This window comes from Hydractinia symbiolongicarpus, chromosome 4, assembly GCF_029227915.1.
Source record: "Hydractinia symbiolongicarpus strain clone_291-10 chromosome 4, HSymV2.1, whole genome shotgun sequence".
NCBI lineage: Eukaryota > Metazoa > Cnidaria > Hydrozoa > Anthoathecata > Hydractiniidae > Hydractinia > Hydractinia symbiolongicarpus.
In genome coordinates this window covers 9,833,340-9,977,518 of record NC_079878.1, presented here as the reverse complement: position 1 = coordinate 9,977,518, position 144,179 = coordinate 9,833,340, and the positions used below count along the sequence as shown (strand labels likewise).

Here is a 144,179-nt window from a genome sequence, read left to right as displayed (position 1 = left end):
ATTTGTAGTAATAACTATTTTGTAAATTTATAGTTGTATGCTTTTGTGCAATAATATTTAGCAAATGTTTTGAAATTTAAAAATTACTTTTTTGTGAACTAAAAATTATATAAAAAATGTTGTCTATTCTTAAAAAGGACCTATATATAATTCATTTAGAGGTTCTTTTTGGTGGCTGAAGTTGCATATTATAATAACATTACTTTTTAGTTAGAGTTAATGTGATTAGATTTCTTAATTTTTTTATTCCAGTGTATTCGCTAGCTGCAAGAACACCTTAAAATTACTCCAAAGAAAAATGTGGGAGGTAGTTTGAGAGCTAGATGCAATAAATTATGTTCAGTACTGCTACTTTAGAATCCGCGAGAAATTAAAGCATGTAGGATAATACAAAATTTTTGTTTTATTGAAAAGTAATATGGAAACCATGAAATACTCAAAAAATTAAAAAGGATAAATTTTAACTGGCTGTAAAATCTGCACAACTGGACAAAATTGATATTTTTGCATTCTACAAACATATCTATAGACATACCTATAGATTACTAACTATTTTACATGACGGAAAATTCTGTACAAATTCGTTAGATGTCATAATTAATATGTTTGTGTTTGATTAATTTTAGAGCAAAACTCAAAGAATTGTTGGCTTTTTTTTGTGTCTACTTCTTGGACTGTTTTGTTTTGTGGTGGTATGTTCAATTTTTATTATAATTTAGACAACATTTTATTGTTTTTTTTTTGCTATTTTTTTATTATTTATTTTATAAAGAATCACATGATTAGTTACAAAGGGTTATTTAGGACGATGTATCTATATTTTAATTTATCCATTATAAGTCACAATTTATATCTGTAAATTATCATGTGTCATGAAAAATGTTCATTTTCAACAATTCCTGCTAAACTAAAACATTGTTATTAATTAACCCTGAAATGTTATTAGTAACAAAGATAGTAGAACAATGTAGAAGTTTATGATAGGCCTCAACCTCAACATTTGTTTGTTTTTTTAAATTTGCAGACACGTTTAGTAATTTTTACAGCTATAGTATGATGTGGAAATATTTTTACTTTGGATATTTTTTTTTTAACAGAGGATGATACCCTAGAATCTTTTAAAATATACAAAAGCTTATTGTCTAAAAATTCGAATGAACACATAACTATGCACACCCTTTTGACGTGGTTAACCAAAAATTCTTTTAAGAACAGAATATGATTAAATTGAAGTAAAAAGTTGGAGCTCATAAAAGCTGATTTTCCTGGAAATTTCTGTTGACTCAGCACTATAGGTAATAAAATAATTGTGTCATCTTCATATGTATTAAGATCCTTTTTAGCAAGATATAGTATAGAAAATTTGTATACGTAATTAGGTGAGTAAATAATGCAGCTGTCTAGACTGCTGAATAAAAACATGCATTTTTGTTTTGATTTTTAACTGACCACAAATTGAGAAAATTGCCAAAAAACTTTAAATTTGATTTTAACGTCATATCCACCATTATCAAACAGGAATGTTAATTTTTTTTAAAGAAAAAACTGTGAATCACATCATCCAGAGTAAAAGCGCCATTAAATTTAACCTTTTCTAAACAAAAAATTCAAAATGTAATTAAGATTCCGCCTAAAATTTTTAAAAAACTTCCTAAAACAGAATTTCCCTTTTTTTAAAAAATCTTCATTTTTTACCATATTTGTAGATGTTTACCAAGCAAGAGTTTCATTTCCTTTCAAAGATTTGTTTTTTCAAACAATCCAGGGGCGGTTGTTGTTTCAGTGTGTTATTTTAGTTGTAACATAATCACATCTGTGTCAATATTTACTTGACAATCTGCCCTGTTCTCCCCATCAGTTACATCTTAATGTTTACTTTTTATTCAAATATTTTTCTAATTCAAAATCTCTTTTGTTTCGAGTTTGCAAATGATTGTACAAAGAAAACAAAGTGGAGTACTTCTCAATTAATGTAATCTCAGTTATGTTCCACTTAAAGATACCTTGGGTAACAGCGCATGTGTTAGTTTTAATAACCTAGGGCTTGTCATGGCTGTGGTCTTTTTGTCTGAAACTGAAAACTAAACTAACCCTTTATATTTTTAATGGTGTGTTAGTTCAGATAAGTTTTAATCATAGCGTTCTTCCTATTTAACCACACTCAAAATCATGCCCCATAAATTTTGAATATATTTTAGACAAATCCCCACTTTTTGCAGAGGATCAAAAGGCGAAATTAGCCCCAATTTTTCTCTTGTATCGTTTTATGTACTTAAAATAAGACGTTTCTGAAAGTTGTCCATAAAGCATTTGTGGAGAAACCTTGCAAGAAACCGGGGGGAGCAGGGAGGTTTAATTGATATTCTTTATCATCATTGCAAGTTCTTTTTAAGAAAATTTACAAGTTATCTTATGAGTTCTACAGTAGAACGTGAAGAAAGTGCTCTATGATTTGAAAATTGAAACTTGTGCGATACCATCTATAGATTAACGCGCTAAAATTTGAAGCGCGAAAGACAAGCCAGTAAATACACCTGTGATACATGTTCCGGTCCTCACATTTACGCTTGTTGTATTTATATCAGGTTTTTCTGTTTATTCCTAATACGAAGTAGCTATTCGGCTACCATTTTAAAGAAAATATAGGTATTAGTATGGAAGACAAAAATTGTTCTTGTTTGTTGCTAGCTCTAATCTTATGCACATTCAATAGCGGGTTATATATATTGAAGTACCAATTGATTACGGCATGTAATAACGGTCAAGCCCAGGTCAGAGGTCTGCTGAATTTAAGAAATGGCTGCTTTAGCAAACATGAACTTTAGAGACTGGAAGAGCGTTTTAGATATAAAACAGTTTTCTGCGAAATAGCGTATTCATTAAAGTATTTGCAGTCTAAGTAGACACATTTTCAAACATTACACTATACCCCTTTTCTATTTTGTTTAATTTGATCAGTTAACAACGTCTTAAAAAATTGAGATCATAGTAACAATTAAGACAGCCTTTTGACAGCTAAATTACTTCTACCGAAACGACATCTGTTTTATGATCTATACACGCGTAACTTATTAAAGAAATCTAAACAAGTTCTTAGCCCACATGGACTATGTGCTGTCTGAATCACTACCCACAAAGTCATTAATCAGTTCTTTTGAAGGTTTATTATTAGTTGTTAAATCTTTATTATGTAGGCTGGCCTGTGTGCACCCTTACTTGTTTTAAAGGCAAGAAAATTTGTGATTTTGTATACAATGGGAAGTATATTCACCATAGGCAGGTGAGTGAGTTCTTCACATACATAATTGTAATATTTTACTTTTCCTTATTAAGTCTATCCTTCAGTTCCACTTTAATTTTATATTTGCAGTGCCACGACAAATAATTTTACACCTAGTAAAGCCTACAATCATACAACCCCCCCCTTCCCTTAATTAGTGTTAAAAGTTGGTTTACACTATGGAGTGCATGTGTACAAAAAGAACAGAAGCTGTATTAAATGTAAAATACGGAAAGGGTTTGACGGTAACTGTAATACCAAAAGGGTAGCACATCTTGTCAATGGGCAGGGTTGTAAAATGAAAACAATCCATTTCAATGGCGCTGAATTCGATTTTTAATTTAAATCGTACTTACTCTCTTTGTAACGATCATTTGCAAACTTTTAGTAATAGCTTAATGTAGGTTACTACGATACGATTGATCGAATTTTATGTAGTTAAAAATGTAACATATATTTAGTAGGTGCACAAATTGAGAAGTGTTATTTTACTTAGTAATTAGTTTCTATTTCCATCTTATGACGTTGGTAGTACATTATCAACTTCGATTAAATAAGTTTGTCTTATTTAGTTTTGCACTGCTTTGGGGACCTTATAATCATCTTAAACATATTTTTTCGTACCAACGGTTACCATTTACGCTAGCTTATTTTGGATCACTGTCAGCTACTTTATATTGTGCTATGGTGGTAAGAATTTTTTTTTCTTTTTAGTTCTTTTTATTTGTTCGTTCGTTCATGCTTTTAAGACGAAACTCCACCTTTTATTTTTTACACGTCGGTTTAAGTCACACAAATCAAAGTGTTCAATGGCGCAGTGTTTATGGGTGCTTTTTCCCGCGCTTTTCGGTTTCTAAAGTCAAGATTTTTTATAAGCAGTGAAAACGCTGCATTGTATAAAAACGTAATTTCATGAGTTCGACCAATGAGTTTGCTTAAATCACCACCATTTCGAGTTTTTCGCGCATTTGTGTTTTCAGTGGACATACGTCGTGCTTTGTGATCGTAGAGGACTTTTGTCTTCAGTACATTCGTTCATTCCCATTTTACTTTGTTTTATCGGTTCGTATGTTTTTTTGGCCGTTCGTTTTTTTTTTGTACAATTGTTCGTTAATTAATTCGCCTTTTTACATGCTAGGTAAAAAGCACGCCAATTACATTGATATTTGCAACTTTACAAATGGTAGCGTTAGCTTGGTAAGTCACGTGTGTACATCACGTGGTATATTTGTGTCACGTGTGTGTTCCTGTTTAGGTTACTTACTTAGCAACGAAATACAGGAATATTTCTAACTGTTGTTTTAATATATTTCTGTGAACCACACATTCAGTATCTCTTTGCAGCTACTAAAACATAAGTGGTGCAAACAAAATCGTTTTTTAAACTGATGAAAGGTGAAGCTTGTTATACAACGTGTTATACCCCTCCTTGTCTACTTTTTGGTACGTGTCGCTTAGCACTAAAATAAGTAAGCCTACCGCATTACTCTTGTGTTAGTAAAATCGCAACAACAAAATTATTTAACCCTGCTGATTTTGTTCGCAAATAAGGCAGTATAAAGAACTTTAAAACATGGTGGACACGTTCATGTAATTTTGAATTAGAAAATGCATTTTATAATGGATCGTATTAGAATATGGAGGTAATTTTTAATTATCTTTGTGGAAGGTAGGTAAGGTTGCCATTTTTTCTGTGGCACCTTTAATTAAGCAAGAATATGTCGTGTGTGTGGGAAACAGAGAGTGGCCGTCTTTGTTTCGAAGAAGTGTTTGATTTTGGAGGCACATGCACCAACAACCATCCAGCGGTCTATCTCTACATATATTTTACTTGATAAGACGCAATAATAACAAAAACATTTTCTTTTTCTTGTAGGTATATATGCAGTTACATTCCTGGTGGTACGACAGGCTTGAAATTCTTCTCAAAGTTATTCGCGTCTGCATGTAGTAAAACTGTTTCGAAAGCTTTACCCATCTGATCACATTGCTTTTCTTGATCCAACTATTGATTAACGGAAGCTGTTTTCTGATTGATGGAAAGCTGTATCGTAATTGGTGGGAAGATCAGCTTCAATCGTTTTACTTGGCATAACATCGAGGCAAACGGATGTAAAAAAGGGGATGATACTGTAGTGGCGCCCCAAGCCATTGTTGTTTGGATAAGCATAGGCATGGCTAGATAGCTAGATAGCCAGATGGACAGGTATTCAACCCTGACCTATATATAACGTATTTGAAATTTATATATGCTATTTTGATTTACTTTAATTGTACATTGGTATTCCAATTAATTTATACTAATCTGCAGGGTGAATTTTTTTTGACACAGTTCAGGCATACATTGATCAACATAAAGCAGTTCAGGCATACATTGATCAACATAGGCATATGTTTGCTTAGACAGACGCTCATTATTAGTGTTTTTGTACGTCCTGGTTCCGTATTTGAGTGAAAATATCAGTAACATTTACTAGCTGCATTTTTTTTTACATAATTAGGAAGAATATTGTATTTTATACTAAATATATAAAATATATTTTTCAGTTTATGTTTATCAGTTATTTGTGTAATTGAAGAGATATTGAACATACAACTCATCCTTGCTAATTCACGACGTGTTAATAAAGCATCTTGATTTACGTCCATTTTCGTTTTACTTAAACTTACAAAAAGTTTGTTTACATTATCTATCTAAGAAAAACAAAATTTAAGTTGTCAATGTGAAACACAAGCTTGAAGGCGTGAAGGCAGGCAAATGGCATTTCAAATCGGCAAAAAATTTCCGACGTGAAATAAATTGATTTGAAAATTTACAATTAATACATACAACAAAAACTAACTGTAATGCGTTGCACTTTCCATTGAAATGCAAATTTGTTGCTGAGCACTTACTATGTTTACAGGAACCGACCTTATCGTTGCCATTTTTCTATTACTACTCTTTGGTTTTATGTTAAGCAGCCAGAGTAAAATTATTGGAAAAAATTTTAACAGTGAACAGTGGTCTAACATTTTTTGATTGTCAAAGAGCGTTTCGAAAATAACAACTCACTTTTTGTCCAAAAACTTTAAACTTTGCTCGCTAAGAATATTTTCACACATATGTTTATGACTTTTTTTTATCCTGGACTACGGACATTTGAACGATTTGTTTGCATTCTTTAGGGCCATTCAATAGCACCCAAGTTCGACTGGTCCCATCCACCCACCCTTGTTACTTATTATTTCGAATATTAAAACCTCATCTTTTCATTTCCTATAGTAACGAAAACCTTTATGTATGAGGCAATCAGACAAACTAGTGCTGTAATATGAGAAAAAGATATAACAGGGCTATTTATTTAACACACAAGATGGCAATTTTTAGTACTTTTGCGTAAGTTCAGAGGCAAGAAACAAATTTAAGATGCAGATCATCACTAAAATACTACAAATATTCGTAATGTATAAAAATTCTGTGTAACATAACAAAAGGGAGGTTGTTCGCAAGTAATGGAGGTATTTTAAACCTCCGTGCTGCGAAATAAAATTTTATTTTACAGATATGGAAAACTAACCAATTTCGACCTTGTTCACAGAAATTTTTATCCCTTTTTCTGAAAAGAAACAAAAAAGACATGCGTTTTTAACATCTGCGCTCCCGAAGTTTTTGCGCACATTGATAATTCAACATCAATGTATATGTTGTGCCGTAGAATCCAGTCCCTTTTGTGCCCAAGCAAAAAATGCTACCTGTAGTCCTACGATTTTTTAATTCACATGTTGAAAATCCACCCAAAAATAAAAACAAGGAGCCTAGGCGCCTCAATAATTCCCTGGAACGAAGGCGTAGAGCAAAATTTACTAAATGATTAAATTTTAAATATATAAAATAACGAAGTGTGTCGACTAAATTAAATGATTAAACATTTAAAGTGAGACTTCAGTAGCCTTGCATACATTATAGAAAGAATAAATTAATAAAAAATTATGACACTATAGGAATTGCTTTGGTTTTACATATCCTTAAGCTGAATATTTAGGCTGTCAAGCATTCATAAAAAAGTCTGCGCGCGAAGCTGTGAATAAAAAAAAACGTTTGCGCATGATTAGCAATTTCTTTTGATTTTGCTCTCTCCCGCAAAAAGTTTTAAAAGCCAGGACGCAATCCCGATTCATAAAATCGATATCGACTGCGAGCCCTGGCACAATCCTCAATTTTATGTCCGATCTTCTCTGGATTACGCTTTCAACGATCTCACTTTAAAGCTTTCCTAATACAGCCTTCTGAAATCTATCCATTATTTCTCAGAAACTTGCTCGTTATAAAAACACTAAAAGGTAGTCTCATTTGACCAATGAGTTCTCCTTGAAATGTCAGAAATAGATGCCCATGCAATAACAGCTTTCTATGTAGAAGAAGACCTAGTAAAATAAGATATGAATGCTGAGCTAATACGAGGCAAAGTTAAAGCCTTCTTAATCCATAAGGGAAGCCGTAATAACTAACTAGCGTTATTGCTCCAATTTTTGGACCTATTCAAATACAAGTCAATATAATGACAAACACACAATTTTTTACTTCGGGGAAATCTGACGTATTTCACTACAGGAATCCCTTCCCCAGGTTTCCTAGTCTTGGTTAATTTTGAAAATTAAAACGATCATATATGATGTCTAAATTAGTTATCTTAGAAACCCTAGAAGCTGCAGAAAGTGCAAAACATTGTTAATTTTAAAGTTAGCATCTTACCACGTAGTTCTTAGAAAATTTTGATAAATAAGTCAGTACTGTTTCCACATTTCAGATAAAATTATGTCTTGGTTGAGAATAATTCTGACAAATAATCCAGTACAGAAGTCAGAGGACCTTGAATAGGATCAATTGTCGTATAGAACACCAGCGATTTGTAATAAGTTTGGGTACTTTGTTCGTCTGGAATTTGAGATAATGTTTGCAGCCTTGATTGGTACCCCTTGTGTTTTCACACGTTGCCTGAAACTGTCCCGGTCACCATTGATCGGTTTAGCGAAAGTGGATGTACCCTTGAGGATCTTTTAACAAATCTATTTGTTTAGGCGACAGAATCAAATTTTGCACAGACATAAGTAGAAGTTGAGAGAATCATGATTGTTACTGTTGCTTTGTCGTCCTGTACTTTCTTTTAATGGTGGAAAGACATATGCTTTTATGTAAGCCAACAACACTTGAAAAGCATCCCATCCGTAACTGTATGGATCTAGTTCCCGCGACTTGTACTGAGACAATTGATCAATCTTTGGAGTGACTCTCGTTTTGCATATTTTTTGGAACACTGCTCTGGGTTTAGCTTCCATTTGCTCTGATCCCTTACTGATCTGGATTCGTGATTCGCTTTAACACTCTAAGAAGGTATTCTGCTGTAATTATGAACCCACAGAATTCCCAAATTCCTTTCGCCAGATCTGACAACAGGTCGAAGCCCTGAGTCCTTCTTAAAAACATGAAAAATTGAGCTCACAAAAGTGCCCTTGACATTGAAACTGGTTTTATTGCTTTCTTTTCAGGCATCTCCAAACATCTACGTATTCTATACTGCATATGAATAACAAAGATCCGCCATTTGAATTTTAATGACGTCAAGGAGATATAACAGTTTAAATATTTTGCTGGCGTCAGCAACGTCCCACGCCTTCATGCTGATTGAAATGCTAAAAATATATAGGACGATGTGTTTTTGACGAACGGTTTAAGGGATATGGGGATTTGAAGATTTTTTATTATTGTCATTAACCTGTTTCTGGATTACTGAATTTATTTTTCTTTCTAAAAATCTTTAGGGTTGGATATAACTTTCTTATGTACGCGACCTTTTATTCCCCGATTCGGATATAATGGGCGTTAGCGAATAGTTAATAGAGCAGAAGGCGTTATAGATAGTGTAAAATTCTTTAACTACTCATTTATAAAAAGTGGATGTCGCGTAAAGCAAAATACATTTTGCTTTAAGATAGATTATTTTTAATATTTTTGCAGGAATGTTCACAAGAGAAATGTTCACATGATACTGGTATCATGTGAACCTGCAGCCTCGCCGTCCAAGATTGTCAAAAAGAGAGCCCTGGGGACGAGGTTGGTGAACCTGGTATAAAGGTTATAACTCAAGGACTACCTTAAGCTGATTAACATTTGCGACGACTTATTCTCGCGAGGTCGAAAAAAAAACATTTACTTTAGTCAAGATTATCTTTCGCAATTTAGGATTTAGGGCAAGGACTTGTCAATGGAACTCACCCGAAATTTTCAAACAGACAAATTAGTCAACTTAAGCTAGTCTTCTCAATCTTAGATATATTTCAGTAAAAAAAAAATCTTTTTTATTCAAATAAATACTCGTGCGACCACTGTCGTTTCTTTTCACATATATAGTGTGTAAAAAATTGAAAACAACACCAATCATTACATATATACAACAAAGGAGTTACTGAGATGGAAATATTGTAACACAGTTTCGGCGAACCTCACACATAAAACCTTATACATAGATCTTTTTGAAGTGTCTACAAGCTCCTAATTTTAACGTTATGTTAGGGGAACATACGACACAATTTTTATATCGGAGATAAACTTCGTAAAAAGAAGCAATAGGAGAAGGCCTTTCTTACGGAACACCACATCACATTGTCGTTATTGACGTCACGCGAACATATAACAATTCAAAAACATATCGTCATTTGCGACTTGCTGAGTCAACACTCTTTTCAAATCCCGAAATAGAAATAATCATGCGTGAACACATCTCTATTATAATAGCCGTATTCCGTCTGTCTGTCTCTGCGCGGACCCCCCGCTGAGTTAGAAAATGATGTTACGGAAACACGAATATCAAATGCGATATACTTTTATCCACTTTGTTGCGACGGGTAAATATAAAGGACGGGCGAACCCGTGGATTTTTCCACGGGCAACGACTAGTATTCTGATATTCTCTCAATACCTCTTATAATCTGCAGAAGTGTTAAAGAGATTTATCTTGACAGCATGATAATTTCATCGTCTCGACGCGTTGAGTGATAGGCTCCAGGAGCGCGCATGCAGAGTAATACCAACGAGAAGAAAAACGTAAGTACTCCTAAACCGCCTGCAGCATAAAGCAAATAAAATGCCCAATTCAAGTTCTCATCTTGTATTTCTAATATTGCCCACGTGACACTGAATGCGCATGCGCCAACTGAAATTAAGAAAATATAGTAATTATTAAATTATAACGGAATTTTAAAAGAGAAATTATTTGGGTTTTGGGGACTAATTTTTGTATTGAGTTAAAATTGTCATTGTCATTAAATAAAGCCAAGGGAGAAAGGTCTTTTTTAATTAACCCTTAAAGGACAGGTACCGCAAATATCCGGGCCAAATCGGGCAAAACGGTCCCACAATCGCTAATTTTTGGGAACTAGTTTGCCATAAAAAGTTCTTCCCATTTTTCAGAAAGAGGATAAATTAGGCTTCTCGCGAAACCGAGCAAGAATAGTCTAGGTCTTGTTCTTAATCACCAATGGTAAAATTTTGAGAAGAAAAACGAATCTTTTAAGAAACGAACCATCTTTTAAAAGTTAAGTAATACAAGAAAAAAAACACGTTTTTCTCACAAAGCATATGCTGTATAATATCTGTATATATCTTACCTCCAAGAAAGGTCACAATTGCTTCCACGAGAATGAAGCATTTCGTTGGATATTTTTGACAAATTGTTATGAATATCAAAACCACAGAAATGATATAACACACTCCACCACCACACAGTGTTGCTAAAACCATGTCCAAATCTAAAAAAAACTGTTCACTGAAATTTGGCATATCAAGCAATCAAGCATTTGATTGTAAGGGGAGATTAGCACGACATGCGTCTTAAGATCATGTTGAGTATTTTTGTAGAAAAAATAATGAAATAAATACGTAATTTTGTTCGACAAAATGTTTGTGGTGTCAAAAAATGTACTTACTTTTGTGCTGCGAAAACTGAAAAATGTCATCTCTCTGCGAACAAGTCTTTGAATTAGTTCCGACAACCTTTGGTAAACAGGTTCGCCATAAACCTAGAAATAATTTATGGTTGCCACAAAAGTGAAGCCGTGTGGAGGAGTGTTGTATCTTATGTTGACAATAAAAATAAATCTAAAATTACACCATTTCTTTATGGTTACGAAAGGAAGTACATGTTTGATACGATAAAACACCTGGATTTAAATTTGAGCAAGATGAAGTTCTACATTGGAGTAAAGTACAACTGTTTACATAAAAAAACCTAAGTTCTACTTAAAAGTGAAATTTTCTACTCTAAAAAAATTCCCGTGGGACGGAAAATCATGCGCAGTAACGAAAAAAATGCATTTCTCTGCAGCACACGTTCAAATTCTACTTTGGTGTGGCTTATATGACTGAAGTAAAATGCAATCCAAAGTGAGTTTTAATTAGGAGGGTATCTATCCCTTTAGATTTCGCTTTGCTTCATGTGACAGATACGAAAATAGTGCTGAGAAACACGCCGTGGATCAAATTAATAAAAACCGCGTCTCACCCTTGTTCCCACTTTCCATTCCAGTTATCTCCCATTTCCACCAATAATCAACACAAGCCGCTGTTACCAGCAGACCAATGGCAGCCAGTAACATCAACGCAATTATGTACTGCAGCATACGGAAGCAACACGCCATAGTGGATTCTATACAAAAAATTAAAATATTATTAACCTAGGTTCTATGAGGTAGATAGAGGACTGGTTTTCAAAGTTCTTTGCAAAAACCAACGCGCCGAAAAAAAGAAATATTATTAGACTTTTTCATAATATAATTTCAATAATTTTTCTTTCCAGTCGTTTGAGTCTTCAGAGATTTTATGATATAAAAAAAGAAGCCCTGGGAACCAGGTTAGCGCCTCTTTAGACCAAAGCATTATTTTTTACAACAACAAGTTAATATGCGAACTTGTTTGACAGCCAAAAATTTGAAACAAATCAAGAATATTATCGGATTCAAATCGTTTTTGAATCAAAGAAACGTTTCTGAAAAAACATTGGTTTAATTCCTACTTGCCAACGCTATCAAAAGTGGCTTGTAACTCTATGCGTTAAAAATAATCCAGGTCGTTGTTGTTGTTTTATTTACTTGACAACATATCATTTCGTTGGGCGTGTGGCACTCACATCACGCACAACATATATACGTAGCCTTGCGTAATCTATTTTTAGATAAGGATGATGTAATTGTTTTTGTCATGCCAACTTGTCGTTATAAACGTTGTAGCTGTCATCTAGTTTCTAGGCCTCTCGATTATGACGTCCGTTTTAAACAACAACAGCATAATTTATTTTTAATGAGATAGATTTTTATCGTACATCACTATTAGCAAAACAAAAGCTTACTTCGTCACTAGGCTACCACAATAGGGCAAACAGTCTACGTGTTCTTCTTTTAACAAAGAGCTGAACATATTCGTGACTTTTGTGGATTAGATTTATCTCGAAAATCGATCACGGGGGAGTGAAAAATGTAATTTTACTTTGATTGACCTCTTATTGCCTAGTTTTTTAATCTGCCATATTTTTTACAGTTGGTATCAATCTTGTTCCTAAGGGTTTCTTTTACGTTTCACTTGTAGACATACTCTTTTCCCACCAGAACGCATATCAGAAAGCGAAAGGAAGCTGGGAACGAGTTTAAGTTGGTATTTTTTTACTCTTGACGTTTTTATTATCCAAGTCATATTGTATAAACGTGACAAAGGAATGTTTGAACACACCAAATTTAGGATCAGTAAATTGGTAATTTCGCGTCTGAAAATGTCCGTGCTAAGAGAAAAATTAAATTTAAGTTAAATGTTGAACACGCTTAAAGTTTAGTAGTCGACTTGAGCTTGATGGATTGTTAAGGGGGTAGTGTTGTAATTGATTCAGTGATATGGCGCCGTCTTGATTGTGGTCTTGTTTTGTCTTTAATACTATGGTGACCGTTTAATAGGATAAAAGATTAATGAGCGAGCGTCGTTGAAAGAAAATCACACTGTAATTTATTTCAGTTTACAAGCTTCTTCGCAGTTATTAAAAGCTTAACGCAAACAATTTTATTATTTCCTGATCCTAACGGTATGCATCGTCTGCGATGGCGAGTAATACATTTATGGAACGTAAAAAACACGCTTTTTGGAAATTTTATTTTTATAATTTTGCATGCGCGGAAATAACATAACAAAATACTAAAAGGACCAAAGAAAAAAGTTTTATCAGATTTAAACCAAAACCAAAGCAAAATTAATTAATTAAAAAATTAATAATAATAGATAAACGGGAAAGAACCAAACTTTTCTTCTTCTATGAAAACCCAACGTTTCGCAGCGGGAGAGAAAGACTCCACAATAAAAACTTTTGCCTGAAAGAATTATTTGAGATGTTTTTTTCGGTTACCAAGCACTTATAGTTTGTCTTTAGAATGTTGTGTCTTTAAAATAATTTATTACATTGAGTCACGTGCTGTTACAATGCGGTTGAACTGTCTACCGTGGCTAGGCGTTTTTAATTACACACAGTTTTGAATTAAATTTGTTGACGCACTGTCGTTATCAAAGCATGGTTTCCAATAAGGTCCGTATTTTTGTTTTGTCAGAACAACTTTTTATGCCATTGGAAACCAAGGTTACTTTAAACCTGTAGACTTATCTAAACAAGAATGAAACTTTCAAATGATAAAACTGGTTAGATTTTTGTTAGACTCTAAAATTCGCGTAACAATGGTATTTTTTCATCGTTGACCTTTCATCGTTGTGACTTTCAAAAACTTGGAAGTACGGCATATTTTGTTCATTTAAGATTTCTTGTTTATACTCTAGATCCGTAAGTTAGAGAATTTATCAAATCACACCGATTTTGCAAATAGGCTAAAAACAACTTATGTATTTTTACTCTTTTTTGTGTCCAAGAACGCCTTTACAATTTTACCTTTAAACTACAAAAAAGAATGTCTAAGGGTTAAATATTATCATAAAAAAGATTCTAAACTAAAAAAACCCGAAGATATGCGGTGGCCAAACTGTCCCTCAGCAGGCTCCCTTCATAAAACTACTGCTTAATAATAAGGGTGAGTTTACACTAGGATGACAATGAACCAAGAAACCAAACGAACGAGTTAAAGTGCCTTTCTATCCTCCAAGTTCTCATAAACAATACTGAGCGAATATTTTTTACTTACTTTTTTAATAAATTGAGTGCTTAAAATCTTTTCTTTTCTTTTCTTTTTAGCAACTGTTGTACATTTTATCTGTATGAGAATATTACATTTACATCTGTTCATAAAAAATACAACTTTTCACAACAGATCTCTCAGCAGTTTGCAGTTTTTTATATATTTATTTATGCATATAATCGTATCTTGTATACGAAAACTCTCATAAACTATTAAAATGGTTTAATTAAAAGACGGGGGTACAGTTTTTAGTCTCCATGGTGTTTTCGTAGCACAGTTTGTCATTAATGATATTGAGTAGAAGAATAGAAGAGAAAGGATTTTTAAATGCGCGGTTTAAAGTGATAAGAAATAATGTGAACACGTGAACCACAAATTTAGAAAATTGTTCCAGAAACTCTTTATTTAATGAATTTAATTTTCATGGAAAATTTTAATTAAGCAAAATGGAACTGAGAATCACGTGCTCATTGAAAATGGACGTGGTCAATATTAAAAGAAAAGCAAAAGTACAAAGAAATCACTTTCATTATTTTTTCTCATGAAGTTGTTTACTCTTATAAATTTGTTTATTCTAATAAATTTGTTTACTCTCATAAAGTTATTTAATTTTAGTAAAGTTTCACTTCTTGTTTGGATGTTAGGCGCAACTTCGTTACCAACCTTTCCTTTTTGTCGTTGCACAAATAGCTCTCTTGTATTTCCTGTAGAAAAAAACAATAGAAAGGCTAGGTCCTACATATTTTTCACAGGTGTTAATAATAGTCCTCAGCCTCGTTCCCAGGGTTCTTGTTTTTTACAAACCCTCAAGGACGGGGAAATACTCCTTTTGACAACTTTGATCTCAGGTTCTGCTATACGATAAAGTCATCAGTTCTTTTCTTTTGACCTGTTTTACAACTGCTAAAATACACACGCCTTTCTCTCAACCGCAGCGAAAAATTAAAGCGTTCTTATTTTTCCCACTTTTATAATAACAATGTTTCTAGAAGATACTAAACGCACGGGTCTCGCGTTTTTAAACTTTTAAAGTTTTGCGATATTGTAATACTGTGCTCTTAACATCATCCCTAGGGACCTGTTAGGTTTTTTTTTAAGTTATAATGAAAAACAAGCACTGGGGGCGAGGTTGGTGCTTCTTAGTCATTATATGATTTAATGAGTATACCACTGCAGTAATGAAAGTTTCCTTTATTTTAACGTTTCTCCAACGTGTTTACATTGTTTTTCAGTAGAAAGAGGAACTTTTAGAAATCCTGTAATTTACTATCCCATCCTATCACATGTTTTCTTTATTATACGACTTGCAATGATGGGGTTCATCCTGTGCGTTATGGCAATCCGTGCTTTCGTGTCGCTATTAACCAAGTACTTCTATGCTATTATGAATGGTGCAGAAAGATTAAATAACTTGCTTTGAACTCCATTTTTACTAATTAAAGTAAAATATTTTTTGCTGATGCGAACGTTTGAAAATATAGAGTAAAAAATATAGAGAAGTAACATATAACAATCAACGAGTGAATTATGAACTTTACTATTCTCCCTACCTATCTTGGTGATATTTGTACCCACACTGTTCACCTGCAGTTGCTTTAAAGGCAGCCTGTTCTTGGTTTCTGCCACCAAATTAGTGTACATATTCTACTTTGTTCCAAGGAATTCTTACACTTAATTATTATTATTTTGTAATTCTTATGTGCAGGGCAGGGTAAACCCCAAAATCTAAGTTTTCGTTACTTCTTTTACTCGAAAAGAATCATTTTGACGCTGTGGGTTGCTGATGAGAACACGCAGATCAGTTTTTTCCTTTCTTATTTCCAGCTTCACATATTTTCCACTTTTATAGCAGACGTATTTGTTTTGGTTGTCGCTGTCGTTTAAATTCGTAATTATTTTTTTTTGGCACGTGTTTTTCCAACCTCGTCCCCTGAACATCGTGTATCTTTTCAGACGTCGTAACGGCGGCTGTCCTGATATAAAAAACGAGAAAACAAGTACTGAGGACAAGGTTGGTGTTTCAAAAGAGGACTTTTTAGAAAATTTAAGGACAACGTAGTTTTTGTATTGTGAAAGTCCCCAATATCCTTACTCAGCGGTAATAAAATTTATTCACACCTTTTTTTTACCCCCGGTTATAATTTTTTATAAAATATGTATAATGTATAAAGCTTTAACGAGAACTTGGATAACGGTCGTCAAATTTACGAGATTTTCAGTTCTTCCAATGTTACACTTCATCGTTACTGTTTTATGATAACTTTATGACATAATTATAGTTACATAACGCGTCGAAACTGTGTGAGGGAGAGCTTAAAAATAGATCTGCTCACAACATAGTAGATTCATGCATCAGTGGAGCTTTTCCAAATTTTTGCTCACGTTTTCAGATCCTAAAAAATTTTAGCACAATAATTTCTTTAGTAACGCCTCTCTCGTGTCTACGCCAACTTTAAAGGGGCTACGAACCGGTTAAAATGCTCACATTCCGTATATCCCCCGCACATATTAAAAATCCGGCAAACGCGTTTTGCGCAATGAACAGACCAGCGCACTTTTCTTGCTGGTTCTATATTTTTTTCGAAACGTATATTACAAAGAAATGTTTCAGAAAGACTCCTTTTGGATGAAAACATGATCAAGGCTGGAGAAGATAAAGTTTCTAGATATATGTATATGTTCGAGTCTGTAAATTACATACAGTCCGGAAAATAGCCATTTTTGTTTTTCACCGCCATCAGCTGGATTTTCGTGTAAGTCACTAAAGTTGAAAACCAACAGCCGTTCCGTAGCACCTTTAATAGCTTTTGATGAATTTTAAGATTTTATGGATAAATATTTTTACTTTTTTACGGGTGTTGTTTTTGAGGGGAAGCACCATTTGACAATTTTGCCATCGTTTTTCTATGTTTTCTTTCCGAGATGTATCAATGTTTATTGATGTCTCCTGTATGGGTATCAAGTTTCCACGAAGGTCTTTAATCATGTAAAATACTTCAACCTGCGTATGGTTATTTCCAGGACAAGATTTTGTAATTCCTAAAAGTTTCAACTTATGACGTCACAAGTGCCAACAGTAAGATCTTAGTAAAGTTTAAAACACACCATATGGTAAATTAAGTACTTTGTGCATCATGTAATATACTACAGAAATGACCGCGCATTTTGCGACTTTATCACCCTATTTATTTGGGCCAAAAATGCACACTTGTAACAGAGTTTAAAGAAGAAGAAACGTGAAGAGTGGTTAAGTTTTGGATTACTTTCTGTATCAACATAACTATCATAGTCCAAAAGACTTGGTGTTCTTGAAACAGGAGTTTGAATGAACTGCGGTGTTAAAAATGCATTGCCAGGATTATAAATCACTTTTCGCGTGACTTACTTGTTTTAATTTCATTTTGAAAACAACGATCATGCTCGCACGTGTAGGTAAAAAAGCAGGACTTTCACAGGGTAAAATTGTTATTAATGAAGATTAAAGATTTTTTGGGTAGCATAAGATTCAAAAGGAAGTGGAACCAAAATTTATTTGTATTCTTCTCTTTTTAAAAACAATTCACTAATTTTAAAAAAATATTTCGTTTTTTAGATGGATTTCTTTATTGTTGTCCGTTGTTTATATCTTCTACCTACAGAAATGCTTGCGCATGTGCAAGAAAACCGCAAACAGTTTAACTTTTGTAAACATTCGCCATCTATATTGCCTTTTTTTTAGTGAAACAGCTTCTTTTATTTTGATTTTGAACCCAAATATTATTTGATGCAGGTGTTTAGGTAAAGGTTTGACTTCAAATAAAGTACTAAGACTAAAGTCTGGTTTCTTTTTTAAAAAAGCGTAAAATTTTAAATCAAAGGGGGCTAAAATATTTTCATGTTTTCCATATAATTCTAAAATTTATGAAATTATTTTCATTAGGCTGGAGATATGTTTAATTTCTCTTCCCTTTTATTCGTATGCTTAAACGTCATACTTGTATAAAAAAGTGTAAATAATTTTATAACTACCTCGCTCAACCGTTACATAATGTCAACCACACTGTGCGAACGTTATTATCTCTGTTATAAAATAAATATATTTATTTATATAACGGTTAAAACATAAATAAATCAATAACATAATTTTTTTAAGCTAATCATCATAAATCTCTTTCCCGCGGTAAGTACTGTGAACAAATGTCCCGCAAGTACTGTGAACAAATGCCCCGCCTAGTGATGTTGCAGGTCATCACAAAACTTTATACGATTCTGTTTTTAACAAAAAAATTATCATCCTCAATTAAGCATAAAAAGTGTCAGATCACCTTTTTATCAACTGTTGCTACATACAATTCAATTTGAATAATGACAATATTCAACCTCATCCCAGGCCTATTTGCCTGTCAAGAGGAGCTGGCCTCTCTTAAAATTATAGGAAATTGCTGGAAAAAAAACTTCAAACCATGTTCTGTTTTCTGTAAGATTGCCTACTTTCGTATGAGAAGTTACATTGCTTTTTCTTTTCGTAAAATTGGTGTACATGTTTTATCATTTATGTATTTTTTCCAAAAATATGTGATGAATGTTGAGTCTCAGAACTTATATTAGCTACGGCGATAGTCACGTTTGAGAAGCACAGTAATTTGTACGTTATCAATAAAACATGAGGCAGATTAACTAGCGATAGAATAAAATAAATTAGTAAATAAAATTTCGTTACTTACTAGCTGCCCAACTGTTAATAAAGGGACCATCAAGGGGGAAACAAACTCTATAGTTCGTTTTTCAGAGCAACACTTGATACATTTGTTATGGTAGACGGCTACTTCAGTCTCTGTTTAAAAAACCCTATGCGAATTTAAAAGAACCTTTGTTTTATATTGGACATGCTATCGGGTTACAAAATGTATTTATTATTAAGACTTTGTTTACATTTGCCTTGTTATCTCCAGTAACTTTGCTAATATTTATTCTAGTAAATGAGGCAAAGTGATGAGCTATGAGTCAAATATTAATTAAACTATAAATGAGAACAAAAGAATGACGGCGAAAAACAACGGCACTTGTTTATTTCATGCTGACATCATCTTTAAACTGTCTGAACAATCTAAATAGAATTTGGAGAGTTCCTGTAACTTTATCGCCAGGTTTTTGTCTTCAAATGACGTAGCTGACACTTCTTGTTAGTTTTGTATGGATAACAATTGTGGCTGTAATAAATATTTTTTACATATGAACATTTTTGGAAAGCCCTTGTTCGTGAACAATACATTGGTATCAGCCTCCTGAACAAAAAACAATTTTTAATTCTTTAGTTGCTTTAAGTAAATAAACTTTTTTAGGAACGGGCGTATTCATTTTTGATGTTTTTTTACACACAATTTTTTGTTTAATACTTGAGATGTTAAGGACATTGTGAATAAAGTTGTTGTTTTTTTTCGGTTCTATAATAGTGGTTAGACACACTTTAGATTAAATGAATGCTAAACATAAAAAAACGTTTGATGTTACACAAAATCTGAAGTGAACTCAAACTGTTTCGTCTACAGTGTTTCGTTTTTAGGATTGTTCACACATGTTTTATCAATTCGGGAAAAGTGACACTGACTTATGACAGTCTAAAAATTTCGTGTGAGATTACCATGCAAACACTTCACCTCGGATTAAAATGTGGTTTTTGAATACACGCTATTTCTTTTATAAGAATATGCTTTATAAGAATACCAGGTTGAGATTTCGGGTTAAAAACAATAGGTGAATGTTTTAGAACAATAGAGATAAAAGAATAATGGCCAGCCGGTTAGAATTTTGGTATTCTTATTAGCGCGGACACTTAAAATTTAGCACACGAAAGATTCAGCCCATTACGACTACGGGCTTTTCCCGGAATTTAACTCACCCGGAGTGAGATATTGCGAAAAAGTCGCACATTACACTGTGGTGTGGAATTTCACTACGCTTGCACGTTACTTCAGTCTCGTGTAAACGGTCTCTTAGTTCCGTCATAGAGATATTATTAAAGAGAAATAATAATATCTCTATGGTCGCGTACATGATATTGAATTAAGTCTTTGTTTACATCGTAATATTAGTTAGTTAACCAAAACTGCCGCAGATGAAAAGCAATCGATAAAGGGAAGAGCAATCGATGCATTCTCCTCCTCAGAGCTCTTTAAAATGTCCATGCTGAGACAGAACAAAGACGTCAAGAAGAGTGCTAAGTTATCATATAATTACACACACGCGTCACATATAAAATGTGATATTTTCATGTATTTACATGAATTTTATTAATAATATACCTAGTTGTAAACAAAATATATAACGGCAAATAAGTCTTGTCTTTTTACTAAAAGCTAAACTGTGCTGTAAATTTTTTGTACTGTTTAAAGACTTTATTTTTCGAACATATACATATCAAATCCAAAGCTTTGTAGCTTAATTTAGTTTGGGTTGTAACTTTGGTAAATCAATACGTAATGTCCATTTTTAATTTATGTTTCCGCTGCAAAACCGTATCCAACAGCATACTAACATTTGACAAGAACAAAAAAGAGCGTCAGATTGTTTTTAATAATTTTCGTCGTTGTTTTGGCTTAGCGGAATATCAGCGTCAACTTCAACGGCGTTGTTCGGTTTTTCCGTCATTAAATTCGTCTCTTCAAGTCTGCCGTTTTTATCGTATACGTCTTTTACGTTAATGCCGTGAGTATCAAGCATATCATGAAACTGAAACGGTTTTATGCCGTTCTTAAACGCAGAGATCTTGTCGTACTTTCTTGGTATAATTTCCTTTTGAAATAGGATATGAATAACTATGGAGGAGCACCACAATACGGTTATGGTCATAATCATGGAGAATGTACGAAACGGGAAAAGCTGTTTATTTTTAGCTTCGTCGTAGAAAGGATACTTGATAAGTGGGTCCATTCCTAAAAAAATACAATTATTAGTCATATATTTATTTCGTCATATAATTATTTTTCCGTTGCGTCCTGATTCCGTATAACGATTTCGTCTTCATAAGGCATAGGAAGTTGGATTCGCTGGCTTAAAGACAGGTAAAATATGAAATTTAAAGATGAGAAATGCTGTACACATGTAAATTTAATTAGACCAAATTCGTTGTTATATTGTTTTACAAAGTTATTTCTTTAGCATCTCACGAGCTCACAAAAATTTTAAGAAACTGTTTTTAATGCTATCAAACTTAGCTAAAAACAAAATAAATACCCATCCTTTTAACTGGATTAGCCTGTTTATATCACAAAATTCGGTTGAGATCTAGTCAAGAAGACCTAATACGCTTATCATTATTGAATTTCCGCGCCCGAAGGCATAGGAAATTCTTTAAAACCGTCGTTTTTTTCTTTCGGAGCATCTTTTGAGAAAAAATCGACCCTGGGATTTCACATTGCTCCGTCACAGATGTAAACTTCGTACCCATGCTCCTTAACTACTGGGAAGTCTCGCATTGACGTTTCAGGCTAAAGTTGGTATTTGTTTTCGACAAAATTTGGCACAGTTAACAAAAAAGTATGCTGAACATAATGGTGACATCAAAATTTTGATTTTTGTCACCTAAATGCCATTTTAGGTCAAAATTGGTCCAAAAATTAAAACTATTTTATTTTCAACAAAATTTGGCACAGTTAACAAATAAAGTATGCTGAAAATGATGGTGACATCAAAATTTTGGTCTTTTGCCACCTTAAATGTCATTTTAGGCCAAAATTGGTCCAAAAATTAAAACTACTTCATTTTCAACAAAATTTGGCACAGTTAACAAAAAAGTATGCTGAACATAATGGTGACATCAAAATTTTGATTTTTGTCACCTAAATGCCATTTTAGGCCAAAATTGGTCCAAAAATTAAAACTATTTTATTTTTAACAAAATTTGGCAAAGTTAAGAAAACAAGTATGCTGAACATAATGGTGACATCAAAATTTTGATTTTTGTCACTTAAATGCCATTTTAGGCCAAAATTTATCCAAAAATTAAAACTGCTTTATTTTCGACAAAAATTGACACAGTTAATAAAAAAAGTATGCTGAAAATGATGGTCACATCAAAATTTTGATTTTTTGTCAACTAATGCCGTTTAAGACCATAAACGTTTCAATCGCAAGACTTTCAACCATGAATGATAGGCTGTATTTTTTGTTAGCAATTTCTTTTAAAATGTGAGTTTAATGACACGTTTGGTTTTGTTTGCGTTTGTTGTAAGATATAATGTCACTGGTGTGCTTTATCTTCAGAGGTTCATGCACCAAACCCCTTCGAATGTTTGGCACAATAACACAACGAATTAGGTTTTCATTCAATATTTTAGTAGCGCGCGGAAATTCTTGGAGCCCCCAGGGCTTCTTGTTAACATATAATAACGTATAGTGGTGAAATCCCTTTTTAGATCAAACCGCTCGTCTCCATAATAAAAGTTAATAACTTAAAAAAAAAACTTTTTTAATGTTGTGATAAATCACTTTTTCAAAAATATAAAAATCATTGGATCTATAAATATTGCTTATTTGAAATGGTAGCTAAAAATAGAATTTACCCAACATTTTCTCTCCACCGCAGAGACGCAAACCCATACCAATGACAAATGAGATAACAGCTCCATATCCGTTTGCGTAGCGGAAGTATAAAACACAGACCAATTGAGGGAACAATATGACGTAGATAAGATCGGAGCATAAAATCGATAAACCATAAATGGATTTTACAGTCAGGCCAATTGTTGTGGCTAGTGCTCCAACCAATAGAATGGATATACGTATTACCCAAACCAATTCTTTGTCACTAGCCTATAGAAGTAAATAAATGTAAATGCAAAGACATGATAACTAGTTACTAGAAAAAACCGGTACTTATCGATTCAAATAAGGCCGTCGAAAAGTTAAGCCAAAAATGTTCGGGCCGTCAAAAATGTATATCACATCATAACACACGTCATTTCACAAAAAACCTGGTCAGTGGTCTATAACTTCGGAGTATTTTTTGCTATTTCTTGAAATGACCAAACAGCGTCACCTGGTCAGTCCTCTGCAGCCAACCAGTAGGGTGAAAGAGTGTTACTTTGGCAGGGGTGTAAGCTGGGTAATTAATGGCGGAAATGCAGTAGCCAAACTTTCCTCAATGTCTGCATTTAGAAACAATCCTCTCCATGACCCGGAAAAGTCCGAACAAGCAGCAAATTAGGGCTCGCTAACGTCAGCAAAGTTAACCATTTAAGACTGTGGATGTAACCAAAAAACCCTAAGTTCGTTGTGAACATAGACACATGAACTTAGACAAGTTCGGAATGCGTGTTACTTACATAGAAACATTGCTTTTGGTGACAAACTTTGAAATTCTATCCCTCTTAACACTAATTTATATTCGAGGTTTTTTGAAAGTTTGGAGATTTGATAAGAAAATTAAGTACCTTTGCCTAATTAGGAACGCAGTTAAAAGTCTTGGACAAAATTACATTAAAACGTTTCAAAACTACTTTGAGGTCTTTTTATGTTTTTCGTTAGAATTAAAAATTGTCCGTCATCAATTTTTTTCTGTAAGGTTTCTCACAACAATGGTATTAGCTGGTTTGTTTAAAAACAGGTGATTTACTAAGAAAGACAGAAACTTACTTGCTGTCGGAATATTGATTTATATATATTATGAGCAAACATTGAACTAGCTGATAAAACGCTTGAATCTACACTTGACATGACGGCGGCAGAGACAGCACCTAGTCCGATAAATGAAACGGCTGACGGCGTCAGGTATTGTAAAACTAACGGCATAGTAAGCTGGTATTGGAATTTAAGGGTTTCATTCTTCGAGTGCGAATCCTTGTAGTAATCTGTCATGGTCCAATCTAACACAATAAAATAGAGTTACTCAATATTTAGGCAAACTCGTTACCAGACCTACTTGCCATCTTAAAAAATTAATACAATTTTTACCTTTAAAGTGTGAGGTACCAAAATAAAGTGAGAATAATTACTTAAATAGGTTCTAAGTTACTTAATTGTTTTCGAGACATGGGAGAGCGTTTTATTAAGTACGCTTTTTTATCTAAGAAGATATAAAAAAACCGGAACAGATATATTTCTTTTCCCTATAACCAAATTCACGACAGAAAAAGAAAACACTTCATTATACACATGTTTCTTAAGAAACAAGAACATTCGTCAGAAAGCACTGAAAAAAAGACCAATCATCTTAACTTCCTTAATCTACGCACTCATTCTCCAACCTCGTTTCCAGGGCATTTTTGATGAATTTCACTGTGAAGGAGAATTCTCCTTTCCCTGTCCACGACTTCGTACATAACGACATGGTGAAATAAACACACAAGGCTTTTTCAAAATATTTCACTATACATTGGTTCAAAAACGAAATGATTAGACAGGAGTTTTTCTAAGCCAGGAAATCCAGTGTGATTTTCTTACCATAGAGGAATCAGAACAGTTATAAATTTTAATATTTTCAGAGGAAGCTTAGTTACTGGGACTAACAAGAATAAAAATATTGTGCTAAAAACTTCCTTGTGTGATAAAACAAATATGGGAGAATAGTATACGAATGAGCTTCGCAGTTACATTTATATATGGACAGCTACATTAATCCAGTCCTTTTTTACGGACATAATGTAAAAAAACCTAGAATGTCCTAGGGATGAGGTCGTTTTACCATGTCTAAAAATAATTACTAAAATTTCACACGATTTTCGTTTTCTGAAATTGTTTGTTCTTTCGTGAATGTGGAAGAACTTTCACCCTTTTATCTTTTAAAAATAAATTTCTTGACACTCTCATATTTATAACTGTCTTTTTCTGGAAGAACCAAAAACATTGCACAAAAAAGAATTTTGTGAAGAACCCTTACTTGCGTTCTCTCTGCCATATCTACGTTTGCAGTATTCTGGTCCTCTTAATATCTCAAATTTAAATATTTGCCTTGCTTTGCGTGCTCCGGTCCCCGCCTTGTAAGGTTTCTGGATCCCGCTAACGCTAAAAAACATAAAACTCACCTGTGGAGTATCCAATTGCTCCTATTAAAATGGAGGGTATGGCCATGATTAAACAGCCTACTGCAGCTGCGAAGGAGAGATATTGTGCTCGTACATGCGTCTTACTGGACAGTACTCGCTGAAAGTAGACTTGCCATGGAATGCCTCCAAAAATCTATGATACAGGAAAGCAAATAAAAAATCAGGAAACGTCATTTGAATTTAAAGCTAAATACAGCTAAGATAACACCTTTACCAATAAAAAAGCATAATCCATCCACTGTCCACATTCAGACCAATTCCAGTTTCCTTCCCACTGATGACGAGTGACACTGATACTCTGCACTGCTTTATTGCTTATTGCAAAGGGGATAGTAAGCCACTAAAACAAAATAATACGCTGTCTTTATCACTTTAATTTCAGTACAAATTCTCTACAGTGGACGCCATCAAAAAGTATCCGCTATAGAGAGGTGTCCATTACATAGAATTTCTTTCCAGTTCGGTTTAAATTGCTTTAAAATCTGCTCTAGGATGTTATGGTATGATGAAATCGTAAGGCGTGTCAAGAGGCTGGCTGTGGGAGATAAAAAAAGCCTAAAGACAATATAAATCGTAGATTTCTTTCAAAAAAGTAAAACAGTCTCAAGACGTTACAAAAAAGTTTTTGGATTTCACTTTGTCTTAGCGCAGACAATTTAATATATTTTAAACTTCTAACATATTGTGTTAAATAAAACACAGACAAATCTCTCACAACAATTATTTGATCCATTATTTGGCGTGATAGGTCTATATTTAGAGGTCATGTAAAATTGGACCTTATAATACGACGTCCGACTTTAGAGAGGTGTCCTCTATAAACTCTACACGTAATAGATGGTTTGTTATGTTCGCTCCCGAGAAAACGTTTGTATAACGCTTGCATGACTCTGAGCTCTGCCCTGTTACATTGAAACACTGTACTCCCTAGACGACTAGAATTTTTCTAACGCTCTTGTAAAAGAGTACTTACCATTCCAATAAACATACAGATCAACTGAGCGACATCTGTATATGCCACAGACCACAAGCCACCAAAGAATGTGTAAAAAAGTGCAATGCAAGCTGATACAATGACAGACACATTTAGTTCTAGATCTAACACCACGCTTATGGTGGCGCCCAAGCTGTTTAAGGTTGCTGCAGACCATAAAAGTTCTCCAAGAAAAGCAGGTATGTACATTATACCCCCAATACGAAGTCCATAACGTTCTTGAAACGGATCGAGTAGCGTAACGTAACCTCGCTTACGCATGATTTTAGCGAACAGAAATCCACCTAAATACGATTTAAACTGATTATAAAACGTGCGAAATAGTAGGAGTGATGACTTGTGATATCTGTGATTACATTTGTTGTAGTTTTACAAACAGCCTCAACCTCCAGGTTCTTGTGGCCTCTGAGCCGTTATTACTAAGACTTCATCAACAAGGCAAAATGCCCTGGGAAAGAGGTTGGTAGTTTTATTTAAAAGTAGTGTAAAAGCAATTTACATTCTGCTAGTTTCTAAAATACAGCCTTAACAGAGAAGGAGGGTGACATGCATACCTAGCAACAAACTCAGGGAATACCCCCATGATGATTGCGCCCATATCAACCCATCTCGATTAACAGCTTCAGATGTTCCATTGATATAGCCACCACCAACCCAAGTTGCTGGAATGTATAAAAAACATCAAAATAAAAACAAAAAGCTGTCCCTTTATAAATTTAGAGATATATTGCAGAAAGAAGAGAGGCGCAAGGTCATTAGAATAAGAAAAATCACTGTGTGGCTGGTATAGAGGTTATGATGGTCTGAAATTTGCTTTAATATTTTTTTTGTTCATAACGGTCAACAGTTCTTTTCTATACGCCTATAATATTTGGAGATTAAAATTGGAGAGTTGGTTTATGCTTAAAATGTTTTTGCAGATGAATTAAGCATGAAGATGTTTGGGAAAAAACCGAAATTTAGAAGAGGTAAAATCAGAATGCAACTACTATTAAATTAAAAAAGGGATTACTTGAAAAGAGTTTAACAAAAATCAAGCAAGAGATTTAAAAAATTTGGCGGCAACCTTTCCTTAATCAATAGATTTTAATATATTCATATATAGTAAATGTATTTTAAAAAGCCTATCACTTGTTTTAATGAATTAAAGTTTTGATCAGAATTTCAAAAAATAGAAACTTCCTCGGACAAGAGACAAGAACAGCTGTTCGTACAACTTCCCTGGTGTGCAAAAAACATGTTTGCAAAATAATTCTTTTTTGATAGAGCAAGCATGAGACCTATATTTCAAAAAATAATGAAGTGTTTTTCTAGTCCAATATGACTTTCTATGAGTCAGAATTTGTGTAAGTAAAAAACAAACTTTAACTAATTTTTTACAAAGAAAGAATTTACATATATATGTATATAATATTTTATTTTTTCAATAAAATATTCTGATAAAAAAATGACCTGGTGCTGGTATAATGATGGAGATATAAAAGAAGTATGGTTTCTCCATAATGTAATTAATCTGAGTACAATAAACTCCAAAATTTGAAAGTAAAACGCACTAAATGAAATTACTGTTCCCATCAAAAAAAGGTTTGAAAATTATTCAAAAAGGTCACAGCCTAAGAGAACGTCAATTACAAAATTACTACGATTTTTAATCGGAGTCACTTATGTCGTGTCAACCTCAACTTATGCTAAAATATTAGGGAAAACAACAAAATAATCTCTATGAAAACAAAAATTATGAATTTTTATGATAAAAGGTAGTGTCTTTGTTAGTCTTTACAAAGCTTTTTTCAGGGTTTTCGATGCAACTTATTCCAATAAAGATGGTTCTTACAAAAAATATATATTAAAAAATTACCACGCATGAGCGAAGAAATAAATTTATTTCATGTTTTTTAAGTTACCACAACTTGCAATATGCGATAGTCGACTTTGGCTTTGTTCCGTAAAGTATTTATGCTAAAAAAGGCGTCTTAGTAAAACCATCATTCACGTCAATATCTTGTAAGAGTAAGTTCCCACCCTCCCTCACGAAAGTATGTTGTAGGAACTGGGGTTTTGCGCCATTATTACATTTCGCGCCATTATAAAAAAAATTGTTTATTCGCTAATCGTAGCTACCATTTTGACTCACAAACAGACAAACATGCGTGCAGCTTATAATAAAAATTTTAGACATTATCTTCTGATGATATTGTTTTTTTTGTAAGTTAGCTTACTGTACTGTTGCTATACCATTCAACTAACAAAAAATTAATGATAAAAAAAGTTTAAATGATTGAAAAATGTTATATTTGTATAAAAGATAAAAATACTGACCAGTCATTGTAAACGCTCCTACAAACATGCCGATACTTCTTCCGGCTAATATTACTTCCTTCGTTTCATCTTCTAAATCGTCGGGTTGTTTTTTTCTATTTCTTGCACGTGCTGCCCATATACCAATCACTAAAATTACTATGTAGAAGATGACAATTCCCAGGACTCCAAGTACATTGACAGCCATTATGAAACAGCAACTTTCAGTTTGCGATTACCTAAGAAAGCAGTTGGAAATGTTTATGATATTTTTTTACACGGATTTTAATTGGTTTGCATCTGTTCGTTCAGTTTTTATGACCTTTAAATGATAAAATATATGTGAAAATTTCCATTAAAAATGTTATATTCTCTTTGTATTTATATAAGTATTTGTATACATATGTATTTGATTTTTAGATTATAAATATTAAATATTAGTTCATTATATTCAACGGTCTGAAAAATCTGTAAGACTTTCTTGTCTTTGTTTCTTTTTCCAAACCCGAAATGGTTTGACAAAATCAGACACAAAAATATATATATATACATATCTGCACATCATAAACATATATTACTATGACGTAATAGTTATAAATCCGTGTTGAACTACCCCTCCTCAATGAAATTAAATTCAAAGGACAAAAGGAGGCAGAGTTAGTAAGTGTGAAACATGTAAATGAATAAATTTAGGCGTGGTCAAACAACCTTTTTTAAAGTTTAGTTTTGTTGTAACACTTAGTTGAGAATTTTGTATCACGCAGCAGAATGATGTAAAAAATAAAAGATAAAAATAATAATTATTTTATCTTCGAATATCGTCACTAATATAACTTCCAAAATCATTTAATAAAATGTTATTTTTACAAAGGACAAAGAAATGCAAAATCATTTTCGCGAGCTATTTTTGCTTAAACTCCATAAGCGAAAATATAAAAAAAGTGATTTAGCTGGATATTTTCTTCTCACTGGACTTCTTGAGAAAACATGATCACAAAAAATATCAAAAATACTATCTATTTACCTGGTTTCTCTCCAGTCAAAGTGATGCGATGTAACAAGCGATGCAAAACTGAAAGACACAGAACAATATCAGCGGTCACTCAGCAGAAGAAAAAAAAAACGGTTTCAAGGACTAAAAATATAGCCCGCCTCAGATTGCGGACTGAATTTTAGAAAAACTTTTCGTTAAAAATAACAATGAAAGTATGAAAGCTTTTTCAAATACTATGTAATGAAATGTTTTCTTGATAGAAAGCATATGGTGTTTCTCTCCTCAAAAAACAAGTACGGCTATAAATAATGAAAACGGCTTTTCAGTTGAAACGTAGAAAAAATTCAAGTCAATTAAATGTTTTTTAAATCACTTTCAAAACAGTGACATCTGAAAAATATAATATTGCAAGCGATATAATATTCACTGCAGGGAGCCACAACAAAAATGATGTCATCTAAGTTCTCTCACTTTATTATTTATATATTTTAAGGAAAGTCGTACAAAAAGCATGTATATAATATAAGTTTTCGGATCTGACATCGTGACATTTTTGTTCTCAGTTTTTCTTCTTTTCCACTATTTACTTATTGTCATCGTTGCAGCTTGAACCATCGGCATATTTCTCAAAAATATCCCTTTCTGTAGTATTTTCGAATAAAAGAAATTGGTGTCATTTTCACGACAATTATTTTCTAATTCGCTTTGCTCAACCGAAAATAAACTCAATTATTTTTAAACTCCATGCGGGACAGTAATAACCCGGTATTTAGTAGCGCGGTCGTCTAGGTAGTGTAGTCGTGTTACAACCTCGTTCCCAGCGCCCGTTGTCTCTTTTCTATAACCAGTACGACGAGACGAACATGTTCGTATCGCCGTCTGATGTCAAAAAAGATTCAAGATGCCCTGGGGACGAGGTTGGTCGTGTTAGTTATCAGAGTTTAAAAATTCGTAAATACGTAAATACAGTGTAAAAATACAAATGTAAAGCATATCTATCCTAAATGTCCTTAGCAATATGTCAATGGCTTCTCTACTAAGATCAGTGCTTATAACATCGAATTTTAACCTGTCTTCCCGTTAAGCAATATGCCTCCGTGGTATTTGTACTAAGCTACAACTATGACTCAGTTAACAGTCAGCATTATTTTGATCGTAATATTACATCGTAATTACACTCTTTCAGAATCGTTGCAATTTTTTACCCTCATCAAAAAGGATAATCTTTGGTACCTGGTAGCCAAATAAGGTTGATTTTATTTACCTATATTCCGAAAAGAAACCATATAGAAACAGCATATTTGTAAGCTTAAAGTAAGGGAATCACCTTATTATTTTTTAATATCTTTTCAAGGGGTACTAATATTGTGACCGAAATTACGCAACAATATATTAAAAAATAATACTACGGAAAAAAATACCGATACCAACCTGTACCTGTGTGCTTCTTTTTTTCTTCATATCCCAATATCAAAAAGAGAAAAAAAGACGAGATCGAGGTTATGCCAATAGGAAAGCACATTACTCCGAAATATTCACTTGTCTTTCTACAGTCCAAAATTGTTGGCTAGTTAGGTGTTTTGAAACTTACTATCCTCTTTGAAATGAAGTCGGTTTTTGTTTTTGCTGTATCAAGTAAAAAGCTTATATACCGATCAGATGTTATAAATAACAGTGGTTCGTTCCAAAATATAAATCAGTCTATTTTAATGCCTACAAAAATATTTGTTTTTAAAAAACATGGTCTGCTCCTGCAGGCATGTCAACTAAAACCTATGTTCTCCACCCCTACCGAATCTTATTCTCAGTTCTTCTGTAACTTAGAGGTGTTTTGATATCGCCCGAAACCTATCGCTTTTTCTGTACCTAGAGTGTGGATATTGGATCCTATCTGTCGCTTTTTGTGCAGCAAACTGGAATTGTATATAAAGATCAGTAGTTAGTGATGCCTTCTTTGCTTTAATGAAAAGTTTTTTTGTATATATATAAAAAAAAAAAACAATATTACGAGCTTTTATAACGAGGTGAAATTGCGTACCCGAAATTTTTTTGTAGCAATTTGTTGTTGACTATTTTGTCGCTCACTTTTCTATGTATACTCTGAGATATATTTGTTAAAACCAACCTCGATCCCACGGCTCTTTGTCTCTTTCTAAAAAGAGACAAAGAGCCCTGGGATCAGGGTTGTGTCAAAACGCATAATTTGTGTCTTACAAATTTATTCTTTAGAGAAAATTTTCATCACCATCGAAAGATTTCGTCCTTTTTTTGTTGAAGATTCCAAAGTTAACATCTCTAAGATGCACGTGAGATTAGCTCTAGAACTATAAATTCAAGATGTCTACAACACAAGACGTCTGCAAAATCTTTGAGCAAGATTGGCTACAGGGTATTGGTAATCAGATTCGTTTATATTTCTGTTTATTTTGTTCTCGCAAACACTATGCAACATTTGCAATTCTAAAGAAGATTTAAATGGTGTTATCACGATTTTATTAATGACAAAAAATTGAAAATGCGAAACAATTTGAAATAATACAATGATTGCAATCTAAAGCTGTTTTTATTGTTAGTAAAAACTTTACATATAAATACAAAGTTACATCAAGAACGACAGTTTTAGTAATTTAACCTGCAAAAATCTACATTAGGCTACGTGTAAGTGATTTGTTGTTACAAGGTGTCTGTTGGTAAAGGCGTTCTCCTCAAGAAAAAAAATATTTCATTCAGAAAAAAGATTCGGTGAACTTAAAAATCGACCAATCAAAACGATGAAAAAAATAATCCCTGTATGAAATATACATCCTTAAATTCATCTTCAGAAAACTTGCAGAAAAAAATCCGTGAAAATGTGATGTAAAATGTAGGCACTGATTTATTGTGATAATCTTGCATAACTATGTAAATAACCTTGATAATGCATAAATTAAAAATTAACATGTTCTATCAAAAAATTTGAATCATTACCTATATACAGGCCACTTGTTCACCACTTAATTGGAAGCTTGCCAATTGGAAGCAAGCCAATTGTAGGTGAACAAAATGGCGAAATTATACGACAATTAACACATCTACAAATTAAAGCAACTGGTTTATCATAGTTTACTAAAAGTAAAATTATAGTGGTGGGGCTTAGCATCATGCCTAAAGTGATGTACAAACAAAAACAAAGGAGAGACATGTAATTCCAAAATCGTTTTAGTAAACAAAATTCAAAGGAAAACGAAGTTCACGGTAAAAAACTAAAAAAATATTTTCACACGTGTTGTCTGAAAATTTGACCAAACACCTTTAATCAATACTCTTTGCTACGTCAGCCTCGCTTGCTCAAAATGAAAACACGGATTTCTTTAAGATTTTCCACTGGCAATCAAGTTTATGACGAAAGATGCAGTACCGAAAATACATCCAACCCAGCCGTACGCAAACGAATAACTATACTTCAGTTTCATATCGTGATCTTCTGGTAGTTCTGATGGAATGCTGTTTCTTTTAGCCATAACCTAAGAAAGAAAAACAGTTTTTGAACTTTCGTCTCAAATTCCCGTATTAGGTGTAGCGACAATTTTAAGATTATAATTTTAGAAGAAGTTAGAAGAATATAGAAGACTTTAACATTTAAAAATTTATAAAATAAAACATTTTATATTTTGATATTTTGACAAAATTTTAAAAGGAAATGAGAAGTAACTAACAATCAAGCCTTTTAAAAAAATTTAAGCATATAGTAATCAATATTTAGGGTTAACTTTCAGGTTGTTTTGTAGATTTTTTGAAAGCCTCCATTTAAATTTATTACCTGCGACCAACTGTTGCCCCATGTGGGTGGTTGAAATTCGGGGAAATACAATCCTTGCTCCATGTGCGTCGCCACTGCGAAAATTGATACGCCTATTAACGTGAAAATTGCTGAAAAAAAAATCAATATCTGTCTGCTACATTCCATAGTTTCTGTCAGTATGAAGGGGGGAAAACAATTGAGTCGAATAAATGGATTCAAAGAGGTATTTTAAGGGGTTTTGGGTACAAGATATGCTATTGGAATAAACAGAACAGAGCTTTTACTTTTTTCAAAAAAAAAAAAATGAATTCATCACGCGTTCTGTTATTTGTCTGCTTTGTTCAAATCTTAAGCAATAAGCATTTTATATGAGACAGTAGAAAAAACATCTTGCAAAAAACTGAAAAAGTTCCGTGTAAGCTAAATAATCAAGGATCCTTACAAAGATACAACTAACTGCACCCAATCTTGCCATACACTTTTTATGAGCAACACAAAATTTTTCCGCTTATATTTGTGTGAGTTTCAAAGAAACATATGCAACTCTACACTTAGAACAAGGTAGGTCTCAAAAAATATTAATGTCTTTATAATTCTTATTTTTGCTTATTTTTCATTCACCTAATTCAGGCTGGTCAATTGCTTTGTGTATTTTTTAAAAACATTTGAGCCTAATCTTGCATATAAAATGCTTCTTATTAAAAAAGCGCGTAAGATAATATAACTACCTGAAACGAACATTAAGAGGGCGGGCAAACCCAATGAAACAGTGTGCGGTCTGGCGTTCTTATTCTTGACTGGAGGAATCTGAACAATAGTACGGACGCCGAGAATGAAACCAATTAACACGAGGATGAGTGCAATCAACATGAACGCACGGCAGCATTGAAACCAAGCTAAAATAATTAAAAAATGTTTCAGTAAACAACAACACGAGCAACGACGCTGAAAATAACACGACGACCCGGCATCAGCAATGACGAAAACAATAGCGAAGTAGGAGTTGAACAGTGTCTAGGATTATCAGTCAGATTTAATTCTTAATCTAACTCTTTAACAGTAAAACTTGCCTCGTTTGCCACACTGTATAAAAAGCAAATTATATTTTTAAATAAATGTTTCATAAAATGGTGAGAGACCTTTAATACTTAACACTGAAAACTTATACAAAAAGCGCTTGTTAATCCTATCACAATATACATACAGGGCATGATAAAAATAACTTATTTTTAATTCTGATTGCTATAAATCAAACAAGAGGACAAAATGAAGTTAGTACGTACTTGGAGCATCGTTGGCTAGCTCTCCCAAACATTTATGATCAACTGTTGCACCATGCTTGATATCACGGCATATGCGAAATAAACCTATCGTTGAAAACACATTGATCACAGATTCATCGTCCTCGCGCCATGCAGTAGTGAAAGTGGACAGTGTTAAGAAAATCAATGTGATCGCCATCAGCGATAAACAGATTACCCGCCATATTGGATTCATGATCAATCCTATAAAGATACATGCATGAATTATTAACATGTCTTGTTTAAGGTGTTTGTTTCTAATGAGAACCTACCGCATTTTAAAGTTCTCATTCGCTTATTCATTTTAGTTCTGGTTTTTAAAAGATTTCGTTCCAAATTTCATTTCGTAAAGCTTTCCATCATTGAATTTCCGCGCCCGAAGGCCTGGGAAATTCTTTAAAACCGTCGTTTTTTCTTTCGGAGCATTTTTTGAGAAAAAATCGACCCTGGAATTTCACGTTCCTCTGAGAGAAGGATAGATAGCTGAGTAACTAACTAACCTTGTCCCAAATGGTCAATTGCAACGTCACAGATTTAAACTTCGTACCCAAGCTCCCGAAGTACTGGGAAGTCATCTAAATGACGTTTCAGGCCAAAATTGGTATTTGTTTTTGACAAAATTTGGCACAGTTAACAAAAAAAGTATGCTGAACATAATGGTGACATCATAATTTTGGTTTTTGTCACCCAAATGTCATTTTAGGCCAAAATTGGTCCAAAAATTAAAACTACTCTATTTTCAACAAAATTTGACAAAGTTAACGTATGCTGAACATGATGGTGACATCAAAGTTTTGATTTCTTGTTACCTAAATGTCATTTTAGGCCAAAATTGGTCCAAAAATTAAAACTACTTCATTTTTAACAAAAATTGGCAAAGTTAACAAAAAAAGTAAGCTGAACATAATGGTGACATCAAAATTTTGATTTTTGTCACCTAAATGCCATTATAGGCCAAAACTGGCCCAAAAATTAAAACCACTTCATTTTTGACCAAATTTGGCACAGTTAACAAATAAGGTATGCTGAAAATGATATTATAGAAAAATGTGATTTTTTGTCACCTAAATGTCATTTCAGGCCAAAATTTGTCCAAAAATTAAAACTACTTTATTTTCGACAAAAATTGGCACAGTTAATAAAAAAAGTATGCTGAAAATGATGGTCACATCAAAATTTTGATTTTTTGTCAACTAAATGCCGTTTAAGACCATAAACGTTTCAATCGCAAGACTTTCAAGCATGAATGATAGGCTGTATTTTTTGTTAGCAATTTCTTTTAAAATGTGAGCTTATTATGACACGTTTCGTTTTGTTTGCGTTTGTTGTAAGATATAATGTCACTTGTGTGCTTTATCTTCAGAGCTTCATGCACCAAACCTCTTCGAATGTTTGGCATGATTTGGCATGACAACAAATTAGCAGGTTGTCATCAAATATTTTGGTAGCGAGCGAAAATTCTTAGAGCCCCCAGGGCTTCTTGTTTTAGTTAAAAATGAATTAAAAATATGACTTCAACTTTATAAATTGGACAAAAACACCACTGATCTTAGATTTTAGAAAGCTTTGGCATAAATATTATATTTCGAATTTTCCATAAAATTTTTGCTAAAGTCCTAAATTTCCCTTGTTTTTCATGCTAACAAAGTTCCATGATTGTCACATTTCTTGATCTTTAACAATCCATAATAGATTTAACGTAACTTTTTTTTTTTTTTTTTTAGTTACAAAATTTAGATACTTTTAGACACTTCAAAAAGATGTTCACAAAAAATATCAAAATGTAAAGTTAGTGCAACCATTTTTTTTAAACTAAATAGTTTTGTCATTTTGTGTGTCAATAAGGCATGACACAACATATGTCCACCACTTAAAGACAGTTTAAATAGGGTTGACACATTACATTAATACACGGTGTGATTTTAGTGCTAAATGTTTTTAGATTTATTAAGTTAAGTCAATGCAAAATCTCTAAAAAATCAGTACACGTTAGATTAAAATAAAATAATAGTACCGGCTGTTAAGTGTAAATATTCTTTTTTCTTACACATTGTTTATAAGAAATCAAGTTAAAGAAACCTCAGGATTAGAAATTTCTTAAAAAAACTTTAACAGGATGAAAAAATATCTAACATCAAGAAACTTCACATACAACGATGGGGAGACAGAATAAAGGATTTCATTGAAGTAGATGTATTAATAAGGAATGTTTTATACATCGATACATTGGTAATCTTAGTAGGTTTTTTAACGATTCCTTGGAAATGGGAAACTATTTAATATAGTAGGTAATATCACAGATTGGGTTGTTAACTCGCATGCATTCACTACTAAAAGCTGACTGTTCTGTATCCCACTACTACTTTCTTACATTTTACCCAAAAAAGTGTTATAAAAGATCAAAATAAAGTTTATTTATATAGAGTAGAAACAACCAAATCAGGATTAAAAAAAGTTTTAAAAAGACATTACAAAGTTTGGGCTATCCTTAATTTATGAGAACAACTGTTTTTAACGTAAACGTGAAGGCTTAAAATATCATTGGCTCCATGTAAAGTGTCCTTAAATTGCCCTCTTGCATCATCACTGTCCCTATCTCCACAATGTATAATAGTTCTTACATTAAATTATTCAGTAAGTGATATATTTTTCAAAGCTGCAATATTAATTTAATAAAACAAGAGAAAAAACTCAAAACAACAACAAAACTTGGAGACAAAATGAAATATGTTTGTGCTTGCCATGTATAAGTCAAAGAACACTTAAAATGTTCAAGTCAATTTAAAATTTGACAACTATTAACTGTCAACAACTCTGATACAGTCCTTCTTACAGGAAACAAAGTGACATTTGATGAAAGCGGTAGTATTTATATTAATAAATTTAATAGAATCCTGCATAACTTGAAATGAAGAAGCATTGTGTTTACAAATTACATACTCCACCTTATTTGCCCATGCTATAGATTATTTTACATACAAACCTTTTCGAACTTTGCTTTTTTTCTTTGGATTGACTGTATATCTGTTCCCATCATCACTTATCAATGAAGCATCCATTTTATACTTGAAAAGTTTAAACCTCTTAAAACTTCAAAATGTTTTAAATAAAAAGTAAAGTTATGCTCTAAAAATGTATTTTTAAGAATCAATATAACAAAAAAACAACAAAATTTAGCCACTCTCTAGGTACAATTGATTCTCAAGAACATTCAACATGACTTTGAACAAAAGAAAACATAGTATCGTTAATAGACCATTAAAATAAACTATCATCACAAATCAATAACTCAAATTGTTTACAAATAACTCATGTTAATGACTCATGCTTAAAAATAAAACTGAACATTGAAAAAAGGTTGGAATTCCAATCCCATTTCTCACCCCAAAAAATAAGGAAATATTTAACAGTATTAGATTATACATTTTATTTAAAAGCAAAGCAAAAACTGTGATACTAATCAGCTATCAACTAAACGTCTTTTAAAATAAAAATGTCATAATTTTTATCATGTTCAACTTATAGATATTAAAAGAGATTATTAAACTTATTAAAAGCTTTGAAATTAAACAGTAGAGGGGAATTGAGACAAAGTAAAGGTATTCTCTCTTTAAAACCTTTCATTGAAATGAATTCTAATACAACATAGGAAATCTATTCATGTTTTGTACAATGTCAGTTTTTTTTACCATAATGAGAAAAACATTCCACAAGATGAACATTGACAACAAATCTCTACCACACAAATGTAAACTATGATGTGTCATGTGCAGTTACACGAAACAAGGTAACTCTTCCACCACCACAATCATTAATTAATTTTCAAAAAGCTTGAAGAAATCTACATACAGGTAATGATTAATAATACTTTTTTCTCACAATGAACACAATCAAATAGTTGGGCTATTTTGATAAGCCTTTTCAGGACATAAATATGTAAATATCTGGAAGAAAATGGGTTTTTCTAACACAGATTCTAACAATTTTATTGATGTTTCCTTAGTGTATCTTGCAATTGTGATCTGAAGTATGATCTATCATATTGTTTTTACAGCAAATTGGTAACATTGAGAGTTTCCATTATTGCTACAAACCTAAAATTTTTTAACTTTTTAAAAGGAAAGATATTTTTCAACTTTTAAGGTTGTCTTTGCATTGATATATTGTGAGTTAATGACAATTTTAGCCGTTAGAAGTTTGGCTGCAGTAAAATCAAGAAATCTTTAAACAGTCATAATATCGGAACACCTTGACCAATTGGACTAAAATTTATGGAAACGAGCCTAGGTCCTGTAATTAGTAAAAATTTAAGGAAAATTTGAAGACATCAAGAACAGAATGTTGAATATTGAACTTGGTAGAAACGCTATAAGTTTGTGGCATTTAAAAAGACATGATTCAGTAGCTGAAAAGCAATGTAATATGAAAAGACTGAGCCATAGTGGTTTCGAAGCTGCTATATGCCCGTTTGTGTACATGTTGTTTGAACTTTTTGCAAAAAAAAATTTCTGATTTCATTTTGTAGGGGATGCAAAAAAAACTGTGTTATAGTTTAAATAGCACACATACCATTATTTCTTCCTAATGTGAAATATAAAATGTTAGCCTAGAAGGGGGCAACAATAAAATAACCTTAATATACTGTCCAGCACTACACAGTATCCAGATAAACTCATCAAAATAGTGCTTCTCTAACCCATTAAGTTGATGCTTGTGCAAGAAAAATGTCAAATAAATATGCTTAGATGACATATTTTCCTTATTCATTAATATTCTCATTTAAAACTTTTTTCCTATAGACAACGTTTTGGGGACCCTTCGAGGAAGCAAATTAACTATAAGTAAGATAGCGATTGGCTTAAAGTCAACAAATCTCATTCAAATAGTAGTTCACCATTTGGAACCATGCTACAAGTTCTTTACTATTCATCATCATTTCTGATTTCTGCAGGTAGAACATGCACCCATTAGAGATTGGGACACACAGCTTTCAGACAAATTTTTGTTTAAATTGAAAGTAACGTTAAATTAAAAACTAAATTTATCAAAAACGTTGTGGTTAAATCTAAGAAAAAGTCACATTTTTGTGAAAAAGGTTTTTAAAATGAAAACACAATATATTTTTAAAAGCACTATTTATAAAGAACTGGTGGGTAAAAAAACGTGTTTTTCAATACTTGATTGCAAATTTATGTATTTTATTCACTTTGATATTGCAAGTTTGCGATTTATAATCCCTTAATTCGATCCCTGCCTTCTCTTATCTATGCAGAAAACTGCGCTTTAAATAACAGCTGGTCAACAGCCACTGACCGCAGAGATTCAACATTTGATTGTCAGGTCTCAAAAATCAACAGTTAATTTCATGAGCAACTAATTAGACTTTTCACAAGCAAAAAAAACAATCCAAAGATTTTGTTTATCAAGAGCATGTCTTTACTGCAAAACATAAAGTTTAAACTACAAAAATTCTAAGCAGCGAAACAATCAACATTTTCTGTCAGCTTCAACAGAAGCAAAAAACAGTTTCATAACACTCCTAAATAAATTTAATTGTAAAAAACATCAATTTTTATTTAACTAATGCTGTTTTCTCGGAAGTGGTTAAATCAAACATTTCTTCTTTTTTATTTATTTCAAAAGAAAAATTTTTTTTATAAGTAATGTTACTTTCATTTATTACAGATCCTGATAATTAAACAAACTTTATAAAACCTATTCGATTTTCTTGATTTTGTTTTAAATTAGGGAACAGCTAGAGCATAAAATTTTATAAAAAAATGTAACTACACATTTTACACCTAAAAAATTTGCAGATACAAAGTTTAAAAGTATTGATGTTATATATATTTTTATGTGTGCATTTTTTCACATGGAATTTTGTACATTTAATACATTTTGTCCTATAAGTAGTTACAGAGTTTCATTAAAGACTCTGCTTTCACTATGCATAAGTCTCTAACAGGAATATTTCAGTAAGTGTGTGATGATTCCCACATGTAAATCAAGTAATGCATGCAAAGAATTAAAAATTCCTGATGTGAAATGCCTCTTGCCTACTTCACGGAGACACTTATTTTTCATGTCAGCAATTTATATTTTGTTTGTGTACTCAGTTGAATTAAGAGAGAAAATAAGGTTAAGGAGAATATAAGGTCCAGTTAGATCCAATTTAATCAGAATCATTGACTTTGACAATTGTCAAAAGCTGGCATGATCATGAAAAAATGGTATGGAAAACCATGTATATAACATTTTTTTATCAGTCATTCACTTCTCTTATAAGGCCAAAACCACTGCACCATGAAGTCAAATTAGTAGATAGGCAAGGAAATTCATAGTTAAAAATATTTTTTAACTCTAGAAATATCTTTAAAATACATAATCGAAATATTTTTCAAATGGAGAAACATTTTCAAATCTAAAAATATATGGTAGCAAAAGTGGTAAATTAGCAGTTTCTTATGTGTAAAAACTGTACACTTGTTGTCATACTATTTTTGGCTTTTGAAATAGATGTAAGAATGTACATTTGAAAAGAATTTTTTTTCCAAAACTAAGACTGGACAAAGACAATACTTAGTATTAAATTGGGTAATTTGGTTGTTCTGTCAATGGGAAAAAAATCATGGGAAAAAATCAAAGCAAAAACATTTTGTTTTTGTTTATTAGCCAGGAGACCCAACCAACATTGCACAGCACCTATAATGTACCATAGATAGCCAATTAAGTGCCCTGAGAGCTTATTAAATCTTGCAATCTTGGGGTGGGTGCTTAATCAGATCAAGTGTTTAATCAAGCACTCAGCGCCTATTGATACAAATAAATAATTTCAACATGTTTGTTTTATTTTTTCTAGATATAACATTGTATGTTACAAACGCTAAGACATAACATCCAAATCAACATTGTCAACATTTAAACTGTCATCAAGATGCATGGAATCTGGTGTTACCTATACCTTATACAGTAATATGAAGTGTATGTGACGATCATAGTGGATGTGTACATTTTCTTTTGAAGTTTGCGAAATTTTCTTTTAAATTTTCTTTTAATTTTATGTTACACCACACTGCTGATGTCAGCAAAACATCTAAAACAAACTTTGCCTAAGTGGATTTCTCCACAGGCTTTATCGACTAGTTGCATCATAATTTTACGATCTTGATTACTGTGCGAGGTAATGCGCAGAGAGAGATAACTCTTGTTATTTACCAATTACAATGAGTGGTTAATCAGGCACTGAAGCTTATCGGTTATTAATGGTAAACTGTGCTGGGTGACAGCTGTCATGTAGAAAAACTTATTTTGAGGGAAATAATTTTAGCAAATGATGTAAAATTATTATCAAATACTTTTGAAAGAGAGGGGTTGTTCTGTGATGTCTGAGATGACAATGAGTACAGCAGCAGGATTTTTCTCTTTAACAAATGTTAATGATCACTCATCTTCTTTTATTTTTCGTGTTTTTTTCATGTCAGACGTCATTGCTGTTTCAAAATTTTGTTTTTTCTGTTGTTGTTTGGAAACGAATAGGAAGCCATGTTGAGTGTTTTAATAGATACTTACATACTTAAACCCTAGCCCTTTATTGTGATAGGAAAACATGGTTTGAAATGAATTCTTAGACATATATATTTCTTGACTTAAAATATATTTTCAGATTTAAAATATATTTCTTAAATCTAGATTTTAGTGACACCTGTGTCACTTGTTATGTTTATGGAATAAAATAATAAACAATAGCTTTTGGTGTTTTGAAATTTCTTTCTAGTCATATAATCATTAGCAGCCATGTGTGTTGGCCTTGTGTGTTGGCTTAACGCCAACAAAATATCACTGAACTCCAGCAAAACAGAGTTTCTTGTATTTAGATCCCAATCTCGTAGGCTTGAATTTTTACCTTTTTTGATTCTATGCAGTAAGCGCATTTATCCTAGCAAAAGTGTGAAATACCTGGGTGTTCATGTTGATGAACATCTTTCCTGGAAGTATCATGTCTCATCTGTGGCTACTAAACTTCAAAGAGCCAATGGGATGTTATCTAAAATTCGTCACTGTGTTCCCCTAAAATCCCTGCTAAACATTTACCATGCTATCTTTAGTTCTCACTTAAGCTATGCTTGCCAAGTATGGGGCACTCGAGACACCACAGTAGCCCACAGAATACTTACCCTCCAAAAGGCTGCCCTTAGGCTGATCACCTTCAGTGAACCAAGATCCCCATCTTTGCCTATATTTGCAGAACTTGGAATTCTTAAATTCTTCGACCTAGTTAAAGTCCTTAACATTCAATTTATCCACAAATTCCTAAACTCTAACCTCCCATCTGACACACTTACCTCACTCAAATTTGATCGAATCTCACACTCTCATGAAACTAGATGTAACACAATTGGTTTGCTTATTGAACCAACAGTTAACACATCGACGTTTTGATCTTTTTCATTCTCTAGAATCTCCACATTACAGTGGAACAATCTGCAAAGAAATTATCCTAATACTAACCTCACAAACTGTAAATTAAGCACAATCAAATCCCTAGCTACAAGTTTCTACATGAGTCAATACATCAACTAGCTTTCCTCTTCATTATTTTGTCTCATTACTTTTTTCTATTTGACTATATGGTACTGAATTTTCATTTATACTAATTATAATCAATAATGCTTTTTCATTTTAATCTTTGTAAACTTACAGTATTTACTGACATATGAAAATATTTCACATTTTTCTTGGTGGCTTTCTCCTTTGTTTAGCCTTGGCTATCGGGAAAGTCTCCTTCCTAATTGCTAATTTATTCTTTTAGTAATGTAAATTGTCATTTCTTAGGTAAATAAATGTTTACTTTACTTTACTTTACTTTTACTTTACTTTACTTTAGCCAGAGTGTAAAACAAGAAACTGTAAGGACATTTACTTTCATTTTTATACAACAGAATATTTTCAAATGAGTAGAAAAAATAAATGACTGAAAATGTAATATATATTTTATTTAAACCAGAAATCTTTCTTTTGAAATACAAAAAATCAAATTTCCTACCTTATTCTGAAATTAATTTTCCAACCAGTAAACTTTAACAAGCCTTTTATAACAAAACAACAAAATTGCTTAGCTTTGTTTGATACTAAAAAATACATACATCCGATGCTGGTAAACAATAAAACTTACCACAATGAGACATCATTTAGATTTTAATTATGAGTAATTAACGTGCAGATTTAATATAGTATGTACGTAATTAGCGTCCATTTGAATATCAATAGAACCTCTTGTGATATATAAAATATTTGGAATTAAATAATACCCCTTTGAACACAATTTAAGTTGCTTGCTCATTTACTGTATTTAATATTGAAGGAATAGAGTAAATTTAATAACGCCGTGATTTACTTCCTAAAGAAAATATATAATTAGTTTCAAAGAATAAAAATTTAGCTAGCTAGATAAGTTTCAAAACCTTGTAGAATTTAGGAAGACCATTAGTTAGTTAGCTACATAGTTAACTGCAAGTCAAGGTATTAGGAAGATAAAAGTTGTGTACACGGCGCATTTTGTGCATGCCAAGGGGTACTGTCGTTTTAAAATGCTGTCAATCATTTATCTAGCTAGCTAGCTACGAATTTAAAGCTATGATGCAACGCGAAGTATGAAAATAACAAAAATGATTTTCATAAAACGATAAAGTAACAAGGAACATTGACATAACGTGAGCAAAAATTCCATTACCTTTTAGTACCCAAGATGATTAGATTTGTTTTTATGTTATCCTTTTGATATTTTACGCTCCGTCTGCCGCCTTGAAATAGAATTGCATAAATTAAAAAGGAAAACGTTTTTCATAATTTATTATAGCAAAGATACTTTACAGACTATGATTAATCAACGTCATATGTAAAATATCTTTGACAAAGATATAATTCTAGCTTATTTTGGTATATATCTAGTATCAAAATTAAACAAATCAAAAATTATAATGCTGCAAATTATTATTTTGCATTTAGAATCCCTTGCATTTCTAGTCAGTAAAATAAGATTTAATAAAAGATGTGTGGAGGAGGGTGCCGATGACATCATCTAAAAAAGTTGAAGGCGAATCTCCACGGGACGATTTTACGACGATTGGCATAAACACTATAATTTGATTGGTCGCGATTTTCGTCATGGAGTTTCTACTTTTATGTGACGTGACGTAACGAGACGATTGCCGGGACACGGGACGTATTTTGCCGCATCTAGTTCCAAGGGTTTCTTTTTCACTTTCTGGATACGTGCAAAGAAGAAGCCCTGGGAACGAGGTTGACTAAAAACCACTTTGTGTTTATTATAAGAAAAATTGTTGTCTTGCGAACAAATTCGTGACGTTTTCCGGCAAAAGTGAGATTCCACAACATGAAGTTCGCCTAGCATGTTATTTTCCATATAAACAGACCGTGTCAAGAATAAAGTAATATTTGCATATTAGACAAAGAATATAACAAATCCCCAAGGGGAATGGAAAAAATTCGTTATATCGAGGGTTCTTTATATCGAGCGATCAGAAAAAATGGAAATTTTTCCCCAATTTTCCCAAAGTCGCTTAAATTTTTGTCCATTAGAAAAACTTGGATGAAAAACACTTTGAATTTATTTCACTATAGAACACCGTCAAATATATGTAGAATTTATAAGGTTGAATAACATGAAATTCGAATAAAATATGTTCGTGTTTGTTTACAAGAAGTAATGCAAAGACCTCTGTCATAAAATCATTTGGTTGTTTTGTTGTGTAGAAACGCGTTTCAACTTTTTCTAAAAATAACAAAAATTTGATTTACCAAACTGTTTTGCCTATTATTGTGACAGTCATGTATAAAAGGACATATGGTCACCGAAATTGGGTATAAACTTAAAAGTCCAATGCGAGACTCAAGATCCAGTGGACAAATATGCTGTTTGTGTCAAAACGGAGGATGATAATTCACGGATAAATTAGTTGGGCATTTGAGAAAGGGTAGATCAGGATTTTTTTGCGAAGACTATATTTTACTTTTTACGAAGTCATACGGAAGCAAAGTGTATGGCAACAATTACTGGTAGGAGACCCTGCCTTTGATGAGGGGAAGAACTTTTATCAACCAGCTTTTAAATAACGACTCGACATCAAAAGTAAAAGCACAGATGCAGTGCCTCGTTTTACGAACAGGTAATACAATAAATCAACCTCGTGTCCCCCTCCTCCCAGGGCCTGTTTGTTAGGCTTTTTATATTTGGACGGTCGTTTATTTATAAAAAGCCTAACAGGCCCTGGGGACGGGGTTGACAACGGATATGAACAAAAAACCTTTCTATTAAAAGATTTGACAGAATAAGAACAAGAAATGTGCGCAAAACAAGCACTTCGAGAACAACTGCAAATTCCAGATAAAAACTATTTTGTGATTCGGCTCCTTTCGCGCTTGCCACATATCGAAAAAAAAAATCGAAAAAGAAGACCCGACACGAGATTGCCTACTTGATGTCCTGATCACTATCATCTCACAAGATAGCCCATAGGCTTATTTCTTTTATGGCCTTTTGTTTAAAAGTCTTGTCGGTTTATACATAACGATATAATAATAGAAAATTGTATAATATCTCTTTCTCTCTTTATATTTCATCTCTACTGCTCATATTTAAAACACTACATTACACAGAGATTGCGGTGTAACACAAGCTTAACGAACCTGCTGTTAAGATATTTTTATCGCTTTTACTAGGTGCAGTGTGTTCCACTCCAAGACACACACGAAGACACATTTCAAGAAAGATAAAAAGACTCCACTCTCATCGACACTCTCTTGTTTATTTACAAACGGAATAAAAAACTGATATGAAATAATGTAAATTATCAAATCCCTTCCAAGAGCTTCTTACCGTCCCAGCCTGTATCGTTATTATGAGATCATTTTAACCCATTGGTTTACGCTAGTTTATAAGTCAGGAAAAGTAGAATACGGAAAATAATTTTGCCAACAAGTGACATCAGAAAGGGAACTCTTGTATAGACAGACAATTTAAATAAACAGTGTGATCAGGGCTTTTTATGCCTCATGATATGTTTGTTGAGCGTATTTGGAAATCATGGGTGTGAAATAGCCCCAACTAAAATGCTGCAAAATAAAGAAAATTTACTACAATTTTATACTTTTACAATTTGCTAAAAGTTAAAAACTTTTAAAACTAGGCCCTGAGAACTGCCTTTCTTTTTTTAAAAAACTGCTTACTGCATTACAATACACCTTTCCTAAATTTCATAAATTATAATAATCATGACGTCATCCAAAATTTTATAATGATTCTATGCTCTTCAAATAAGGATATTCAGATAGAATATCAAATTATCATGACAAAAACGAAGTTTTTAGAGCAATATCATATTTTGGTTGGATTTTGTTTAGATTTGAAGAAAATAATTATTTTTAAAAACGAGGCTATTCTTAGTAAGCTCGGCTATATGAAGGGTTTGACCGTAACTTTCAGCTCACAATCGAAGCACTTAACGAACAGAAATATTACCGAAATTAGTAATTTGTTCTACCTTTTACTAAGGAACTTAGGGATAAGAATCATTTTTAGTATCGACCTCTTTAATTGAGTTTCGCATAATTAGGAAATCCAGGAAAAGTCTGTCGCTGAATTTTGTATCAAAAATATGTGCGTATCAAAAAATACTTAGAAATTAAAGTTCGATCCCAGCATCTATCGTAAATCGCAGCAACGTTAAGAAAAAAGTTCTGGGAACGAAGTTAACTAAAGTTAGAACTACGTTGTTAGTTATTACCTCTGTTGAAACCAATTTGATTCATGATGCTTTTGATACCGTTGCACAAAAACTTCTTTAACTGTACTATATTGCGTGATTATATAATTTCTTATATTCTAAAGAATCAGTGCACACAAATCTTCACGCGTTTTTCATATTCTAAGTTTTACTTGTCATTCATAATCAAACCTCAAAACAGTGATAACAAATAAATAATTTAAAATGTTGTAAAGGATGATGTCATAATATTTATAAACTTGCCTATACTAAGCTGAGTCAAAAATAAACGCAAAATAGAACTAAATACAGGAAAGTATTGTGAGATAAAAAAGAAGAGAATTTTTAGCCGTACACTTACACTCGGACCAGAGATTTTTTTTGTGCGCAAAAACTTCTTCAAAACGTTACCACTAAGCACTGCAACGATAAGAGAGTTTTAGGTAAAGGTTTGAATAAAAAAAAAGAAGTACAAAAAAGTATCGAATCTAGTGAAAGAGGGAATATTTGATGCTTTCATTGAATAATACCAGCTGGACAAATGTCACGAAAAAAATATTGCATATAAAGGCGATATGTCTGTCCTATTGAAAGATGTTAAAAAATGCTTTTTCTTATTAAATTTTAATGAAATGTGGCCGTAACTACTAAAACTCCACTATTTCAATATCATTCACCGTTACCTGTTTATATTTATAAAACAAACAAGCCTAGCTGATAAGCCCAAAGGATTTTGCAAATCCTGACTGGGAACTGTGAAAGTATAACCTATTGCAATCAGCTATCATCATATCATAGACGTAGAAAAGCCTTTGGAACAAGGTTAGTATAAAGTTGATCGCTGGTGCAATCTCCGCTGGGTAATGTAAGAGACTATGGAAATATGAATGGATGATTTTTACTCAGAGTAAGAGAATTATCGCGGGCTGTAGTTGTGCTTTAACTCCGTCTCCAAGGGGTTCTTGCCTGTTTGCAGTCAACGACATCTGACAACAAACCTGGAGACGAGGACGGCTGAGCACCGTAACCTAAAGTTAGCTTTAAAGTCATTAAATGAAGATCACAACCTTAGTTACAAAAAAGCACAGTTTTCTCTGGAAATCTAATTTTAATATATTTATCTTTGATGCTCTTTCAACACGGGAAATGCCTCCCGATGAAAATCTTTTTTCCGTTTGTTGCATGGTTTAAAACTTGGTATATTGCAGTGTTTGCTTTTACTTACGACACAATCGACTTTGATAGCAAACAGATCTTCGTACTTCTCAAAAAGTTATATATTTTTACCCTGAAAATGTTGTACTAAATTCTTCTAGCACTAACCAAATTATTTTTGATTTATTAAAGTTGACGTACCAGCCAGATTTTGTACATTATAATTACTACTTCACTCTTTGGCTTACGGCACTAAATTGGAAAAGAAGCTTAACGAGTTGTATTGCAACGAAATATTTCTCCTACATCCTGGCTCGTGACAGCCTCTTTCCTTCTCTCTAGATGATCAACCAGGAAAAAAGTGTACAGAAACCGAAAAATATTTTCCAGCTTCAAATGCTTTTACTCAGGCAATCTGATTTGGGAACCCTGTCCCGAGGACTTGATAGGCCTTTTATATTTAGCCCTGGAACAAGAAACTTAAAATGTAAAAGGGCGTCCAAATATAAAGAGCCCACAACTATAATCCTAGGGACGTGGTTGTAATTTGGGACTGTATTACTTCATGTAAGACAGATTTTATTTCTAGTACGTCAGCGCTGGATATCAATTTTTAATATAGTTAGCAACCTCGCCTCAAGTCATCGTGTATCTTCATATAACATGTCTTAAGGGGGATTTTCACGAAGCGAATTGAACAGCGAATTCGACTGCAAATTGTTTCTGAGCATGCGCAGTTTTGTTTGTTTTGATTTTGCATTGAACTGCGCATGCTCAGATAAAATTCGCCGTCGTATGACGGCAACTAGCCTTGTGCAGCATAAATATATATTGTTCAACAGGCTAATTAAATATGGTACTGAAGCTGTGGTACACTTGCTGCCTCTCCCCCTCCCCCCCAATCTTTTCCCCTTTTCGTTTGCTATAATTCATTTAACATCCTCCTCGAAATTTCCCTAGGATTTTAATTTGCCTTCCTCTTTTTGACTTTTGTAACCAGCTTGTTAAAAGCTTAGCTAGCCCTTTTAGAAACGTAGGATGATGTCCCCTACTACACACGCTCTTTCTTATACTTTTCGGCAACTAGCCTTGTATGGCATTCCAAAGTCACATTAATACAGTTATCTTAAGATAACAAATGTTATCTTAAGATAACTCTATTAATGTGACTTTGGAATGCGTGCATATTCACATTAATGTCCTGATTGTAAGATAACTCGAGTAATCTTAAGATAACATATTAATGTGATAATTATATCTTTACTTTGTAGTTATCTTGAGATTAGAGATGTTATTAATACAATTTGACGATATTTTTGCTAACTTAAGATAACTCGTGTTATCTAAAGATAGCATTATCTTCGTTCCAAACGCGTTAAATTACGCAATAAAAAACAATTACAGCGTTGAAGTGTCAACTTCGTTCCCAGTTAGTTTTACATTATAAGCGCGAAACTTTACCATGTGCGTTGCGATTTTGCGTGTAAAAATTTTCAAGTAAAAAGAGTGTCTACTCTCGTATTACGCAAGAATTAAGTAAAATTAAAATAAAAAAGGACATAGTTTTAGAAGATACAAGGCATTTCAGTAATTTTTTTCCCGAAATTTTGTAATGTATAAATTTTCAAAATAGTCATTCTATTTGTGCCTTCAAATTTATTTGGTTAGGATAGAGGTTTCACTTCTCCCGTTAACCCTAAACTCATCTTTTGCAATGCGAAGTATGGCTTTTTAACCATCATATACTTAGAAATATTTTTGATACAATTATCAATTGTGCTGGGGGAAGGTAAATACGTACTTTCGTACATTGAGAGTAGTCTAACCAGAGACATCTTTAATGAGTTATCATAACAACTCATTTGCTTTGCCTTTAAAATGAGCTGTTTGTTTGTTTCACCTATAACAGACAAGAATGATGTTGCCATGGATTCAGATGATGGTTCTTTGCCAGACAAGATAATGAACAACTGACTATTGTTAATCATCAATGGCAAATATCCTGTCAACAAAAAGCCATGCACAAGAATCATGCCAACTGCCTTTAGCTGAGCATCTGTTAGCACAGGTTCGGGTTGAACAGTAAAATACTTTTGATTTTCTCCTTTTAAGTATTGTTCTGAAAATTTTATCCAAAATGAGGAAAAAAATTCTTTAGTCAAGCCATCAAGGTCATGACCTTCTTCATCCAAAAATTTTATGAAAACTTTACAGTCTAAAATAGAAGTATCTTGGTATTGCTCAAATGCATCTGCAACAAGGTTAGACCTGTCTATTAAGAGCTGTTGTTCTGAATCCAGCGCGAGTAGGAGAGTTTTTCTGTCAACCTCAAATTGGTTTAAGTTATTTCTTGAAAAACTTGGTAAAAGTTGAGACAAAGGGTTTTCTTGAATTGGACCATTTAACCTTGGTGCAATAACTGTTTCAAGTTCTTCTGAAGTCCTTAAATTAGTTTGACTTGCAAGTATTGGGCTGATTGCATTAGTACTAACAGTTGACCTTGAAACATTAGTAGTTAAAGCTGATGTTGAAGGCTGAGTTGCACGATGAGTCAAAACAGACTGTAAAGGTTGAAGTGCATAATCAGAAGACAGTGTAGTGGTATTGAACCTCCTATAAGATTCCTGCAGTGTGAGAGTTTCAATAGTACTGGCTCCATGTTCTGGAAACTCATTAGCATTGGCCACAATAAGGGTTCCCGTGTATTTTATGGTTTTAATATTCGATGGCTTAGTGATATTAACCTTTCGGTACACTCCACTAGTTAAAAGTGTAAAAAATCCATAATTTTGTGCTAAATGAGGAAACAGCTCGTGTAACAATTCATCGAATTGTTCTTCATTTAAGTGAATACTAATTGACATCTTTTTAATTTTTCTTGTAACAATGTCATAACATGGTCTGGCAAATCCTATAACAAATAAAAAGGAAGGTAGTAAAGTTTCCAAATACGTGTCTATATGCATTTAATTACACAAAAAATATTAAAATAAAAAATACCATATCCACTGTCAAAATGTCTTTTTACTAGGTCGCTGTTTCCTTTACCATATTTTGGTTTGGCAGATGCGCAGGGAAGATGATATAACTTAATATAGATTGATGACACTTCAGGACCTGGTTTTGCTGTTCTTTTTCTCTTTGTACCTAAAACAAATTGGATTTTACATTCTTCTGGATATTTAGAATAAGTCACTAAAAATGTTAGTTAATTTACAAAAATTACTTTTGTGCTGGTATGTAAAATTTCTTAAATTTTGAATTTCTGTTTCAGCAGTTGCAACTTCGACCAATTTATCAAAATTTGGTGGTAAGATATTATCCAATCTTGTTCTAAAAATAAAAATGTCTGAATCAAATGCATAAACCTAAAAAATATGTTATATATGAAATCAACTCTTTTTGACAAAAAAAGTTTGGCATGTTTCCAAACACATTCAATTTAAGCTTTAGCTACCTCACACGAAAAAAAATAAGTTGCTTTTATGGACATTTAAAAGTTCTTGTTGGACATACTTGACACTATGGGTCAAAGTCAAAACGTGTCTCAGCTTGCTTTTTAAGGCAATCTTCGATGAGAATGTTTCCAAGAAACAGCTTTAGCTAGGTGTATAGCTTAGCTACATCAATGAAGTTAATAAAAAAATTAGAAACAACTTACTCCAAATTCATTAACCTATCTATCATAGCAGATGTATCAGATAAAGCAGGAAGCACGATTTCGTCGGACGAACTGTTTATAAAAAAGGAAGACATATTTTAAAAAATAACTAACGAGCAGCATAGGCAGTACTTTCATTTACTTGTTACTGTTTTTGTCTTGTTTTGCACGTGCTTACTACAAAGCCATGAGGTTCGTTGTTAAGGTCTGGACATATATACCAGGTAATCGTTAATTCTCTAGAAATTAACCAAGCTGGGCAACATACCGTACTTCCCGCGTGTTTAAGTTTAAAACGCGTTTTTGTTTCGCATAGTTCTTGAGTAATCTCCAGTTTTCTCGTAATCTTAAGATAACTTTAGTTATCTTAAGATAACTTTAGTTAACTTAAGATAGCGCTAACATCAAAGGTAGAAAAGTCGTTAATGTTACCATGATCAAGAAATCTTACAATATTTCTCTGATAATTTGTTATCTTAAGATTACTCGAGTTATCTTACAATCAGAACATTAATGTGAATATGCACGCATTCCAAAGTCACATTAATAGAGTTATCTTAAGATAACATTTGTTATCTTAAGATAACTGTATTAATGTGACTTTGGAGTGCCATAGCCTTGTGCAGCATAAATATATATTGTTCAACAGGCTAATTAAATATGGTACTGAAGCTGTGGTACACTTGCTGCCTCTCCCCATCCCCCCCCCTCCCCCCAATCTTTTCCCCTTTTCGTTTGCTATAATTCATTTAACATCCTACTCGAAATTTCCCTAGGATTTTAATTTGCCTTCCTCTTTTTGACTTTTGTAACCAGCTTGTTAAAAGCTTAGCTAGCCCTTTTATAATTCAAACAGTTTTCATCTGTATTTAAACACTTCTCTTCTATATTTTGACACTTCTATTTACTACTCTTTGCATGTGTCCTAGCCATAGATTAGTGGTTATAGCTCTCATACTCTGTGCGGGAGACCAGGGTTAGATTCCTCTTGACGGTGAGTCAACATGGGTGAGTGAATGTTACCATAGCCCCGGGTTAACCCAAGTCATGTGAGGAAAATTGGGGAGATGGCACACTGAGTGGGCTTTTGGATGTTGCCAGGAGTTGTCTAGTAGAGCGCTGGCATTAATTAGGTCTACGTAGCTCAAAATGAGCAAATACTTTAGGACTCTCCATCTAAGCAATGGCCCCTCCTGGAAATAATAGACAGGGTATATCCCTCAATATATATTTGTTAGGTTAGCCATGTAAAATATGCACATCTATCTATCTGTTTTATCAATATTGAAAGGGTGCTGCATGCATCAAGGTTAAACTTGAGCAGACAGTAATGCAAGTTAGAAATAGGACGCAGAGAAAAATAGAAGCCTACAAATTCCTGCATCGGACCAATATATCCTTCTTTTTATAAGAATATAAAGCTGGGATATATATAAAGATAAAAACAATAGGTCTTTTTTTAGAACAATAGAAAATAATAACCAAATAGAATAATGATCAGCTTTGTTAGGATTTTTATATTTAAAGAAGTGTTAATAAAGAAGCTCTAGGGACAGCGTAACCTAAAAAAAGAGTGCGCACCTAAGCCAGAATTTGCTCAGGGTCTATCTAACCCTATTTTTTTCCTTTTTTTTTGTATTGATCAAAACATGTAGTAAAAAGTTTTTATCTTTATATAAGACGATGTCGTAGAAGATGACGTCTAAGTAGGTTTTATTTAAAAAACACAAAATGGCACCTTTTGACAGGAAAGCGTGTTTTACATAGAGGAAAATGCGGCTTTATATCAATTTGCTTTAAAGCTTACCTCCCGAGAAAAATCAAGTTGACCTAAATCGATTCATAACATCTTCAGAAAAAACAATTTAACGTTTATTTTATTAAAATCACTACAGTACTCAAGAAACCAGACAATGTTTATCTCATGTTTTTAAGCCTTCACCTCACTTGTTCGCCATTTTGCAAGTGAGCATTTAAGAGTATAATTATGCGCCTGACGTCACTAGTTAGAAGCTCACATTCGGACCCCCGGATGAGAGGCGAAACTTTGCGGATGTGATATGATGTGTTTTGTAAAAAAAAGTTCCACACGTTGATGAATAAGGATGAATCCTTTTTTTAAATAGTAATATGGCTTCTTGCCCACTTACCTAGTTGTCTTAACCACCAAAAGAAACAAGGTGTATTTTTTTTCAACTTTCCCAAAGATCCAAAACAACAAACTATATGGATCAAACTGATCAAGAGAGAGGATACGCTTTCAAAGAATTTTAAGATCTGCGAAGCTTATTTTACTTCTGAGTTCTTTGACTTTAGAACTGAGTTTGAAAGAAAAAGACAAAAAGAAGAAGGTTAGAAGATTTTTTCATTTTTATCGTTATTCATCGAACTCATGCGCTATTATCTAATTCGAATACGTTTACATATCAAAACTCACTGATCAAATAAAAAATATTCGCGGATTCTAACCCGCAATAGCAACGACACTCTGCTTCGCTCGTCATTATCTTACACTTTCCACACTTGCACCACGTCCTTACAGCAACAGCAACACGTGAAGCGACTTCTTCTTGAATAGTATCCTCATCACAGCTCTCCCAACTGAAATCCGAGTCAGTGCTTGGTTTAGTATTTCGCCTGATAGGCTCAAATTGAAATTCTACAACATTTTCCCTGTCGCTCTTTTTTTCTTTTTTTGCGTCACAGCTTCTTGGTATTGCAATTGAATGATAATTTCCCAACCGAAGTTAGTATTCATTTTCAAAGTTTCCTGATATTTTCACGGGGGTAAACATACTCATTACCAATGATTTTTACTATTAAAGTTTGAGTAAAAAATTTCAATGCAGAAGATGATTTACGATCTTCTAACAGGTGACGTCAGAGCACTCAAGGTGAAGAAATTTATAAAACAACATTGCGGATATTTTACCTCGTGTCGGAGGTGAATTTTTGAATCTTTGAATAGGCATTATTAACTTATAAGTGCGAATTAAGGAAAATAAACTTTATATTCATAAATCACGTATGAATATGAGCCAATTTAGGTCAACTTAATTTTTCTCGGGAGGTATGCTTTAATGTTTTAAATTTCACTTAAGGAATGTTAAATTACTAATTCTTAACATATATAGTATTAAAAGGATAAGATGACCTTTTTTTAAAGTGGGAGGTAAACTTTAATGTTTATTTGCATTTAATTTTTATAATTACTAATTACTTGGAAAGAATGGAGGAGGATAATTGGGTAAGAAAGTGTAGAGACTTGATAGTTCCTGGGGCAAAGCCCAGAGGCAGACCGAGAAAGACTTGCCAGGAGGTTATAAGGACAGACTTTATACAGAGGAAGTTGAGTTTAGATCTAACACAGTCTAGATCAGATTGGAAGAGGGTCATTAATATACCCCGTCCAACCCATGCTAGCATGAAAAACGGACGTTAAGCCGAGAATAATAAAAAAAATGATGATGACTTTCAAACTGTGTATATATACAAAGTAAGATATGTTTTTAATCATAGCACAGAGGATAATTTAACAACAAAAAAACTTATCCTTGATGTTTAACATATATTGTTTTAATTTGCCCTTACTTTAAACACTAGTTTTATGTTACCCTGAATTAGATTACCACATGCCAACTTTCTCAAATGTATCAGTGTAATGATAAAAAGTGCCCTTAACGAAATTTTTGTCACCCTTAAGCAAACGCGAGTGTTACATGCACAATGTGTGTGAGTTGACATTAAAAAATATTGAAAGAAAAAAATTCGACTAAACTTACAATTCAATCTTGTAAAAAAATATGCAACTTCAACAATGCAATGTCTTCGTTCTTTTTTATAGTTGTAACAACGTATCAATTATAGCAAATGCTATGTTGAATTTTTAAACTGCTTCAAAAGCTTTAATTATAATTTGTTTTAAGTTTTGCTTATATTAATATCTGTGATTTAATGTGTTTAGTTTGCATAGAAAATATAAATGGAAAAGGCAATATATAGTGAATCATCTTCAGAGACTGAAACTGAAGAAGATGAGGAAAGTGAAGACCAAGAAGATGAAGAAGATACTAAAAAAACAGCTGTTTCAAACAAGGGTAGCAATAAAAGTAAAGTCCAAAACAAGAAATCACCACCAGTGAAATCTCCAACAGGTATTTTATATGTACAAAAAATTTTACAATGGAAAAGCACATTTGTAACAATGGAAATTCCTAATTCAATTTTAACATTAGAAAACTAACATTGTGTTGAAAACTTATCACTCGATCACAATATGTCTAAAAGCGCAAATCATTTTTACTTAGTGGGGTGTGATTTTCATTGAATCCCAAGGCCAAGTAAAGGCATGCATCAATTTTTACTTACAGTCAAGCTGTGTATGGTGTTTTTCAGGTTCAAATTCAAGACAGTTCCAGGCTGTTATAACTTAGTAACACTACTTAAAATATTCCACCATAATTTTGATTGTAATATCAGAAAGTTATTATTAGTCTAGATTTGTAGTGAACCAAAAAATAAATCGGAATACTATATTTTGTACCATTTTGTAAAATTTTATGTTAAAACACCTCAGTCTATATCATGTGGGAATTATTTTTTTATGTGACTACTTTTATTAAGGAGATTTAAATATCGCAAAGGAATTGAGAAATTGGGATTGGTTTTATATTTCTTTTATTTCTTTTTAATTTTGAGTTTTCAAAGTGTGTATTATTCTGTGGAATATTGGAGATTAAGGTTTGGGCAAATATATATCGACATTTAAATACCCTGGTCATTAAACTTTCAGATAAGCTTTACTTATTATTTATTGCTTTATGAAATATCAGGTCAAAAAAAGATTTCCCCTCCAAAAGTAAAAGAAGAAAAAGAAACCAAGCCAATTTCTGTTAAAAAGAAGCAACCAGGACGAAGCTCTCTTCTCACTGGACGTGGTGTAACAACACAAATGCTCATTGATGAACAAATCTTAGATCCTGGCGAAAAATGTCTGACTATAAATTACCTCGTGAGTATTTTATTTCATTCATTTTAGATGCAGAATTTCAAATTAGTTTTTGTCAAATATCCTTTATAAAACATGTTGCTATGGGTATACCTTGTAACTTTTTAAATCTGAAATATCTTTATCTTCAAATCTGAATAAATATATTTTATTAAAGAACAAGTTCAAAGTCAGTTGTTTGAAACAAGCCTTTCTAATTCACGTTGGCACACAGCAATTGCTGACTCAGATGCTAATGTGTGAACTAGTCAAACAGGGCATATAACATATCACATCAGCAAAAAATGTGAAAAAATTTAGGCACTGGAATTCAAGTTTGCAAGTTGAACATTAAAAACTGCAGAATAAAAAATTTCTATGCGAATGAACACATTTTATTTTTGAAACTCCAGTATTAAAGTTTGAACCAGTCACTGTTTTAGTCATGTCTTCTTCCAAAAATAGAATTTTTACTCAATTCACAACAAAACCATAAATATAGCTAAATATGCATGCTAAATTTATAATAAACTTTAGTACATTCAAATTAACATTGCACAGTTGTACTACAGGTGAGAAACAAGTGTAGTCTTCAAACGCAATTTGTTATATTGGTTTTGTAGTGTAAATTCAAAAAAAGATTTAATTTTTCAAGGAAGTTGAATAAGAATTTTTTTACTCCATTATAAAAACTTCTTTTACTTTTTAGGGTAGAAAATTTGTTGGAGATCTCAACACTGATGGAACAATCAAATGTCACAATGCCAATCAAAACTTCAGTTCACCTTCAGCCTGGGCTATGTATTGTAAGAAGCAAGTAAACCCTGACAAAAAATCTGGGTGTGGCTGGGCATCTGTAAGTTTTTGTGTTGTGTGTTTTAGTAAGAGGCCAGCACTAAGAAAGCACAAGAGCTTGCAGAATTAGAAAAATAAACAGTATGGCTAAGTTTAGGCTTTGTGTGCGTGTGTTTAGGTTTTTTGATGTTAGAATATTTCTGTCTTAATCACTCACTTAGAAAAGATGCTGTGTGCAAACCCTATATTTTTTTATAATTTTTTTTATTTTAACAAATGGTGAAGGGTCCTTTAGGAGACAAGAGAGGAGTTGAACGTCATACCTTAGTTACCTCCACCATACCTTAGTTTAAAGGGCCGATTGTGGAAGTCCCATGAAATGCCACATAGTGATGGTGTCACTTTAAAAAAACACCCAGTCTGGTCTGTGAACGGTTGGCGCTAGGAAGGGCATCCAGCTGTAAAACAATGCCAAAACTCTTTATTAATGGCCGTAAGAATAGTTTATCAGATAAACTGCGTAAACGGGGCTGGAACTCTAAGGAGTGAAGGTGTCGCGCACGGTAAGACAGATGTCAGGTGTGAGCATCGTCAGACCGTTACCCAGCTATCACATCACAAGGTAGATAACACTAGTTGAGGATGGCTAGTGTAAATGTTGGTACTCTGAGAGGTAGAGCAGGTAAGTAGTTGAAATGTTAGAACGTAGATCTGTTGATATGTGTTGTGTTCAGGAAGTCAGGTGGAGAGGAGCTTCTGTGAGATTTGTGGACTGTAGGAGGGCAAGGTGTAAGCTTTTTTGGATTGGCAATAGTGATGGATATGGAGGAGTTGGCATATTCGTTGCAGAGAAGTGGGTAGAAAAAGTAATAGTTGTTATGCGTGTGAATAGTCGTATTATAGTGTTAAAGTTTTTGATAGGCAATAGGATTGTCACTTTTCTGTCAGTTTATGCTCCACAGTGTGGACTCAGTGAGGAAGATAAAGATAAGTTTTATGATGAGTTAATAGCAGTCACATCAAAGTTTGGAGACACTGAACTTGTCATGGTTGGCGGCGACTTTAATGGTCATGTTGGGAAGTCATCTGAAGGTTATAGAGGTGTGCATGGAGGCTATGGATTCGGGAGCAAAAATAAGGAAGGGGAGAGATTGCTTGAGTTTGGAATGGCAACGGACATGGTGGTTTGCAACACATCATTCAGTAAGAGACAGAGTAGACTGATAACATATGAGTCAGGTGGTTTTAAGACACAGATAGATTACTTCCTGGTTAGAAAGTCAGACAAGAAAGTGGTGAAGGACGTGAAAGTTATATCGGGGGGAGAGTGCGTTTCCCAGCATAGGTTGCTGGTTTGTGATATTATCTGGAGGAGTGTAAAAAAAGCCAAGGGAAAGTACAGGCCCCGTCGTAAAGTCTGGAAGCTGAAGGAAGAGATTGTAGCAAGACAATTTAGTGCAAAAGTTCAGCAGTTAGCCCACAATGGTCAATGTGATAGTGACAATGTTGAAAGTACTTGGACTACTTTGAAAAATTGTCTTCTAGAAGCTTCTGATGATACCTGTGGGTGGAAAAAGGACCAGCTAGACATAGACAGACCTGGTGGTGGAATAATGAGGTTGACCAGTGTATAAAGGAAAAGAGGAAACTTTGGAAAGAGTGGAAGTCAGGTGGTAGTAAAAATATTTACTTAGAAGCTAAGCGTCGTGCTCGTACAGCAGTGTATAAGGCAAAATCAGAAGCAGAGAGAAACAGATTTGCAGATGTGTTAAGAAGGGAAGACCAGCGCAATGAGGTATTCCAGATAGCAAAGCAAATGAAGAAGAGTAACCAAGATGTTGTAGGTGAGAAGTGTATACGTAATGATGAAGGTGTTTTGGCTAGCACAGAGGAGGAGAAAAGGGTAGCTTGGAAGAATCATTATCAGAGGTTGCTTAACACTAAGTTTGATTGGGATGAGGGTAATTTGTCTGATGATGATGTTGTAGAAGGTCCAGCTATGCAGATCAAGACAGAATGGGTAGTAGAGGCTATTAGGAAATTGAAGATTGGCAAGGCTGCAGGAGTATCAGGTATTGTTGCAGAGATGGTAAAAGCATCTGGATATATCGGAGTTGAGCTTATTACAAGTCTTGCTAACCAGATTATAAAGGATGGTGCTATTCCGAGTGAGTGGCAGTCGAGTGTAATAGTGAATTGTTTCAAGGGCAAGGGTGATGCATTAGAAAGGGGTAACTATAGAGGTTTGAAGTTGGTTGATCAAGTAATGAAAGTTATTGAAAGAGTGATTGATAAGTTACTTAGAGAAAGGATTGATATGGATAAGATGCAATTTGGTTTTGTTCCAGGGCGTGGCACTACAGATTCAATATTTTTACTCGGACAGCTTCAGGAAAAGTATTTAGGAAAGAGAAAGAATTTCTATTTTGCGTTTGTAGATTTAGAGAAAGCTTTTGATAGAGTGCCACGTAAAGTTATTTGGTGGGCTATGAGAAAATTAGGTGTGGATGAGTGGCTAGTTACGATGGTACAGTCTATTTACAGCAATGCTAGAAGTCGTGTCAGGATTAACGATTCACTTAGTGATGAATTTAGTGTAAATGTTGGTGTACATCAGGGTTCTGTACTTAGTCCTTTGTTGTTTGTTCTAGTCTTAGAAGCACTGTCGATGGAGTTCAGAACAGGTTGTCCATGGGAGTTATTGTATGCAGATGATTTGGTTCTCATAGCAGAGTCGATGGAAGAATTAGTTGAAAAGTTTGAGAAGTGGAAGAAAGGACTAGAAGAGAAAGGGCTAAAGGTAAACACAGCAAAGTCTAAAGTCATGATTAGTAGCATTGCAGCCAAGTGTGACCTTGTAGTTGGAAAGTGGCCTTGTGGAGTTTGCAGGAAAGGGGTTGGTAGTAACTCAATTTTTTGTCAGACTTCCAAGCATTGGGTACATAAGAAGTGCAGTAGTATTAGTGGAAGGTTAAGAGCTGACATTCAGTTTGTATGCAAGCGTTGCAAAGGTGAGATTATAGAGAATGAAGTATTTCCAGCTTTAATGATGTACAACAGTGGCTCGTTAGAGATAGTGGAGAACTTCTGTTACTTAGGTGATATGTTGAGCAGTGAAGGGGGTGTTGGAAGAAGTGTTACTTGCAGGATAGGTTCTGCTTGGAAAAGGTTCAGAGAGTTACTTCCTTTGTTGACTAGCAGAGTCTTGTCAATTGAGGTAAAAGGTAGGTTGTATGAGGCCTGTGTAAGAAGTGTTATGTTGTACGGTAGTGAGACATCAGTGAAGCAGGAAGATCTTGACGGTTTAGATAGGAATGATATGAGAATGGTTAGGTGGATGTGTAACGCCAGTCTGAGAGACAGAAAGAGTTCAGATGAGCTAAGAAGCAGGCTAAGTCTCCGTAGAATTAAAGATGTTATCCAGATAAGAAGATTGAATTGGCTGGGGCACTTGGAAAGAATGGAGGAGGCTAATTGGGTAAGTAAGTGTAGAGACTTGATAGTTCCTGGGGCAAAGCCCAGAGGCAGACCGAGAAAGATTTGGCAGGAGGTTATAAGGACAGACTTGATACAGAGGAAGTTGAGTTTAGATCTAACACAGTCTAGATCAGATTGGAAGAGGGTCATTAATATACCCCGTCCAACCCATGCTAGCATGGAAAACGGACGTTAAGCCGAGAAAGAAGAAGAAGAAGAAGAAGAAGAAATGGCCAACCCCCAAAAACTTATCTTCACTGTTCATAAAACAACTAATTGAATAGCCTTTGTGTTGTTAGTGCAACAAATCAGCAGCAAAATAACTATTGGAAATAACTTGAATCAACATATGCTGCTAGCTTTAAAAATATGTGCAAAGGTTGCTTAGCTAAACTGTTTATCTGGGAAAGTGAATTTGTTTTGTTAAAACATGCAGTTTTGCTAAGAAACAGCATTTTGTAACCTCTGTGCTGCATTTTTGCAATTGAATTCAAATATTTTTATTTATATCTCAATTTAAAATTAGACAAAATATTAGGTCAGACTTTCTGGGACAACGTAGAAAATTTTCAAAATCAACTTGTTAGAAAATATTTCTTCAAATAGATATCATGATTACGGTCTTCCACTTACCATTTCCTTTTTTGAGATAAAAGATAGAAGAAGCACTAGGTGATGTACAAAGAAAAGTTTTATTTAGCTAATTTTAGGAGAAGCTTTTTTTAAACTATCATTTACTTTAACTACATATCCTTTAGGTGAAATACAAAGGCAGGAAGCTTGACGAATTCAAATCAACATGGTTTAGAAAACAGAAGATAGCACAAGCTGTTGCAGCGTCTTCAGAAAAGGATACTGTGGTATGCCTTTTTGCTATGTAACCTTAAAACTCTTTCTTTACATTCTCCATACATTCTTGTCAATACTTCGGTAAGAGAAATGTTTTTAATGTGAAAGCAAAGGTTATTTATGATTTGTATTGGCCACATATAGCAATTGTTTTCAATTTGTTGTAAATAAACGTTGTTGACTGATTAAGTAATGAGAAAAATCGAGGTATGTTTGAAGGATGCCGTTACTTAAATTAATTTGCTGTGCACTATAAAAAAAGGGTTTTAGGATTTGGTTTAATGTGCCCGTTCGTCAACAAATTTAATATGCTTTTTTGCTATTTTTTAAACGCTATTCAGAAGATGGAAAAAGTCGATGTTCCTAAATGATTGTTCTGAGTTAGTTGTTTTTTATTTCTCAAAGGAGTATACTTCTCCAATGAAAATTGATATCAAAAGTTCCAAACCAACAAGAAGTCCAGCAAAGGGTCGTCTTAAAAGCCCTCTAGTAAAAAGTCCTTCACAAGATCGTGAACTACCATCTGGCTATGTTCCTCCTACTCAAAATTATCTAACCTTTAGTGAAGCATTAAAAGCAGTACAAACTGGGAAACCAGTTAATACTTTCTCGAGAATGGCTGAAAGAAGTGCTACGCTAAATACAGACACGAAAATGTCTGTGCAAGCCAATTCTCAGTAAGTTTACTATCTTTTTGGGGAAACCCGTGTTATGAGTTGAAATACACACTGCTGTATTAATCGTGGTTAAATTTCATTCTTTTCTGCGTTGTAGAAAACCATCAAGTCCTGGTGGTTATGAATCCAGTACTGTATATCACACATCACAACAAAAAGGTAGAAGAGTGGGTTAAAACATTATTTATAATTAATTCACTAGAATACGACAATAAAGTAAAATAGGATATTTTAATAATGTTTGATTTTAATGTCTTTTTTCCACAATGTTAAACCTTACACAATTTTTTATAGAACCTATTTTTTTAAGCATTTTTCGGCTGCACTTAGCACCTTAAAAATTTAAACTTGAAACAAGTTCTTTACTATATAAAAAGTTTGCCTCCAGTTCCTTTTCTCCCCCCTCTTTGTCGAATATAACTAGAAAACAGGATAACTGTTGATAGCTTTCAAAAAACTCGTCTTGACAGTCACTTGGTTAAAAAAACAAACACAAAAAGTAACGCATAGTGTCTCCTTTTAATGTTTGAAGGCTATCAAAAAATTTGTTATACAGAATCGCTGAACCAATTTCTTGAAATGATAGTTGAGGACGCAGATAAAACAGAGGGCTAAAGCGTTGTTTTGATTTTTATACCTTTTTTTTCTTCAGTTCCAAGAAAAAGAGTTAATCGAACAAGGATATCCGTCAAACATTCGATGATTCAACCGGACAGGTAGTTGTCACTTTATTAACCGGAAATTTACTAAACTTGTTAAACCGGTACAGTTTTTAACATTAAATGATTTTTTAAGCGACCCAACGACACTGGTGGAGTGTGCACAGTTTCAATCTACTGGAAAGATACAACCCTTCTCCATCGCTATTTCAACCAGCGCTCTTTTACTTATCGTAAGTTCGCTTAAAATTTGGTGTGTGTAGTTTTTATCGAAGTATGTGGGGTTATTGCAGCTTGTCTTATTTATTAACGGACTATTACACACAATTTAAAAATCTAAACAACCCAAATGCAAGATGGCCAGCAATCTGGAAAAGCTGGAAAAGTCAGGGGGATGTGAGAGAATTTAGTTTCTTTTTGTAAAATTCATAAAATTTTATTCCGTAAAACTCAGTTCTCAATTATGCAAGTTGAAATTGAACCGTTGTAAAGATAAAATTAAAATGATTTGATTTGTTCGCAGAGCATTTTCATAGGGTATCATATGACGTCATACTGGAAACCATTTTCTTTTTTATTTATAAACAATTTTTCAAATTTGTTTTGTAAAGTTTTTAAAGTTCTAAATCAAATGTTTCACTATTTCTATAAGACCGCGATTCATTTTTATATCTTTTGGCACATGTATTTAAAGCTGTTTGACATAAAATAAGTCAAAAAACCCAACTGAACATCGAAGGCGTGCTCTGCCCTATAGTGCTCTTGATACGTTGCTTCTTTTTACTCCACGTCTGATTACTATACCCAATCTGTACATTTACGACTTGAAACCTTGCAATTGGAGAATTGTTACCTAACTGTTACGTAAGTTCTTTACGATGTGATTTGTTTTGTGTGTAATTTGTTTCTTTGTTTTGTGTGTAATTTTTTCCTTGGTTTTGTATGTAGGACTTTCATTGTCATTTGACAACAGTAGAAGTATCCGGCTATCTTGCTGGTAAATGGGATGCCAGTAGACAGCGTATGTATAGCTAGCTTTTTAACTAGATAAATTGAAGTATTGTCAGGTGCCTGTTATAAGAGCGAAATTTATTGTTTCTGCAGTAAATAAATTCTTTGGTTTACTCGTACGCAAACAATTTTTCCGAAGCTACAATACAAAATTTCCGGGTAGGAGGAAATTTTACTCAGTTTCGAAGAAAAATTTCAGTGAAATTAATACTCAGGAATTTAGGTTAAATTTGCAAAAGTTTCTACAAATAAAGTGCACGATTTTGAAAAACATTTTGCCGCTGTATACTTTATTTGGAGAAAATTTTGGGAGAGAAACTTTCGCGAGTCCAAAAACTCGATAAATTTTTTGGATAAATTTTCGCGAATCTACAATTAAAAAGTTTTGGCGAGATAAACTTTCGCGAAATCTGAAATTGGAAAGTTTTGGCGAGATAAACTTTCGCGATTCGTGATTTTTTATGTTCTTATATAAAGTGGCCTATATTTCTTATGACAGAAAAGTGTTTTTAACGATGTAATTTTCTCTGTATATAAAAACTTCTATTTACAAATTGACTTTATCGTCAAAATCACAAAACAGATCAAACACAATTCTAGGCTTGTCTTCTTCCGTCTCCCACGGATCGTCGTCATGGTCTTCTTCGCCAGTAACTCGGTTATAAGCCATACACAAATTTTTTTATTCCTTAGTTTATTCCAATCTCGTTCCCAGCGCAGGGGAGAATCTAGCAAATTTTTTAGTCGGTCATGATGCTGTGCATCATGACCTACTAAGAATATTTGAATATACAGTTGGGGGTCTTTGGGTGCGCTGTAAGCCCCCCAAGCAGGGCCTGGGGCGGCGGTCCAGAAAGTTTCGCTAAATCGGGCTTTGCGAACCCTGAAATAGGTTTAAACGGGAACAAAAAACAACCTCGTATACAGACGTTTTAGACATTGATAACCGAAACGAAACATTCTCATAAATATCGCAGCCCCGTATAAACACTTTAAATAAAAAACAAAAAGCCCTGCGGCTTGAAGATTTCGTCATTAGCCCGGAAGATTCTAAAATTTGAAGTAGACCTTGAAAACGGAGAATAACGGGGTAAACAAATCATTGAGTATCTAATTCTCAATTATTATTGTGACTAACTTGCAATGTTAAAATACAACTTAATATATAAAAAATTAAAAATAATAATTTTTACATACATATAGTATTCTAAAATAATAGTAAAAACTTTAACTGATATTTTGCAATACTGATCTAAAAAATTCTGGAAATTCCGGGATACAAATCTTGTTATATATGAACATGATTCAAATGTAATAACTTTTAAACAAGTTTAATTTTAATGAATTATTTTCAATTAATTCAGCAATAAATACATATTAACATTTGAATATTTCAGTTTTTAGGCCTTTAAAATTTACTCTCTTGTTAACGATTCCTTGAAAATGTTGATGGCGCATGGTTGGATAACAGCTAATCTGAAAAAGAAAGTACGATTTAAAATAAGTAACAAGAACACAATTTTACCATAAACTGGATTAACACCAGGTTGTTTAATTATCTCTTTAACCTCTCTTTGCCTCTTTAATTTAAGGAGGGAATTAAAAAGATACAAATCAATGCCATGTGATGCACAAGTTATAAATACATGTATAAATCTGTGGACGATATATTCAGGATGTATTGTGTCGAAATCGATTAATATTGAATTCAACAAATTTTATCGTTTATTATCCAAATTCTCGAATTTGAAATTCTTTTTGGAGAGTCTGATTAGTTGCAGTTTTTCATTTTGAAGAAAAGAATCAGTCATTGTTTTGTTTGACAAATCCAAAAAGTTGAAATTTCAAATTGAAACAAAAAAAAGGCAAACAAAGAATTAATAAAATTGTCAGATTTTTTGCAAGATGTTTAATTATCCTGCATCGGTTAATTATATATATTCTGTTACATGCTAATTATCAGTTCACCCTGACTGTTTGATGCAAGAAGTAGCATCACAAAGTGTCGTTTTGAAAGTTGTTTTAGCCCCCTTTTTCCTAAAAGAACAGGAGTTAGGTGTCCAGCCCCTCATGGAAAAACTACGTAAAGCAAAACAAAGGTTTTTGTTGCTGACGAGTTAAGAAAAAACGCACTCTAATCAGAGCACTATTTTGTGTAGCTAGCTTGATAACTAGTAAAAAGTCAGCACCAATCAAAGAGATCCAAATCAGTACCAAAAGCTGAGATAGCTAGCTATCTAGCCAGCCAGCCAACCAGCACACTTTTCCCACTTATATATAAATTAATTCTTACCTGATAAAATGCATGAATTTTAAAAAAATAGCATTTAGCTCCCTAGCTAGCTACATTAATAAAGCTACGATATGGTGGTCATAATAACAAAAACGCATACCTAGCTAATATAGAAACAACAAAAGATAAACATAAACAACTCACTTCGACGTAATTGTACAACTATCCTTCTCTGATTTCACATAGGCAGGAAGGCATACTCTCCATAGCAATTTCTTCGGATAAAACCATAAGTAAGTTGTTTTGCAACACTTAATTAATTTAGCGTATATTTGAGGTAGCTCATCAAAATATACGTTTTTGAAAACTAACTTTACACGCTCTCTCATGCTCTTGCAAGCCATGTTGAGAACGAAAAGAATCTTCCGTATGCCCCACTAATATTTATACCAAAGCGCCTTACAAGCCTTATTAATACATAGAAACTATTTTGACAGGTTTGTTCAAGACTGTCTGACTAAAAATAGATAAGGCCTACATAGGTTGATTATAGTGCACAGTGAAAGCTTCACGGGATAACTTAGAGCCAAGACTGGCTGACTTCAGAATTTCTGACTAAAAATAGGTCAGGCCCACATCGGTTGATTCTAGTCCACGGTGAAAGCCTAACGGGCCAAGACTGGCTAACACAGGTCAGGCCAGCATAGGTTGATCCAACTCGCGTTATGAGATTGTAACGAAAAGTAGCAAAAACAAGGCGGGATATTTCGATCTTCGACAGAATTCCATTTCGATCCTCAGCATTTCTTACTGGGTCGCGTGACAGGGTTGACCTAGTCTAAATCTGTCTCTCTTTTTTATCAGGAGGGCGAGCCAAGTGAGAGTCAAGAAATAACTTTTGAAACCAGCAATTTTTTTTTTAAATTTTAGTGGATAAACTTTCGCGAATCGACAATTTAGAAAATTTGTACTGAATCAACTTTCGCGAATGGCCATTTTTAAAAGTTTCGCGAGATAAAGTTTCGCGAAAAAGGCTAAAATACGCGAAATTTGCGAAAGTTTCTCTCGCGAAAATTTCTCGAATAAAGTACGTGATCGGGTTACTTCATTTAGATCTTTTGCGCAGAAAAAACCCTTCGACCTCAGACAATGTGCGATTTGCATTTGCTTTATAGAGGTTTTTCATTGAAAGAGTGACTGTTATTATGCCGGATCCAAAAAAATTATCCGTTTAAATGTAAATGAATATCAATAATTACCACTTTGCTAGAATAATTCTCGATTTTTTCTGGCTTCTTCTAACAGATCTGCGAGTGACGAAAGCTTACCCATGTCGCTATGATGATTCGTTCAAAGAAAAAGATGTAGAACAAGTTGAAAATGAGGTGGGTACAACTACAGTTTAAATTTTTAAAATGTCTTTTTACCTGGAGAAATAAATCTCCAATTTAGCAAAAAGTCCTATGAAAATAGACATTTTTTAATGATCCTGGTGAATATCTTTTTCTTTATTGCCACGTTTAAAGTGTGTTATTAAGTGTTCAAAATGCTCGAAATGGTGGTTTATTTATAAGGGAAATCTCGCCCATGGTTCTTGTAGTAACATAGTTGAAAATCTTAAATAGTCTTATCTTAAAAATCTTAAATAAAATATGGAGAAAAAACTGCAAAAACATTTTTATTCAGTTATTGTGCTGGTACAACTTATTATACTTACAGTTCTGAGTTCGAATGCTGGCTATTTTCTGCTTATTTTTTTTTTACATTCGTCACGTTTGTTTCTGGAAATTTATCTGTTTTGTGCTTAAGAAATTTTTGACGGGGAGGTGGGGGCGTTTGTTGAAAAAAATTATTTGGATCAATTGATCATTTGGAAAGACGTTGAAATAAAGACTTCACCATTCTTTTTCATAAAAGCATTTAAAATCTTTTTTTTGCAAAGAAACTTTTTTATATATATACATAGGAATTTACGTGTATAGGGACTATTTTAATTTTCAAAACGAGTTATCGATCTTCTACGAGAAATCGATAAATATCGTTAAAAATAACTACTACTGAGTTTCTTCAGAGACTCATTTTATTTTAAAAATAATGAGCTATTATTTTACACGGTGAAAAAATCAGTTTATTTTTGATTTGAGGACACGTGGTCAGCTAACTCAACTAATACGTCAAAAAATCAACAACAGGTCTAGGACAGTCTCGAATTCCATTCCATCTTTTACAGTAGCTATTTTCGCTTTTTTTTTGGTGTACGTACACTTTCTTCGACTGGTGTTCTAGTAAAATGAATTAGAAAATTCAGGATGTTCAGAGCTTGTAACATAATTCTCTGATTTTAATACGTTTTTCATGTTGTGTCAAAACTTATTCGTCTGTTTAGATTTACGAGGACATGGAATCAAAAGGTTACGTACTGCTGGGGTGGTATCACAACCATTCTTTTTGTCAACCCGATCCCAGTTTGAATGATATTAAGAGTCAACTAGGTTATCAAAAAGCTTTAAAGGATGGACACTACGAACCTTGCGTTGGCTTAATTGTATGTAAGTAAGTTATAAATTCTTTGTTCATTGGCCACGGTCAAACTTTTTCCAATTAGAATTTACTCACCCATGGAGGGCAATGTAACCTACAATCCTGGCCAAAATTGTTGATAAAATTTCCAATGCAACATAAGCTTATAAGATAAACAAAGATGCAAGCCCCCCTCTCCCCCCATTTCAATGTTGAAGGCAATGGCTGGCTGTGGGTTGAGTGGCCAACTGCATTTTTCAAACTGTAAAAATGACTTCAACATTGAAATGGGGAAGAGGGGGACTGGAAACTAGCTACTATTCTATAAGTAAAAACCTGCACTGTTTTAGTATACACATACCACAATTTTGCTGGCTAGTTTATGTCAACAAAACAGAGAATCTCTACACATGGGACGACAGAAACAAAAATAATGATAATAAAGATAATAAATCCACATGTGTTTGGCCTTTTCTCAACCAATTTTGGCCAGGATTGTAGCTCTCTCCCTGTTCATATGTGCATGACCTTTTGAAGCCACTCTTTAATTATACCGTTCCCAGGAGTTCCAGAGGTCATGAAATAATAGAAAAAACAAAAAATATTGGTGATTAAGAGGTTTTATAAATTGGAATACAATTCTGTCAGATGTTATAACTTGATCTGTCAACACCTTACGAATAAAATTGTTTATCTTAAAAAAAGTTGTTGTAAAATTGGCACTCATAAAGTGGTTTAACCTGAGGTCGTTCATTTTATTCTGTCGCCCCTGCGCTGCTCTTCACTTACATAACTTATTTTGTAATTGTATGTGATAAATTTGGCTACCCCATTTTGAATTTTTAGCACCTTATGACTCCTACAAAAAGGAATCGCAATTCAATGCATTTTGGGTACGCGAGCCATCCGAATCGAGTCCGAACCAAATCGGGTTACCGTTATCCGTTCGGTTTACCACGCATCAAGATCAGGTGCTAACGCAAGATCTTATCAATGAAATGGTATGCATTTTTTGTTGAGAGTTCACGTTACTTGTAAGAAGAGCGACGGAATATATACAGAAGGGTAAAGGTCGTATGCATTATTTTAGGTTTCATTGGTCAACTTCTATCGCAACACATCAGACGTTGTTAAATTCACTGAAATCTGGTCCGCAGATTCATCGTATCTAGACAAGCTAAAGGTGATACGCTTAAATATTTGATAGTTCTAAATTGATATATTTTGCGCGTAGTGGTGTATTACGGCTCCCTTAAAAAATATATTTGATACCCGATTTATTTGTGCAACTCTTAACACATTTCGCTTTGGATATGAAACAGATTTTTAAGTCCTCAGATTTTAAACATGAAGAACAAAATTTTTTTGTTTCAGCACTCCGTTATCCGGAAGTTTCCACAAGATCAAACCGACGGGAGATTTCTTGATTTCATTCATAAGATGTTAATGGCTGCTTGTAGCTGAAAAATTCAACAACCTAAAGAAATGGTACATTTTAAAAGGTGGGTTATGTCCCATGAAGACAGTAAAACTGAGATCTTTTGTAGTGGGATGGCTGTTTTTGACGAGTAATGAAGATGAAGATGAAATTCGAATAAATTTGAATCCAAAAATAACTGATTGTATGCGAAAATACATTTTTGATATATAATTGATATGATATTCACAGAAAAATGCAATAAAAACTAAAAAAATATAAATTGCAAAAAAAAAAAAAATTCTATCGTTAATATCGTCAATTGAAAACAATGAAGAAACTAGGCATCCTTGTTATGGCTCGGAGAAAATCGGGGATACTTTTTGATTTTTTTTTCTCCCAACCCAAAAAGTATCTGTCAATTCCAAAACAGACAGCAGAGAGACTAGGTTTTTTTCTATAAAATTAATCGTAAGTATGCAAATGGTATTTATTCAACAACTTCTGTTACTCTGCATTTTTAGTGAACTTTCTGTATGGAAATTTAAACTAATGAATGCTTAGGAAGAGTCAGGGGGTCAGGTAACGCCAGGGATTTCAAAAACAATTTATCTGTAAAAACCTTTTCAGAACTTCGTTCAATTACATATGGTACTATAATTTTCTAAACTTAAACTTTGTAAAAAAAATATTTTTCCTATGGCAGTACGTCATTAAGGGGATTGTCTGGGGAAGCGTTCACACGTGATTTGTTCCAGCCATCTTTCTAAGGTCCATCTATGATGTTCAGGAAACCAGTTACTAGCATACGCAGTCGCTAACAACATGTGCACGTCTTCAGAATATCCAGCATAGTTGTGGTAATACGTGAACGAACGTTTGATAGCCATAAATATTCTGTTGCGATCTATGCGCGGTGGTTTTGAAAGAAGGTATTTAGCTATCAAACACGACAGTTGTGAGATACTACTTGGAGAATAACCGTAGCTATAGTCTGGATCAAATTCTGGCAAAATAGACGTGTTCAAACTAGTTGTTTCATCGCGCAGATCATTTAATTCAGATTCTAACTCGGTTACATTCACTTTCGATCTCTCAAGAGCTTTTTTTGTGTGATTGAGTTCAAGTTCTAAAGCTGCTATTTTACGTGATAACATATCGATAGAAACGAGATCCCCTATCGATGTTCCTGATGTCACGATCTCATTTTCGATTGCGGAACACGTAATACAGTGGTCTGCTAAATCGCAATATGGAACTTTAACTTTGCACGCAATACATTCTACTTGTCGATACTCGCAAATTTCAAGGTGGGTTTCGAGTCTTTCGAGGCGCACAACTAATTTGCAACCTGAATCTTTATTGTCGCACCACACTGGTAACGAACGAACGATATTTCGTAACGAAATGTTAGGTATCAGATCGTATCGAGATGTATACGCACGGCAAACAGGACACGATTCTGTATCGGGTTTTGCAAGCCAAATCGATAAGCACGCATGACAAAACGAGTGACCACACATTGTCACGACAGACTGCTTCATAATGCCTGCGCAAATGTTACACACCAAATTCTGGTCGACATTCGTTACGAAATTATTGATGTTGTACCCCATGTTGTTTAGCGTGGACTAAAATGACAAATAAAATTGATCACGCATGCACATCCCCAGGTTATTCTGGCCCTAAATTAATAAATCGTTTTTTTTTTCTTTTCTAACACCACGATGGCGAAAAAGAAAAATACATTTTACGAAGGCTGCATTAAACAGTGAATGACATTTTATGGTGAGTGTACAATGCAAAGATGGCGGGTGTGGTGTTTCGTCGTGCCGGTATAAAAAGAGAGACAAAAAGCCCCGGGGTTCGTGGTCGCCCTAACCCGTTATTACCTGCAGACTGATTACGGGATACAAAATAACCAGATATATAATTTGACGCTTGCTTCTAAATTTTAATTGAAATGCTATCAAAATAATCAAAAAGGCAAAATGCCCTGAGAACGAGGTTGTTAATTTTGTAAAAACAAAAAAGGATAATAAAAAGGATAGGAAGATTCTAGTAGCAATAGATAAATACAAATTAATTATATCAAACCTAAGAATCACAAGAGTACGAAGTTTTGGAATAATAAAGTAAACCACTAATCAACGCTTGAGTTTTATGTATGCCCATCGTTTGGTAAACAACAAGGCATCCGGAAAAATTAAAAAACGCCCAGGGCATTTATTTCCGGATTTTTAACAGCGCAACGAGATTAGTTTCCAACTTTGTTTTGAATTTTTAATATCGTGTAAAAAAGCCATTATAAGTTATCGTCGTCATCAAAGAGAACGCCTTTAATTATTGTTTACAAAACTGCTGACACTGCTACAACACCACATGTAACTCAAAAAAATCTCTCGCATGCAAAAAAACACGAGAAGATATTTGTACTATATCTACCAACTTTAGCAACGCATAATTCATATCATTCATACTGTTTCAAATTTCCGCCACGCCTAAAATTTCCAACTTTCATCTTCAATTTGAACCACGTGTTGATTTTAATAGGAAATCCTATTCTTTTTTTAAAAAAAAATATTTTTCATTAAAGAAAAACTTGCCTTTTTTCAGTACTATTGAAGGTGTGAAAAAATGTAAAAAAGGTATTCAAAATTATTCACATTCCACAACTTTACCACCCTTTCATTAGGGCGGAGTAGGGCGTTTTTATGGCGTAGGTGCATAAGATGTTTAAACAGGATGTTTCTTGAGTACTTTAAAATTTGTTTTATGCAATAATCACCTTTTCATGATTTGAAAAATGCCAACCTCATGCCTAGGCTTCTTAGGTTTTTTTTTACATCAAGGCGGAATCTGAAGCAGACCTCCTCTGGCAAAGAGGCACCGTTATATTTAACAAAGAATGAAGAAAGCTAAAAATGTTTTTGGATATATAACTACATAGAAATTCTTCTTCAGTTTCTATATCGATATTAAAAATGAAAAAGCCTGGTAACGAGTGGGAACAATACGATATCTACAAATGAAATGTGATGAAGTTACCGATGTCTCATCAACTACTAACGTAAGACGTAAAATGTTAGGGATTTTTTAACTTTTTTTTAAATTTTTTGTTTCATTGGAAATGGTCACACGTACGTATGAAGTCTTGTTTGTTACGTTATATCGTATTTGTAAAATATTCGTTATAATTAAGCTTTAAAATCTTATTTATAGCCTTAAAACCTTTTGTTTTTAGCATTCCATTACAACAAGAGATATTAAAAACTTTTTTTATTAGAAACTAGTCGATAAGGCCCGTGGAGTAATCCACTTAGGCAGAGGGACAATGGAAAATAGGTTTTTTTAGATTTTTTGCTGACGTCAGCAGTGCAGGTGCAAAAAAAATTGGCGAAGTTTAGTTTATTCGTTGCCTGTAATGTGTAGAAGTTAAAACGCTGATCAAAATAATGTATAGGATCATATGTTTTCGACAAACGCCTAAGGAGATATAAGGTTTTAAAAATTTTGACGTCAGCAATGAACCGTCAAAACCCAAATTTTTTTTAAGAAATTCGTATACCTGTTGCCTTCATCGTATAGATCTTGAAGCACTGATTAAGAAAATGTATAGGATCATGTACTTTTGGTAAACGGTTGCAGAGATATTAGGGTTTGAAGATTTTTGATGACGTAATTAACCCGTCCAATTACCCAAATTGGTCCTAGGTGGTCCCTAGTTACCCACGCAGTGAAAAATCATTGACGTCACCACCTCGTTTCCAAGTTATTTGCCCTCAAAGTTTTAGATGCACTGTAATGGCTTCATTATTTTAATATAGGATATTGACGTTAAAGTAGTGTTATTGACGTCGCGCCGTAAAGTCAGAAAATTTAGCATATTAGACATGCATTTTTCGGCTACATCAAAGGAAAATGAACACATCCACTTTGCCTGTTACAGACACACAAACAGACACACTCTCCGTATTATTATAAGAGAATTAAGATTTTTTGAAAACTAAAAATTATATTTATTTACTTAACAAAAAAGTCAGTACTAATGCATTCATTGAATTTTTATTTATACTTTGTAGAATTACGAAAAACAAGATATCGATATTACTGCATACAACCAAACTCGTTTCCAGGGCTCCATTTTTTATAAAATAATAGCACTTGTTCTTTGGCCAGAGAAAACATTGGTGTAACTTTGGGAATTTTTTTCTACGCATATGCTAAAGCCGATGCGCATATAATGTGCATTAAATTTTTATTTACTACGCACAAGAGATAATAGCTTTAACTAATACAGTAATAATAGGGTCTTGACAAAAAAAACACAATATTCACAGTGTTAAAAAATTTGTAACCAAAAATTACTAACAATAACGAACCTTTATTTGTAGTTCATAAGAAAATTGGAAATATCTTCTCACGTGTAGTAAAAAGCAGACAACATACAGGGAAATAAAAAACCATGAGCACTTACATCCGTGTGTCCTTTTAAATCCCAGCTGTCAACATCAAAAACAAAACATAATTTAAGATATTAAACAAATTTAACTAATAACCATGTAATTATGCAATCATTTAAGCGTGGCAATCAATTTAATTACAAGTCTTTCGAAACATAAATTATGATAAATTAATTTTCAGGTTATTTTCAGGTTAAAAAATGTTAAGATACTTCATTGAATATAAATCTCCTTCCCATTGCTTTGACTTGTTCTCCTTCCTAAAGTATCCCAATATAATAACCGTGTTAAGGTTAGAACTCTGTGGAGGAGTTCATGACATCACTAATTACAACTCCCCGTGTTTAGCTATGAAGGTCGTATGAAATATCTAAACTGGTTATATTTTTATAGCCATCCATTTTACGACTGTTTTTATTATTTTAGAAGATATAAAAGCAAAGGTGATATTTTTTTTCACTATGATATTAACTAGTTAACACATGCGAATGTTTTTTTTAATTTTATTTTAGTATTAACACAAAAAATAGGAGTTAATGATCCCCACCGCAGAGCCTCTGGTAAAGTAAAAGAACAAAAATTATCTATTCTCTTTAAAGTCTTCATAGAACAAAATACAAAACAAAAACAAAAACGTAACAATAAAAAAGAGAGTCGTGTATATCTCACCTTAGATATTAAAGCTCTTTTTCTCTTGCGGAGAAGAAAAAAAAATTCGTAGGAAAAAGTGAGGCGTCAAAATTTAAATAATTGCTTGCGGGTATAAAGTTCCAAAAAGAGAAATAACATGACGCTAAAAAAAAAGGGTGACAATAACAGAATAAATCAATAACAGAATGGTTAAAAGTCAAGAAAAAAAACAAAAAAAACAACAACAACAAAAAATCAGTATTGTTTTAGCCTGAAGCAGATATACTTATTGCTGTTAAACCCACGGCCTCCAGCCAATATAAGTTCTCCCTAATATATTCGCGTCCGTTGCTTGATCTACTAAACAATCGACCTGTTCTTCAACTGTTAAATTGTATTTCCCAGGTAGTTCACTTCTTTCTAGATATTTCGTGCGACAGTTACGTGACGCATCACCTCTCGCTACACAAATAAAATCTTTCAAAGCAGAATTGTGAGAGTGGCCATGGCGTAGCTCTTCCCTAAAAATAGTTAAAACTGTGAAAAATGATGTTATTATGCTATCGTTACTAATACCTTGTTTTTTTGTGACAGAAGCACTTGACGGGGTTATTCTCTTCTCTGCAGCGCGAAAAGGGCCGGGGTCAGGCGTTTAAAAGTCCGCCGTAATCGTTTGAAAGTGACATTTCGTAATTTTCACCATGGTATTTTAACAAAAAGTTACCTTAAGAATGACATACAAACGTTACAGTAAAAAAGAAGAGCTGTTCAATTTGTAACTATTCGTAATTTTACGAATAGAGCAGGCTCGAGGGCGTGTAACATTTTCAGCTTTAATAATGTTTTGTATAACTTGACGGTAGTGTGTTTGCTTCGTTAAAGTGTTACACTTGAGTTGTGTTCAGATGTTAAAAACTCTCTGAAGTTGTAAGTGGAAACTTTGAACACCCCAAAACAACACCTTTTAATTTACCAAATTTTGTGTTAATAAAGCCCAATAAAAATAAACCCTCTTTTACACTGCAAACCAAACACGAAAATAAGTTTGACTATTCTTTAAGAGTACGAATGAACCTGAAAGTATGCATTGTCTAGTCGGCTAATAACACTAATTGACACTAAAATGTTACTGCTCCCGCGATTGCAAGCAGAAAACGTCCGATTCCTTTCAAACTTATTTCACGCCAAAAATTTGGTTTCAATACTTTATTAATTAGTATCGTATATTTAAAAGCCTGGTCTGCTCAAGGTTAATACATCAACCTGTAAATAACTTTGTCAAATCGTACTTACTGGGTGATATGTGCAGGATTGATTCCATTCAGCTTCAGTTTGCAAATATTAACTTTCAACTTTGGATACCATGACGACGATGTTGTTGACCCTGGGTTGACAGAAATTATAAATACAGTCTACCCTCGGTATCCGAATACTCATAACTTTTCGAATGTTTACAATTTTAGATTTTTAAAATCCTCATTTCAAAAATAGCTACCAAGCGTGGTAAAAAAACGTTAACAATAAATGGACTGGTATAAACCTTCGTCTTCATATTGTCATCATGTGGTATGTTGTATATACAGTCTACGCTCGTAAAAAAGTACGGACATTTCGCTACCTCGAACTTAACTTCGACGCTGGATATCTTTTCTATCCTTTATGTCGAACTTTTTCGTCGGTTCCCGAGAGTTCGAGCTATAGAGCGTCGACTGTAGAAGAAAAAACCGCGCTTACTAAAATAGTGCTAACGGGCATAATTAGGGTTTAAGAGAATTATCTTTGTTGTGATTACGATCACGACCACGGTGTAAGATATTGATATCTAAAAAACATGAAATGTTCGGAACGCAACATACCGTAACATGCCGAAATCAAGCGCAGCGCTTATCAGTGATGATAGAAGATTTTGATGCGCTTATCTGAGGGGGCGCTTATCCCCGATTATCTTGGATTTGGTGCGCTTAACAACGGGTGCGCTTATAATCGGGTGCGCTTAACAACGGGTGCGCTTATAATCGGGTGCGCTTGATTTCGGGATTTTACGGCAATACAACAAATACAGGGGAAAAAAATTTAAACTCACCACTATCAAGACTAATGGCTGCTCTTTTGGCGTGATCCTGAATGATTAAAAATATTTGATGCAAGAACAAAAAAAACAATGGATTGCAATTACAATGTTTGCACGCAAATCGAAAGATCAACTTTTTGTCCGAAAACATATTTGCATACCATTTTGCGTTACAGACAGACGGAGAGACGTATACGGGTATCATAATATAGATAGATAGATAATTTATCGTTGGATAAAAATATCAACAGTATATGATACAATACATACGAAGACATATAAAGACTCCACTAATAATAAAATAATTGTTCCCTTTTTTCAAAAAGGTCACTAAGGGCGAATCTCCACGGGATGATTTTCACGACGATCGTTATCAATACTTGAATTTAATTGGCCGCGATTTTCGTCATGACGAAAAGTTGAATTGGTTTCTACTTTTCGTCACAAAAACCGTCGCGAATATTGTCCAGTGGAGATTCGGCTTAATAACAGGAGTTCCGATATGGTAAGCCAGTTAAAATGGCCGAAGTGAACTTTTTGACAATGGAAAACAAAAGTTGATCACGTATTGTCGTTTCTGTCGCAAGCTTCAGAATCTTGATATCCTCATTCCATTACAGTTTGAATCAAATTGTTTTTTGTTTTTTAGCTTATCATTCGACAATATTTGTGCTCGAAAATATAATCTGTAAAATATGACCGAAAATTATTCTATCAAAATTTTAGAATATTGCTAAAAATATTTCAAGTATTAAATGTTTTTTTCGTTTAAATTTACCCACTTACCCACTGAAATTTTTGCGCTTTAAAGTAGCCGGAAAATTAGGCAAAAGAGGCGACACATATAACAACTAGTAAATCATAAAACCAACCTCCCAATCAAGAAGAGGCTCGTTAATAAACACATCCATCGTATTAAGCAGTGAACTAGCATGCTTGCGAAATGCTTGCAAGACGGCAATCATGGACTGCTTGTATGGTGACGCATCTTGAAGAGGAAGCAGAATATTTATCATCTGTTGCGTCAAGCGAAACGGAATCAACTCTGGAATCCCAAGCAACTAAATCAAAAAAAACAAGCGTAACCATTGCTTTGTTATGCGCCTTTTTGCTACGTAAGCTTACAAATTTAAGGCCACCTTTTTTATTTTGTGTTCCAGAATACGATTAAAAGATAAAAAAAGGAAACGAAATAAGTGAAGCATTTACTACTATAAAAATTCGGCACAGGGAAATAGAAGAAGTAACGACGTTCGTATTTAAGCGGTTTGATTTTCCAAGATAATAAAAGTTTTTCCGAAGTTTTACTCGTATATCTTAAACACATTCTATCTGAGTGATATGTTGAAAGTACACGCCAGCTCCATAATGAGAAAACTCACATTTAATTTCAAAAATCACACAAATTTTAGCTGACATTACCTGAGTAGCGGTACCAAACGCGTGTCCAAAATCAATCCCAACCACTCCACCCGAAGTCTTATCGATAAGGGTGTTCGACAAATGACGATCGCCTATACCCAGAATGTATTGCGCGATACACATACAAGCGTGTGATTGAATGAAATGATTGCGTAAAACAAAGTATGCTTCTGACGACGCAGCCAGTCTTTGAAAAGCTCTCCTACAAGAAGACATTACAATGACTTCACTTAACTATTTGGGGATCCGTGGATAAATTCACGAGTTGGCCCGCCCTTTATTCACCGCATTCTATGTACCTCGCTACTCCGGTTACTATTTTGCGTGACAAACAGACGTATACGGGTATTATATATGAACTAGTCGTTAACCCGTGAAAAAAACACGGGGTCGCACGTCCTTTATATATCGGATTTCGTGTTTCCGTAACAGGACGCAGCTTTCGCCGACACACAGACAGAAGACGGCTATTATTAAAGAGAATAAGCCTGTGGATAAATCCACGCGTTTGCCCGTTTTTTATATATAGCATTTCGTGTTTCCGTAACATGATTATTTTTTGCGCACAAACAGACAGACGGGATACCGCTATTATTAAAGAGATGTTTTGTTCCTAATGCTTTTTATCTGTTATTCACAAAAATACTGCACTTGGACAGACAGAAATCAACTAGCACCTGTACACGTCCGAAATTAAACAAAACAGTTGTTTTACCAACGAAATAAAAGATTACACAAGATATATAAAATTCACCTCAACAAATCCCAAGGAACTGAATTAACTATGTCATGAAAATTTTTTTCTGCTTCACTGCGAGTTGCTTTGTTGTACATAGTTGAATAATCACTTCTATATTTCGCCAAGAATTTCCTGTATTTTTCAGATGGTCCCCTAAATTAATAAAAAAACGTTGGCTAAAAAGTTAAACCACCCCAGGAAGACTCCCAGTGCATGGACATTATTAGATCTAACTTACAATGGGTCATCAAAAGCTTTTCTCTCACGTTCGTCCATTGTCTGTTCGAGCAAATTTTGATAAGGAACGGTATTGTCCACCCATTCTATGATACCTACTCTAAACATATGATTTAAAATCTCATCAAAATAGTATGACAGTAAAATTTACGCGCTGTATACAAAATTTACGCGCCGTCAACAAAATTTAAACATTAAAACATAAAATCTGGGTATCTCGACTTCTACTTTAAAAAAAAAAAGATTAATGAAATACTTATAATTAACATTCAGTGAAATCGTTTTCATAACTTTCGCGTATTTGATTATTCGCTGTCATTAAGCACAGGATCTTTTCGCGTCAACGTAAGATTTTGCTTCATCAATGTAAGATTTTGTTGTCAACATTTAGTTCTTCGACAATATAGGATATTTTTTGGTTTTACAACGTGGGAATTTGTTTGTATAACCAGTATTTTGTTCATAAAAACAGGAGTTGGTTCGTAAAATCAGGAGTTAGGTCGTAAAAGCAGGAGTTAATTCTAGAATTTTGTACCCAGTGTTTTTATAAAAAAAAATAGCCTAACTACATAGATCAAGATGTACCGGTTTAACTGAAATTAGTTTTTTTTTGGATAATAACCAAAGCATTTATAAAGGAGAAGTCAAGCAACAAAATCAAATTTACATCCTCGACGCTGTAATATTGAACAGTACCGAAATCTTATCTTATAGAAGGGAAGAAGGGAAACAGTATTACAGAAGCTTCCCTACTGGTGAAACAAGCTAAAAAAACCTACTTGTTCGTAACAGGGACAACTTGGTATGTTTTCAACCTCAATAAACGATTGCTACAAACAGGATCATTTCTTAACACGATGTTCATCAATTCGAATATCTACACAGAAGAAATTTTAAACCTCGAAAATCATACAAGGACGATAAAAATATTCACGTTGTTTGGTTACCATCTTTTAAAAGTCTGCCAAAGTTGAAACTTTTACTTTAACGCAAAAACAATTCAAGATGGTCTTACGTATTAATGAAATCATACTCCTTTACAACTTGCATAAAATGGTCTATAAATGAATATAATTAGCTCCTCTAATAAACTGGGAAATTTGGGATAAATTTCCATTGAGAAATAGCCGTTTTTAACGGCTACTGAGAACGCTGAATTACACCCTGGAACACTAGATTACACCTTGGAACACTAGAATCCTGTGAGATGTAACACCTCACAGGATTCTAGTGTTTATTGTTTTTTTTACACTCCGAAAAGTACTGAAATACAGGTTTAGGATTTCTACCTGTTCAAGTCGCTGATCAAGCCTTAAATCCTCCCCTCCTTTCACTAAAAACTTGTACTCTTTCTCATCATCACCACGGATAGTAATACGCTTCGGTTGACGCAATGACTTCATTGTTAGTACCTAAGAAATTAAAGAATGAAAGGCTAGAGTTTATACCACATCATGTCAACAAATAGTACGATTTGGGGAATCCAACTGCAACCTGTTAAAAGGTTGGCTAACATTTTTTTCGCGAATTGTTAACTTTTATTCATTCAAATTATTGTGAACTCAACTTACCCTTTGATCAAATCCAACAATTTTGACGTGATATTCTATCATAGGTTTACTATGGCCAACATACTGACCTAAAAATAATTTCAAAATAACCCAAACATTGTAAGCCCACCGAAATAGTGATAACCTGCCTACCAAAAGAATTTACTTCCTGAACTTTAACATTAGGGATAAAAAATCATTTAAAAACATCATTAAAAACAGGGAAAGACAGAGTTGTCTCATAATCTTATTTTATTTCTACATTTTAAGACAAGAGGTTGCAAAAAATATAAGATCGGAAAAAATTTAATTACATCAGGTATTGGACTTGGCCATGAAATCTTCAGAATTCAAATATCATTCAGTATCAACAACCGGTAGAGACATTTCTGTCGTAAGTACTGCTCCAAACATTTTACAACATTTCATTTATAAACAGATAGATGTTTTACCTGGAATTTCAAGGTGGTTTTTAAAACGATCTTTTTGAAATCCACTCAACCAAGGTGAGAAATCTTTTAGGTTACCTTCAAACCTTGCTTTGCGCATATTGTCGAGAGGAAATTTTTTTAAGGCTTCATTGAAACTCTAAATTGAAATAAAGTTTGGAAAGCAGAAAGTTTAAAATAAAAATTTAAAGTAACACATTGTTGATGATATATTCTACCTTTTCATCCATTCCAACAAGCTTTCGGCCATCTTTACCAAACAATGTTTCCAGAGTTTTTTTATACTCCTGGACATAACAAAAGTGCATGGAAGATCAAAATGTATTACCATTCGTACTGCCTTTGTTTTTGGTCGTGTAAACAGGACTTTACACTAAATAACTCACTTTAAATTTTTATTTATACAGACTATTTTGACACAATGCAGAGAGATGTCATTCCGAAAAGAAATCATCCCGGAATACGTGTACAGGCAAACACGAAGAACTGACTTAAAAAGTCCCCAATACGACAGTTAAAAACTTCAGTACTTGTTTACCTATTAATGCCGCCATTTCGCTTTGATGCTTTTATTTGTTTTGGTATCAGAACCAAATCATTTTACTTTTTGCCTTGAAACGAAAAAATTCCGTTTCGCATATAGAATAGGTCCAGTATCAGTGGACATATTTCTACCGTATAAGATTTGATCTCTATCCGCAACTTATAAGCACTGTCTAAGTTTAGTGTAACAGAGGCAATAGCAATAATAAGTATGTTAAAGTGGTGCGATGGTTGACAATTACAACATCGATCAAAACTATGGAATATAAAAAGATTATAGAACAAAATTAAGTTTTAGGAAGACTGTCTGATAAAACAATATATTTTCCCTCTTCACTTCATGTATTCACTTCATGTATTTCACCTATCCAACAACTAGAAGTAATCAAAGTTGAAAAAATTAACATAAAACAAAACCTTGGAAAATTTCTTGATAAAAGAACCTTTTCCAATATCGATTTTACTTCCATTATCTCGCATCGTGGCAACCTGTGAACTTTCTAGATTAAATAACTTCCCGACAAGATCTTTGTAGCATCTTAAAACTTTTTCCTTGTTCTTTTGCCGCACATACTTTTTCAATTCGTAAATGCAGTCCTGAAAAATATTGTAAACAAAATAGTTTCGGGAAAAAGCATTTCTAAAAGCAAAAAACTGAGTACACATTTGTTCTAGTTTTTACATCAACGTATCGCCCCTCAAGTATAAAGGAAATTTCTGTCATTTTAAAATAATTACATAAGCGTATTTCTCACGAAAAAGGACCTATCTCCTTGAAATGGAGAACTCCATTTCAAGGAGATAGGTCCTTTAACTTTACGTCTTTTTAACTAAGGTCTTCCCCTACCAGAAAAAAAAAGTGAATCAGAGATTCGGCTTCTCTAATTTTTGTTGTAACATTTCTAGGTTTAATACAGCTGCCTTAAAATTACAATTTTAAAAATTTTCAGAACCAAAAGATAAATTTAGTTCCATTCTATAAAAATCTACCCAAAAGTTAATTTCTAAGAATTTGGAGTAATATTCCATCAAGGGACAAATACGTGATTCGTAACAACAAAAATACCTTGAACACATGAGTAGGGTTAGTAAGTTGTCCTAATGAATCAGCAAATGGCTCCAAAAGCGGCGAAGTGACATGTGCTTGCAACCTATAAAAGAAACGTAGACTTGTACTACATTCTAAAACAAAATAATTGGAAAGTTAACTCTACTGTTCCCACAAATAGTTATAAACGCATTTTTGATACAAAACACGTGCCTTGAATTTGTCAATGTTTAAAATAGACACGGGCGTAAGATCTAAGGTTATTTGGTTAGATACACACTGAAAGATTATAAAATTGTACGAAACGCTAAAATGCACTGCGAGTGAACAATTCTTTTAATTTATATCACTTTAAATTAAAGTCAGCTTAAAATCAAACCTGGTAAAATAATCCTTTCTTTTTTTTCCGTCAGAATCATTCGTGAAGTGATATTGATCACTACTAACTCTCAAGGGATACATCAACGCCTGGGGGTAGGCACGAGCAATAGCATTTAGAATGGTCACCAAACTGCTTTGTGCAGATTTATCAATCAAGGCAACTATCTGATTAATCCATGCTAAAAACATCCAACATGGAACTTGTCCTGACTGAAAAAAAAATTTGTATTTTTTGAAAGATTTTTGAAAATGAAGAAACAAATAAAAACTACCCAAAGAAGAATTGAATTCAACAAAACATAGCAGGAGAATAAAACCTACATCAAAATGGAAAGATATGGACAATTGTAATGTCTATTACGATCGGTAAAACATGTTGAAACAAGTGGACCAGATCATACTATCTAACAGTCCTCTTCAAAAAACATCAAAAGTTATAATTTTTAACCTGTTTCAGGAACACTTCTCTCGTGTCTTTGTATACATCGATAAGTTGTAACAGTCTCGGAAATCGAAGACGAGCTTTCTCAGAATTCAACTTCATTGCTTTCAATAGATTTCGAATGATGGTGTCAGCGTGTCCACAATTTTCTTTTGTGTCTTTGTCATCTAGAAGAAATATACAAATGGTATGAACAACTGAGGGTGATGGTTGACAACTAAACAGAATTTCAAGTACACTCAATAATATACTGCATATCATTTTTTACGTTCGACTTAATTACAGACATAAGAGACAATGGCGAACCTTCTTCTTTCAGTCTGTCATCACAGAAATCAACCATTTTCATCAATGCTCTCACTTGAAAGTCCCTACATAAAAACATAGGTCATAGCATTTTACGAGGGCTTCAAAAAAAATGCAGCATCGATCGAGTTGGTTTTCCACACTAGTTGAGGAAGTGATGTTATTACAAACTTCCCTGCTTTTCTAGCAGTTCAGGCAAATTGTTTCCTGAGAATAAAATTCTTTTTGCTGAAGTACAACGAATCATTTAAAAACGTATTCTCCAACGACTGGCGAATTGATATACCAAATTGTAACCAATACATAACGATTAACAAAAATAAAAAAACTTTCATTAAGTAGTGAGCTAAAATTTGGGAAGTCTCTTCTCCTGCAAACCTTCAAATCAAACAATAACAACACTTCACTTTTCCCACCCTCTGAGGGAGAGTGCTGATAATGAAACTTTGAAATTAAACTAACAACAGTCATTCCTTTTTTCTAACAGTCTCTTACCTTGTGGTTGGTTGTGCTTCATCTAATCTATTTGAGCACGTGATAGCCAGCTCAAGTGCACTCTGGCAATGTTCATGCAATCTTGCAACACACTATGAAGAAATGATGGAATGTATCACTAAATTTGGTAGGTTGGAATAAAATCTTATAAAAACCTTTTTCGTGCGAAATAAATATTTCTTTTTAAATAAATCAATACTTTGTCTTTACTTGCTTGTATAGAAAATTGGAGGTTTTGTGAAATTTACTGAATTCGCAATTTCTTTAATTTCAAGCACAAAATCTTTGAAGAGTCATCAAGTAAAAAAGGTAATGTGATGAGACCTAAAATACTGTAAGTGACTACTAAACATGGAAAAAAGTTACTGAATGTTGAATCTTAATTGTAGGGGTAGTTAAGCTATTCTATTCGTCGAATGAATAAAATGATTTTTAACTATTGCAAAAGTTTTAGGTGGAAGAAGTCTTTTCTGGGTAAGGTGCTCGTTTGAAGATTTTTTTCAGAAGCCAACTATTTATCACCAAAATAGTACATTACGTTTTTAATAAACATTGGTTTATAAAAAAGAAAAGCTTTAGTTATTAAATAAAAACAAATACTGCTCCAAGAAGTCACCTTTTTTAAAAAAAGAAGAGGGGCGTGTAAAAAGGACAGGGGCGTTTTTGCGAAAGGTGTAGATTTGAGTATCATTTAATATTTTATATAAAACAAATGCATACAGCATTTTTATCTGTTGAAATGCCTGTCAGAACAGTTAACTTAGAGATGTTCTCTTGGATCAATCTTTCTGCATCTTCTTGATCTACAAAAATACAATTTATTTTTACAAATTCTAAGCAGAGGTATTTCATTTTTACAAATTCTAAGCAGAAGTAGGGCTTTCATTTACGGTTGCGATATTATTTTTTTTTATGACTAGATATAATCAATGAAGCCTTGACTATAAAAAATTTCCCTGCTGTATGAAATTTAAATCTTTATCATGGATTCGTTCTGGACATTTCACAATGTCTTGAAAAGCAGAAAAAACAACATCTAAATTCTTTATTGCAGAAACCCCCTCCAAAGAAAGTTCTCAAGAAAACAAGGGTACGATTGAACTAAGAAAAAATAAATGAAAACTAAAAAAAGAAATGAATTCAACACCTACCGCAGGTTTGTAAACACGTAATCATACTTTTCCATGTTTTGTATTCCAATAATTTTTGCTTTACATTCATCTTATCATCTTTGCACGCATCCTTTTGTGAATTGTCTGAGAAAATATAGAAGAAATAAAAACAACAAAAATTCTATATACAGGTTATAACCTGCACACATTTTCCCCAACTATGAGAATAACCAAACAGTGTTTGACCAACATACTGCATTCAGTAGGCTTTACTTAGGAATTAAAAACACCAGTAGTTGCAAGCATTATTTGGAAAGTCCAAGTTTGGTGTCGTTTGTGGAAGAGTCATAGAGTTGCTACGTTGAATGCTAAAAACTATCAGCTGAACTATTCTTAATAATCATCGATTTTTACTTATTTTTAGTATGATAATGTCCATAAGTCCTTAAAATAGACTTTTGGATTGTAAAATAGGAAAAATTAAAGGCGGACTTTGCAGTTCATTAAGACACATGGTGGACAAATTTTTGAAACAGTCCTAACTTCCACCTTGCTTAATGATATTTCCATTCAAAATTCTATAAAATTAAAATTTTCCTTTCTTGACTTACATAAACAATAGATCATTCTTTTTTAAAAAAAATTTTTTTTCAAACCGCAAGATCATTTTTTTTTACTCAGTCCATTACAATATTGTCTGTCTTTTGCATCATTGACGTTTTTGTTACATGCACCACACTTTCAGCTCCATAAATACTTCTCACTTCATAAGTTTTGTCTAGAAGTTCTTTTGTTGAAAATGTTGGCAAAAATATTTTTTAACTTTTTTGTTGAAATTTTATCTGCTGAAACTTTTTGAACTTCTTAATAAAATTTAAAACACAAATAAAATTTATTTACTAACTTTTTATTTCAAAAAATATAAAAACTGCAATTTAGAATTTTAGAAAACCTACAACCATACACAAATATATTGAAACAAGTAAGCTAATTTCGAAGTCATCCACCACAAATAATTACATTGCATTTTAAACTTGTCAAAGTTCACTCAAATCTTAAACTCTAGAAATATACAAACTGTTGATGTCAGAATTTCAGAGGGCTATCGTGGGCCAGACGTTGTTTATTACGCTGTGCTGGCGTATTAGAAATTGCGGCTAGTAAATTTTAAACACTGTTGCCTCGGCTTATGCGTGTACAAAACATTCAGTTGTAGAGCCTGCTAGCTGCAGAATATTGGCTATTCGACGCTTTTCCCAATAATTAAAAAATAACAAAAAAACTGTCTTGCTTCAATATTTCTGTCCACAGTTGTACTTCTTACCAAGATGATTCATTGCAGAAACAAGTGCACAAATATTAGTTTTAACATTTCTTTGAAACATCTTTACTTTGTCGCAATGTATTTTCACATAAATATGGCGCCAAATCAGTTGTAAGTTGGAAGATGAAAAATGCTAAAAAAGAAAGAATTATTTAACAACAATCAAGCCATGTAAGATTTTAAAAAGATTGTCTAAAATCTTAACTTGTACACTGAAACTATGCAAATAATCCAAAAAAATATTGATACTAAATGTTTTTTTGCAATTTAACTTTTATTTCTTCTGAAATAAAATAATTACGTGATAATTTTTCATCGCCCTTTATTGCACGATAAAACACGATAAAACAGCTAACGGAATACGATAAAACGCCAAAGAAATGTAAACATAACTTGTTAAAAGAAAGCTGTAACAACGTGCATACAGCTATATATTGACAACCAACAACAATACGTCAAAATGGATTGAATACTCTTTAGATCAGAATAAAATTTTCTATTATTGTTAAGACATTCTTTCTTATTATTTGATCTTCTTTTATTATTATTTATTAGTTTCATTTTTTATTTGTACTTCACTATGGAAACTAAATTCAATTTGGAATTCTCCAAAATTAATTTGGTAAACTTTAAAAAAACTATCTGGTAATAAAATTTGACTTACATCAAGAGTTGCTTCAGATGAATCGCGAAGATATTGACATGCTACAGCATAATTTCCCTAAAAAATAATTTTCTTACGTTCAAAACTATACAATGCCAACACATGAGGCAAACCTTTTTAATAAAAAAATGATTCTTGGCCTTCTCAGTTTATTTTTCCTAACGGTCAAGTCAAGTTGGGTTCTAATTTATTCTTAAAATGCTATACCAGGGTTTTTAACATATTGATTCTTCGTAAAAGTATTCTTATTTTTTTTAAATAATAGATAAATATTGAAAAGTGAGCAAACTTTTTGTTTCTGGGTAAAATGAAGAGTGAAAATTGATTAATTAATTGTATAATTGACCCCTTACTTTTACCAGCCTGCTAATTCAAAATTTGGTCAAAAAAAGTTTTTGTTGCAAACAAAAAAAAGTGGCTTAAGATTGCTATTTGGCATTTGTGAATGTGCTCTATGGGAAACATCTAAACTAATACATTTCTTTGTGAGCGGGCGAGTGTAAAAAGTCATATATTTTATTGCCTTGTCTGTTCCTATTTGTTACATATGTATAACACCAGGCATTTTAGTGACAAAACAGTATTTACATATTCCAATATTCTTCATCTATGGTATGGTATGAGAACTCCAATTATTTAATCCCCCTTTCTATTGGCACAGTATAATGAGTTAGCCAATGACATACCTGTTTTCTTGCAACGTCAGCAATTTTTAAAATATTCTTTACTTCTTCAATATCAAGTGTCTTTAAAAAGTCACTGAAAACATATAAGATGTGATTGGTTACAAACAGAAAAAAAACTCTGTATACATACACATATTACTTGAGGGGCAGTAAAAATCATGAAATACAAATTGGTTATTAACCTAATTTTCCAGAAATGTAAGGTCAAGGACACTGAGAGTTATTTTTTTTTACTACCATATTTTCTCCAAAAACGCCCTGGGCGTTTATTTACAAAAATATTTTTTGACATGTATATTTTTTATATATCCTCAGTATTTACAATGTATTCATCTTCTTCTTCATTAAAGTCAATTAAATTCTTTAAAATATTGCCATCTTCAACGTCCGAATCAGTAGGTTCAAAGGGGTTTTCAAATAAACGCCTTTCATCAAACTAGGGGGGGGGCGTTTAAAAAAAAGTTATATTATAAAAAAAATATATTACTTACTATTGCATTTAGAGGGGGCGTTTATTAAAGAGGGGTGTTTTAAAGAGAGGGGGCGTTTATTGGAAAAAATGCGAAATGTTTTTTAATAAATTTTCAATAACTGAATTTTTAAATTTGTTTCACACAACCATTGTTTCCAACTTGGGCAGGGCGTTGTCAATAATTGAAATTTAAAGACTTGTTATTGAAAGTAAAAATGCAGTGACACAAGGAAAGTGTCTAAAATTAAAAACAAAAACATTTTCCTTTTTAGTGTAAATGATAGAAGTCCCGGAAATAATCACTAAAACTGTATTTTCAATATAATTTCCAATTCATATTTTTACCCTTGGGTTTGTTTTCGTCTGTTTATAAAACACTGGCTATTGTGGTTAATTTCAAAATAAAAAACTAAATTATATAAATGCTTCACTATGATCCCCAAGTAAAGTGAAATCTCCAGCTAAACTTTTAAAATTCCCAGCCATCTTTACACTGAAAATAGTACTCAATTCAAGCAAGTTTTACTCTGGTGTGTACATGAGATTTTCACACCCAGTGTGAACACGTACTTCTTTTTTCTAAGCAGAAGTCGAATTTATTTACTTTGGGGGCAACATTTAAAATATTCAGGGTTTCTCAACAAAGAATTAATTGATTTCACGTCACTGAACTGATTTCACGTCACATTGGGCAAAGTGTAACTCTCATGTACATAACTTTAAAGTATTTTAATAAATTTCACAAACTCCCAGTTCCTAAAAAAAAATATTATATATAAACTAGCTTACCTATTGTCTTGAAAATTGGATTTCATTTTTCGAATAAAGGAACATCTATAAAATAGAAAATGTAGGCATAATCAGAAAAACCTTTACACACTTACTGGATCAAAAAAAATTACTTGCGTTACTTGTCCTACCATTTACAAGCATAATTCGAAGAACTGTTACCTTATATTTGACTTGCAATTTTATCTTCCCATAAACAAACATTTTTCTTTTATGAAACACTATTTAATATTTGAACTATTACTACTACAGGACATTGATCCTGCTAACATCAAATATATATTCTAAAGTTTGATCGTGCACAAATTCTATCATGCTACAGGTCACAAATTGAATTGATTGCAATATTGTTTGATTATATAAGACATTATAACCTCAAAAAATGTTTGACATGTAGCAAGTGAAGAAAGCTGTTTCAAACAGATGAACAAGACATTATAGCCTCAAAAAATGTTTGACGTGTAGCAAGTGAAGAAAGTTGTTTCAAACAGATGAACAAGACATTATAACCTCAAAAAATATTTGAAATGTAGCAAGTGAAGAAAGTTGTTTCAAACAGATGAACAAGACATTATAGCCTCAAAAAATATTTGACATGTAGCAAGTGAAGAAAGCTGTTTCAAACAGATGAACAAGTTGCATTTCTAAAAAAAGTAAAGAAAATTCACCAAAAGGAAGTAAAGGTTCTTTCTGTGAGAAAAAGTTGTCCGAAACGTCCCCCATAAGTCCTCAGTGGTCAGTTATCACTATATCGCCATAACAGAAAAACAACAAATGGAAATTTGACGGCTTTATGAAACTATTAGTCCTTTTTTATTTCTAAAATTAACAATAAAATATACCTGTTCAGAATGACATCATCCCATACAAGTGTTGAATGAAGACGTTCATCAGGTAAACGTTGTGACCATGCTGACAAGAGTGATATTACTTTGTCAGCTTCCTGACAATCTAGGAGAAAAATATTTCCAATTCTACTTTCACAAATAACTAGCCTGACATTCGCACTTGAACACACACCAGTCTATTATTTAACACCATTATATCAGTGCATTGGTAAGTTTTAATCCTGATCCTTTTCTCAACTAGAAGATTTTTAGGATTTTGGTAAAAATAAACTGAAGCGTGCAATAAATAAGTTATCCAAAGAAGTTATTAAAGTTGCCTAATAGCTATTCAGTTCATTTGCTTGAAAAAAAATCGTGTAGGGTATTAAAACATGAATGTTTATATTTTTAAAAAATGATCATTCAACATACAATATTTGTTTCTAAAAAATAAAAAAAACTTTGTTGTGAGTAACGATGTAAATTTTAAGAAGTTGCAGAAACAATATATAATCCTGACCTTGATAAAAAGTATTAATCAGAGATTGTGATAGAAAAAAAGAAGAAGTATATTACATAGTACACAAACACATGACTTACCCTGACTTGACATGAGTTTTATAAACTCTTCCATTTCCACAATTTTCTGCAGCCTTTGCAGCTTTGCATGTCTAGTTGTGGTAATTAAACTGCTCATGTGCGACCATTCCTAAGGTGTAGAAGGCAAAGAAGTTTACATCCATTGCAGACAAAAATTACATGAAAAGATAGCAGCTGCTACAGAGTAATCACCTTAAAGAACGAAATTTTTAGTGATCACATGTCTATACCAAGCAGCTGCACGTCATATGAACTTCAATTGACTTAAATCTAGCGTGATGCTTTATTTGTATAACTCCCTTTATTAAACGGATACTGACCGGTTTTCATGTTGTACTGTGAAATGCAAAGCCCAAGAAAAAAAGCCCAAAAAAATACAGTTCAAGATAGCGAGGTCGGTGCCCTGACCAAGGGCACAGATTAGTTAGTATGGCTTCATAAAAAAGACTTGTTAAAATAAACCGTAAACTAATCAAATCATCGGATTTTTTCATACTAACTGATTTTTTGTATCAGTTAGGTAATGGATGGAGATATCAACTTAGGATAAAAAACAATCATCAAGACCTAATTTAAAGTTAATTTAGAAGGCAATTTGGTTGATTGGGACAGCAATGGCCCTTAATTTGGGTTTGTTATTACAGAAAGAATAAACTCCTACATCTGTGGCATAATACCTGCATTGATATAAATCACCAGAGAGAGAGAACTTACATCTAAAAATCTTTGCACGCTGATATTAAGGTAGTGCTGTGCTCCACCATAGCTGTTATTGAAGATATTTAGAAGTGCAAGTTCATCACAATAATGTGTCTACAAAAACAAAATGTTAAATATTCCTCATCGAGAATTATACAACTAAAATTGTTAATAAAAAACTAAATAAATAAATGAAGGAACGAACGAACGAACGAATTTTGTAATACAGACAATTTGATATATTAAATACTAAAAAAGCCAGTTGTGCAAGACTTCTCTTTTTACCTGCAAGTGTTCCTTAGCTTCACTCTGTTTCAAAGATTTCTCAACAAAACCTTGAAAATCCTCATGCACTTCATCTAGGTTCCCCTGGCACAGTAACTTTATGTTGCTTTTTATATAACATGGGAGGTATGTTTCCTAAACATGCTCCAAATAAGTTAAAACAATCCTGTAGCTGCCTGCAGTCAAATCATTTAAAAGACACAAATTTTAACGTAAAATTCAAATTCCTTACCTACAAAATTTATACTGCATCAACCGTTTAAAGTCTGCAGTGATAAAGAAACAAACAATGAACACAAACCTGCAGTACTTCATCCTCCCATATTTTCATCACATCAACTGGATTATTGTCATCAATGATTTGTTCAATCGATTTTACAGTAAACCTATTCAAGTTTGTCCATTTACTTAAACGTTCATAACACTAAGAAAAAAAAATCTATTAACAACTCTTGAATTAGAAAATGTTGTACCCTACATAAATTTGTTTCAAAAGCACACACCACTTCAACTTATTAAAGTTTTAACAAATTCTCACTGACAATACTTAAAATCACCTACCCTCAAACGTGCTGTGTCCCAGTATTCTTCTTCTTCTTCTGTTGGACTGTCTTCCCAATCTTTGCTGGACGCCTGTTTACATTAACACACAAAAACAAAAACACAATCTGTTATAGCGTAAACACATGTAATACCAGAAGAAGATTGCAGGAGTAGTTAACATGGCAATGTTTTTTACAGGAAACTAAATTTGATTTTGAATTAGCATATAGATTCTCAGCAAAAGAAAATTGATGGGAAAAGTAGCATCTGGTAACATTGAAAAGAAAAATGGTTAAATATGGGTATGCAATGCAATACCGAAAGAAGGAAAGTAACTTTACAGCAGGACATTAAAAGTAATACCTCTCTGTATAAAGAGAGTGCAGTTTCAAAATCATTTTGCGCTTCTGATGCTAAAGCATTTCTTGTTATGTCTGCTTTCGATATGCAACTGGAGAAGATGCTTCGTAAAAAATCATAATCTTCTATAGATTCATATACTTTCGCTAACTCCAACCATGCGCGAACATCCTCTGTCTTCTTCACTGCACCTCGCATTCTCTTTCTTTTTGGTTCAACGTTAGTTTCTATGTTGCTTAGCAACTGTTTTTCCAACAACAAAATACCAACTGGTTGTTGCACACTAACTACGCTCACATTACTGATCACCTGAGGATCCAGTTTAAAGCGTTTGTTTTCATAGCAGATATTTTCAATTGCATATGCAAATGCTGGATTGTTGCTGGTCGATAACTTCATCATACTATCAAGTGAATCTTGAATGTCTACATAGGCTTTTTGCACAACAGCATCTGAAAGCTTTTCTGGTAGTTTTGACACAATAGCTGAAAATAAAGTGCTGAACAGTTTTTGTGCTATTTTGCTATCCAGTTGTGCTAAGGCTTGTAGTGGCACGATCAACTCGGAATGATTAATTTGGATATCAGGGAGCTCTCCTACTCTATATTTTCGATACATAACAACCTGATGAGAAAAAACAAACGGCAGTAAAAGTATAAAGTATAAAATACAATAATAAATACATTAATTCATAATATATATTTTAAATGAACGAAAAGAAAAAGATTCTATCATCATGTCTAACCACTAATTTTTATTATTGACATCTTAAATCACAAGAAATGACAAAAAATATAAGATTACCAAACAAAAAACTTAATCAATAAAACTTTAAGAGAGCAGAAAACAAAGTACTGCCTAATGGATATCTTCTCCTGGTTTAATAACAAAAATATAATTTGTATTAACATGATTACTTTCCGATCTCTAGCTGCCTTTTGCCTTTCCTTAGCTGCTTCTCGTAATTTCTGTCGTTTGATTTCCAAAGTTGCAAATTGAGCTGCTCTTGCTTTTTGGTCTTTTAAAAATCTCCGTTTTAATCTCAAAATTTCGTTTTTTCTTTCTTTAGCAATCCTACTACCAGCATCTGTCTCATCCACAGCGGAGGTTGTCTTGGAATAGCTGTCTATAGCAAAAAGTGATGTTGGTGATGTTGGAGAGGAAGGCGAAAAAGATTGAGAGGATATCTAATAATAAAAAAATTGCAGAATAACATTAAAGCTATTTATGTGTGCACAACTACTGTATTTAATCCAATAGTCAATAGCACAGAATTAAAGTCAAAATTTAACAAACCGTCAGGATATATTCTTCCTATATCATAGCTTCTTTTTTTTCTCACTAGAATTTAGCTTTGTCCCCTAATTTTCTTGGCAATTTTGTGTTATTACCAAACTATTATGTCCACCAGTAGTAAATCCATATACTAAAATTCCTTTGATCTTACTTGTAAAAGCCACAATAATACTTTTTTTCACCTTCTCTGTTTAAAGTAGAAATTTAAACTTACCTGTACAGAAGGATTCATCCAGTTCTCAACATTTGACTGATTTGTTTGCGAGAAGTCGAAAGTTTTCTGAGTTGCTCTTAGCATTCCAGCACCCACACTAGAGCCCTGTGTTAAACTATAACTTCCTTGAGAAGATCTCTGCGATGCTACAAAGAGAGGAGTCATTGCCACATTTTGACGCTGCCACGAGAAGTTAATATTGTATTTACGAAAGTTCTCTTCTGAATCAAGTCCAGAATCAAACAACGGGCGAGAGTAATCTGGACTTAGTGATGTTAGTTGTAACAAAAGGTTAGTGGCGTAACTTAAATATTCTTTCTCTATTTTTGTTGAATACAATGCTCGTAATATTTCAATTAAACGTTCAATGGTGGCATTTGGTAGTCTTGATTCATGTCTCCAGAAGTTTAATAATTTTAAACTCAAATTGCTTGTGTCATTAATCCCAACCAGTAAGACTTCTTTGCTTATTCTTAGAACTTCATTAGTTGCCTCTGTCTCCATTTGTTCTTCTGATCTAAAGTCAAATAGAGAGTAATGCCAATTTGATTTAGTATCAAAATTATGTTACTATAAAGATACTAGGTGATGGCTTGAGGATAAATCTACAGGAGTTACCTGTCCTCTATTTACTGCATTTCTTAAAACTCGCTACTTGCAATACCATTTTGCATGGCTATGATTATATAGAGATAAACTCTGCCATTTCAATTCCGTGTTTAAAAACAACAACAATCTCTTAGTCCTTTTAAATACATTGTGATCTATCATTTTTGCCCTTCTGTCTTAATCACAAGAGAATAATTGATATATTGTTGATATATTGTAAAATATTGTTTAAAACCTTGGGTCCATGTAAATCCTACTTCAAGTGGAAAATCAAATTGTATATGCATATATCAGTAACTACCTGTATTTATCGTACACCCACATAAACAATTCATACATCTCATCTCGTAAAATCTCACTGTTGCTAGACTGCAATGTGGCAACTAATGGTAACACAATAAGCAAGTCTTCCTGTTTTAAACTTTTAATCAAACCTCTGGCAAGTTTTATGCTCGCCAGTTGCGTTTCTTCCTCCCTGAAACAATGAATCAATCAATTAATTAACCAAAAAAAGATAACAGTATGCTCTAGATCACACTATCAAGCGATGATACAAATATCCTTTTAAACGATTCACGAATTTATATGCCTGAATGTTTAAAAATAATAAAAAATAATAGAATTCGAAACTAGTAACAAAAAAAGAGTATCAAGGAGTAATTAAAGTGGAGATAGACTGAAAAAAATTACAAAATTAGAATTGCAGAATAACAATGACATCAGATCAATAAACGGTTTTTTATTTAAGCATTTAATTCAAAATCACGCTTACTTGTGTGTAATCATGTTTGACAATTCTTTCCCTTTAATTTGTTTATATATATTATGATGCTCATCCTGCAAATGGTCAATTCGTGCTGCCAAACACTGAATACACTGCGTTTTCAAGATGCCATGTAAACTCGATAGACAATACAAAACTGGAGAAATGAAGCTAAAAACAGAATATTTTAGGTATAATTTTTCAGTAACTGAATTAAGTGAAAGACATTAAATAATTTAGTTTGGTTATTTACAATGAAGAAAGTTAAAGATACATGGCATTGCATTCTAGACCAAAACTAGTTTAGTCTAGAACAGGTTCCAGACACTCGATTCAGCCCATAAAAGCAACACAGTGACGTTGATGGTAACAAAAGATAAGTAAGCAAATTGAAATTGATGAAATAAAAGACAAAATCAAAATAAAACCTCTTACTCATCAACAATATCTGGGTAATATATTTGCATGCTATGTAAACAAACAACAAAACGATCCTTTGTTGTTCTGGAGAATTGCACTAGAAGATCTCGGATCATATCATACAGCAATTCTGTTGTCATATTGTTGTTTTTGTAATATTTTATAGCTAAACTGCAAACCTCTGCTGCGGAAGCAAAGACATCTTTATATTTAAAAGATAAATTCCTTGTCAGATTTGAAAAGTATTCCTGCTCAGATAATCCAAGCTGTCTTTGATATGGAGGAAAACCACTTGATAAAACAAGACCAAGCAATTGTAAACCAGTCATATTATCTTTTGTTTTTTCATCAGGACAATTAAAATGTTGGAAAATAATCTTGTAACTTATTTCCAGTCTATCTTTCCAGGCTTGTAACATTGTCTTGATGACCTGAAGATTATTTTTCAACACCGCTCGATTTGTATGGTGACTAAATTTCAGTAAGTAATCCAAAATGCTGCTCGCCAAATTCTTTCCACTCACAGTATCTTCCGGAATGACAGTTGACGACCATGACAGCATAACAATTATTATATCCATGACAAAATAGTTTAGTGGCGAGCCTGGTATCTTTTGACTTAAAATTAATTGAACCAGAGGTGAAAACCAAAAAGCACCATATGGTTCAAATACCTAAAAAATGTAACAGAAATTTTGACAAATATTAGGTCCAAACACTTGTGATGACAACAAATGTAAATTCGCGCCACAGTTGACTTTTCATATGCAGCCTAAAGGCTGGTTTCCATTTGACTGCATTTTCTTCTGTAGCACAAAAAGCTCTTAAGCTCAAGAGCAGCTCTTGAGCTCAGCATCAAAGTTAAATTCATTCTACTTTTAGCTGCGTTGTTTTTCTTTCTAGCAACAAATAGCCGATTATATTTAAGTATTTTTAACTATTACGTAATTTTGCCAGTTGTCAGCAAAATTTAAAAAACATAAACCATAATAAATCTGAAAATGGTGAACAACGAAGAGACATGTGTTTCTCCAGACGAAAATGATCTTAAAATGAATATGCTCTATCATCAAATTTTGCAGCATCAACCAAACAATTCTAACAAAATATTCGTTATCGAACATATCGAAGCATGAGGTCGTTCTTCAAAATTGCAAACAACCCTTTCGAACGTCTCTCTTGAAAAAGTTTTCTTATTCACGTTTTCTTTTTCTTTGAAACATTCTCTCTTCTTGTCTGTCTTCGTCTGATAATTATAATAGACAAATGAGATAGTTTTAGTTTATAGAATAAAATTAATCTTTTGTTTACAGCAGCAGCCATTTTTTTTAAATTTTGCGCCTGAGAAAATTGAAGCACAATGGAAATTGATTTCTGCTCAAGAGCAAAAAGCTTAAGAGCTTTTTGTGCTATAGCGGAAAATATAGTCGAATGGAAACGAGCCTTTACATTGTTTTTTAAAATGCATTACATAAAACTATTAGATGAACTGCAGGCCGTAAAATAACTAATAAACATACGACACAAAAACGTATGATTTAGAGTAAATTACTGCTATGTGATAAGAAAAATCTAGTTATGAAAATATGGCAAGATTTAGGCTTTAAATTTGATGGACCTTATTTTTTAACAAAATAAAGCCAAATGTCATATAAAGGTTTAAATCACCATATATTTTTGTTACAAAATCCCAAATAATGTTTCCACAGCTTAAATATGGCCTTGGTTTCCTCTTCCTCTGAAATGATCAAACACTTGGAAAGCACAACTATTTTTTATCAGCACATTTAAAATGTCATTGTTGTGACTGGCATGAAAGTATTTTACTTTGCATTCTAACATGTTTGCATAACTCTGTACCTTGGGTTTATTTACAATCAATTTGGCAATATACAATTTAATATTTATTTCAACATCGAATCCATTAATCTTGCTGTGTAAAAACTGCATCCAAGAAGGCATTTCCTTTGCTTCAACATTTTCATCAGGTGCTACATATATCTTATTCTTTTTCATATGGTCCATCAAGGCTAATAGCATCACCATACATTCATGTTGATTTAAATCATCTAGTTCAATGGATCCACCAGCACTTTCATTGGATTGCTAAAATGCATTTTATAAATAATTAAAACAATAATTTATAATAAGAAGTTATTTGCTATTTTATTAAGTAAATAAATAAGAAAATTAGTAAAATAAGTGTTCTTATTTGCATAAAGGCCATAGTATTGATGCTTAAGACATATCCATTCTTACTTCTTCATGTAGGGACCCTACACTACTTTGATCCAAGGCATTGCTATCGTCAGTTTCATAACGTGTGTATGCTTCAACTGGATTATTGAAATCAAATTGATTGACATCTTGACTCAAACTAGTTCCCATTAAGTACTGTGATGACATGTACTGAACAAATCCTATAGACAAAATTTTATGCAAGTCATTAGGCATTAAATAACCTTTTCTGTAGAATAGGTGCTTTTAAGCCACATCATTTATAACCGATATTCAAAACTTACAAAGTAGTCAAATAAAGAGTAGAAAAAAATTTACAAGTATTAACAACAGTAACTCTGAAAAAAAACAAAATTTCCCTGAAATATATTTACTTTAAATATGCATAGCATAGCATAGTAGCCAAACCTAAACTTTTTTAAACACTATAAATTTTTTTATAAAAATTGTAATGTTTTTCACACTACAATAACATTCTTTCTAAAATCTAAACCTAGCCGAAATTTACTTGTTAATGCTCACAGTAAACTTAGGACCTTATGTTACTTGATTAGATTCAAAAAATTTAAAAGTGTTTTCTGCTACTAATCTCATCCTTTTGGATCTCAATGTAGATGATCATGTAAATTTGACCATGATTTGGAGCATGCAACAAGTGACCTTACAGGCTTATTACCTTTTTTCAAGTTAACTTTAGTACAGAAGGGTATGAAAATAGTTGTAATAAATATTTTATTGCAATGTCGCATTACGAAGTCCTTCAAATACAAAATTACCTTTATTTTTTGGTGAATTTTGAGCTTTACCATCATTATTTGTAGCAGCCTTTCTTATCAACTGCAGAATTTGCTTTCGAGCAAACGGCACACTAATTTCCGACTCAAATCTGTATTGTTTCTTCAAATTAATCAGATTTTCAAATACGTATGATCCCTGTTGAAATACAAACAAAACTTGTACAAAAAAAGATACACTGAAAAAAAGATAGATGTGATAACAGTGAAGTTTATTTCACAAACCTTTGCAGAATTTTCGGTAAACAAAAGTCCTGTAAAAAATTTCAATTCAGTTTGCGTACATGATATGATAGATATAAGGCAGTTGTAAGCTGCACAATGATATTTTCGTCGGAGTTCCACAAAATCTGTTTCCCCACGTATGTCTTCTCTGTAAGCATTTAAAGCTGATCTAATGTATACAAAATCATAACTCCAAAAGTGTTCTTGATTTAAACAGACAATTAAAAAAAAGGACTTAGAACACATGATTTTCAGGTGAGTGTTATGGCATACACTTCTAAACATGGCCAAAATAATTTGTGTGTGCTGGATAGCAAATGTAAAATAATGTGATAGTCTGACGTTCTTTTTTCACACATCTACAAAAATCTTCTTAAAAAAGCTTAATTGAATAAGGCAACCCTAAAATTTTCCATTGCCAAAAGAGCAGATTGCTAAAGGAACAACTTCAAAATGTATGCCAGCATAAATACCTTGATAAAAACGATGTTAATTCATTTCCCTTGACTGGATTTGGCATGTAAGCTTTAACAATTTCTGCAGTTGGCGACGAGAGATCATTCTTTGAAATCAATCCATACATTAGTGTTATTATTTTGAAGCAGCAAGTTTTATTTATTAACTGAATTTCAAATGCTTCTTCAGAATTCTTTGTGAATTTCGATTGAATTTGAACTGCCAAACTTACAATATTCGCTTTAAAAAACTCCTTTATGTTATGTACTGAGATGTGGTTCAGCAATGGAATGCAAACTCGCTCAATAACACCCTGTCGTAACTCATTTTGGTATTTGTTCTCGTCCATAAAAACGTCCATGCAATGTTTGAAAATCTGCATATTTTTGGTGTTACCAAGCCTATAAAGCAATATTTGATATTGTTACAACCTGTTGCTATTATTTAAATCATTTTTTAATGGCTTAAGCTCCATGAGATATGACAGGAATATAGAATTGCATAAAAAAATTGATTGATGGGGATAAAAAATTGACATCAGCAATTTTGCTATGTCATCATTTTTCTGAAAACAGATGTTTTTACTGGTGATCATTACAACTTGATAGGATTGGTTTAAAAGTGATTTTTGTTTGTTAAATAGTTCCTATGTTATTGCCCTTTATGATATTACATTTTGAAACAATACAGAAGGTGACAATTTGTTAAGACATTTTATTGGTCATTTTTAATTGTGTGACCAGTCTATGCTTAGTCTCAAGCGCAAGCTTGAATCTAAGCATAGGCCCAACAGAATAAAAGAAAATAAACTTTTTACATGTAACCAGCAACACCAAAGTTTCAGTGAAAATGTTTTATGTTTAATTTTATTAAAATAAAAGCTTTGTGAGCCAAATGACAACAAACTTTTAAACTGTTTTTTGGAAAACATTTGCTTTTTGAATGTTGTGTTCATTTTTAAATGAAATGTGTATCGAATGTGTTTTTCGCTCATAAAGAAGAGGTTTCCATTTTTTGTTTTTTTTAAACAATGAGCATTATATCAATTTTACTTTTTTCGCTGGGTAATGACTCAATAACCTTACTTTCCTGTCACTGTAGGAAAATATAAACCTCAGTGACCTGCATGGTCCTGACTGCTTTTGGTCAATATATCATGACCTTAGTCCAATTTTTATGTATGGAATGGCTAAACAGTTGATAAGTCATTAAAACAGCTTTAATACATACTGATAATACATACTGATAATACATTTTAGTACTGCTTTTAACTAGGAAAACAAATTACACAACAACTTACTTTCTTACGAAAGATATAAGAGAAGGCTTTATCTTCTGTTCATATATGTCCTCTGTTTCCCGCACAATAACACTGAGAAAAGTTTCGAACACCAATGGACTTGCTGATGAAATCAGGCAACGCAAAAACTAATGAGAAAACAAAATATCCATTATGGACACTTTTTTTAAACCTGTACTGTCACAAAGGTTTTACATTCTTAATTTACATTTTTAATTTACATACAAACTGAAAACAATGAAATGGAAGAACCTTACTTTATTTAAACATGTCATGTATTCAATGTATTTTGATTCACCAACAGTTAAATCAGCAGAGTTCATAGGGAAATGACTTGTAATTAGATTTTTTAATGCGTCTTTTACTTGCAAAGCCTGTTTATCGGAACAATGTTGCAGAATGGTTGGCAAAAAATCAACTATGTTTCCCTTCTGTGAAAGGTCATTACTTGTATCATTTAGTAGGTCAATAAAAACATTGAATATCTTAGGCTGTTTCACTGCTTCCTAAATATACATAAAAAAATAAAAACAAACAAACAAAATACAAATAAAAATGTATTTATTAAACGTTGTGATACATACCAAGCTAACGGATAAAATTAATTTGGTTATTGTAAACACAGATAACCTCATTTCCATGTTTGCTTCTAACCCCAGAACCAAGGTTGACCAATTTGTAACAACATTGGAACATATTTGTTTACTATAAACAAAAAAATCTAAATTTAATAGATCAAACAGATTTATTACATAACTCAAATCTCAATGAGCTACAAGTAGGGAGTGAAGCGGCATCATCAATCTTGCCTTTCTCCCCTACTATAAATGAGTGAATCTTAGGATAGAATTAATCTGCTATAGCTTCTTGTTTAACTACAGAAATAAGTTCAGGGGTTTATCCAGGAACTTCCTTTTTAAGGAAACAAGATCTCAATTTGTTTGTATCAAACAGTTAATATTTTAAAGTGATCCTACAAGATCTAGAACTGTTACCACCACATTTTTTCCCTATTCATCATTACAAATAGTAACGCAGTTTTCGTTTCTCTATTTTGGACCCCCAAATTGGTTGTATAATGGTTAATATTTAAGAAAAATTTGGGCTTTATATGTACCACAAATACAGCATTACAGCAGTCAAAACACCACAGAATGGTGTGGTATACAGTGAATCAATTTTTTGGAGAATGGAAGCATTTTGAACCGATTTGTCATCCACACGGTTTACATTAGAATTCACACTTCTAATTTTAGGAAATGACAACATTTAAGTAACGTTTTTTAATTTGCATTATGGGAACAGGTAGTATTATTTAAATGTTCATTCAACGTCTAGTAAGCACATTGCGATTTCAAGTCAACATTTCTTTAAAGTTAAAAAGATAAAAAATAACCCACCTCAGGGCTGTTGATTTGTTCTTTAAACATTCGGTTAACACACCTTGCAAAATGCTTGCTAACAATCCAAAGGAAATTTTGTCACTAAGCAAGGCTGTTACTTGTTGTGGACTTGAAACAAAATACTCATCAAAGACTTTTGAAAATAACTGGTAGAAAATTAGTCCTCTTGGTTCCATGCTACCAAAACCTAAGGAAAAATATATACTTAGGTTTTAACAGGCTTTCAAATTTGCTGTAAATCTGTCTCTCATCACTTAACATATTTTAACACAAGACCTGCTAAACAGAAATATAAATAGTTTTATTTTAAAACCCTTAAATTTAGAATGGGTTTCACTTTTAGTCAATAAGAAATATATTCTATCTATGATAGCACTGATTTTTTTGTTATGTAAAAATAAATCGCAATGGCTCACTGACAAACCTTGTTCAGTTATCATAGGTTTCTCATCTAACAAGACTTTAATTACTTCTTCACTTTGCAATACCAAGACTAGTTTTAGAATAATCTCAGCTAGTGATTTCTGTAGTGGAACAATACTAGCCTGTTGGCCACCTGACAATGGAACCAGACTATTTTTAAGACTTGACAGCAATCGATCATGGATATTTCTACATGTCTATAAAAGAGATAAAAAAGGTATTATGATGTATTTTCCAAGGCAAACATAATTACAAGTGTGCGTTTAAAATTTAGCAAATAAATATTTTTTTTTATTTTAAAAATATAAAAAAACTTCTACCTGCTTTGGGATAACTTTGCTTAATAACCCAACTTGGTGTAACAAAAGATACCCAGATGCAATTTGAATAACTGAAACACAACTTAAGGATTGTATTCCATTGGTAGTTAAGTCTAGTGGGAGATATCCAAGTAGATCATATTCTGTTTCTGATAACAAGTTTGAAAACACAGCTGCACACCTCTTTTGTATGGTCACAGGGGAGTATTTCAGGAAGACTTTCAAAAATTGCTCAAGCTAAACAAAGCACACAATGTATAAATAAATAGTTCATTATAAATATCTCAAGATGAAGTAAAATTATCAAAGTGACAGAATTTTCATCAGTCAAGGATAGAGAAGTATTGTAAAGCAAGTATTCAGTCAAGCCAGAAATAGTGGTCGAAGGTAACCTTACATTCCTTATATTATCATTACAGCTCTAATATAAATTATTTTGACTCAAAAATGGTTAACCACTATCACTAGAATGCGTTTACAGAAAACAAAACAATTTTAAACCAAATACTTCGACACAAAAGAGTCTTTTTATCACTATATTATATAGCAACTGGGTACCAATTCGTGGAGTGCTGCTTGCAGTGTAATAAGTTGTGCATCACCAGTTAAGGCATAACCTCAACTATAGCAATATAGTTTGATCCTTTTTTAACTGCTAAAAATGGAATCAATATATTAGCACAAGTTGTTAAGTAAAGAAGATTGCGCTGGGTTTCCAAGAGCCTTAGATTCATTAGGAGACCCATTATACCACTTAACTGTTCTAATAGGTGCTACTAACGAGAGATTAACCTAGGTGAGCAAATAGAGTCTTTGTAGAAAAAATTATGTAACTTGGTTACCTCTAGCGGTAGATTTTTGATGACATCAAAATCAGATATATTGAAGGCAACATTTGACGGGCATAACAAGCAATGTACCATCATTATAAAAAACTCTTTACAGAATATATCGTTTGCAACATCTCCCAATTGCTGAGTATTCCATACTTCATTATTTAAGGTTAGCAGCAGAAAGTTATAAAGACGAACGATGACAGTGCATTTCGTTCTAAAAGAAGACTTTAATAAGGACAAAACAACATTTTTTTGTAAGACATGCAAAATGTACACTTTGAAAAAGAACGTTTAAAATAGTTTTACAACATTTTTCATTCCTGTTTGCAATGTATTTGAAAAGATGCTAGCATTCTAGATGCTAGCATATATTGAATTTAGACTGAATGTGTAAATTAGCATTACCACGCTATTTAAAGGGAACTGAAAAGCTGATGATTTATTATTGATACAAAAAACAAATAACATGAGATGAAAACATCGAAGGAGAAATAACAAACCTGTTAAAACTTTCATTTTCTGATGGCAGGACAACATTATCACCATACTGTTTACACAACGTCTTCGCATCAATTAACGACAGCTTGCTAACAAAATATTGTATTGATGTCATAATCTTACTTTCTGTATTTTCTAAAAAAAAAGAGATTGACAAGGATGGGTTTTTTGTGTTTGTAAATTGATCTTATAATGATGAGTCTTTTGTTGTAGTAGCTTGCTGGTAAGACTTTAGACTTTAGTCGCAAAAATAAACCATATAGCAATATCAGCAATTTTTGCAAGAAATATACAATATTTCATTTACACAATAATACCACCTCAATAAAAAGCATTTAAATGGAGCCATGGAAATATTGATCAGTATTTTGTCATATTAGGCATGCTATGACCCTTATGTTCAAAATATTGAATTTGTAGTTTGAAACAATTTTCACATAGTGCCTGGTCATCAATTCTTTTTTTTTGGTATGCTACACTGACCAATTTAAAAGCTATGATAATAAGACTAGATACATTCACGAAAAATTTGTGCATGTCAAAAATGAAACAAAATGAAGATGCCTTCATATAGCCAAAATAAATCGCAATTATCTGACAACATTGCATTAGATTTTTTTTTAGGGATGTTTATCATGGTTCACCACTGTAGGCATTGAGAATTGTTCATTCTGATCAAACATCTGAATTCTATTAAATTTTTTAAATATGGACAACATCACATAAACATAGAAGCAGGCAATAAACTATGCCCCACAACATTATTCTCACCAACTAAGAAAAAAAACTTACTGACGAAAAGTTGTTGGCATGTTAGCATTTTAGTTCCCAATACCCAACAATAACAGTCCAATGCTCCCAGAAAGTTTTCCAACCAATCAATAGCTAGGTTAAGTGAGAACTTTCCTTTTACTCGATCCTCCAATGTTGGATGATATCGTACACCTTGGCTAGTGTAGCTTCCTTTTTCAAATCTAAAAATTTAAACATTAGAGATTCACAAAAGTCACAATGTAACAAAACAACAACTTACACACACAAAATAAATCTTCTTACTTATCAGTAAAGTATTTTGAACCATCTTTTTCTTCATCCAAGGTCCTTTTTACCCAGTCTAATGGAGATTTTGCACCTACAATAAAAAATGTACAGTCCCTATCACATCAATTTTTATGCATGATACCAACATCAGATATAAAATGTAGAAAAATTCCCCATGGTATATTTTTGCTTTAAACTAATCTTTGTGAATATAAACGAACAGTACCTTTTTGCAACGGTAAAAATGCATACACCAATTTCATGCACTGATGACGACAGGCAGCATGAGGAGACCCACATTGATGTAGTAGCCAAACTGTTACGTGAGCCAGGCTGAATTCTTTAAAATGCTTAAACTCACTGAAAGTAATTATGTATTGTAAATGAAAAAAATTTAGGTAAACAAAATTAAATGCTGACAAGAGTTAACGAGAATCCAAAAGGAATGTTTGTTTTAGTAGCATTTTGATTGTGAGTGTTGCTTTAATATGTAACTTAGTATAACAAATACATATGGTAACACTTTGAAATTCATATAAAACTACTAATTGTCAGAATACAAACTGCTAAGAACTTTCACCTGTCGCTCATTTTCTAAGACAAAAACTTTGTCTTTAAAGTTATAGTTTCACACGAACTTTGGTGCATGGTTTTAAAACTAATTTTCGGGTAATGAAAATGTAAAATCTAATAGAACACTTACACTGGTCTGTTTCGATTTTCTTTTGGCTTTAATAACATTTTGTATTTTTTCTTGATTATTTTTTCTAAGTGCTCCATAACAATCTCACATTGTTCAGTTGTTCCTGAAAAAAATATACGTAATGGTAAAAAATACAAAGTAAAGTACAAACAAAACAAACACTCAGGGCACAACAGTATATGAATGTCTAACATGACTTGCTAAAAACCTTCAATCTGTCCAATCTTCTTTGATAACTTAAAGCTCTAAACAACGCCTGCATAGAACCAGTCAGAAACTTTTTTCTATTGCAACAATTGATTCATGTAACAATCTAATATTTGATGCATACTATTTGTTTTATATGCGATTATAACTGTTTGCGAAGACCTGGGCTATTCAAACCAACTGGCATGTATCTAGTGATACTGATTTGTGTTGATTTATGATGATCTATTCAGATTGTGTTCAAATTAATGTATGCATTCTGAATCTAAAGGTTTTCTTCAGAGAGACAAACAAATACATACCAAGAGACTTTTCATCACTGCGTGACATTGATAAGCTATTCATGTAGTTGACTAATATTTCCAATGTAAAGATATCAACAAGAGATTCTTCTTCTCTAAGAAACGAGAAAGTTCTCATCTTAAATTGATTTGTAAATTTTAAAAATTTTCATTCTTAATAACAGTTTGTCAAATGCAATGATGAGTGTTATGTACTTTTTGGAATATTTAGACACAACATATAAATGGTGTAATGCAAACAAACAAAAAAAGAAAAAGTTGCAATGAGATTCCCCCAGACTGTCACAAATACAGAAAAAAGAAATAGAAACACTTATAGCAAACCTGAAAACTGCATATATGTTATTAAATACAATTGCAGCACCAAGTCTTTTAAATACATTCGGATGTAATGCTAAGCTGTACAATCTTTTAAAAAGACTTTTTGGATTTGCAGGATTCTTTTCCAGTTGCTTTATGGTAAAAAAAAAACTCAAGCTACATGAAAAAATTCACTTTGCAGATATTATACAATAAGTCAAAAGACCCATGCAAAAATCTACTTAGGCAGAAAAACAGTGAAAAAGGTAGATGTTTTAAATAAATTCATGACATCTGCACGGCCCACAAAAATATTTATACAGAAATTTGTGAAGGCTTTAATGTTTCATAATGACATCAACAAATCGATTCCGAAATGAGAGGGTTTGTCTAGCTTTCAGGAATTTGAGCAATTTTAGTCTCTAGGTGGTCCCTAATTACTCACAGTTATATTATATCTGCAATGTTATAGGTTCACTAATTTTATAACTATTGACCTTAATTCTTATGGTGAACTAATATTTAAACAGGCCATTAGCAACTAAGACTTTTTTTAGTAAAGAAAACATTTCCTTTGCAAAGCCAGCTTTTACCCTGGTTGAGTTTTCTTAGTCAAAAACACAGTCAGCATACTATCAAATTTTTTTATATCTAACACAAATGTGTGAAAACATGTTTACAGTCATTCTACCATGGCAATACCACGTTATTGTGTGCAAAAATAACAAAATCAACAAGGTTTTGAGGTAGTTGATTTGGTTGATTTTATGATTTAGCATGCCTAATTAACAATTGACTTGCTAGTAACAAAAATATTGACTTTTTGTTACATGCTAATCAATTGTGGAGTACTTAAGATAACACAGAACAACATGGCCCATGTACTACCACTCATTTCATCATATTATTTGTTTTAGAAGTAGAGTGAAGTAGAAAAAGAAGGTCAATAGTTGACCTTCTTGCTTAATTTAATTCAACTTGTAAGGGAAATTAAAAACTGTCCTTTCCACATGATTAATTGTTTGACTTGGGTGTGAAAAAACAACAACATTTAAATATTTTCTTACCTTAGCAGTTGACTTTTTTATGGACCAATGTAGAAACTCCTTAACACATTTTGCACTGAAGTCTCTTAACGAACTGTCTGTTGAACTTGTAACACCATCCTGCAAAATATAGTTATAGGTACCATAACCATGTAAAACATTTGGTAAGACAAACATGTGTGAAAACATGATATATAGCTATGTCGATTGGAGATTTGAAATATTTTCTATATTCTAATCACAGATATGTTTGCTGACTAATCACATTATCTTATAAGTATTTTTACCTTTCAGAGTTTTGGTGAATATTGTTTTGTTCAACATCCTACTTTTTTTAAACCTTTTTTTCTTTTCGGAAATTCTCTCCCATTTTTTGTTAAGTTTTTGCTAAGTTCTTTTTTTTTGCTTGTTTATTTAATTCGTCAGACAATTTATTTACTAGCATTAAATAAATTATATAAAAACATGAATGTTAATACAGACCAATATGACGTCCAATAAAGCCATTGTTTCCTCACTTTCTGCCTTATTAGCACCAGTCAACCAATGAATGATTTGAAACAACAATGGACTAAAAAGTTGCTCTGCAACCTGCAAAGAATGCACTTTCTAATTATAATATTGAGTCACAAAATAATTAGGTGAAAATGAAATAATCAGTGTCATTATACTGAATTTTGCACATGCTCCTTTTGAAAACCAAATGTCTGAGTACAACAAAATTTTGCTGAACATTCAAATCTTGCTTTATTTGTGGAATTTGTACTTGTTTTAAATTCCTATATTCTGATTAAAACTGTTAGCTACATATAGATATATGTAAACAATATGTCACAGTAATTTTATGTTACAGCATTTTATACTAAGAAAGAGAAAAGAAAAAAAGAACAGAGAAGTCTCCTTTGATGTTAAATTAAAAAAATGCATCACTGTTGTTGACCACATATGTAAATAACAAATCTTATATGTTATAACTTTAAACCTGTCACAAAATGTTTTAATACTTTATTCTCCCGGTCTCACACGAAACACAATTTCCTCAAAATTCAAAGCCCTGGGTGTATGTACAGACCTTGGAAATATTGTCTGTTATGTTTATGCTTCAATTTGTTAACAATAACAAAAGCAAGATTAAGTAAAACTAAAATGTCTCACACATAATGGAGTGTTGAAAAATAAGTACAAGATTTTTAAATAAGTGAACAAGTTTGAAGTAAAAATATCCTTAAAAACTTAATTATGTGCACAAGCTATTAAACAAGAGCAGTGTTAACTTAAGGTACACGGTACCATCACATACCTGCTCTGCACTACATGACAACTTCAACAAAGCAGGAAAAACTTTTCTATATAGGCCCTCCATGCTTGTCTACAAAGTATAAAACATCATACTATTGGAAACAGTATGCTAATATGCTGTAATATACAGTATGCTTTTTTCTAAGGTTTACAGTAGTACTCAATAACAACGAATAAAATAGAAAATATACATTATGGTAAACAAATATGAGCCTGTTTTTAATAGACCAGACAATTTAGTAGAGTAGACACCTATACACATGGTTAGGTAGAACATAGAACTTTTTAAAGCTCAAATTTTTGAATAATTTCTCTCTTTCGGCTGATAATTTCCAATTAAAGCAGAATATTTGTTCACGAGACAGGAAATAAACAAATAAACACATAAATTTAAAGCATTTCAGCTTTAAATTGAAGAATGTAACATCTTGAACAACAAAATCAAAAAAATGCAGTGCAAAATAATGTTAAGCATTCTATACAAAAGCAATTACTTTATTATTTTGTTGGATGCTTTTCCCAAGCATGAACAAGACGAGTGCATGCAAAAGTTCACAAGCTACAACCCTGACTTGACGATTGCTTGATGAAAGAGAAAGTTCCACAACACGCGGTAAGTAGGAGTCTAGAAAAAAAGTAAGTCCAGTGGAAATAAAAATAATAATAATAATAATATAATTAATAGGAACAGGCCAGCAAGAAATCTACACATGACAAACTGGATAATTAAATAGAGCCATTGTATGCCAGAGTATGATCATCTTTAATTTGATGTAAACACATACCTAAGAAAATTGTTGGCTTCATATCTTGGAAAGGAAGTGCAAAGGAGAGATGCTCTTCATTGTCCCATGCAATTGCTTTTGACAAATCAATGGGCTTGTTATTCTGAAGAATAGCTACATTGCCGCTACCACCGAGTGTTCCAAGAAAATTGACAATTCTTAACCTCAGTTTCATAAGTGGTGACTCAACAGTTTGCTGAAATAAATTATATAATAATATATAGCAAAACAAATCAATTTGGTTACCCCTTTCGTATTTTCTATAACCTGACAAAAACACAGTATAAGACATGTAATTCAGAATTATTCAATTTTAAAAAAGGCTTTATTTTTCTAATTGCAAACTCGTTATGGCAGCTAAATAAAAAGTTTTGTTTTGGATTGTGATAGATGCATAAATTTATACAAGTAAAATTAATCTCAATTGATGAATTATAGCTGAGAAAAGACTTCACTATCAGCAGCATGTTGTTATAGACTTGTTTTATTAACACAAGAACACAACTTTACAGCAAACAACTGATCTGAGCAAGCTTAAACGATATTTCAACACAACATCATCAAACAATTATTCTCTGCCATCAATTGAGTCTAGGCAATTCTACCTTTTAAAGTTAAAATAAATAAATTTATCTTACCTTGCTTGCATTGATTAATGCTTTCAGATAACGGATGGGTACTCTTTTGATTTTGCGTTCTGAATGAGTTAGACTCACCCTCTCGGTGATATAATCTTCTTTTTCACCTAGAATCATTAGATTAACTATATGATTTAAAAGTAAGACATAAATTTCAAATGTAAGATATTGTTATGTAGTATGCAAAATACTTTCACTAGTAAAAACTGCTGACTTGGCGTTAAATTTTATTTGCCCTGGGTACCAATCAGTAGGTCCTGCTGTCATGGCTTTGAGGTTCCCATGAATTTTTTCCTGGGTTATCAACTAGTGTTGAAAGGTTTACAAGTTTTTAACACCAGTTCACATTATTTTAATCTTTATAGCTAAAGGGTAATTAATTAAAAAATTTTCAATAAGTTTCTAGAATAATAAAAAAGCACTTTCAATCCTTAAAACTTTAAAAATTGTCCAGGAAATGAAAGACTGCTAACCCTCTATCCTTTAACCCCCTAACCCCTGATAGTACTACAACAGTGCCAAATCCAGATGTACTTTAGCTTTTTCAAACTCTTTCTATATAATTCAATGCAGAAGGAAAGTGATCTAGGCAAAGAAAACTTCTAATTTAATATACTTTTAACAAACATAACATTTGCTTTATAAAAAACATCTAATCCTATGTATCTGTGGTTGTTTTAAATGCCTCCACTTCCATTATTATTACAAGTGCGATACATAATCAGAAGCTAATTAATTAATATTTCCTATTTTACTAAATTTAGTTGCAAGAATATTGCAGAATCAGTGCGCTGCTAATAATAAATACTGACAGTTTGATCCCTCATCGTTTAAATAATGTTAATTAGTCTTAAAGATTTCTTTTTTATACAAATTTCTAAGAGTGATACTGCCGCTAAGTTAATATTAGATTACGGAAAAATCCTCCGCGAAAAACTATATACACATTGTTCTTTTTAGGAAACATGCATTTCTTAATTACAAACCTGAGTCTTGTGAAGACTGTAGATAATCATCAAGGCAAGGTAGTACTTTGGATAACACATTTTTCACATCTGACTTGTCCAAACAGAGGTTCCATTTTTCTAATGTGCATAAACCAAGTTCAGCTAGTTCAAAATGGGATAGCCCAAGTTGGAAAGTAGTCTAAATTAGTTAACACGACATAAAAATTGTAGAAACAGCAGTAAAAATTGGAGAAGAGGAGAGAAAATTTAGTTGCATTGTTGATGCCAGAAGAATAAAAACATGACAATACTAGGAAGAAATTTTAGCTTATTAACAATACTGCAACTATGTTAAACATTATAAACTGGAATCTTTGTCTTACTTTAAAAGCTGGTGTAATCTTCTCTAACGAATCTTTTACAATTTCGGTAGGTAGTGAGAGTATGAACTGCAGACAAGAGATCAGTAAATCCTCCTTGTACTGTTTAATTCGGGATAGCACCTGAGAAAAGAAGATACATCGTTTATAATTTAAGTTCACATAACCAATGATGATCTACCTTATTGTAGTAACTTGTTCGATACTAATAAACAATTTCAATTTGAAGTCAAACTTCTATGTGTCTAGTTACCCCTGCACACATTCCTCTGACTAGATAAATCACCCCAAATTTTCATGTAATTTTAATGTTATCCATAAGCAACTATATCAATAGTTTCACTCACCTCTTTCATATAACTCTGCAATAATATGAACACTCTTGACTTCTCATTGTTAAGTTCTTTTGAGATATTCTGTGTAAAAAAAGATGCTCTTTCAGTTGGTTAACAACAGAACACCTCGAAAACTATATTATAAAGTTTTCCTTCAAGTGGTCAATATTTAACAATCATATATTATTATTAGTAGTAGTAGTATTTTCCTTTTATTAGTGTGTGTTAATTTTGCCTTCAAATATATTTTTTTGTGATTATAAATTTTATATACACAAATAAGATTTAAGATACAAAATATACTCTCCTGCAACTTTAAACAAAATATAAAATAACAAAAAGAGTGAAAAAACCGAAGGTGCATTGAAATAATAAAATTCTTGATCAAAAGTTTGCCAAAAAATTGGATTCTTAAGGATTTTAACACAAAGCAGCAACTCAATTTTCAATAAACAGACTCCTCATAACTTATACCTTAAAATACGAGTTTTCTTCTATAACAATACATGCTGCTTGTAATAACTTGTAAAACCCACTAATAACTGGAAACCTAATAACATAAAACACAGTTACTAATATTTTGGCTAACATAAACAGGACCTTCAAAACAGTTTCATTGGAATTGGTAATAGAAGTCTTGTTTAAAGATTACTTTAATAAAAGTGATGTGTGGGGGCTAAATACGTCCATATTAATGGAAAACTTAGTTACCTTGTTGACAATGTGATGATATCCTCAACAAAAATATACAACCATCTCAAGAATGAAGCATTTCCATGTTCTGTTAAAATATACCTAAAAAAGAAAACTCAGTTTGTCTCTGCAATCACTTTAATGAATCTTACACAACAAATAAAAAAATGCTGATGAACTTATGTTGTAAAGCATAGAAAACATTAAAAAGTTATTTTGTTCTTGAGAAATACCTATTTTGAGATTTAACTACACTCTTAAGAAATATATCAATTAAGGTAAATTGATTTAATTAATCTTGATACAAGCATAGTGAATGTGTTCATATTCCTTTAAAGTCCCGAAAATTTTCTTTCAAGTCACTGAAAAATGTTTTAAAAAATTTGTTAACTCCCTAGACGTTACGGCAGGACGTCAATGTATTTATACTGTTGCCAACACATTTTTTTCAAATAGCAAAGCCAAAGCATTGCATTTTTATGTTTAAGGCCTTATATCTTGAAAACAGCTGGGAATAACAGACATCGCCTTCCACATTGGTAACTAGGGGCCACCAAGGACCGAATTGTGTAAGTTCCCCAAAGCTGGGTCATACCACTTGTTTCGGTACTGACAGGTTGATGACATCATCGAAATAACCTTAAACATTTTCTTGATCTGCATTTTAAGCTTTACATAATAGAGCCAACGACTAACCAATTTATTGCACATCTCCTTAACTGTTGGTTGAAAGTACAAGATCTTACACATTATTATGATCAGCCTCTGAAGCTCTACACATTTGAAGCAACAGTCAAATAAATTTCTCGGTTTATTGCTTACGTTGTAAAATTCAAATCAGGCTAAGTGGATTTTTCCACATGCCTTATCGACTAGTGATAGATTATTGTTAGGGTTGCTCATGTCCGGCTTTGTAATTTTTGTGTGGCTACACTATAACTTGAAAGTGCAATAATGAAGAAGATAGAATGTAAAGACGTTAGAAAACTTATGAGAGCACTGTACTAATGATTTTATTCTAAAAAACACAAACACATACTTGAAGAAATCCACTGCATTAACAAGCACCAAGAAATCTCCAGGCATTTTAGGAACCAAATTCTCAGTAGGATCCGAGGAAATCTCTTCCAATGGATCACTCAACTAAATAAAAAACGCACAAAATAAAAAGGGTGTGTGATTTTAAAAGTTTTATTGTAAGAATAAAATCTCTACTTGCTCAAAGATTACAGTTAATCAACATTTGTGAACTAACTTCATATTTCTATTTCAATTCTTGTGATAACCATTTTTAGTAATTTTGACAAATTTAGGGTTGATGCTATTACAGAGACATTGGTTAAAGTAAGCGTGTTAGCCAATGGAAGAAAGGACTTTTACGGTATCAAAAAAAGCAAGCACATTTAGATACTTTCGGGGTATAAAAAGGCTTATCATCTGCAAATTTATCAATAAAACGTATGCTGCATTCACATTTCTTTTCTTGTCCTTAAATAACACTAGTTTTTTATAAATGATCACATTATTCTTAAAATAGACTTTAATTTGGAATACAGTGTTTCAGCATGTCCTTATACTTGATAGAGAGATAAATATGCTGGCAATGAAAACAGACCCAAGCCACAATAGCACTATAAACAAAAACCTCATACAACCATACTTTTGTTTCTTGTTCCGTCATACTTTTCTTGTCAGCGCTAAGATTCAATTTTTTCAACACAGATAACACAGCTTCAACAATATTATCATAAACCAGTTCTTTTAGTGACTGTGCCGTTTTGGGATCATCAAATATACTTGCCTAAGTAAAATCAGTGATCTGGAAATAGTATTTACATAATATCATTTACGTTGCTCAATAAAAAGCTCTTTAGCCAAGTTACGTACAAAAATACAAGTCAGTATTACGCTACTTCTTAGTGTGTTTGAACATTAAAACTTAAAAGGTCTGGCGATCATGATCAAAAACACCAAATACTATTGTATTTTTTCTCGAAGGAAATTTAGTGTGTGTTTTTGTGCCTTATTTAGTCAAATAAGTCGTTAGACAGTGGAAAAATCCATGGAAACTTGTCTTTCATTACTTTCAGTTACCACCTTTGGCTTACATACATTTTTTTAATTCATCACATGTTTTTTTACCTTGTAACTACGATCTTTGAGTAGCGTTGCCCATATTGAAAGAAAGTTTTTATATGATATTTTGATTTCATTTTGCTTGATTTCCTCAGCTTCATTCAACACAGTCTAAAGTAAATAAGCATTACACATTGAAGGGATTTTTACGGCAGCTTTGAATGTTATGTTACATCAATAATTCATAACATCTGTCAATTTTCGCTAACAATGTTATGAAAATATTATCGTTGTACAAATGGTAATATCTTTACCTCTTCATCATTACTTGTTGGATATGGATATGAACAAGTTCTAATCACACATTGATAAACTAAAGAAAACATATAAAGTACAACAAAATAATAAAACCAGATGTAAATCAACATATTTTTTTGGAAAATACACTTATGCAAGTATGCTCTATTTAGTAGACTGTTCTCAATTATTCTTGACTCATTGGGTTTTTGCCTTTCTATTAATTTTTTATATGAAGTATTTCGAAGCACACTCTTAATAATTTTAATGTTAAAAATATTTAATTTTATTTATTTAATTTTATTCCTTTTCTAAAACAACTTAATGAGCAGATATTTCTTTGGATAGTTATGATCAAAGTCTGTAATGAATTATATAAGACCCTTACACCTCCTTCGTTTTGTCATTTCCCCTGATGAGCTATGTACAGTTACGATATAAATACACTATCAAAAAACAGCTTTTTTCTAATGAACACAAAAACTAAAGAAAGAGAAAGAGCATCAAAAAGAGGCAAATAAAATGTATGTTATTTCATTTGTATTTATATTTGATAAAATAAAAAGGGATATGAAAAGTTTTTATTTTCATGCTTAGTAGAATTAATTTTGTGAAAAATGCTTAAAAAATTCATAACCAAAAAAGCACAATTTAAGCTATAGTTACCAATGTGGGACAAACATTTTTTCAATATGACTGGACTAGAAGACATGGCTTCAATGAACATTGTGAAACCCTTTCTGTATAATTCCTGTGAATTTTTGCCAAGTTTAGGATAATAGTCAAATAATGTGACTATAATTTTTTCCATTGGATAAAGATATGAAGAGGAGATCTAGAATAAAATAGATCAATTATAGGAACATTATTTTCTTAAAAAAGCATTGAAAAAAAGGAAGTTCTGTGACAGATTTATATACAAGCTTGGGAACATTCTAGGTGTTTGTTTACAATATTTAACAAATCTAAAAAAATTTATACCCTACACTAGACTGGTACTGCACAATATTGCACTGGTCTTGGTAATAAAACGGAGATAAAAAAAAATCCCATATAAAATTTTGGGTAGCTGTGTTGCATAAAAGCCGATTGCATGGCCTCCACATTACATTTTAAATATTTACCTCTTTTAAATACTTCGTCATGTTTGCCAATGCTTCAAGAAATGTTGGAAGCAAGTATAAATTTTCCTCGCAAATTGTTTCAATGCTAGATAAAAGGTTATGGGGGGATAAGAATTAAAAGGCAATATTAAACAGCAATCCTTATTTTCATAACTTTTAAAACATTTGAAAACTTTTTTTAAAGACAAAAAGTTTGTTTGTTGTTTGCTTGATTCTTTGTGGTGTAGTTAAAAGGTTATTTTTAACTTCTCCAATGCGATCTATGTTGTTTTTAAGTTCATGTAGATTGTTGTTAAGTTTGTTTATTGTTTGCTGTTGATGAATCATGGGCTGTTTTTTTAATATTGGATTTTTGAATATTGACATTCTGAACATTCTCAGGTATGCTTGTCAGCGTCTCTATATTGTGTGCAGCGATAGGGAGACGGAAAATTCCACGTGTATTAATTTCATGTTCTCTTTTTTTCTCGTTTACCAATTGATTTTCAGTTTGAGCATGATTCTTGTTTTGTGCAGCAACAACTTCTACCTTCCTTATGTTCTTTTTATAACTTATATTTTTTATATTTGCAGGAGACCCAGTTGTTTTGATATTTAGTTGATGTACAACTACATCTGGATGGATATTTTGCTGAGTAATGTGATTCGGTTTCACACCAGGATTTATGATTGGTCTTAACGTATTGTACAGTAGTATATTGGTTATAAAGATTTTAGATGCTTTAGACTAGTTATCCACACAAAGAGCCCTAAATTGATGCATACGAAATTGATACATACAAAATTGATGCATATGAAACGAAACCTTTTACCTTTGGTAACATTGTTCACTACGTCTCAGCATTTCCTCAAACATGCTTTTCATATCTTCTGATGAAAAAAATTCAGCACATGCCTACGGAAATATATTTATACACTACAGAACATCAGAAATACACAACATGAGTTGGAAGAAAAATTTACACCTGATCAATACCAAAAAACAGGTTTTCTTAATATGGTAAACAGGAATTTATAGGAGCTAGCAGGCTCATTTGAAAAGTACTTTTGCCATGTTATGCTATCTCTATTTTCGGTTTCTTTTTATTGTCTGTTTATATGGACAAGCAGACTGGTTTGGTAAGCAAGATCTTACTTTCACAACTACTATGTCAGTTCACTTTTTCTAACAAAAGCATCTCAGCCCACTTGCAGAAACAATATTTTATTTTGTATTAAAAGTTATGATATTTGTATTCTCAGTATTTTCATTTTTCAAAGATAGATTTATTGCATATAAACAGAATTTAAAAACCACCCCAGCAAATGAACCAGCCAGCCACCAATAAGCAACATCTTAAAATAATGCTCGCTTTAAAATGAAAAAATCATTCACCTTAGCAAACTTGCCATATCCTTTGATCGCCAATAATGCTTCCTTAGAAGATGAGGGTGAGTTGAGGATTTTGTGAAAATTCGTCATAAAGCCCTGAAAAATACTTTCGTTGCAATAAAATTACCCATTAAAAGATCGAAAAAAACTTTTAGTTCTACCTTTAAAATCCTGACATATTCTGGTTTGCCTTGCTTTCCATGTTCTGAAACACATAAAGAAATCTAAAAAAGGAATTATTGTTATCCAGCCTTGTCATATAAAGCATGTGGAAACCCAACCACGCCTCTGCATGCTCCTACCGCAAAGCATGATGAACTGTGTGCTGTCCAAAATTAGATGAGCTATGGCAAACATATTTTTCACACACTCAGTGGCACAAATAATTTCGAGACTTAATTATGTAGACTCGAGCAGGATTAATTCCATTACTTTGTGCATCACACGAAGCAGGGGACGTTTACAGATCAAGCTCCACGAGCAGTGAATCCCAAACACTATGCCACTATCAATAATAATTATTAGTATTATTATTGAAATTATTTACCCAGGACGACCTCTTCAGTTCCTATTGGTACTACTATCAACAAGGTTCTTTCGAAGGGGGTCCTAGTGCATTTAAAGCTGCCATTCAAGCTACGAAAGTCGTGCAAGCACAGCAATCACTCAACTAGACAACCGCCTATCAATCTTATTCTCATGCTGAGCACTAGGCAGAGGTAGATTCACACTTTTATAGTCTCTGGCATGACTTAGCCAGGGTTTAAACCCAAGACCTCCAGCAGTGAAAACAAACCCTCTACCACAAGGCCACCAGTTGGTAAATGGTAAATCATCATCAAGCATTAATAAGTAATAACAACCCAATTTTTGTTAGTCGTTATTAATACCACCTAGGGTGAAGGGTCTCCTTAAGAGACAAGAGAGGAGTTGAACGTCCTCCACCATACCTTAGTTTAAAGTGATGGTGTCACTTTAAAAAACACCCAGTCCGGTCTGTGAACGGTTGGCGCTAGGAAGGGCATCCAGCTGTAAAACAATGCCAAAACTCTTTATTAATGGCCGTAAGAATAGTTAATCAGACAAACTGCGTAAACGGGGCTGGAACTCTAAGGAGTGAAGGTGTCGCGCACGGTAGGACAGATGTCAGATGTGAGCATCGTCAGACCGTTACCCAGCTATCACATCACAAGGTAGATAACACTAGGTTGAGGATGGCTAGTGTAAATGTTGGTACTCTGAGAGGTAGAGCAGGTGAAGTAGTTGAAATGTTAGAACGTAGATCTGTTGATATGTGTTGTGTTCAGGAAGTTAGGTGGAGAGGAGCTTCAGTGAGATTTGTGGAAGGTAGGAGGGCAAGGTATAAGCTTTTTTGGATTGGTAATACTGATGGATATGGAGGAGTTGGCATATTCGTTGCAGAGAAGTGGGTAGAAAAAGTAATAGATGTTATGCGTGTTAATAGTCGTATTATAGTGATAAAGTTTTTGATAGGTAATAGGATTGTCACTTTTCTGTCAGTTTATGCTCCACAGTGTGGACTCAGTGATGAAGATAAAGATAAGTTTTATGATGAGTTAATAGCAGTCACATCAAAGTTTGGAGACACTGAACTTGTCATGGTGGGCGGCGACTTTAATGGTCATGTTGGGAAGTCATCTGAAGGTTATAGAGGTGTGCATGGAGGCTATGGATTTGGGAGCAGAAATAAGGAAGGGGAGAGATTGCTTGAGTTTGGAATGGCAACGGACATGGTGGTTTGCAACACATCATTCAGTAAGAGACAGGGTAGGCTGATAACATATGAGTCAGATGGTTGTAAGACACAGATAGATTACTTTTTGGTTAGAAAGTCAGACAAGAAAATGGTGAAGGACGTGAAAGTTATATCGGGGGAAGAGTGTGTTTCCCAGCATAGGTTGCTGGTTTGTGATATTATCTTGAAGAGTTTTAGAGAAGCCAAGGGAAAGTACAGGCCCCGTCGAAAAGTCTGGAAGCTGAAGGAAGAGATTGTAGCAAGACAATTTAGTGCAAAAGTTCAGCAGTTAGCCTACAATAGTCAATGTGATAGTGACAATGTTCAGCAGTTAGCCTACAATAGTCAATGTGATAGTGACAATGTTGAAAGTACTTGTACTACTTTGAAGAATTGTCTTCTAGAAGCTTCTGATGATACCTGTGGGTGGACAAAAGGACCAGCTAGACATAGACAGACCTGGTGGTGGAATAATGAGGTTGACCAGTGTATAAAGGAAAAGAGGAAACTTTGGAAAGAGTGGAAGTCAGGTGGTAGTAAAAATATTTACTTAGAAGCTAAGCGTCGGGCTCGTACAGCAGTGTATAAGGCAAAATCAGAAGCAGAGAGAAACAGATTTGCAGATGTGTTAAGAAGGGAAGACCAGCGCAATGAGGTATTCAAGATAGCAAAGCAAATGAAGAAGACTAATCAAGACATTGTAGGTGAGAAGTGTATACGTAATGATGAAGGTGTTTTGGCTAGCACAGAGGAGGAGAAAAGGGTAGCTTGGAAGAAACATTATCAGAGGTTGCTTAACACTAAGTTTGATTGGGACGAGGATAATTTGTCTGATGATGATGTCGTAGAAGGGCCAGCCATGCAGATCAAGACAGAATGGGTAGTGGAGGCTATTAGGAAAATGAAGATTGGCAAGGCTGCAGGAGTATCAGGTATTGTTGCAGAGATGGTAAAAGCATCTGGATATATTGGAGTTGAGCTTATTACAAGTCTTGCTAACCAGATTATAAAGGATGGTGCTATTCCGAGTGAGTGGCAGTCGAGTGTAATAGTGAATTGTTTCAAGGGCAAGGGTGATGCATTAGAAAGGGGTAACTATAGAGGTTTGAAGTTGGTTGATCAAGTAATGAAAGTTATTGAAAGAGTGATTGATAAGTTACTTAGAGAAAGAATTGATATAGATAAGATGCAATTTGGTTTTGTTCCAGGGCGTGGCACTACAGATGCAATATTTTTACTCAGACAGCTTCAGGAAAAGTATTTAGGAAAGAGAAAGAATCTCTATTTTGCCTTTGTAGATTTAGAGAAAGCTTTTGATAGAGTGCCACGTAAAGTTATTTGGTGGGCTATGAGAAAATTAGGTGTGGATGAGTGGCTAGTTACGATGGTTCAGTCTATGTACAGCAATGCTAGAAGTCGTGTCAGGATTAACGATTCACTTAGTGATGAATTTAGTGTAAATGTTGGTGTACATCAGGGTTCTGTACTTAGTCCTTTGTTGTTTATTCTAGTCTTAGAAGCGCTGTCGATGGAGTTCAGAACAGGTTGCCCATGGGAGTTATTGTATGCAGATGATTTGGTTCTCATAGCAGAGTCGATGGAAGAATTAGTTTAAAAGTTTGAGAAATGGAAGAAAGGACTAGAAGAGAAAAGGCTGAAGGTGAACACAGCAAAGTCTAAAGTCATGATAAGTAGCATTGCAGTCAAGTGTGACCTTGTAGTTGGAAAGTGGCCTTGTGGAGTTTGCAGGAAAGGGGTTGGTAGTAACTCAATTTTTTGTCAGACTTGCAAGCATTGGGTACATAAGAAGTGCAGTAGTATTAGTGGAAGGTTAAGAGCTGGCATACAGTTTGTATGCAAGCGTTGCAAAGGTGAGATTATAGAGAATGAAGTATTTCCAGCTTTAATGATGTACAACAGTGGCTCGTTAGAGATAGTTAAGAACTTCTGTTACTTAGGTGATATGTTGGGCAGTGAAGGGGGTGTTGGAAGAAGTGTTACTTGCAGGATAGGTTCTGCTTGGAAAAAGTTTAGAGAGTTACTTCCTTTATTGACCAGCAGAGTCCTGTCAATTGAGGTAAAAGGTAGGTTGTATGAGGCCTGTGTAAGAAGTGTTATGTTGTACGGTAGTGAGACATGGGCAGTGAAGCAGGAAGATCTTGACCAATTAGAAAGGAATGATATGAGAATGGTTAGGTGGATGTGTAATGCCAGTTTGAGAGACAGAAAGAGTTTAGATGAGCTAAGAAGCAGGCTAAGTCTCTGTAGAATTAAAGATGTTATCCAGATAAGAAGATTAAATTGGCTGGGGCACTTGGAAAGAATGGAGGAGGATAATTGGGTAAGAAAGTGTAGAGACTTGATAGTTCCTGGGGCAAAGCCCAGAGGCAGACCGAGAAAGACTTGGCAGGAGGTTATAAGGACAGACTTGATAGAGAGGAAGTTGAGTTTAGATCTAACACAGTCTAGATCAGATTGGAAGAGGGTCATTATTATACCCCATCCAACCCATGCTAGCATGGAAAACGGACGTTAAGCCGAGAATGATGATGATGATGATGATGAATACTCAGTTTGTGTCTGCTTGTGGTTATATAAAATTTAAATTTCGATTATAAAACTGTCAGGAAAAAAATTAAGTATAAAAAATTATGAACGTTTTAATGATAAAGAAATAAAAAATGTATGTTACAAAATTATATGTTTTGTGAACTAACTATCAAAACATGGAAAATTACAAATGCACCAGCATTTTCTGAAAAAATAAATCCAATGCTTATGTGTTAAAAGAAATGTTTTCAGGCTTCCTAGGGGAAATTGTCATACAAAATATATGAATACATGACCAAAATTAGGGCAAATATATGAGAATATATGAATATTTTCAGGTAAATATATGATACATTGACAAATATATGATACAAAGTAGGTTTGAAAATAAAAACTAAGCCAAATACCTGTCGAAATTAGGTAAAAAAAAATTGATTTCAGATATCGTTATAGAAGCATGTTAGCACTAACAAAGATTGTTAAAATAGTAAATTACTAGCTTAAATACAAACTTAAATACAAACTTCAGTTATCAAAGAAAACACAGGCCTCCTGCCTGTGTTTTCTTTGATAACTTTATTTAATATAAGGCCAAAACTGAGGCTGTTTATTTCAGATCAATGGCATCTACTTTGCTTTTCATGTGTATTTTTACAAATGGTAGATTATTTTAGTGATAGTCAAGACAGTGCGTATTTATTAATCGAATCAGTCAGAAGAACAACATAATACTACAAAACAAAAAAGAAAAATAGTTGCAGATACTTTATTTCAAAGAATTTATAGTTACTTTGCTATGCTAAAAATGCTAAATGACGATAGCTGTTTTTTTGTTATGAAGGTCAAAATCATGAATCTAAAAAAATTAAAGTGCATGATAATAATCACGCACCAGGTAAAAACTTTCCAACCAGGCTTAATTATCAAAATTAAGTTCCATTACATCTTATAAATTTTATTACTTGGAACTTAAAAAGGTGATTAACATGAGTATTTAAAATAAATCTCAACATTTAGTGCTAAAGCATCAACTTTACACACTAATTAACGTAAATTATTTGTAATCAAATTCCCTTGGACGGCCACATATTGCCATAAAATAAAAAATGGAAACAAAAAAGAAAAAATTAAAGAAACAGAAAGAAAGATCAATGGGAAAACAATACAAACAACATTGACTGTGTATATAGCACAATATAATACAAGTAGATATAAAACTGACGTAATGATTAGTCCTGTTAGGTATTTTACCTTTTATTTTAATTTTTAGCCCTGTAATTGCAAGTTGGTACTCTGCAAATGCTGACTAAAGCGGACAAAAATATCAGTTGCAGTTGCTGACCTACAATAATTGATCATTTTGCAGAAGGACATGTGATTTTTTGACGGTAGCATTGTACGAAGAGAAAACCCTTAAATGCCTTATAATTTTTCATGTAAATTTAGTCCATTAAGCAAACAACATGAACTTACTTGTTCTAGTATTGCATCTGTTGTTGAGATTGCTAGGTATTTTAAGTCTCTGTTGATGTGGCTGTTCCATTGTTCCAAAGCTTTATAAATTACCTAATAAAAGTAAACGATTGAAGAACGATTTAGAGCTAGTTGACCTAGCTAGCTCATTTAATACAATTTTTTCTTACCTTGTTTGCATTTTGTTGCTACTAAATATTTTTTTATTCTCAATTATAAATGATTTTCTTGATACACTTCACAAAAACGATGTAGAGTATATAATAAACTTAAGAAATGATTTGTACACTAATTACTACACAAATACCTCTGCGTCATCTGTGATAAGTTCTTTGAATAGTGCACAGTGGCGTTTCAATAATGTCAGGGCAGCTGTAAAAAAATGTTTGAAAGTTTCATAATGGTCATGGCAAATTCAAAATAACAACAAACTGAATACAAGTTTAAAGTAGAGTGTGCCAAATGCTGCATATGGAAGATTCATCTATTTCAATAAATTAATGCGCCATTGCGGTAATACGGTTTGCCATAATTTCATACAGCATATCATACGTTTATAATTAATTTAACATGGACAAATATCTTAAGATGTTTATTTATGCATTTAATACATTTTTTAAATGTAAAAAGTAAAAAAACATTGTCCAGAAAGTGTGTCAAAAATATTTTTTAAAAGTTCTTGCTTGATACACTTTAGTTTTATCACATTTGTTTCTGATTCTTCTGATTCTTTATCTTTTTCTATGCTCTCCTCAAGTGATTATTATAAAATTTCTTACATTATCTGCATTATCCATATAACAAAAATAGTTTTGCACCTTCTCTTTAAGGATAGCCATTTTTTTAAATTTTTTATTAAACCAATTTGCAAACACCTTTTTGGTATTTCTAATCCTCCATGAAACAAAGGTGACAACTTGTATATATGACATAATAACAAAAAAAACTACTATAAAATATATCTACCTCATATATCTACTCAATTATTGTGTTCTTGTGTTAGAAACAAAACTACTATTTTGGTTATAAACTAATATTCTTATGTTTTTCTCCCTACTAGATTTAAATACGTAATTTCATATAATTTAAAACCCACTTGTGGAAACTGTTTTAATTTTATTTAAAAACTAAGGTAAAAGTTCCTTGACCACGGTAATTTCTTTTGCATTAATTACTTTTATGTTAAAATCATTGCACGTTAATTTTCTGAAATAAGAAAAAAATTACATATTTAAAGCTTTCAGGGGCCTTATTGGGCAATCAAAATTCTCACTGATGAATTATCTCAATTCTTACGTTATACTTGAGTTAAAACACAATTATTACTATTTTAAAAGCAATAGATTCAAATTATGGCCCAAGGCAAGGTAAATAAATATGTCCTGTTACAAGAATATAAAATTAAGAAGTCCAATCTGTCTTATCTTTATTTGCGTACCAACTATATAAATGAGGAAACCACAAAGTGAAAAGGCGGAGATTCTATCATAATCATGCTGTGAATTTTGTAATCATGCTGTGTTTTTCGTAATTACTCTGCTGCACAGAAAAAAAGTTGATTGAAAAAGGTGTATCCTACATAGCCAATGTTTGATAAAAACAAAAGATATGGTTATACTGTTTTGTTTTAAAAAAAAAACAGATTTTCATCAATCCGTAAGTTTTATTTTGAAAATTTTCAATTACTAGTCAGGTATACTGAAATCTTTTAAAATAAATCTTAGTTCTATTACTCCCAACTCTAATTACTATAACTATACATGAAAAGCTTTCTTAATTAAAATGATTAATTAGTTTTTGATTTTTCTGTTTGATTATTAAAATTATTAAAAGCTTAAAATTCAAACAATGTTGGAAAAAATGAAAAAAGTACAGATTTTTGTCCAGATATTCCAACACATTGTATAACCTTGTTAAAGACAATAACAATTAGATCAAAAATAAAACAAAAAAAATGATAGAGGTATATTTTACATTACCTTTTGGAGCGTCATATCTGCCGTAATCCTATAAAATATTTTAATGTACAAAAAGAAAATATGTTTTTGCCAGCAATATTTTGATTTGGTCATCACAATTTACCAAGGGACATTATTAACTGTTACATTACTAATGGTTACCTGTTGGCAGTAATAAGACATTGCAGTTCAACAAGGTTTATGCTTAGCAAATATCAACATTTCATATATCACATATTAATATAGTTTTTAAGACCAAGTTTAGTCCTCAAAAAACCTTACTACATGACTGTACAAAGCAACAGGCTAAAAATAAATTGCAAGGCCATGGAAGAGAAGAAATATTATCCCTCAATGCATTGTCCTATTTATTACAGTTTTTAATGCACTTATTTATACAGACTAGAACCTGCTGTTTTAATATTAAAGTTGCTGAAACAAATTTATCTTTTAGCTAGAAAAAAAAGTTAATAATTGTCTTTCAGCCATTTTCATTAGAGCAAATTGTGATTGAAATTCATAAAACATTTCATTCCAAGAAGAAATGTTAATCGTAAGATTCACCAAGACAACTGGCATAAAACTTTCCTTCCTGGTCACTTTTACCTTAACCACATTATAAGAATTTTCAACTAAAATTCTTGAGAAATGCAGATATTTAAATTATTGGAAATGCAATCCTATTTGACTTTTGAAGAGATTCTATAACTTATTATCTGTTCTATTTAGTCCCTATTAACTAACATGCTTTTTTCATAATATGTCATCTTTTTTAAATTATATTTCTTGCAATCAGATGATGTGAAATGTATTTTGTTTAATAGGGGACCCCTTTAACCCTATTCGGTCCGGGGTTTTTCGAACATACTATGACCAGAGGGGCGGATTCCGCCCCCCCCCTCAATAACTTTTCATAGGATTGTTCAAATTGAATCAAACTTGGCACACTTATAGTACGGTTTAAAAGGAACAAAATGGCGCCATTAAACTTTCGCTTGCGTCAGCACATTTTCTGTGACGTCATCAGAAGCTTGAAAATTGTTAAAAATGCCACTATCTGCTTAAAATATAATTACTTTTGTTCTAGAGCGAATTTTTACATTCTGTTTGAAGTTTCTGAAAGCTAAGTAAAAGTTGTTTAACATATCTTCCGGTTTTTACATGGATCGGATAAAAAATTGCCAAAAATTGCCCGAAAATCCGTTTTATTCCGATTTTCGGGTGAAATCAGAAAAAATCGGGAAATCGGATTAGTCACATGTTCAAATTATTCACAATGATTCTTCTTGACGAAACAAAGTTGTGTTGCAAGTTTCAAGTTCTAAGGATAATCCTAACAGGAGTTATTATATTTTCCCCACTATAAGGACTTCATAGAGATTTTTAGGGGTAGTTTCGAGTAATGGCCAATATCAGAGCCTCTGAAAGGTATGGGACCTAAAAAATTAGCATGCAGGTGTCTAATAGATAAATGTTGAAACTCAGTAAGTATCATAGCCATATAACTAAGCAATCAGGAGTTATTAAAAAAAAACCGTCAGGGGAGGCGGAATCCCCCCCCCCCCCCCCCCCCCCGGACTGAATAGGGTTAAATAACAAGACCAAATATGGTATTTTTTTGTCTAATTAATTGATCACAAAGCAAGCAAAGTCAGATATTTTTGAGATCATTCCTTAATAAGTACAAAAAAGCTGTTCCTAAAATTTATCCTAAAAATCTTAATGTACCCTCCTATTAGGCCTTCCCAGTAATTTAACACATATTATTATAGGGATTAACATTAAAAAATGAGGATATAAAAAACACTTACAGTTAAAACTATGCATTTCTTTGCGTATCTATATATATCTGGTGCATGCTTTGAACCTATAAGGAAATCAGGTTAAGGTAACGCATGCAGAAATACATCCAATTTGTTTCCTGAAAGTTTCAAGGTAATTGATCTACAATGGTGAATACCATTTTAAATTCTGTAGTAGATTAGTCTAATAATTTTGGTTCTCATTTGAATTTCCAAGCAACACCATTGTTTATGATATTTGAATAAAGAAATAAGGTCTTGTTTATCTGTTTTTATGATCCTTCCCTATTCTATCAATATGTTTTATATGCAAAACACTTCTGTATGTACTTATTAATACTTATTCTTAAGCATTTGAGTTTTCAACTCTACAATGAGAGCAGTACTTGTAAAAAACTTTTTTGCAGCATAAAGGCCGAAGAAAGGATCTCAGCTGTTGGTGTTGAAACTGAAAATAGCATACACACTTTTTTGGACTCAGCAGAACCTGATTTTTTTTAAGAATTATACACTCATCTCAATGTATAATAGGCTTTAGTGATATGCATAATTTTTCTGTAAGATAATCTATTACGTTTAAAACATTTGTTTGTTTACTTTGGTAATTTTCAGTTGTGAAAAATAAACAGCGTAAAGTAAAAGATGAAAATATCGTGCACAATAAAAAGTATTATGGGCATGCCATGGTATACAAATAAAAATTATAATTAAACACTATGCTTTTTTCTTTTTTTACTTCATTCAATGCATCTGTTCCGAATGTATTTATTCACATAGAAGTCTTATTAAACAAATCAATTATTTATTCATTGATTGAAAACAATTATAGATATTTGTTATAAAGCTTTTGAGGATTTTATTAAATTTGCCCCCACATAATGCCAAGGAATGTTAAAACCTACTCACAAGAAAATTTTAGTACTGTTAGAGTTTCTGTTCAATTACATTGAACAACAATAATTTATTAGTAAACGCAGCTGTTGTACATATTTAAGAACTTTTAGATGTTGCGAAGTAAGGAAAAGGAAAATAATTTGGGGAGTTATGGATTTTAATACAACCAATGCTAGTTTTACAGATGTTGAGATTTTGTTTTCTGATTCTCTACGAGTAACACTTTACATTATATATACCATAATAATCGTGTTTACAGTATGCATGAACGGCTTGGTCATTTATACTTACAATTCCCATGGCATACAGGTTACAAAATTTAATTTGTGTCTCGTTCACATATCTGCCTCAAACATCGCACAGAATATAGGTATAATACCATTTATAGCTGTGGACTTAAGCACTGTTGGGAACAAATCAAAATACTTTGACAGCATAATATGTGGCTTTACAGACGGACTTTGTGGATTCTTTGGAGGAGCTTTCACTTGTGTTATATGTATAACATTCACCTCAATAACACGTTATCTTGTTATTAAAAAGCCATTATTAGGACATGTTAATAAACAAAAAACAAAAGTATATTTAACATGCTTTTGGTTGTGTGGTTATTTATCATTGGTGCCAAACCTGTTCTCATGGGAGTTGGACCAAATACATGGCTTTTGTGTAAGAAAGCATTTGTTTAGTGCTATTACTGGACTGCTATATAATGCTTTCCTGTTTATATTTGGTTTACTTGTTCCAACTATGGTAATGACTGTGACATATCTAATGACAATTTATCACTTATACAAGATACAGCCTACACCATCAGTTGCGAACAGATCAAAATTGAAACATAGGAAACATGTTATTGTTCTTCTCGGAGCATTAATAGCCGCATTCTTAGTATGTTGGTCACCCTTTGGTCTTTATTGGATGTTGAGCTCACTTTCATACTTCGGAAATAACATACAAGCAGAATATGAGAAATCGAGACTCCTTCGATACATTTTAATACCATGCCTGCTTGCAGGAGTTACCAATCCTATAATGTATGCATTAACTAGTTCTGCATTCAGAAAAGCAATCAAAAGAGCATTTTCAATGCGAATTAAAGTTGATTACACTTTTTCATTAAGAGGTGTTAAATCTCCACAAATGGTATCAAGACGCGAAATAACAGATCTTTAAAATTTGATTACATTTTTCGTTAAGAGGTGTTTAATATCCACAAATTGCAACAAGATACGAAATAACAGATCTTTAAAATTGGTTAAGTTTCTTTTGAAATATGAACATACAGTGTGATAAAAAACCAACTTAAAGATGAACAAATTAAAAAGAAATTAAAAACTATAAAGATGCTTTGATTTAAAAATAAAAAGTCTGTTACAAAAACGTTGAAGACTTTATAAATCTGTAAGGAAAAAATAAAGTCTTTTGCTTAGTTTTTTGATTTCTTTTTTCTTCTTTGTATGAAATCTTTATTTTAAAACTAACCTACCTTCTGCAACAGATTGGGAAAAATTATTCAAGTATCCTGTAATCCCTTTGAAACAGCCAGCAATGATAAGAAGTTCTGGCTTTTTTTTAGTATTCTAAAAAAGTTAAACACAGCTACAATATGTGATACAAAAGAATTAAGTATTTTGTCAGATCAGAAAATAAAATTTTATAATTAGTTTTGTTTGAGAACTAACCACACAATATTTTCAAAAAATATCTATTCTAATTTTACTAGGAATTTTTAACTTTTGATAGAGCGTCTATGTGGTACGAAATAAATAGAATAAACTAGCCTGTTTTTATATTCGAGAGAAATTTGAAAAAAGGGAAAAATTTTATTGGAAACATATTGGAAACAGGGGCAGATTTAGACTTTGACACTCGCCTAAGGAGAAAATTTGCTATTGAGAAAATCATGTGTTACTAAAAGTAGTAATTGATTTAAAGCAACGCATAATTTTCAATATAGTGTTTCAATATTTATCTATTAGACACCTGCGTGCCAAAGTTTTAGGTCCTATACCTTTCACAGGCCTTGATATAGGGCATTACTCGAAACTACCCCTAAAAATTTCTATGAAATCCTTATAATGGGGAAAATTTAATAACTCCTGTTAGGATTATCTTAAGAACTTGAAACTTGCAACAAAACTTTGTTTTATTAAGAAGAATCATTTTGCATAATTTGGACATGTGATTAACCTGATTTCCCAATTTCGTTGGATTTTACTCAGAAATCGAAAAAAAAAAAGGTTTTTTGGGCAATTTTTGGCACTATTTTAACTGAACCACGTTAAAACCAGAAAATATGTTAAGTAACTTTTATTTAGCTTTCAGAAACTTCAATTAGGATGCATGGAACAAAAGTAATTAAACTTTAAGTATTTAGTTGCATTTCTAACAAATTTCAAGCTTCTGATGATGTTACAAAAAATGTGCTGACGCAAGCAAAAATTTATTGCTGCTATTTGGTTCCTTTTATGACGTACTATAAATGTGCCAAGTTTGATCCAATTTGAACAACCCTATAAAAAATTACTGAGGGGGGGGGGGGGGCGGAATCTTTCCCCCAACCCCGGTCATAGTATGTTCAAAAAAACCCTGGACCGAAAAGGGTTAAATAAAAAAAAACAAAAGAACTATGACGTCAAAAAGAATCTCGCCGAAGTGTGGACATTGGACTCTGGTGAAAAAAAAAAATTTGTGACTTAAAGAATCTCGTCAAAGTGTGGACTTGAGGACTCTGGTTAAAACAAAAGAATTTGTGATGTAAAAAGAATCTAGCCGAAGTCATTGAAATTTACGGTAAAAGAAAGATTTATATTAGGGGATGGCTGCGTAGGAATATTTTACTTTTTCTATTGTTATTGGTTCGCGGTAGCCGGTCTGTTTGATAGGTTAGGCCAACTTTGGCAAAGGCTGAACTGAAAAAAGGCTGAGGAATCGTTTTGTATTGACTTGCAGCAAGTAAACGGAAGTTTTGAATATATGATTGCCGAAAGAAGTTGAGCAATGCTGCTAAGAATAAACCTTACTGGAAAACATTTATTCTCTGTGCCACCTGTGATTGCAGAAGAAAAGCAGTTTGGCAGAAAAGCAGGCTTTGACTTAACAAAAATCATAGCATCAATTAAATGACTACTAGCTACGCTTTCAGGTATATATGTTTACATTTAATTCCCTTGATCTTAGAGTAAGATACTCAATTGCTTTCTATTGCTGTGCTAGAAAGTGTGAACATGAAACTGTTTATAGTTCACTTTCAACAAATTTGAAAAAGCTGGAGTTATCTTGGGTTTCTTCTTTATTTAAGTAACAAAACATTTTATAACAACACAATAAACTAAATATCTGGCCAGTTGGTAAATGTGTAAGGTATACCAATTTGTTGACTTCATAATAACTTTGTATGTTAACTTTTGTAGATTGAAATATTCTGGAAATAGACACTTTTTAAACGATTTTTCAACATGTCACAAGGCCAATAAAGAGAACACTAGTTTTGAGAGGAAGACTTTAACAAGAGTTGATGATATTTTGGTTTAAGATCTGTAGCTTCATATCGAAATAATCCCTGAAGGGTGTGCTAATTATATACAATTCCAATAAGAAAAAGGCATGGTTTTATTTAATGGGTGAAATGGATGAAATGTAAATGTTTTTCACATTTTCACTAGAGATGTTGTCATGCTGATAGGCATGGAAAATGTTTGTGATTTTACTAAAATGGCAAAAATGACTTCGCATGTAAACTTGTTACAACCCTAATCTTGATACAATCTTGCCATTTCTTTAATTTATTGTAGTTATCTGTTGTTATCATTTTCGTGTTGTTGTTTTTTGCTTATTTTTCTTATAGGCCTCCTTTTTCATGTTATTAAATATTTTAAATAGATATACCCCGTCCAACCTATGCTAGCATGGAAAACGGACGTTAAGCCAAGAATGATGATGATGAAGATGATTAAATGTGAAACTTTTTTACCGTTTTGCATACTGACTTAAAAAAATTATGTACTTAATTAGTTTCTGAGAATTTATAGTCTCAATATTAACCAAAAGCTATACGCATAACTTGCAAAAACGAGCTTGCAAGTGTTTTTATGGATAAAAGAAATTTTACTGGTTGGCTAATTTTAGCCTTAATTTTGTGATTGTTTTTTTCAAATAACACGTGAAGGATTGACCTGTAAAGGTTCTGTCTGCTGCATTTTGGAGTGCTATATTAGGTAAATAAACTAACTCTTCTGGCCCAGACCAGATTTGGGGAGCTAACAGCGCCTCCCTAAACCCCCAGCTGATTTAACATGCACAATTTTTTGTGAGGCGAAAAAACGCATGGAATCCGCTTGCAAATCTGCCCAAGGAAAAAAAATCCTGTATCCGCCCCTGGGAAACACATGTGGCGCCAAAAAGCAAAATTATAAAAAACATTATGTCATAATTGAGAAAATATAAGAAGGATAACTACAAGATGGCTACAAAAATGATTGCAACCAATGCTGATTTTCGAAATATTATTACTATTACCTCCATTTCGTGTTTCAAACAGCTTAGATACAAAACTAACAGTCTGTCTGCTCTGTCTTCCATTATGTCAGGAAATTGCTCAGTAAACACACCCATCAATGTATACAATGCACCTCGCACTAAAACACAATGTAAAGCCCTCACATCTACCCTGATTGCATAAAACTGGAGTGATAAAAACAGTTAATAAGGTAGAAATAAACATTGTTTGCTAATTTAGCTGGGTTTTTTTACGTACAAAATTGAAAAGGACATAAATTATCATATTTTTGCTGAAAACATAAAAAAAAATGTTGGTACATGTTTTTTTAAGTTCCATTATAGCAGTAATAAATCTTTATCAACAGGTAGTCAACAGTCACCAACATTTCACCATTTGGATACAAAAACAAATGGTCAAATGGACCGACAAATAATTGTGCCTTTTAAAAGCAAAAAGACCCTTCCAAATTTCAAGCAACAACAAAAAACATGTTCATCAAGAATAACATTATTCATCAAAAATGCAGCTATACAGCATAGCATAAAGCCATTTTAAATTTTTTGCAGCCACAGTGACCGCCTGGAATAAATTATTTATTTTAAGCACTTTTAGTTATGATAAATATAAAGTTACAACAATTTATAGTAGTTTTGAGCAATGTCCATTGTCTGGCTCGGAAAAACGTAAGAAACTCTTATCATTTTCGCAGGAGGAAAGGAAAAGTATTGTTTTTACTGTTTTATTGTTTGTTCGCTCTATGTGAAGGATTGACCTGTTTAGATTATTAATAATATTAGGTTTACACTCAAAGGGAACCCAAGGTACAAAATTATGTTGGGCTTATATTATAGAGCTTAAAAAGTTGGTTCACAAGTCTTTTTAATTTTTTAAAAAAGCTCTTTTTGTCCCAGGATATTTACATTTTAAGAATTTTAGATTTAGTTATGCTGCATAAATTATAATGTCATATCTGTAATTCGGTTTGTAATTAAATTTTGAAAACTATAGTTCTTATAGTAATTATAGTAATTTTGAAATTAAAAAACATAGTTTGAGTAGTAGGTGTAAACACAGTATACTACTTGTGCAAGCTTAATCAAAGAAGTAAAAAGTAGTGTAAACTTACATGTTGCTCCACCAGCTCTTGCTCCTTTTGAACATTCTGACCAAAACCTAGAATGAAGTATCTAAAATCTATTTTTATACTATAAACCTAGATTCACAGGCTGTGCCATACAAAAATACACCATAAATTACACCTTAGAATGCAGCATAACTTCTCTGTGTAATAAAGATCTTCCACACTGCTTAAAAAATTATATACGGCATATACGGCATAGCATTTAACAGGGAATTCCATGAGACACGTGTGATCGCATCCGCACGCGCCCACACACGCGCAACAGCTATTCAGGCGTGTGATTCATCGCACGCGCTAATAATGCTCTTTACTTGCGTAAAATAAAATTAAAAAAATTAACAAAGGAATTATAAAAGTTAATTAAATGCAGTGTTAAAGGTTTTTTAAATCACATTTTAAAAGTTTAGGAACGAAAAGCGGCATTTAATAGTTGTGAACAATGCTTCTCATATGTTTCTTAAATTAAACGTGCTGGAATCTTTTTAAGTAATTTAATCAACAATACATTCTCTTTTATTTTTTAATTACTTCACGCTAATACTTAAGGGAATAGCTTATTAATACATTTACACAATGCATCTCACTATTAGAAGAAATATAATTGCTCCAATATTTCTTCGCAAGCCAATTGTTTTGTTAACATGCAAATATAAACTCGCAAAACCCTTAAGGGATTTAATTATAACAGAAGACAAACGACTGCCGTCCTCCACGCAAAGGTGTGATATTAGCGTGTATGTGGTAGATTACATTCAGACTGTACTGTAATTAATATAAATTATTATTTATTATAAATTACTTCCCACAACGAACTAGGGTGTTTTTTTAATATATTTAGCACTTTTACACCACTTAAAGAACACTCACGGGACTGATAAGAGTAAAACAAACCAGGAAAAAAAATCGGAAAAAACACATGCGCAAATTCTCTAAAATAGATTTACGCGTGCGATGTGTAGCACTCGTGCTGTTTTATTCGTGGAATTCCCTGTTTAAATACTATAGTATACTACTTATTCACTTATGGAACTTATTCACCACAGCCTAACACTTAAAAACTACAGTGGATCAAAAAAAACTTTTGGATGCGCAATTAAATATTTTATCAGCTAAATATTACGCCATATCTTCTAAAAGAAGGAATACCCTGATTATGTCTCACTTTTACCTGATTGTTTAGTCAACAGGATCTACTTAGACCTGAGGTTTTTTAGCATTGTGACGGCAGCAAATTTTATGCTTTTAAACTATATACATACTAAAATCAATATTTATGCAGGCGATAAAACTCAGGCAACTAGCATTGATGGGAATGTTATGCTATGCTATTAATGCTTGAAGTTAATGGCAATGCTTCAAATAATAACAAAAAAACATTTTTTTTACCTGGATACCAAACCTTTAACATCAAGATCATTTTGAAAAGACCTTTCAGTTTGTTTGAGTAGCTAAAAGGACATGAAGTTTCTAATTTTATTAATGCAAAATACACTGAAAATTCCCAGAAATGATTTTAAATAGTATTGTTTTTTATTAAAAAAAGGACAGGGGTTAATAAATAAAAAGAAGAAGTTAATAAATTGGTAACTTTGATTTTGACTTGATAACTAATATCATTCAACAATAATTTATTTTTGTTTATTATATTAATCCTTAAAACATGAAAATGCTCATAAAAATTAGATATTGCTGGCAAAATGTTTGTAAATAGCAGTCAGTTCAGTCACTTGGACAGTTACTGGCATAAAAATATGCAAAAATTACCATAGTTTTGTGCTAAACTCGTAAAATCTTGCTGGGATTATTCAAAAAGAGGCTCTTTTAACAGAAATAATTTTAAGTAAGAGCATTTTTGAACTGAGGGCCTATTGAAAATAGTGGCATTAATCACGGATTAAGAGTATCCGTTCCTGATAGAGTCTAAGTTGTTTTGGTCTCCAAAATGATACTATCAGTTTGGCATGCCAACAACAATTACCAAAACCTTTTTATCAATTTTTTTAATTACGTTTATATGATCATTTCTTCCCTATTTTTCTGATTTTTTATTCCCCAAAAAACAACAACAATTTCCAGGTTTTTCTCCTCCGCATGTGGCCTAACATGGCAGTATTAGATATTGCAACAAGTTTGCATTTTTCTTTACTCAAAAACATCAAAATTGATAATGTAAATTTATTCGAATGAATTGTTAAGCAAGATAAACATTGCAAAGCAAGAAAAACATTCCAAAACCTGCTTTTTACCACTATAAATATTATACACAACTTAAAACACCCAAACATCAAAACCAACCTGTGTTAGAACATTTATGCTTTCTGTTTTCACTTTCACTGATGAATCACATGTGAATGCTGTAACAGAACTTTCCTAAAAAGGAAACAAATAAAGCTAATTTGATAAGCAGTATGAATATGAGTAAATAAAGGTAAAATAATTTTTCATCAACACTGTAGTTCTTGGTTATGTATTTTCAACTGTAGTAATTTAGCAGTAAGTTTACTGACAAAATGCTAATTAACGTTGAAAACCAGGGTTTTTCCAATTATTATAATACAGTGGGTATAATATATGGAAAAAAACCATGTCTTTGAGTCAGTGATGGTAGCTTCAAATAACGCTATTTTTTGAAATCACAAATTTCTTTCATCAAAAAAATATTACTGGACTATTCGCACTATCAACAACATTAACACTAAGACAGTCTGCTGTAGAGGTATAGCTGAGCTAGGCTCCAAGTCTACGAAGGTAGCTAACCACAAAATTTTTATGTCCTCTTTTTTCTTGGACATTTATGACTACGAAATAAAGTTTTAAATTTATTTATCAGATCAATATTGCATATGCCAAATACAATACCGCCCAAATGTAACTTTACATGTACATGATAATTATCACCTTCGCATGAGCTTTCGGTAGTGTCAGAACTTTCGTTGTTATTGTTATTATTGAGCTATTTTGCATGTTGAAAACAATAGAGTTCATGTCTTGTTTGCAAAATTTAATTAGCTCATGTAAACTGCGTGTGTCCCATTGTTGTATTTAATTGCTATAGTCATCAAGAGATCAACGAAAAAAAAAAAATTTAACCAAGATCTAAGTATTGATTGTTTTTACTCAGGAACAGCAATGTTAAACCATTCGTTTATAAATTTTTAAAACGCAATAGAAATGCTTTTTTAGATCATGTTTTAAATTTTAAGAAAAAAATTTAATTTGTTTTTGAAATCTTATCATGAAGTCCTCAACGTAGGATATTTCCGTTTGCGTTGTTAAACGTTGCCTTTTATAAGAAGAACTTTAAAAAGTTTTGCATTTTAAAAAATGTGTTTCGATGATAAAGAAATATTACTTAAAGATTTAAAAAGTAGCAGCATTAGTTTCTTTTTAAATATAAAGACAATTGGATTTCAAAAACATAAAATCAATTTAATGATTTAATTTTAACGTGTTATACTTGTTCATATTTCTAAAATAATATATTTCAATAGCCTTTGTGATCTTTAACACTTTAAAACAATAACATGCATGTTACATGTGACAACAAAAGGATACATCAAATCTTATTGTTATGACTCGCACACAACGATAACAATAGAAAGCAATTAAGTTTGTGTGTAAACAAAAGATATGTGAAGGTTCTTTATGTAGACATGAGATCGTTACACGAGGTCGTAAAACTTGCGCACATGTAAAGTTACATTCGGGCGGTACTGTAGTCTACTTCATGTCTTTGGAATAGAGCATTGGATCAACAGTGCAGTGGGAAAAGCAATTACCAAGCAAGTAACAGGTTGTTGGTTCAAGATCTGTCATCTTCTAGGCAGATTTATTTAAATTTATTTACTTGAGGTTTAAACATGCTTTGGGTGTTAAATAAGCCTAAGGTTAATGCATTTAGGTGAGTTATGGCACATCAAACAACATTAGGCTGCATACCATTATCTTGAATAAACTTTATATTGACATGACAAACTGGAAGATACAAAAAATATAATTTCCTACAGGTATCATTGTGCGTACTATCCGAAATATGTGTTTCCTATGATTTTTTATGGTCAAATATTCACAGTAGAGTAATATCTCATTGCAGGAAATAGGCCAAATGCACATAAGTTATTTTTAAGAATTGTTTTGCCAAAACATTAAACCCTTTTCTTACTACCTGATTCAAATTTTTAATATCGGTTTACATAATATTGCTTGGACTTTCATTAAATTAGTTTTGAAAACCAAAAAGTTGAGCTAATGCAATTTTTTTTTACAAACTGCAGATTGTAGAGCTCTACAGTCTGCAGTTTGTAAAAAAAACTCTGATGAAATTCTATAGGATTATGTGCTTTCGATACACAGTTATTATTAACCTGTTGGTTCATAAACAAGTAGACTGATCCAGATTTAGTGAATTCGCCTAATTTATCTGTGGTAATACCTGACCGGTGACAAAGCCTCTCCCAGCTAGTATTTTAAGATAGTGCCACAATTTTAAATTATTCAAAAAATTTTCTTTTTTTTAATGTTATTATAGCTTCAAATAAAAAAGAAATGATTTGTTACTGCAATAAAAATACATGCCCAATTGAACATAATGGAAACAATAACAAAATAAAATAAAATATACCTTTACAGGTTTCAAATACTGTCCAATACTACGATTTACTTGTTGGTCGCAGTACTCAACGAGAAAGCGAAGAATATTTGCTTTGACAGTTTCATACTAAAATGTTTGCACAAAATGCTCATAAACATGAATAAAAGTTCTGTCATTTAAATTATTGTTGATATGCAGAAAGAAAATGGTCAGTAATGAGAACCATATCATTTACCTCTTTTAACAATACTGTTGCCTTTAACACTTTTAAAATGCCAAAATCTTCGTTGAAGAGAAGAGATGAGCAAAATGCTAAAACAATTTAATTAACATATTAATCATTTTTGAGGTAACACTCTCACATATCTCCATTATGTACCTGATCTATACTGAAGATCAACTACTTGGATTGTCAGTTTGATTTTAGTAGATTAGTTACACAAATCATGTTTAATGTTTTTTGATTTCACCCTTTTCGTTACCAGAAATAATACAACTAAAAGTTCCATTTAACTGATATCACATTAAATACTTTAAGTGCTTATCTATTTTATTAAATCTGGTTTAGCTACGAAAGCCATATAATTGTAATTTAACTAAGAAGTGAGTAATGAATTATTTATTGTAAACTTATCTTCAGTGTGAACTGCAATATTTACATTTAATACTAATGGAACAAAATTTTGAAAAAACATAATAATTGTGGTTCAAGAAGGAAATTAAACACCGGATACACATAAAACAAATATGAATCATGATTTTTTGTTAACACATTAAGTGCAAACATGAAGGCTGAGAATTAGAAGGCTGAGAGAGCCAACAAATCTAATTAATTTAAGTATCTCAATATAATTCTACACTTCATACTCCTTACTTTTAAGTAATATTTACAGAAAAAAAGGAACATTGCAACCATGGCACATACATTTTAACACTCCAAATAATATTTACATTGCTTCGAATGCTGGTGTATGCAATAACTTGAACCCACACATCCCTCTCTCCTCGTTTACTACTTCCTATTCTACGATCATCCTTATTTCATCAGTCACACAACTAATTTACTTACCTCTTTCATTTTCAGGAGCATTAAGCGAGCAATTGAATATATTTTCAACGAGTACAGCAGCTTGTGTATATGCTGAAGAATCTCTCACTTTCAAAACATCCTGAAGTTCTTCCAAGTGCCGTTGTAATTCACTAGCCATTACTTACATATTTTATAAATCTTAAAAAGCCAATAGAAAACAGTTTAGAAATAGAAAGAAAATAAATCTAATACCTTATTCTTGCCATGCTCGGAATGGAAATAGAATAAGATGTCATAATTACCTTCCATCAAAGTATATGAGGAATATCATTGTGATGTAAGGTAAACTTTATATACATGATTCAAATATCACCATAGTTTGCCTAATCCAATTGTAAAATTCATAGCAAAATATAGCAGGTGGATTTTGGTGACACTTAATCTTTATTAGAAAAATTTGACTCCCACATAGAGCACTAAAAATAGAAAGTGTTTGCAGACAATGTTAGGATATTTTGTAAATATTCTCCACCTGAATAAATAATAATATCCTTGTTTTCAAGAGGGGTTCCATCTTGGCTAATAAAATCTGTGGCTATTTCATCGTCATCTTGTCATTGATCACTGCCCACTCTCATGTATATGTGGACTTCAGATGAAGCTACAGTTCTTGGCTACTGCCTGAGCTTTTTGATCAACCTTAAATTTGGCCATGATATAGGCTTGTTAATTGTCATACAGTACTGGAATCAGGACACTTAACATTGTGGACCACGTATTGGTGCGTCATCCCACATTTTAGCATACTTGAGGTCGGGTTTCATTGTGGGGTCGACTTTCACGATGCATTGTGACATTCTCAATCCACATCATGACCGCCATGATATGTCTTTAAACATTTTGTCATAAGAGAATATTATAACTAGTCATTAGCCCGTTAAAAAACACACAGCTTTGCCTGTCCTTTTTTTACTCCATTGCGTGTGTCTTGTTACTTGCGCAGCTAAGCTACCATTTTGTGTGACAGACAGACGGACATATACGGGTATTGTAATATAGATTAATTGTCATGAGAGGATAACGTCATCGAATATAAATTTTTTTTTTTAAACAAAAATTCTTTTTTGTTTAGACTACTCCTTGTTTTACAGGCCTGACCGACCCTAATTTTCACGAAAACAAAAAATAATAATATCAAGCAAAGTTTTAAAGAAAAAAAAGAAGCCCTGGGGGCTCTAAGAATTTCCGCTCGCTACCAAAACATTTGATGACAACCTGCTAATTCGTTGTGTTATCGTGCCAAACATTCGAAGAGTTTTGGTGCATAAAGCTCTGAAGATAAAGTACACAAGTGACATTATATCTTACAACAAACGCAAACAAAACGAAACGTGTCATAATAAACTCACATTTTGAAAGAAATTGCTAACAAAAAATACGGCCTATCATTCATGGTTGAAAGTCTTGCGATTGAAACATTTATGGTCTTAAAGGAAAAAACGACGGTTTTAAAGAATTTCCTACGCCTTCGGGCGCGGAAATTCAAAAATTTAAAAAACAAACAAACATTTTCTGATCCCATCTCGTAAAAAAAAGATTATTGTTGTAACACCTTCCTTCATATGATTATTATATATGTTTGAAATTACACTTGCTAAAATCTAATACAGCAAGACTCTTACCGTATTCTCTCTAAAACACAATTCTGGAGATCATTTTTTCTTTTGTGCTGAATGTAATTCTAATCTTTTTATATCTTTGCAATCACATTGATAACAGAGCAGTATAGCAGGCATCATTTTTAGGTGTTATTGACATAAATTTCACAACCTAGTGCCCATCATCATCATCATCATTCTCTGCTTAACGTCCGTTTTCCATGCTAGCATGGATCCAATCTGATCTAGACTGTGTTAGATCTAAACTAGGACTACAGAAAGGCTGTCAACAAAGATCACCGGAGTGGCAGTGGCAAAATAGTATGTGACAACTGGGATCTGTTGAAGAATCTCTGGGGTGGATCACCAGCCATAAATTCCATTGCGAACTCCAAAAGTACGATTGCTGACAAAAAAACAAATTTTTCAAAGATTCTGATAACAATGATGATGATGTTGAAAACAAAGAAGAAACTAAAAATACTTTAGGTGGTGAGAAATTGCCTGTCAATGCTGATAATAATATGGCAAAAAAAGTCACAGCCAAATTCGTAGATAACAAACGTAAAATGATAGAAAAAAACCTTTCTTTGAGCCAGCGTGATCAAATGTATTTAAACATGGCTAAATATGAACTCCATCTCAAGGAGAATATGGTGAACCAATTGACCCAATAATATATTTGAGAATAGTTTGCATTTCATGCCAGCATGAAATAAAACTCATTTCATGCCAGCAGTAACGCTTTGTGTGCACTAAAAAAATTTCATTCTGGCATGAAATTTCACGTCTGCATGAGTTTCATGTCAGGTACGTGTAAACAGCCTCTAACTTAGCCTCATTGGATCATGTCCATTAAAAAGTTCTGGTATATCTCTGGAAGCCTTTTTTCTGATTTTTATGCCTGAGTTCTGAAAAACCAGGGTAACACTGGCCTCCCAGTGGAAACAATCCACAAACTATAGGCTTTTGTGATTTCCTTTGGTAACCACTTTGAATATTTATTATTATAATAATAATTATTATTATTATTACACCTATGGACACTGCCTGCAGGGTATATATATAAAATTGGTTTTCAGAGTCTATGCCTCTCATTGCACAAGTTAAAAAATCTGTCAAAAAAATAAATCACTGATCTTTCATCTTGCAAAATATCACACTCTCTAAGTCAGGACCAGTTTCACTATTTACACTAGTTCTAATGGTTTAGGCTGCTTATTTAGCCAGGAAAGAATTTCTCTGGTGTATTCTGTG

General features: G+C 32.7%; 8 protein-coding genes across 18 annotated transcripts in view; 3 read left to right on the top strand and 5 right to left on the bottom strand.

The window, feature by feature from the left end:
• LOC130641172 (uncharacterized) overlaps positions 1-5,831 on the top strand; it is a 9,292-nt gene extending 3,461 nt beyond the window's left edge. The window contains exons 2-6 of the mRNA XM_057447862.1: positions 627-692; positions 3,195-3,280; positions 3,853-3,970; positions 4,419-4,477; positions 5,157-5,831. Of these exons, the coding sequence (XP_057303845.1) occupies positions 627-692; positions 3,195-3,280; positions 3,853-3,970; positions 4,419-4,477; positions 5,157-5,262 (435 nt within the window). The 3' untranslated portion in view covers positions 5,263-5,831. The remainder of the gene's footprint in view (positions 1-626; positions 693-3,194; positions 3,281-3,852; positions 3,971-4,418; positions 4,478-5,156) is intronic.
• Positions 5,832-9,573: 3,742 nt separating this feature from the next.
• Positions 9,574-19,335, bottom strand: LOC130641168 (uncharacterized). Of its 2 annotated transcripts, none has more exons than XM_057447856.1 (5): positions 19,180-19,335; positions 11,821-11,964; positions 11,246-11,338; positions 10,928-11,068; positions 9,574-10,473 (listed from the first exon to the last, which is right to left on the bottom strand). In XM_057447856.1, the coding sequence occupies exons 2-5, from the start codon at positions 11,954-11,956 to the stop codon at positions 10,271-10,273; spliced, it is 573 nt and encodes a 190-aa protein (XP_057303839.1). In that variant the 5' UTR covers positions 11,957-11,964; positions 19,180-19,335; the 3' UTR covers positions 9,574-10,270. The 2 variants fall into 2 exon arrangements, with proteins under 2 accessions (XP_057303839.1, XP_057303838.1); XM_057447855.1 differs by lacking the exon at positions 19,180-19,335 and adding an exon at positions 14,483-14,659.
• Positions 19,336-20,678: 1,343 nt separating this feature from the next.
• On the bottom strand, positions 20,679-29,941 carry LOC130641167 (high-affinity choline transporter 1-like). 2 transcript variants are annotated; one of them, XM_057447854.1, is made up of 9 exons: positions 29,814-29,931; positions 28,811-29,028; positions 27,046-27,153; positions 26,471-26,775; positions 25,712-25,837; positions 25,477-25,630; positions 24,089-24,318; positions 23,017-23,266; positions 20,679-21,387 (listed from the first exon to the last, which is right to left on the bottom strand). In XM_057447854.1, the coding sequence occupies exons 2-9, from the start codon at positions 28,995-28,997 to the stop codon at positions 21,026-21,028; spliced, it is 1,722 nt and encodes a 573-aa protein (XP_057303837.1). In that variant the 5' UTR covers positions 28,998-29,028; positions 29,814-29,931; the 3' UTR covers positions 20,679-21,025. The 2 variants fall into 2 exon arrangements, with proteins under 2 accessions (XP_057303837.1, XP_057303836.1); XM_057447853.1 differs by having other exon boundaries at positions 28,811-29,941.
• A 2,318-nt stretch (positions 29,942-32,259) lies between these two features.
• LOC130641165 (uncharacterized) lies at positions 32,260-47,796 on the bottom strand. Of its 5 annotated transcripts, none has more exons than XM_057447847.1 (5): positions 47,669-47,796; positions 34,848-35,069; positions 34,293-34,460; positions 33,583-33,692; positions 32,260-33,286 (listed from the first exon to the last, which is right to left on the bottom strand). In XM_057447847.1, the coding sequence occupies exons 1-5, from the start codon at positions 47,691-47,693 to the stop codon at positions 33,134-33,136; spliced, it is 678 nt and encodes a 225-aa protein (XP_057303830.1). In that variant the 5' UTR covers positions 47,694-47,796; the 3' UTR covers positions 32,260-33,133. The 5 variants fall into 5 exon arrangements, with proteins under 5 accessions (XP_057303830.1, XP_057303833.1, XP_057303832.1 ...); XM_057447850.1 differs by lacking the exon at positions 47,669-47,796 and adding an exon at positions 44,596-44,709; XM_057447849.1 differs by lacking the exon at positions 47,669-47,796 and adding an exon at positions 44,038-44,065.
• Positions 38,425-43,731, top strand: LOC130641166 (uncharacterized). The gene is made up of 2 exons (XM_057447852.1): positions 38,425-38,716; positions 41,725-43,731. Exon 2 carries the CDS (start codon positions 42,660-42,662, stop codon positions 43,302-43,304), a length of 645 nt encoding a protein of 214 aa, XP_057303835.1. The 5' UTR covers positions 38,425-38,716; positions 41,725-42,659; the 3' UTR covers positions 43,305-43,731.
• An 8,609-nt stretch (positions 47,797-56,405) lies between the features above and the next one.
• LOC130641158 (MPN domain-containing protein-like) lies at positions 56,406-71,243 on the top strand. The gene is made up of 14 exons (XM_057447839.1): positions 56,406-56,617; positions 57,296-57,474; positions 58,160-58,306; positions 62,481-62,582; positions 62,977-63,248; positions 63,346-63,407; positions 63,901-63,964; positions 64,044-64,140; positions 64,856-64,928; positions 68,457-68,536; positions 69,538-69,700; positions 70,518-70,672; positions 70,762-70,854; positions 71,046-71,243. The coding sequence occupies exons 1-14, from the start codon at positions 56,446-56,448 to the stop codon at positions 71,133-71,135; spliced, it is 1,749 nt and encodes a 582-aa protein (XP_057303822.1). The 5' UTR covers positions 56,406-56,445; the 3' UTR covers positions 71,136-71,243.
• A 452-nt stretch (positions 71,244-71,695) lies between these two features.
• On the bottom strand, positions 71,696-75,885 carry LOC130641162 (E3 ubiquitin-protein ligase NRDP1-like). 2 transcript variants are annotated; one of them, XM_057447843.1, is made up of 2 exons: positions 75,471-75,885; positions 71,696-72,719 (listed from the first exon to the last, which is right to left on the bottom strand). In XM_057447843.1, the coding sequence occupies exon 2, from the start codon at positions 72,702-72,704 to the stop codon at positions 71,802-71,804; it is 903 nt and encodes a 300-aa protein (XP_057303826.1). In that variant the 5' UTR covers positions 72,705-72,719; positions 75,471-75,885; the 3' UTR covers positions 71,696-71,801. The 2 variants fall into 2 exon arrangements, with proteins under 2 accessions (XP_057303826.1, XP_057303827.1); XM_057447844.1 differs by having other exon boundaries at positions 75,566-75,885.
• Positions 75,886-76,293: 408 nt separating this feature from the next.
• LOC130641154 (DNA-dependent protein kinase catalytic subunit-like) lies at positions 76,294-141,481 on the bottom strand. 4 transcript variants are annotated; one of them, XM_057447830.1, is made up of 87 exons: positions 141,304-141,480; positions 140,470-140,546; positions 140,265-140,360; positions 137,939-138,013; positions 137,030-137,091; positions 135,629-135,675; positions 134,520-134,638; positions 131,488-131,581; positions 129,114-129,169; positions 127,324-127,351; positions 125,652-125,716; positions 125,345-125,437; positions 119,727-119,789; positions 119,569-119,661; positions 119,006-119,088; positions 118,194-118,278; positions 117,736-117,904; positions 117,087-117,145; positions 116,839-116,943; positions 116,357-116,497; positions 115,736-115,839; positions 114,715-114,798; positions 114,478-114,553; positions 114,016-114,084; positions 113,672-113,791; positions 113,328-113,487; positions 112,342-112,448; positions 111,704-111,899; positions 111,413-111,543; positions 110,920-110,988; positions 110,103-110,210; positions 109,641-109,739; positions 108,598-108,725; positions 108,274-108,368; positions 107,765-107,867; positions 107,288-107,421; positions 107,077-107,152; positions 106,813-106,994; positions 106,023-106,155; positions 105,529-105,736; positions 104,687-104,923; positions 104,368-104,563; positions 103,941-104,130; positions 103,125-103,245; positions 102,798-103,046; positions 102,541-102,668; positions 101,258-101,641; positions 100,785-100,953; positions 100,542-100,698; positions 99,787-99,947; positions 99,388-99,633; positions 97,543-98,201; positions 97,117-97,278; positions 96,646-96,819; positions 95,736-96,252; positions 95,143-95,412; positions 94,229-94,849; positions 93,884-93,955; positions 93,624-93,746; positions 93,323-93,457; positions 93,053-93,151; positions 92,339-92,447; positions 91,754-91,862; positions 90,912-90,956; positions 89,651-89,723; positions 88,965-89,021; positions 88,301-88,433; positions 87,016-87,120; positions 86,585-86,667; positions 85,865-85,956; positions 85,370-85,434; positions 85,070-85,230; positions 84,620-84,831; positions 84,259-84,343; positions 83,610-83,789; positions 82,868-82,936; positions 82,653-82,788; positions 82,222-82,289; positions 81,940-82,062; positions 81,430-81,527; positions 80,652-80,750; positions 80,429-80,566; positions 79,675-79,876; positions 79,125-79,313; positions 78,265-78,301; positions 77,475-77,565; positions 76,294-76,702 (listed from the first exon to the last, which is right to left on the bottom strand). In XM_057447830.1, exons 1-87 carry the CDS (start codon positions 141,440-141,442, stop codon positions 76,477-76,479), a joined length of 12,186 nt encoding a protein of 4,061 aa, XP_057303813.1. In that variant the 5' UTR covers positions 141,443-141,480; the 3' UTR covers positions 76,294-76,476. The 4 variants fall into 4 exon arrangements, with proteins under 4 accessions (XP_057303813.1, XP_057303814.1, XP_057303815.1 ...); XM_057447831.1 differs by having other exon boundaries at positions 117,751-117,904; XM_057447832.1 differs by lacking the exons at positions 131,488-131,581; positions 134,520-134,638; positions 135,629-135,675; ... (3 more) ...; positions 140,470-140,546; positions 141,304-141,480 and adding an exon at positions 129,263-129,458 and having other exon boundaries at positions 76,295-76,702; positions 119,727-119,770.
• Positions 141,482-144,179: the final 2,698 nt, after the last annotated feature.

Coding starts and splice junctions, on each gene's coding strand:
- LOC130641168 (XM_057447856.1), bottom strand. CDS start 11,956: ATGGCGTGTTGCTTCCGTATGCTGCAGTACATAATTGCGTTGATGTTA. Junction 11,069..11,245: donor TCAGTTTTCGCAGCACAAAA/GTAAGTACATTT, acceptor AGTTTTTTTTAG/ATTTGGACATGGTTTTAGCA. Junction 10,474..10,927: donor AATTGTGACCTTTCTTGGAG/GTAAGATATATA, acceptor TCTTAATTTCAG/TTGGCGCATGCGCATTCAGT.
- LOC130641167 (XM_057447853.1), bottom strand. CDS start 28,997: ATGGCTGTCAATGTACTTGGAGTCCTGGGAATTGTCATCTTCTACATA. Junction 25,631..25,711: donor TGGATTATGCTTTTTTATTG/GTAAAGGTGTTA, acceptor CCTGTATCATAG/ATTTTTGGAGGCATTCCATG. Junction 21,388..23,016: donor CGGTGGAGAGAAAATGTTGG/GTAAATTCTATT, acceptor GTATTTTTTTAG/GAATGGACCCACTTATCAAG.
- LOC130641165 (XM_057447846.1), bottom strand. CDS start 37,924: ATGGATGCTTCATTGATAAGTGATGATGGGAACAGATATACAGTCAAT. Junction 35,070..37,848: donor AAAAAGCAAAGTTCGAAAAG/GTTTGTATGTAA, acceptor GTATCTTTATAG/GATTGATCATGAATCCAATA. Junction 34,461..34,847: donor GCTAGCCAACGATGCTCCAA/GTACGTACTAAC, acceptor TAATTATTTTAG/CTTGGTTTCAATGCTGCCGT.
- LOC130641166 (XM_057447852.1), top strand. CDS start 42,660: ATGTGTGTTGGCCTTGTGTGTTGGCTTAACGCCAACAAAATATCACTG.
- LOC130641158 (XM_057447839.1), top strand. CDS start 56,446: ATGGAAAAGGCAATATATAGTGAATCATCTTCAGAGACTGAAACTGAA. Junction 64,141..64,855: donor CCAGCGCTCTTTTACTTATC/GTAAGTTCGCTT, acceptor TTTTGTATGTAG/GACTTTCATTGTCATTTGAC. Junction 70,855..71,045: donor CGTATCTAGACAAGCTAAAG/GTGATACGCTTA, acceptor TTTTTGTTTCAG/CACTCCGTTATCCGGAAGTT.
- LOC130641162 (XM_057447843.1), bottom strand. CDS start 72,704: ATGGGGTACAACATCAATAATTTCGTAACGAATGTCGACCAGAATTTG.
- LOC130641154 (XM_057447830.1), bottom strand. CDS start 141,442: ATGGCTAGTGAATTACAACGGCACTTGGAAGAACTTCAGGATGTTTTG. Junction 108,369..108,597: donor AACATATATGCAGTTTTCAG/GTTTGCTATAAG, acceptor CTCGTTTCTTAG/AGAAGAAGAATCTCTTGTTG. Junction 93,458..93,623: donor GGGAGGATGAAGTACTGCAG/GTTTGTGTTCAT, acceptor GAGCATGTTTAG/GAAACATACCTCCCATGTTA.